General features: G+C 31.7%; 18 protein-coding genes, 1 long non-coding RNA gene and 2 pseudogenes across 21 annotated transcripts; 12 read left to right on the top strand and 9 right to left on the bottom strand.

Annotated features, from left to right (window-relative positions):
• The first annotated feature begins 8,658 nt into the window (after window positions 1-8,658).
• LOC148206300 (ABC transporter C family member 14-like) lies at window positions 8,659-15,128 on the top strand. The gene is made up of 11 exons (XM_088104210.1): window positions 8,659-11,087; window positions 11,188-11,508; window positions 11,745-11,831; window positions 11,929-12,555; window positions 12,691-12,855; window positions 13,015-13,309; window positions 13,520-13,734; window positions 13,914-14,219; window positions 14,302-14,365; window positions 14,452-14,691; window positions 14,814-15,128. The coding sequence occupies exons 1-11, from the start codon at window positions 8,976-8,978 to the stop codon at window positions 14,912-14,914; spliced, it is 4,533 nt and encodes a 1,510-aa protein (XP_087960336.1). The 5' UTR covers window positions 8,659-8,975; the 3' UTR covers window positions 14,915-15,128.
• Window positions 15,129-16,264: 1,136 nt separating this feature from the next.
• LOC124843531 (ABC transporter C family member 4-like) lies at window positions 16,265-22,732 on the top strand. The gene is made up of 11 exons (XM_088113212.1): window positions 16,265-18,539; window positions 18,626-18,946; window positions 19,293-19,379; window positions 19,480-20,109; window positions 20,227-20,391; window positions 20,626-20,920; window positions 21,159-21,373; window positions 21,553-21,858; window positions 21,941-22,004; window positions 22,091-22,330; window positions 22,457-22,732. The coding sequence occupies exons 1-11, from the start codon at window positions 16,440-16,442 to the stop codon at window positions 22,555-22,557; spliced, it is 4,524 nt and encodes a 1,507-aa protein (XP_087969338.1). The 5' UTR covers window positions 16,265-16,439; the 3' UTR covers window positions 22,558-22,732.
• A 1,237-nt stretch (window positions 22,733-23,969) lies between these two features.
• On the bottom strand, window positions 23,970-27,075 carry LOC148206299 (E3 ubiquitin-protein ligase NLA-like). The gene is made up of 6 exons (XM_088104209.1): window positions 26,503-27,075; window positions 26,031-26,275; window positions 25,441-25,695; window positions 24,902-25,039; window positions 24,476-24,534; window positions 23,970-24,327 (listed from the first exon to the last, which is right to left on the bottom strand). The coding sequence occupies exons 1-6, from the start codon at window positions 26,672-26,674 to the stop codon at window positions 24,222-24,224; spliced, it is 975 nt and encodes a 324-aa protein (XP_087960335.1). The 5' UTR covers window positions 26,675-27,075; the 3' UTR covers window positions 23,970-24,221.
• A 5,338-nt stretch (window positions 27,076-32,413) lies between these two features.
• Window positions 32,414-34,428, top strand: LOC148206298 (universal stress protein PHOS34-like). Its single transcript, XM_088104208.1, has 4 exons — window positions 32,414-32,820; window positions 32,914-33,008; window positions 33,605-33,726; window positions 34,037-34,428. The coding sequence occupies exons 1-4, from the start codon at window positions 32,637-32,639 to the stop codon at window positions 34,122-34,124; spliced, it is 489 nt and encodes a 162-aa protein (XP_087960334.1). The 5' UTR covers window positions 32,414-32,636; the 3' UTR covers window positions 34,125-34,428.
• Window positions 34,429-36,491: 2,063 nt separating this feature from the next.
• LOC148206297 (phytochrome A-associated F-box protein-like) lies at window positions 36,492-37,624 on the bottom strand. The gene has a single exon (XM_088104205.1). The coding sequence runs from the start codon at window positions 37,583-37,585 to the stop codon at window positions 36,638-36,640; it is 948 nt and encodes a 315-aa protein (XP_087960331.1). The 5' UTR covers window positions 37,586-37,624; the 3' UTR covers window positions 36,492-36,637.
• A 3,897-nt stretch (window positions 37,625-41,521) lies between these two features.
• Window positions 41,522-46,712, bottom strand: LOC124820551 (serine/arginine-rich splicing factor SR30-like). 3 transcript variants are annotated; one of them, XR_015783538.1, is made up of 16 exons: window positions 46,599-46,712; window positions 46,245-46,336; window positions 45,296-45,361; window positions 45,141-45,215; window positions 44,916-45,024; window positions 44,636-44,682; window positions 44,473-44,530; window positions 44,171-44,220; window positions 44,003-44,059; window positions 43,798-43,913; window positions 43,608-43,715; window positions 42,826-42,897; window positions 42,526-42,735; window positions 42,287-42,320; window positions 41,950-42,026; window positions 41,522-41,839 (listed from the first exon to the last, which is right to left on the bottom strand). XR_015783538.1 is itself a non-coding variant. In XM_088104206.1 (14 exons), the coding sequence occupies exons 2-14, from the start codon at window positions 46,329-46,331 to the stop codon at window positions 41,836-41,838; spliced, it is 888 nt and encodes a 295-aa protein (XP_087960332.1). In that variant the 5' UTR covers window positions 46,332-46,336; window positions 46,599-46,712; the 3' UTR covers window positions 41,522-41,835. The 3 variants fall into 3 exon arrangements, 1 of the variants encoding a protein (XP_087960332.1); XR_015783540.1 differs by having other exon boundaries at window positions 42,826-42,913; window positions 46,599-46,665; XM_088104206.1 differs by lacking the exons at window positions 42,526-42,735; window positions 42,826-42,897.
• A 7,744-nt stretch (window positions 46,713-54,456) lies between these two features.
• LOC148206296 (NADH dehydrogenase [ubiquinone] iron-sulfur protein 5-B-like) lies at window positions 54,457-57,342 on the bottom strand. The gene is made up of 2 exons (XM_088104207.1): window positions 57,122-57,342; window positions 54,457-54,682 (listed from the first exon to the last, which is right to left on the bottom strand). Exons 1-2 carry the CDS (start codon window positions 57,269-57,271, stop codon window positions 54,584-54,586), a joined length of 249 nt encoding a protein of 82 aa, XP_087960333.1. The 5' UTR covers window positions 57,272-57,342; the 3' UTR covers window positions 54,457-54,583.
• Window positions 57,343-58,707: 1,365 nt separating this feature from the next.
• Window positions 58,708-59,613, top strand: LOC148206295 (pectinesterase inhibitor 6-like). The gene has a single exon (XM_088113206.1). The coding sequence runs from the start codon at window positions 58,875-58,877 to the stop codon at window positions 59,466-59,468; it is 594 nt and encodes a 197-aa protein (XP_087969332.1). The 5' UTR covers window positions 58,708-58,874; the 3' UTR covers window positions 59,469-59,613.
• A 4,439-nt stretch (window positions 59,614-64,052) lies between these two features.
• LOC124840263 (UDP-glucuronic acid decarboxylase 2-like) lies at window positions 64,053-69,058 on the top strand. Its single transcript, XM_088104204.1, has 7 exons — window positions 64,053-64,849; window positions 65,066-65,212; window positions 66,825-66,904; window positions 67,060-67,143; window positions 67,262-67,336; window positions 68,077-68,169; window positions 68,485-69,058. The coding sequence occupies exons 1-7, from the start codon at window positions 64,258-64,260 to the stop codon at window positions 68,695-68,697; spliced, it is 1,284 nt and encodes a 427-aa protein (XP_087960330.1). The 5' UTR covers window positions 64,053-64,257; the 3' UTR covers window positions 68,698-69,058.
• Window positions 69,059-69,220: 162 nt separating this feature from the next.
• Window positions 69,221-74,090, bottom strand: LOC124840264 (caffeoylshikimate esterase-like). The gene is made up of 8 exons (XM_047316286.2): window positions 73,866-74,090; window positions 73,662-73,752; window positions 73,522-73,554; window positions 70,988-71,134; window positions 70,789-70,919; window positions 70,505-70,642; window positions 69,896-69,994; window positions 69,221-69,779 (listed from the first exon to the last, which is right to left on the bottom strand). Exons 1-8 carry the CDS (start codon window positions 73,890-73,892, stop codon window positions 69,405-69,407), a joined length of 1,041 nt encoding a protein of 346 aa, XP_047172242.1. The 5' UTR covers window positions 73,893-74,090; the 3' UTR covers window positions 69,221-69,404.
• A 6,929-nt stretch (window positions 74,091-81,019) lies between these two features.
• LOC148206294 (uncharacterized) lies at window positions 81,020-82,903 on the top strand. The gene is made up of 3 exons (XR_015785951.1): window positions 81,020-81,917; window positions 82,048-82,119; window positions 82,201-82,903. It is a non-coding gene; the product is annotated as an uncharacterized LOC148206294 (long non-coding RNA).
• Window positions 82,904-83,869: 966 nt separating this feature from the next.
• Window positions 83,870-92,610, bottom strand: LOC148206293 (uncharacterized protein C57A7.06-like). The gene is made up of 12 exons (XM_088104203.1): window positions 92,452-92,610; window positions 90,091-90,368; window positions 89,071-89,230; window positions 88,368-88,858; window positions 87,076-87,297; window positions 86,603-86,929; window positions 86,005-86,349; window positions 85,841-85,921; window positions 85,585-85,659; window positions 85,121-85,504; window positions 84,573-84,704; window positions 83,870-84,363 (listed from the first exon to the last, which is right to left on the bottom strand). The coding sequence occupies exons 2-12, from the start codon at window positions 90,361-90,363 to the stop codon at window positions 84,211-84,213; spliced, it is 2,643 nt and encodes an 880-aa protein (XP_087960329.1). The 5' UTR covers window positions 90,364-90,368; window positions 92,452-92,610; the 3' UTR covers window positions 83,870-84,210.
• Window positions 92,611-98,514: 5,904 nt separating this feature from the next.
• On the top strand, window positions 98,515-99,137 carry LOC148206292 (indole-3-acetic acid-induced protein ARG2-like). The gene is made up of 2 exons (XM_088113197.1): window positions 98,515-98,670; window positions 98,785-99,137. Exons 1-2 carry the CDS (start codon window positions 98,594-98,596, stop codon window positions 98,996-98,998), a joined length of 291 nt encoding a protein of 96 aa, XP_087969323.1. The 5' UTR covers window positions 98,515-98,593; the 3' UTR covers window positions 98,999-99,137.
• A 3,034-nt stretch (window positions 99,138-102,171) lies between these two features.
• On the top strand, window positions 102,172-102,896 carry LOC148206291 (indole-3-acetic acid-induced protein ARG2-like). Its single transcript, XM_088104202.1, has 2 exons — window positions 102,172-102,324; window positions 102,416-102,896. Exons 1-2 carry the CDS (start codon window positions 102,263-102,265, stop codon window positions 102,651-102,653), a joined length of 300 nt encoding a protein of 99 aa, XP_087960328.1. The 5' UTR covers window positions 102,172-102,262; the 3' UTR covers window positions 102,654-102,896.
• Window positions 102,897-106,787: 3,891 nt separating this feature from the next.
• LOC148206290 (uncharacterized protein At5g01610-like) lies at window positions 106,788-107,522 on the bottom strand. Its single transcript, XM_088113187.1, has one exon. The coding sequence runs from the start codon at window positions 107,430-107,432 to the stop codon at window positions 106,956-106,958; it is 477 nt and encodes a 158-aa protein (XP_087969313.1). The 5' UTR covers window positions 107,433-107,522; the 3' UTR covers window positions 106,788-106,955.
• A 3,823-nt stretch (window positions 107,523-111,345) lies between these two features.
• Window positions 111,346-114,086, bottom strand: LOC124824326 (exocyst complex component SEC15B). Its single transcript, XM_047296748.2, has one exon. The coding sequence runs from the start codon at window positions 113,970-113,972 to the stop codon at window positions 111,576-111,578; it is 2,397 nt and encodes a 798-aa protein (XP_047152704.2). The 5' UTR covers window positions 113,973-114,086; the 3' UTR covers window positions 111,346-111,575.
• Window positions 114,087-116,783: 2,697 nt separating this feature from the next.
• On the top strand, window positions 116,784-118,704 carry LOC124824329 (large ribosomal subunit protein eL18-like). The gene is made up of 5 exons (XM_047296751.2): window positions 116,784-116,939; window positions 117,008-117,097; window positions 117,178-117,306; window positions 117,414-117,596; window positions 118,351-118,704. Exons 1-5 carry the CDS (start codon window positions 116,937-116,939, stop codon window positions 118,507-118,509), a joined length of 564 nt encoding a protein of 187 aa, XP_047152707.1. The 5' UTR covers window positions 116,784-116,936; the 3' UTR covers window positions 118,510-118,704.
• A 726-nt stretch (window positions 118,705-119,430) lies between these two features.
• LOC124824327 (epoxide hydrolase 2) lies at window positions 119,431-121,518 on the bottom strand. The gene is made up of 3 exons (XM_088104201.1): window positions 120,992-121,518; window positions 120,650-120,891; window positions 119,431-119,859 (listed from the first exon to the last, which is right to left on the bottom strand). Exons 1-3 carry the CDS (start codon window positions 121,454-121,456, stop codon window positions 119,613-119,615), a joined length of 954 nt encoding a protein of 317 aa, XP_087960327.1. The 5' UTR covers window positions 121,457-121,518; the 3' UTR covers window positions 119,431-119,612.
• Window positions 121,519-125,497: 3,979 nt separating this feature from the next.
• LOC148206289 (RING-H2 finger protein ATL5-like) lies at window positions 125,498-126,398 on the top strand (annotated as a pseudogene).
• Window positions 126,399-133,210: 6,812 nt separating this feature from the next.
• Window positions 133,211-134,174, top strand: LOC148206288 (RING-H2 finger protein ATL5-like). Its single transcript, XM_088113175.1, has one exon. It carries the CDS (start codon window positions 133,364-133,366, stop codon window positions 133,898-133,900), a length of 537 nt encoding a protein of 178 aa, XP_087969301.1. The 5' UTR covers window positions 133,211-133,363; the 3' UTR covers window positions 133,901-134,174.
• An 821-nt stretch (window positions 134,175-134,995) lies between these two features.
• Window positions 134,996-140,709, top strand: part of LOC148206287 (histone-lysine N-methyltransferase ATX3-like) — a 27,599-nt pseudogene continuing 21,885 nt past the window's right edge.

The following is a 140,709-nucleotide window of genomic DNA, read 5'->3' as shown; positions in this document are numbered from 1 at the left end:
GCTAACTGTGATGGTTGGAAGTCTGTTATCAAGTCCATTAGGACTTGTTCAAGCTATTAATTGCAAAATTTGAGTATTTCAAAGGATAGAATTGAGTTTGGTATGATTTAAGGTAGTAAATTGGATTGGAGTAGTCATTTTGAGTTAGGTATCAGATTTAAGATGTTTTAGGGTGTTTAAAAGGTCTTAGGAATCTTTCAAAGTTGGAGGAGAAGTGTGCAAAGTAATCTAAAAAAAAGAGTATGGTTTTCTTCTAGTGCCTAGGCGCCCCTTTAAGGGCATTGGGTGCCAAGAAACATGAGTTAGGGCGTTGAGCGCTAGTCCTAAGGCACTTGAGCGACAATCAGGGGATCTGTTTGACATGTTGTTTTGGTTGCCTGTGTTCATTATATGGATGATTTATAGTTCGTTGGTGAATGTTAAGTGGATTAATGCATTGTATGTGTAAGACCCTAGAAAATTGTGATAATTAGGAAATAATGTGGTTATGAAACTTGGACATTATTGTTTGATAATTAGTGTTTGATGATTAATTTTTTTCTAAAATTATAATTATTATGTTTATTATTTAATGTTATTATTGATTAAGTGGACATATGATTGGTATATTGTTATTTGAATGATTTGTGTGGTGTGTTGTTACCAAAATGATGTGTATGGCACAAATTCTAGAAAGAAATAGAGTTAAGGTAAACTTTTGGTTTTAATTATATATTGGGCCCAAGTGCAAAAGAGTAGTTTTACTCTCATTAAATGTGTAGAAATTAAGTTATGGAGGTGTAAAGATGAAAGGAAAGGAAGATAAATCTAAAATTAAAAGATTTATTGATTGTTGATATTATTTTAATTAAAAAGATAAAGATAGAATAAGAAGATAAAAAAATAGAAAGGGAAAATTAGGTTGCATATTCTAACATATCTAGAACGAAAAAAGAGAGAGAGAGGGAGAGAGAGAGAGAGAATTTTGGGAGAGAAGGAAGAATTGCAGAAACCTTAGAGATTGATGGTGTTTTAAAGTGTAGACAAAGTCCTATGATTGAACAAGGTATGGGGAAGCTTACCTTTGTTTCTTAATTATTGTATGTTATATGTGTTCTTAGTTATTTTGATTAGTAATCCTTGTTGATATATGTTTATATGATTATGACTATGGTTGTATGTTGTCCTTGTTGGACAAGGATTTATGTATGCATAAGCATAGGGTTTATATAATATTTTGCTTGGGTTTTTCATATGAATGTATGTATGGTTGTTGGGTTATCCCAACGAAGGGTTTGATGCTAAGGGAGAATAAAGTTATGAGGCTTGGGGATTTTCCATGCAAATGTATGTGTAAGGGTGTGGTAATAATCATATGCATTATATTTGTGTTGTTTGAGTTATAATATGTATATTGATTGAATTTGGATGATTCAAGTGTGGTAATGTATGTGTTTGAATATGTTTTCAAGGGTATGTGATGCTTGAATACATGAATGATGTTTTGACAGAGTTTCCTCGTGATTTAGGGTTGTTGCATGTGTGTTTGCATACTTAAATTATGTTCAGGATGTATTTAGTTTTCGCAGATAATCGATCATCACTAATGATAATTGATTATTGCATGTTGATACTGAGTCTGGTTGCAGGAATAATCGATTATCACTTATGATAATCGATTATCCCTTCTTGCGCGATGTTTCTGGGTGATTTTCATTGAGATAATCGATTATCAAAAGTGATAATCGATTATCACAATGTATTTTTGTGAAAAATGGTGAATTTGATGAAGAATGATTCAAGCCTAAAAAGCAATGGAACATGTTGGTACTCAATAATGGACATGTTTATGGTCAATTTTAACTTGTGACTGTGAATTGGAGCATGAATAAGTGTTGGGATGTATTGGAGTATGTGATTGATGAGTATGAGAGTGGAGGATAAGTCTACTAGTTGTACCTTGTAAATCCTAATACTATTTGTAAATATGTGTTTCATTTTGTCTTGTGTGCATTGAAAGAGTTATTGGGGTATTGAGTCTTCTTTGTGGGAGTGAAGACGTCATCCTTATCTTTGTGTGGCACGATTACATGGAATGTTATATATAAAATGTTTTAATTTTTTATTATTATTTAAATGTTAGGGAAGTTTGCCCTGTATTAAATATAAATTTGTCTTGGTATCTAATATTTTTTATAAAAGAAGTAAAATTTAAATAAAATTAAACTTAGTAATATACATAATGGTTAACAAAATCCTTAAATAGAACTCTTTAAATCATAAATTACAAAGACCATACATCAAAAATCATATAAAAAATTAAAATCCATATCCAGCCAAAGTCGGAAAATATTTGTGCAATAAACACTCTAAGAAGTGTGGTTTATTGGTTCATACCAACTGGACTGCATTGGTGGAGTCTAAGAAATAAAATATTAAATTTAACTTTTAAGTGGGTTTCATCACTTTTTGTCTTATTTTTGGTTTTCCTATTCAATATAAGCCAAATGACAAAGCAAATCTCAATATTTATTAATTTTTAGGTAGATTCCCCACTTTGTTTATTTTTTCCTTTTTTATTTTTCTCTGACAAATTTAGAAAACTATTTTTTTTAGTTATCTCTTTTGGTTTTATCTTGAAACAAAGGGTGCGTGAAGGTAAGGAAGACTGAATTTTTTTATATAAAGTGTGAGAAAAAAAATCAAAACTATTTGGAAGCAGATAGAGAAGAGTTATTCATTTCATTTAATAGCTATTTTTTAAAAAATTTGATTATTAAAATTTTGTTAGTGGTTTATAACAATTAAAAATGAGATTAAAATTTATTATTAATTTTGTATATTTTTCTTAAAAAAATTATCAATATTAATGAAAACGCATATACTATACACACGTGTGTGTTTCTTTTATCATAAAAAAGAATGATAAAATTATTATTATTATTGTATACATGCATATAAATAATTTTTATTGTAAATAAATTTTATTTGTAGGTAATTTATAATTATAAATAATTATTTTAATTTTAAAAAACGATAATGAAGCATATAGAATGAAATTACATTGAATTTTTGTTTTAATTTATATTTTATATCATGGTAACTGTAACATTCCATTTTAATAATATGTCACTAGTAAAAGAGACATCACACATAAGTGGTTAAAATGACTGATAACTCAAGAAAAGTATCTACATAAGGTTATTACAATTATCTCATATATAACTATAACGCTTTTATAAATATATGCAAAGATCTTATATTACTAAGAATTGCATTACATTGAAACCAAAAGCGTGATATATTTTTACAAAACATCTAATACACACAAAAAACTAAGCATATTATCTTATGCTTCTACATCTCCCTCACTCTACATCAAATCAATTGGAATATTTTCATCTGTTCACATCGTTAAGGTGATCATCACAAACAAGGAGAACAAACAAAAAAACAAACAAAAAAATGGTAAGCTAATATACCAAAATGCTTGATCTAAACATTTATAACGTACCAATTTATCCATATCACATGTCAAACATCCCACAGATTCACACACTTAAATAACAATTGATACTAAACTCAATTATTTGGATACATGTCTATGACACGGGTTTCACTGTATGTGTGTACTTGCAATAGTATTTATGTTTTGCTAAGTCATAAACAAAGAGATTATCACCTTACTACTCACAAGGTTAATCCCCTTCGCGTCTAGAACTTAACCAGTGCCTATAGACTAAGACTTATACGACTTTCACCACATAACTTATTATACTTTATTTGAGTCTCAATAGTCATTAGAGTTAAGGATACATCCTCGCTGAATCCCCCAATGTCAATGCACACCCTATCTTTACCACATTACATAATTTCTCATTGAAATTCTCTCAACAACATCAATAACATCTCAAATCATATTTTTTTCATCCATAAAAACAAGATCATTCATATAAGCATGCATATGATCACATTATAAAAACCCACAGAGCATTACCAATTCATAATAAACATACATATCATCCATAATAAACCGCTTCAAACAACAAATAATGTAAACAATATCACATAAAACCACATTAACGCTCAACGCAAAACTCCTCGCAATAGGGAGCGCATAATGCCAATTATGGTGCTCAGCGCCAAAGCTTTCACATTTTCTCTCGCTCAACGCAACCAACCTATCGCTTAGTGAAAAACATTAAAATGGTTCAATACCTTCAATGGTAACTGGTGCTCGGTGGAATAAAACCACCATTTAATGCTAAACCTTTCGCAAAAATGGTCACTCAACGATGAAAGGGTAATGCTCAACAGTATTTATGAAAATGTTTCCAGACCTTCACATCCAAGCCTGCGATCAACACCACACTAGTACCGCTTAACGCCATATCATAAACCTGGACATTCAATTCTATGATTTGGGAGACCAAAGACCTATTCAGATGATCAATTTGGTATTCATGACTCAATGCTTGATTAAAAATAGGTTTAAATGTTAGAGTGTATACCAATTTGCTTAAATGGACAAATTCCTCAATTTCTCAACTCAATAACAAACAAACAAATTGAAGCAAAACACAATCATCTCAACACATCAAATATTTTAGCAATTCAACCACAAGTTAAGACTAATTAGACATGCAATTTAATATTCTTAAATAATCTATAAAACTAAAACAAGGTAATTAGTTTCCCTTGCCTAATAGATGACTAACACGTTATAGAAAGCTTTAAACAACTTCAAATACATAGAAGTTTTATTTGTTTCTACGAATAACAAAAACATGATCAAAGTGCATAATTAGAACTATTGATCAACAAAACTCAATTTGATGATTCAAAAGACACATGTAAGCTGAACGAGACCCATAGACAACATATACAAGAAAAGACCAAGGAAAATGGTTGAAACTCAACTTACTCATCAATTCAAATTGAAAAGCTTATTGTAGGGATTAATCTTATGATCTAGATTCTACAATCAAATGAGCAAAGAATGAGAATTTCAAGAAAGAAGTCAGAAAACTCTAAAAAAATAGATTTAGAGAATGTGTATTTTAAAATAATAAAACATGTTCATAACACAATTGTTTATATTAAAACCTTTTAATATTAAAATGATTAAGTCTTGCTATTTTTAAACTACTATCACTTCTAAAAGGTCATTTTCTAAATAATTGTTTGAAATGATTGAAAATTTATAACTATACTTATTTGTATTATGATTATTTTGATTTGGAAAAGTTAATGAAATTAATTAGGATAATGATAGGCTGAAAACATTTTTTTGATAACATTTTAACATTACCTACGTGTCATTATGTAATTAGTTGAAAATTACTTCAGAATCAATAATAATAATTATAAATACAGACCAATCACATATAATGACACATAAATTGTGTTAAAATGTTGTTAAAGAAATGTTGTCAAAGTATCATTATTCAATTAATTATGCGTGATGTTTAATTGTGAACCACGTTTGTTAAAGTGATTTTAGAATGTCTAAAATAAATTTAATTAAAGTATGAGATAGTTTTTCAATGTGGGATATGCAAACGTGATATATGAAGTTATTATTATTTACATATAAATAAAACTATAATTAAAAGTAAATACACTTTTAACAAAAGTAAATTATAATATTACAATACACAACAAATATTTATTTAAAATTAATAAAATGTTGTCTTATTCACACAATTATAACATAGATATTAAAATGAGTTAAAAATTATGATTTAGTTTGACTTACCCGAAGTTGAATTGAGTTAGACGGAAAAAAAAGTTTTATAATTATGCGTTAAATTAAACTCAACACACTCAACTTATGTTTTAAATATTTCAAGTTGGATTAAAATTGGAATGATCTACAACCCATCACCAACAACTCCTTATTATTTTTTTTTATCATTTTCATAAGTATTTTATTATAATTATTTACTACTTCTAATTATATAAATTTTGATTTAAGACGTTGTTAAAAAATATTTGTTAAAAATTATTTAAATATTTAATTTATTTGTTTGTCAAATTATTGTATTAGATTGATACTTTAATTTTAAATAATGTATTCATAAGTTTGGTGAGATAGTAAACTGTTATAAAAAGATGAGTTAAGTTAATTTATTTTTATTGTATAAAGAAACAAAATATTTTTAAGAAAGTCAGTATTTAAAGGTTGAGTGGAATTACAAATTTTTGTTCTTATTAATGAAGGAGATTGAATTGACTCAATTTTAGTTTAATAAAACAATACATATGTTCAATTAACTCACTTTTAACATTTTTAATTATCATATGTGTTAAGAAAAAAATGATCTAAAAAAGTTCTTTGTATGCTTTACCTTTATTTTTTTCAAATATAAAAGATTTTGATAACAAGAATTTAACTATTTTTTAGTATACTTTTTTACTCACAAATCTGTTACATTTTTAATTATTATTGTATTGAAGATAATACTTTAAGCAAAATTTAACTAATTATAAGATACTTATAAATTGAATTACATTTTAAAAATAAAATAATAAACTAAATCTAAACAGAAATATTAAAAACTAAAATAATCTTAGTTATTTGAATACAACCTTTGTAATACATTAAAAAAACTATAAGTTAAATTAAAATGATTGTCTGTAAAATAATTGATATGGTCAGCCATACCTTAATTTTAATTATTCATTAGAGTAAAGTCAAATGAATACAGCAAATATATATATTTTTCAATCTTTTCTTGTCATAATAATGAAAGAAGTTTTGACATGTCAACCCACTGAGAAAATTTGCAGTTAATTGCACACTTGTATTTAAAAGAAAATTATATTTTCACTACAATTTCTTTATAATACAATGTTAGGTTAACTATTTTGTATTTTGTTGTTGGCAGGTTCCAAAATTTCCTTTTTCATGAAACTACTTTAATAAAGTTAAAATTAAATTAAATTTTCACTAAACTTAAATTACAAATTTAAGTTTTACCAGACTTTTCTTTCTTGTTCTCGAATATCTTGTTAAGTTTGATGAGAGAAGAATAAAAAAAAAACGTAACGGCTCATTTTATTCCGTGTGAAGTATAGTTCCAAAAAGCACCGCAGAAGAAAGTGGGCACACTGTTTTGTTTGATTGTGTTGACTAGGGTAAAATAAATAACTTTAATGAAAGAGAAATAAAATAGTAAGATTATATAGAATTGTGATTTAAAATAAATGAAAAATATACAAGATTCACACTTTGTTATTTTCTTGATTTAAGTAATTCATCATCTGAAGCCTCTATAATTATGAATGAGATACAATTAAATTAATCCTAAGGGCATTCACAATATACTATTATTTATTTCAATATTATAAGTGTTACAATATTATATAAAATGAAAGCTTAACTTTATTCTATAAGTCTTAATAAAATTGATCATGTCATTTATTGTGGGCGAGAGATTTTGTTAAAAAAAAAATTATTTTTAAACTATCTTCATGAATAACTCTTTAATATTTCATAATACATGTAACAATTTATAATTAGTTATAAATAGAATAAAAAACAAAATTTAAAATTATTGTAATATCTCTTGTTATTTTGTTTTGGTATTTTTCTTAATCAAATATTCTAATTTTATTTATTATATATTATGTGAATAGAAATGATATTTTAATGTATATAATTTTTTTAATATTTATTTGATAATATGTTTTTTATATCATCTTTTAAAAATTATTTTACTTTTTTTTATAATGTGTGATAAACAATGGAAATGTGTGTGGTTAGAGAAAAAGATGCGACACAGATACGGTTTATCTGTTTGTATACTCATCAAAATTAAAAAAATATATAGTTTATAAATTTTTAAAATAAAATTTAAATAAAATTAGAAAAAATATATATAATATAATATAAATTAAAATTTAATTTTAATTTAATTTAATCAAATAACATATAAATTAATTTTAATTAAATTAAATTTAATAAAATATAAAGTATTTTATTTTTTTAATAACAAAAGTATACACCCACACTCATCACGAATATTAAATACCCCTTAGATGAGAATTATTAATTATCTATATTTTATTTGAGGGATCTATTTTTGTGATACAACCTCAAGGGTCTTTCCGTTTATGTTTACCTTTTTGCTACCTTTTTATGACACAATCTCCTTCACCGCTGCACCTTCTGTATTTTTATTTTGTAGCTTTCCATTATTTTTCCATACGAATTGAAGTTTCGTTTTCACGTGATGTTGGTGCTGAAAAAGGGCGCTCCGTGTAGGTTGCAGCCACTGGTCACCATCCAGCATAAATGGTCCTCAAGCTTCACTTTCGATTATAGAAAAATGATTGAATATAAAAATTACTTAGATTTGTTCATCCATTACTAAAAGTTAAAATTATTCATATCAATGAGTTGGAATTCTGTTCCTTGTTAATTACAAATAAGGTGATAAACAATATATTATCTGTAGATTCCCACTTCACGACCATAACTTTCAATCTTTTTCCTTCATAAGGGTTTTCATAGATATTTATCTTCTTCTCACCGTTGTGAATTCAAGTGAGTCAAAGTTGTATATTGGTTAAAAATATGAAAAGATAAAACACTAAGTGAAAAACTGTTAATACATGATTTTAAGGTTTTAAATAGACAGTAATATCAATTCGTTTTATATAGTTAGTAAGCGTGTCCCAACGATACTAAAGGTACTCAGTTGAAAATGCTTGTAGAAGACCTTAAAGTTTTGAGCAGTGACTGATGGTAATCCATGTTTATGTATCCCTGTTAAGGCATTGTGACTCGTAAGACTGGAACATTATTCATTCTCAATATTCTTGATGATGTAATGTGGTTTCATTTTTTTATTGTTCCAACGGAATGCGTGTTTAATAATTAAATAATATTTTATGACATAGCTTTGGTTCTAGTCTGAGGTCTATTTCACAAAGACACTGCGTGGACACAGTCGACGGTGAAGTTTTTCTTCCCAAGGACAGAAACAACCATGTTCTTTTCATCTCAAACATGGCTAAAATCCTTCTCCTGTGCATTCCCCGTGAAGCAAACCTCTGGTGACATGTTTATCTCAACTATGCTTCAATGGCTGAGATTTTTCTTCCTCTCACCGTGTCCTCAAAGAACTATATTATCTTTCGTCGATGTCGTGTTCCTCTTGTTTCTCTTCGTGTTTACTATCACCAAGCTCTGGAAAAGGCTCACCTCCCATGGCGGTATCGGCACTCACCTCAATGAACCACTCGTCAGAAACAGCAGATCCATTTTCTTAACTATTCGGTTCAAGCTGACCTTAACCGCAGAGGTTGTTTTGACTATACTTTACACGGTTGCTACCGTTCTTGCGTTTAGCAGTTCCTCCAAGGTGCCGTGGAAGCAAGTTGACGACGTGTTTTGGACAGTCCACGCCATAACACATGCGGTGCTTGCATTCGTGATCATCCACGAGAAAATATTTGAAGCTGTTACTCACCCTCTTGCGCTTCGTGTTTATTGGGTTGTGAATTTCTTTATTACTTCGTTGTTCACAGTTTCTGCTGTTATGCGTTTGGTCATAATCGTGGACGTGAATGAAAGCAACGACTTCAAGGTGGATGACGTGGTCTCTTTCGTTTCACTCCCTCTGTCGCTATTTCTTCTTTTTATTGGGGTTAAAGGATCCACCGGTATTGTCTTGTCGACAGAAGAAAGTCGACAACTTGTTGAGGAGGAAACTAGGTTGTACGATCGGAGTGAGGGAAAGTCGGAGGTTACTGGCTTCGCTTCTGCTTCTATGTTATCTAAGGCTTTTTTTATGTGGATAAATCCATTGTTGAGTAAAGGGTACAAGTCCGCAATGAAGACTAATGATGTTCCAACGCTTTCTCCACAGCACAGAGCTGAGAGGATGTCATCTATTTTTGAATCAAAATGGCCTAAATCAAACGAGAAGTCGAAGCACCTGGTTAGAATGACTTTGCTCCGTTGCTTTTGGAAGGAGTTGGCCTTCAATGCCGTGCTTGCAATCTTTAGGCTCTGTGTCATGTTTGTGGGGCCGGTTCTGATTCAAAGTTTTGTGGATTTCACATCAGGGAAGAGAAGTTCTGAATATGAAGGGTACTACCTTGTGTTGATTCTTCTCGTTGCTAAGTTCATCGAAGTTGTGAGTACTCATCATTTCAACTTCCAATGTCAGAAGCTTGGGACGCTTATACGGAGCGCTCTTATCCCCGCTTTGTACGAGAAGGGGTTAAAACTATCATTCTCTGCTCGGCAGGATCATGGGATAGGAACCATTGTGAATTACATGGCTGTGGATACCCAGCAACTCTCTGACATGATGCTTCAGTTAAATGCTGCGTGGATGATGCCACTTCAGGTTGCCATTGGCATGTTTCTACTTTACAACTGTCTTGGTGCCTCAGTGATCACTGCTTTTTTTGGTCTTCTTGGTGTTTTTGTGTTTGCTGTGATTGGTACCCGCAGGAACAACCGCTTCCAGTATAATGTGATGAAGAATCGTGACTCGAGAATGAAAGCTGTGAATGAGACGCTTAATTACATGCGTGTGATCAAGTTTCAGGCCTGGGAGGAACATTTCAACCAGAGAATTATGGGATTCCGTGAGACTGAATATGGATGGCTCTCCAAGTTGATGTTCTCAATATGTGGCAATATTGTTGTGATGTGGAGCACGCCCTTGTTGATATCAACTCTCACGTTTGGAACGGCTCTTTTGCTGGGAGTTCAACTTGATGCTGCTACGGTCTTCACAACAACAACTGTGTTCAAGATATTGCAGGAGCCCATTAGGACATTCCCACAGTCTATGATATCTCTCTCACAAGCATTAATATCATTGGAGAGACTAGATAAGTTCATGTTGAGCAGGGAATTGTTGGATGATTCAACTGAGAGAGAAGAAGGATGTGGCGGACAAACATCAGTGGAAATCATAGATGGGACTTTTAGTTGGGATGATGATAACACGCAGCAGGACTTGAAAAATATCAATTTGGAGATAAAAAAGGGAGAGATTTCAGCAATTGTTGGGACTGTAGGGTCAGGAAAGTCCTCTCTTCTCGCATCAATTCTTGGAGAGTTGCGTAAGATTTCCGGAAAGGTATGATTTTTCTGATTCAGAATTCATAAATTTTTTATTTTATTTTATTTAAGAATATTTGTAGTTAAGTCTGATCGCAGTAATAATATATTTCTGGAAGGTTCGGGTTTGTGGAAGTGTTGCTTATGTTGCACAAACATCTTGGATTCAGAATAGAACTATTGAAGAAAACATTCTCTTTGGTTTACCAATGGACAGGCAGAGGTACAATGAAGCTATCAGGGTTTGTTGTTTGGAGAAAGACTTGGAAATGATGGATTATGGGGATCAGACAGAAATTGGAGAGCGTGGTATCAACCTGAGTGGAGGCCAAAAGCAGCGTATACAACTTGCCAGGGCTGTTTATCAAGACTGTGATGTATATCTTCTCGATGATGTCTTCAGTGCTGTTGATGCTCATACTGGTTCCGAAATATTTAAGGTGGCTATTCTCAAAGTTCAAGCGTTCTACTCCGCATTGTGTTTAAATATAATCTTACTCACTATGCTCTAGTTTGTTGCACGAAGAGTTCAATTAACCTTCATAGAATTTTTGCATTGAGTGGGTTGAACTGACAACCTTGCCATCACACAAATGTTTATGGGATGTCGTAATTCATTCGACTCCATAAACAAACTCGAGATACTTCTAATGTTTATCGTTTGTCTTTTATATAGGAATGTGTCAGGGGAGCTCTAAAAGGCAAGACCACTGTTCTTGTTACTCACCAAGTAGATTTCCTACATAATGTGGATCAGATATTAGTAAGTCTTTTTTTGCTCATGCTGTTATGCTGTGTGTGTTGTAATCTTCAATTTGATTCGAGAGTTATTCAAAAACTTATCTATGTGCTTGTTAAAGGTGATGAGGGACGGCATGATAATCCAATCAGGAAAGTACAATGATCTAGTTGATTCTGGACTGGATTTTAAAGCTCTGGTGGTTGCTCATGAGACCTCCATGGAACTGGTGGAGCAGAGTGTGGTCGTGCCCGCTGAAAATTTGAACAGGCCAACAAACTCTTCAACGGTGAATTCTACTTACAAGGGAACCAGTGGTGAAAACAATTCTCTTGAACAGGCCGTGTCTAGCAAGAAAAGTTCTAAACTCATCAAAGAAGAGGAAAGAGAAACCGGCAAAGTGAGCTTACATATCTATAAACTCTACTGCACTGAGGCTTTTGGCTGGTGGGGAATTACTTTAGTATTTGTTCTTTCTTTGTTATGGCAAGGATCTTTGATGGCAAGTGATTATTGGCTGGCGTATGAAACCTCAATAGAAAGTGGACTGTTTAACCCTTCTCTCTTCATGTCCATTTATACAATTATTACCGCTGTTTCGGTTATCTTGGTGGTGACGAGAACTTACTTCTTTACACTCTTGGGTCTAAAGACTGCACAAATTTTCTTCACACAAATTCTTCGTAGCATCTTGCATGCGCCTATGTCTTTCTTTGACACTACTCCGTCTGGGAGAATTCTAAGCAGGGTAAGAACCTTGGTGCCCAAGTATGTTGTGTTAGACATTCAACATATTCAAGAGTCTTATGCTTATCGATATAAACTTTTACATTTCATATTTTAATCTCACACATATGATGACTTTTTTTCTTAATTTCCACAGGCTTCCTCTGATCAGAGCAATGTTGATGTCCTACTCCCCTTGTTCACGGGAGTTGTCATTGCCATGTATATTACAGTGCTCAGCATCTTCATCGTCACCTGTCAAAATTCATGGCCAACAGTGTTTTTGATATTCCCTCTTATTTTGTTGAATATATGGTATCGGGTATGAAGTTTATTACCTGATTTTCAAAAGCTTTCATAGTATAGACAAAGTAATATCCATATTAATCAGTAATCATAGCGTAATTTGTTCACACTTAAATGTATCTTGTATACTTTATGTTAACAAATTGTGTTTTCTATCTCATTTATGGTCTTCCAGGGTTACTATCTAGCAACATCTCGTGAATTAACTCGTCTGGATTCAATTACCAAAGCACCAGTTATTCATCACTTCTCTGAAAGCATTGCTGGGGTCATGACAATCCGTGCATTCAGACAACAGAAGAATTTTTGTGAAGAAAATCTCAAACGGGTGAATGCTAATTTATGTATGGATTTCCACAACTATAGCTGCAATGTGTGGTTGGGAGTGCGCTTAGAGTTGCTTGGAAGCTTTGTCTTTTGCATTTCTGCATTGTTCATGATCATTTTACCCAGTAGTATCATAAAGCCAGGTAAACCGACTCCGAAGGAAATCTAATCTAAATTTCAATTGACATTAGTTATGCAATGTCACTACAATATTGCTTCTTTAAATTAATCATCAGTTCATATGATTGTGTCGGTTGTCCAAGAGTAACTCTCGTTTTTTCTAAGAGTGGTATTTCTGCGGTTGTCAATTTTATTAAAATAATGAAACTGACTGGGTGGTTTGGTTGATGTAGAAAATGTTGGATTATCTCTTTCTTATGGGTTGTCCTTAAACGGTGTCTTGTTCTGGGCTGTATTCATGAGTTGTTTCATCGAAAACAAGATGGTGTCTGTCGAGAGGATAAAGCAGTTTACAAATATTCCACCGGAACCGGCATGGAATATCAAGGATCACCTACCTCCTTCAAATTGGCCCGGTCAAGGCAATGTAGATATCAAAGACTTGCAGGTAACTTGAGTATAAAGAAATTGATTGTTTTACGTACGAAAGCACATCTTTTGAAAAATAATTCATTGATTTCTATTGCTTTAAGCTACTAACATGAGCATTGTTTCTAATTTTGAGCTTTCCATTACTAATTTGCACTGTGCAACATTATCATTATGACTTGAGCTTCTGGTGAACAGGTCAGATATCGTCCAAATACTCCTCTGGTGCTCAAAGGCATTACTTTAAGCATTACCGGAGGTGAAAAAGTTGGTGTTGTGGGTCGAACTGGGAGTGGAAAGTCAACTTTAATTCAAGTATTATTTAGGCTGGTGGAACCTTCGGGAGGGAAAATAGTGGTTGACGGTATTGACATATCCATCTTGGGACTTCACGATCTTAGATCACGGTTTGGCATCATTCCTCAGGAGCCTGTGCTTTTTGAAGGAACTGTCAGAAGCAACATCGATCCAATTGGACAACATACAGATGAAGAAATATGGAAGGTAAGTACCGAACCATTTGAAATCTGTCAACTTTTCTGCTGAAGATTTTGAATCCATCAGTCTAATAACTCTGTTGTGGTAGAGCTTGGAGCGTTGTCAGCTAAAGGATGTTGTTGCTGCTAAGCCTGAAAAACTTGACTCTTCAGGTAGAGAGACATTTTCCTGATTGATTTGGGTTGCTTAGTTTCCTTGACCTTTGTACTAATGAGAAAGTGCTGTTTGAACAATGAAGTGGTGGAAAACGGAGAGAACTGGAGTGTGGGGCAAAGACAGCTGCTTTGTCTAGGGCGTGTTATACTTAAGAAAAGCCGACTTTTGTTTATGGATGAGGCAACAGCTTCTGTTGATTCTCAAACTGATGGTGTTATTCAGAAGATCATAAGAGAGGAGTTTGCAGCATGCACCATCATCAGCATTGCTCACAGAATACCCACAGTCATGGACTGTAACAGAGTTTTAGTTGTAGACGCAGGTATACCTATATCTATATCTATATAATCTAATTCTCTCTTTGCATTGCATTGGATTGCTCACTGTATGATCCTTGTGCTTTTTCCATCTAGTAGCTTGAATTTGTTGTTTTTTCTGTGTCAGGGATAGCGAAAGAATATGACAAGCCTTCCAATTTGCTTCAGAGAGAATCTCTGTTTGGGGCATTAGTTCAAGAATATGCCAACCGATCCACTGAACTATAAGAAATTAAGAATTTCTTTATGCTCCTCTACGTTTGTGTTGGTTTTTTTGGCCTAGCATCGTTGTTAGTTGAAAACACAATAATAAAAGTGAAATAAATTTTAGGACTATTGCCAAATTGTATTATACATCATACATTACTCTTCACTTGAGCCTTTGTTTGTCTTAAGAATGAAGATTGTGTTCCCGAGTTCAAAATATGAAGTAAAAAATCGTTTATAGAAATTAATCATGATATTTTTAAAAATAAATAAAATAAATAAATAACAAAATCATAAACCATTTTAAATAAATTAAAACAAAATTATAATATCAATTTTTATGACACTTTTGATCATTTTTTCTCTTTTCTAAATTACTTGACTTTTATCCAATTATTATTATTTGATACTCTTATTTGATATTTATACAATCATAAAAAAATTTCTTATTTTATAACATTGAAAAAAAAATGTGCATCCTTTTAATATTTTTGGTTGTGATATTTATTTTTTGTATAAAAAAATTGTTAATTATAAGTCATTCCAAATTGAAGTGAGATAAAAATTTCATAATGTTGAACACGAGATAAATCTTTACTTGAATTAAATAATCATATGCGCACTTATCATTCTTACTTGACTCGTTCAATTTGAGGTGATTCAACAAAACTTAGAATAAGATGGATAGACTCAAGTCAATCTAAAATTGATTCAACTAAACTAAACTTGTGTGACTCTACTCATAGTATACACAACTCTATTAAATCCAAATTAAAAAGTCTGTCACCAAATTTAACACTTTGAATTCAAACACGAAGATAAATTAAAAGATTAAGAAATTTTTTTTTAAAAAGTTGTCTGGTGGCTAAACAAGATAAAAATATTTAAAATATACTGAAATGTATTATATTATTTTTATTTTATTGTATAGTTTTGATCTCTTTTCTCATTTTCTAAATCAAAGTTACTTTAAAAAACTTTAGTTTTTATTTATTTATACTATACGTTACCTTTATCTGTCATAGCTACTACTAATTGGAAAATATATAACTGAAAAAGGAAAGACAAAAAGATAGCCCCGCATCTGTTACCTTAGCCAGCACAACGAAGAAGTACAGGAACTAGGAATTAATTAATTGATTACTATATTCGCCTAAGCGTGATGCACAAAAAGGGAAGGGAAGTAAGGTTCTGCTCTATATCTTCAAGACAAATACTGCAAATTTCACATACTTTTAATTTTTTAGCTGTAATAAGTCTCAATGGTTAGTAGCAATTAATAATTCATAATGCAAAATGCTAATAGAAATGGAAAACATTACTTGGTCTGATTCATTTTCCATATAAGTTATTTAATGTGCTATTATTTTACCAAGAAAAACTCCATCATTTTATAGTGCAATTTCGTGTGCATGGTTTTGCCATTGCAACACCTTACTATAACAATTCATTGATACCTCTGGTTCTGAGAAGTGCATGGAGTAACAGAGAGACTCAGAGAGCGAAAAGTTGAAGTTGAAGTTTCACCAGGTATACACACACAAGCATGTCCCTTGCATCTTCAACCCTCTTTTGTGCATTCCCTGTGAAACAAACCTCCGAGGACACGTTTGTCTCAACTATGCTTCAATGGCTGAGATATATTTTCCTCACACCTTGTACTCAAAGAGCTATATTGTCTTTCGTTGATGTCGTGCTCCTCGTGTTTCTCTTCGTGTTTGCTGCCACCAGGCTCTGGAAAAGGTCCACCTTCAATGGTGGCTCCAATACCGACCTCAGCAGACCATTCATCAGAAAGAACAGACCCGTTTTCTCAATAACTGTGCGGTTTAAGTTAACCATAACTGTAGTGGTTGTTTTGACTATACTCTACACGGTTGCTTCTGTTCTTACGTTTAGCAGTTCCGCCATGGCGCCGTGGAAGCAGGTTGACGAGGTGTTTTGGTTAGTCCAAGCCATAACACATGCTGTGCTTGCATTCTTCATCATCCACGAGAAAAGGTTTCAGGTCGTTGCACACCCTCTATCCGTTCGAGTTTATTGGATTGTATCTTTCTTTGTCATTTCTTTGTTCACTGTTTCTGCGGTTATACGTTTGGTCTCGGGGGACGTGGATGAAGCCTTCGGCTTCGGGGTGGACGAGGTGGTCTCTTTCATTTCGTTCCCGCTGTCGTTATTTCTTCTTTTTGTGGCGGTTAAAGGATCCACCGGCATTGTTTTGGCTACAGAAGAAACACGATCACTTGTGGATGGAAAAGCTAAGTTGCATGATGGTACTGAGAGAAAATCCGAGGTTACTGGTTTTGCTTCAGCTTCTCTATTATCCAAGGCTTTTTGGATTTGGATAAACCCCTTACTGAGTAAAGGGTACAAGTCCGTGCTGAAGATTGATGAGATTCCAACGCTTTCTCCGGAGCATAGAGCTGAGAGAATGTCATCCATTTTTGAATCTAAATGGCCTATTTCAAACGAGACATCAAAGCATCCTGTTAGAATGACTTTGCTTCGGTGCTTTTGGAAGGAGTTAGCCCTCAATGCCGTGCTTGCAATCATTAGGCTCTGTGTCATGTTTGTGGGGCCGATTCTGATACAAAGTTTTGTGGATTTCACATCAGGCAAGAGAAGCTCTGAATATGAAGGATACTATCTCGTGTTGATTCTTTTCGTTGCTAAGTTCATTGAAGTCATGGCTACTCATCATTTCAACTTCCAAGCTCAGAAGCTTGGGATGCTTATACGCTCCACTCTTATCTCCTCTTTGTATAGAAAGGGGTTAAAGCTATCATTCTCTTCTCGGAAGGAACATGGAGTTGGGACAATTGTGAATTACATGGCTGTGGATACCCAGCAACTCTCTGACATGATGCTCCAGTTACATGCTGTGTGGATGATGCCACTCCAAGTTGGTATTGGCTTGGTTCTGCTTTACAATTGTTTAGGTGCCTCAGTTATAGGCGCGTTTCTTGCTCTGCTCTGTGTTTTCATCTATTCTGTGATGGGCAACCAAAGAAACAACAAGTTCCAACAAAATCTGATGGTGAGCCGGGACTCCAAAATGAAAGCTGTGAATGAGATGCTTAGCTGCATGCGTGTGATCAAGTATCAGGCCTGGGAGGAACATTTCAATCAGAGAATTTTGGGTTTCCGTGAAACGGAGTATGGGTGGCTCTCCAAGCTGCTGTTCTCAATTTGTGGCACCACTGTTGTGTTGTGGAGCACACCGTTTTTGGCGTCAACTCTTACATTTGGAACGGCTATTTTGTTGGGAGTTCAACTTGATGCAGGCACAGTGTTCACTACAACAGCTGTGTTCAGGTTATTGCAGGAGCCTATTAGGACATTCCCACAGTCTATGATATCTCTTTCACAAGCAAGGATATCACTGGAGAGGTTAGACAGGTTCATGTTGAGCGGAGAATTGTCAAATGATTCAGTTGAGAGAGAGGACGGATCTGGTGGACAGACAGCCGTGGAAATCATACATGGAACTTTTAGTTGGGATGATGATAATACTCAGCAGGACTTGAAAAATATCAATTTGAAAATTAAAAAGGGTGAGCTTACAGCAATTGTTGGGACCGTAGGGTCAGGAAAGTCGTCCCTTCTTGCATCAATTCTTGGAGAGATGCACAAGATTTCTGGAAAGGTATGATTTCTAGTTCAAAATTTAGAACTTTTTTAAGGATGTTTACAGTTGAGTCTGACTATGTAATAATTTATTTTTGCACAAAGGTTCGGGTTTTTGGGAGTGTTGCTTATGTTGCACAGACATGTTGGATTCAAAATGGGACCATTGAAGAAAACATTCTCTTCGGTTTACCTATGGACAGAGAGAGGTATGTTGAAGTTATCAGGGTTTGCTGTTTGGAGAAAGATTTGGAAATGATGGATTATGGGGATCAGACAGAAATTGGAGAACGTGGTATCAACCTAAGCGGAGGCCAGAAGCAGCGTATACAACTTGCCAGGGCAGTGTATCAAGACTATGATGTATATCTTCTTGATGATGTTTTCAGTGCTGTTGATGCTCATACTGGTTCTGAAATATTTAAGGTGATTATTCCGAACATTAGAGTCCTACTCTGGATTACGTTTAGTGTAATTTTACTTATTTACTCATAACTAAATTGTATCAGGCTCAAGCATGTGCTAGTTTGTTGCTTAAACAATTTAACTAGTATTCAATGAATTGTTACATTAAGAAATTCTACACAGACCAGTTTGATATTGGTCTAACATTGGAGAGGGTTAAACTCAAAACTTTGTCTAGATTCTAACCCCTAAGCTTTTGGTGATATCCTACGATTTATCAAACAACTTTTCATTTCTACTTGAATGTTATTCCTTAGTTTAGGTGCAAAATCTGATTTTTAATGTTTGTGGAATGGCTTCAATACAGGAATGCGTGAGGGGAGCTCTAAGAGGCAAGACCACTATTCTTGTAACACATCAAGTAGATTTCTTACGTAATGTGGATCGTATATTAGTAAGTTTCTTTTCCTCACGCTATTATGCTTCTTCATTTGTTCTATTCTTCGTATTGATTTGGGGAGTAATTCAAATACCTTTGTATCTGTTTGGTAAAGGTGACGAGGGACGGTAAGATAGTTGAATCAGGGAAATATGATGATCTATTAGAGTCTGGAATGGATTTTAAAGCTCTCGTCGTTGCGCATGAGAGCTCCATGCAATTAGTGGAGCACAGTATGGTCATGCCAGGTGAAAATCTGAACAGACCAACGATGGCTCTAGAGACAGCTTCAATTAACAGGGGAACCAATGGTGAAAACAATTCTATTGATAAGCCTAAGTGTGGCAAGAAAAGCTCTAAACTCGTCCAAGAAGAGGAGAGAGCAACTGGAAAAGTGAGCTTACGTATGTATAAACTCTATTGCACTGAGGCGTTTGGGTGGTGGGGCATTACAATTGTATTGGTCCTGTCTTTGTTATGGCAAGTGTCTTTGATGGCAAGTGATTATTGGTTGGCATATGAAACCTCAGAAGAACGTGCTAAATTGTTTAACCCTTCTCTGTTCATCTACGTCTATGCAATTATTGCTGTTGTTTCCAGTGTTTTGTTAGTGGCAAGATCCTACTTCTTTACTCTCATGGGGCTAAGGACAGCACAATTATTCTTCACACAAATTCTTCATAGCATCTTGCATGCGCCCATGTCTTTCTTTGACACCACACCATCTGGAAGAATTCTAAGTAGGGTAAGAACTTAGTGCCAAGTATGCCGTGAGGAACATCTTCATCAATATAAACTTTTACATTTCATATGTTAATCACACTCTTATGATGACTTATTTTTCTTTTTTTAACTTCTGCAGGCATCCACTGATCAAGCCAATCTTGATGTCCTTCTACCCTTATATATGGGAGCTATTATAATCATGCACTTATCGATGCTCGGCATCTTCATCATAACCTGTCAAAATTCTTGGCCAACGCTGATTTTGATAATTCCTCTTGTCTGGTTAAATATGTGGTACCGGGTATGATTTTTATTACCCTAATGCTCTAATGCTTTGCCTTTATTAGGTTGCAAATGTGTAAAACTGAAAATGCATTCCATCTTGTAATATGAATTTGTGGATTTTTACTATAGCTTCCACCGTTTTAAAGTTATTTACAGAGTTTTCGGTTCAATGTACAGACAATAAACGATTCCTGTGTTTGCAATTGAATTCATCTTGTGTACTTTATGTAAACGATTCATGTGTTTTCAGGGTTACTATCTTGCATCATCTCGGGAATTTACTCGCATGGATTCAATCACCAAAGCCCCAGTTATTCATCACTTCTCTGAAAGCATTGCAGGGGTCATGACAATCCGTTCATTCAGAAAGCAAAAGATATTCTGTGATGAAAATCTGAAACGGGTGAATGGTAATTTGAGAATAGATTTCCACAACTATAGTTGTAATGAGTGGTTGGGATTTCGCTTAGAATTGATTGGAAGCTTTGTCTTTTGCATTTCTGCCATGTTCATGATCATCTTACCCAGCAGTATCATAAAGCCAGGTAAATTGACACCAAAGAAACTCTAAAACTATTGTCTATTTATGTTAATTTCACTCTCTGATCACAACGATACTTCTTTAAATTGCGTACTTCTTACGATTGTGTCTATTTTCTGCATACACATCAGCTTAAATAATAGTACCTCGTACTCTTGCATTGCATGCGCCCATGCCGCGTATACTATATATGTCAACCAAAATTTTATTATAAACTGATTGGGTTGTTCTTCTTGATGTAGAAAATGTCGGTTTATCTCTCTCTTATGGGTTGTCCTTAAACACTGTCTTGTTCTGGGCTGTATACATGAGTTGTTTCATCGAAAACAAGATGGTGTCTGTTGAGAGGATAAAGCAGTTTACAAATATTCCATCGGAACCAGCATGGAATATCAAGGATCACCTACCTCCTTCAAATTGGCCCGGTCAAGGCAATGTAGATATCAGAGACTTGCAGGTAACTTGAGTATGAAGAAATTGATTGTTTTACATATGAAAGCACATCTTTTGAAAAATAATTCATTGATTTTTATTGCTTTAAGCTACTAACCCGAGCATTGTTTCTAATTTTGAGCTTTCCATTACTAATTTGCATTGTGCAACACTATCATGATGACTCGAGCTTCTGGTGAACAGGTCAGATATCGTCCAAATACTCCTCTGGTGCTCAAAGGCATTACTTTAAGCATTACCGGAGGTGAAAAAGTTGGTGTTGTGGGTCGAACTGGGAGTGGAAAGTCAACTTTAATTCAAGTATTATTTAGGCTGGTGGAACCTTCGGGAGGGAAAATAGTGGTTGATGGTATTGACATATCCATCTTGGGACTTCACGATCTTAGATCACGGTTTGGCATCATTCCTCAGGAGCCTGTGCTTTTTGAAGGAACTGTCAGAAGCAACATTGATCCAATTGGACAACATACAGATGAAGAAATATGGAAGGTAAGTACCGAACCAATTGAAATCTGTCAACTTTTCTGCTGAAGATTTTGAATCCATCAGTCTAATAACTCTGTTGTGGTAGAGCTTGGAGCGTTGTCAGCTAAAAGATGTTGTTGCCGCTAAGCCGGAAAAGCTTGACTCTTCAGGTAGAGAGAGATTTTCCTGATTGATTTGGGTTGTTTAGTTTTCTTAGTTTTTGTACTAATGAGAAAGTTGTGTTTGAACAATGAAGTGGTGGAAAACGGAGAGAACTGGAGTGTGGGGCAAAGACAGTTGCTTTGTCTAGGGCGTGTTATACTTAAGAAAAGCCGACTTTTGTTTATGGATGAGGCAACAGCTTCTGTTGATTCTCAAACTGATGGTGTTATTCAGAAGATCATAAGAGAGGAGTTTGCAGTATGCACCATCATCAGCATTGCTCACAGAATACCCACAGTCATGGACTGTAACAGAGTTTTAGTTGTAGACGCAGGTATATCTATATCTATATCTATATATTCTATTACTCTGTTTGCATTGCATTGGATTGCTCACCGAATGATCCTTGTGCTTTTCCATATAGTAGCCTGAATTTGTCGTTGTTGTTGTGTTTGTTTAGGGCGAGCGAAAGAATTTGATAAACCGTCCAATTTGCTTCAGAGAGAATCTCTGTTTGGGGCATTAGTTCAAGAATATGCCAACCGATCCAGTGGACTATAAGAAATTAAGAATCTCTGGTGCTTCTCCTTTGCATGGCTGCCTCCAGCAGCCATATATCAGTGACAAATAAAACATGGTCTTCCTCTTATTTTGTTCGATGTAGGATTATCCATGCATAGGAAATGATCATGACAATGAATGTCAGAAAATTGATGTGTTGAGTGGGTTCAATATTCCAATAATGTTATATATTTTTAATGAAGCATTTATGAATCACCTTTACTTCTGAGCACACAAAAACACTTATCATTTCTTACTGACATTTTTTTGTTTCATCTCATCAAATCACCTATAATTAGGGTTGTTCATAGTTTATAGGTTAGAAGAAAAAATCAATCTGAACTAAACCAAACTATATAACGTAAGACAGATGAAATAAACCAGTCATTGCTAAACTGTTTTTAAGTTTGGTTAATCATTTTTCTATTAAAAAAAATAATGAATTATTTTAGTTGTAAAACTATGTTTTCTTTAAACTAATACAAAACTGGATATTAATATATTTTAATAACAAAATGATTTATTCTCTTAACAAAACTATTATAGTTATTGAACTATACTTTTTTTGTCGAAGCAAATATTATTAAGCACGAAATTAATATCTCAATAAATATTTTTTTCCTAACATAGTAGATGCTGAAAAATAAAATAAAATAAAAAGTAAAAGATAACAAAGATAAAGTGTTTGGATCAATAGTGTATTGAAAGCTAATGAAAACTTAACTGAAAAATAAAAAAGTAAATGGGTTTATATATATATATATATATATATATATACTCACATATATTATTTTTTAGATTTAGATTAAGACGCCATTAATTTTACATTATAAGAATGATTGATTTATATTTGATATCAATTGAGATTTTTTTATTGTTATTTATAAGAGTTTTTTAAATAATTATTTTTTTATTACCCTAAATTAGTAATATTTTCTCAATTAATCTCGAAAAGATTATTTTTTAATTGTATAAACTTTTAATCCACATTAACTAGTATTGTTTTTGTGCCAACCTCAACTAGAAAAAGTTGTCTTCCAACATCAATTAAAAAGTAAAAAAAATAAAAATAATAGTCAACAAATAAAATCCATGTCGGCCAAAATAGTTAGTCAAATCATAACTTCCACTAAAATTAACTAAAAAAATTCATTAATACGAATTTTAAAAATTATTAACAATTTTTTTATATTTAAATATATTTTAGTGAAAATTGAAATATTCTATCCTAATAAAAAAGGTAAAATTCAATAGATTTGATTTGTCTCGTTGAAACAAAATATATAAAAGAAAAAAAATTAATGAGATGAATTCAAAATTTAATATTCTTAATATCTAGAAGATGATGAAATTCCAATGTAGAGGTGTATATCTTTAAGGAGATCCACAATATTTTTCGATCAAGAGCAACATGGTAAAAATATAAATATTCTATATCCATTTTCAAAGTCAGATAAATACATACAATGAACACCACTATATATACGTCAGGCAAGAAGTAAAAACATTGCCACCACCAACAAATTTATGCACAGTTTAAAGGCGGCTTCACCTTATTCACAATGTTACATGCATAACAACAATCAAACATGCATACTTTAATTTCAGACTAAAACAACAAACCTTATACTCTACAAAGAAGTTATGAAAATTCTGTGTTCAACTTAGACACCTACGAATGCCCTACACTGTGAATCCCAGTGTTCCTTTATTTGCTTAATCCTCTCCACCCTCTCAGTCTCAAGCCTCTGCTCCCAGTATTCCTGACAGCTGCAAAAGGATTCAAATCAGTGATGTTTGTTTAAGGATTTAGCAGAAACAAGATGATATAAAAACATGTTCTAATAACATCCATCTTTCTTTACCAGTTACTTCCCCTGGTTTTATGCCCCCAAATAATGGGATATGTAGGATTTACCTTCTGCCTAACAGAATATTCAGTTCTTCCAAGTGAACAGCACCTTCATATACAGAGTCCTGCGATAAACAATAGTAGAACTGAGTGTAAGTAGTCAAGAATAGACATAAAATGACTTAGGTAGCCAATTCCTAAGAGCCATATAGTTGTTCAGAACTACGGTAACTTGAGTTTAGTTTAGCCTATTGGAAGATCTGAATATTAGACTGTAAAACTGGTTTTAGTGCTTGAACTCTAGCAAGTTTCACATAAAATATGCTGTTCAAAGTTAACATCAAATAAAGCTTTAGAGCTTGATCCTGATTTCATCGTAAGTTATTCACATGATTTATAGACATCTTTTTAGTGAAGTTATGGAATCAATTAAAATGAAAAATTTCCCTTGTTTTACACTCCCGTTACAGTAATGAAGTTGTAGGAGCTTACCTCGCGGCATAGAGGACATTTCTTTCTAGAATCTGCAGACTTAAGTCCGTCAACAATAGATACTGATGCAGCCGAGCAAGCACAGATATAGCAGAATATGTGGCCACAAGTCAGAGAAACTGGATCAAACACTGTGTCCTGTAACAAGAGCCAGGATGAACATCGTCAGTGGATAAGTGAAGAATAATCTAGGAAAATGCTTGTCCAAATCCAATGGGAAACATAATGTTTCACTTGGAGAATCTAAACCGAATTGTCAATTTACTCCATGTCTTTCTGATGTTGCGTTTTGTATTAGGGAAAGTGAAAATCACTGATTTATGAGATAGATGAAACCATAAACAAATAAAATAGTTGAAGGATAAGCATTCAGTGTTTTGGAAGCAACAGAATTTGACTACAATTTAAAATTCCAATTTATGATATTTAACTTTACTAGACCTTTCTTGCATGCGTACAACAGTAATATTCAAATACAAAACAAATGATACATTAAATTTGAAGCAAACTCATCCAATGACTGATAATAAGAAACTTACCAAGCATATAGAACAAGTCAAGTCAACATCCAATTTGATAGAATCAAAGAGCTCACAAGTAAGGGAGGGCTTCCCATCCTTAATTGTGAGAGAACATCCATCGAACAGAGCATGTGCCTTCCTTGACTTGACCTTAGTTTCCCTTAAATTGATGTGGAAGGCCATAAGCTCACAAAGCCAGGGACTCTGAAGAATCTCCTTGTGCATACTCTGGACCTGCGACTTGAATAATTGCCCTTGCTTCGAATAATGAATCTGCAGTGACAGTAGTAGAAGAAATAACACACAACAAACACTCATAAATTTTCACCAAGATGACATAAACTAACCTTTACCAATCTACCATACAAAACGGATATTTACAAACTCAAATTAGATTACTTAATTTTGAAATTTCTATTCAATCAGAATCAGAGATTTTTTTTCCATAATAATCAGACCTTTAGACCCCTTTATTTACTAACTCCCCAATTCTGATAGGAACAGAACTACTCCAACTCCAAAACCCCAAAAGCACCTAATAAACCATATCTACGTTTGGTCCTTGTTAAAACTTACTTGTTCGGGGGAAACAGAAAATATAAGCATACCTTATCATATTTCTTGAGTATTTTTCTAATTGCAATGGCATTTATGAGTGCATAAGTGACAAGATCTTTGCCTTCTTGAACCAGAGCAGTATGGTTTCCTTGCAATCTGCCTTTGATCCAGAAAAAGTACTTTCTGAAGCCAGAAGCGAGATGCAGCTCCAACAATTTCTGCGCACGCTGATTAAAACACCCCACTACATCTGACATTTCATTCAGAAGGGAAGGGAAGAAGGTTCCATCGCACACTGAATACTTATATCAAGTTAGCCACATGACAGATACAAGAAAATGAATACATCATGCAATCAAAGTTAAAATATAAGGAAATTGGTTAATAGGGTAGAAAAACAGATAAAAGAGCCGTTTTTGTTCTCCCTCAATCATTCCCCTCTATATCCGGTTGATTGCATTCTGTAAGAGGTAAAAATCGAAACTTCGAAACATAAGGAAATAGGAAAAAGAAATCGATAACCTGGGCATTGGTCAGGGCAGGTTTTGGCGGCAAGGGGTGCATTAAGGGGTTTCTGAGATGGAGAGTTTTTCCTGCACCTCTTCAAGATTTTCTTGAGCTTCTTGAATCCTACGCCTGGAAGCTTCTTCTCCTGGCCTTGCATGTATTCCTGGTATTTTTTGCAGAACTTCATGTTTTTCAGTAAAGAACAAACGACAACACAAAGTGAAGGGGGTTTGAGAAAGAATGTGACTAGGTTTAAGGTTTAGGAAGAGTTATGATCGAAATTTGGTTTTTGTTTGCGGCATCTCTCTCCTCACTATATATATCTGAACACTTCCTCTCGCAGTTTGACGTGTGAAAATTAATCTGAGAAAACACACCGGTGAAAAAGTCAAATATCAGATTATGCTCTCCCCATTAATGCGTAATTATCATAAACCAAGCCTAAACGAGAGATTTAAGGACTCTAAAATATAAATATATTTTAAAGCAGTTAGTTATTCTGCGAAAGTCAAAACATGATAATGATGATGTTCAAACAACGCATGAACAGGAAGTGATCGATACGAATCTTTATAAGAAATCTTGCTACAAAAATGTAACCTTTCTACAAACAAAGACTACATACACCTTCACACCACAAAATCAAACGCAGTGGTGTGGGTTTGAAAGACTCTCCAACACCACTTTTACGTGATCAGAAAAAGAAAAAGGAAAAAGGGTGACCTACGTTACACTTTTTGTGTGTAACAGCGAACACCGTTTACGTTGCGTCTACGACACAATGTGGTCCCCGGCAAAACCCTTCTGATCTTCTTCTGCAATAGTTGTCAACTTTGCCTTCAACAGAAGATGTATGACCTCGTATCTTTTAACACGTAGGATACTAGATTTTATGCACACTTAATATTTCAATTATATATTTTCAATTTGTATTTTTAAAATACATTTAGAAAATTATTTAATTTTTATAATGTATTAACATAATAACATTAAAAATAATTGATTAAAAATATATCTGTAACAATTATCTATAACAATTATTTGCCCATAACTACATCAATGTTGTCTCGATTTAATTTTAATTAATGTAGTCAATGTAATTATTTATTTCTCATAAAGTTTGTTTATTTTTTGTAAGGAATAATAATATGTTGTTTATCTTTTTACTTAATTATAAAAATTGAAATTAAAGTTTTTCTCTTGGAGACTATCCTTATACGACTAGATATATTAGTTAAAACATTTTTATTTTAAAGAAATAATTCTTAAATGAATTTCAAAAATATTATTTAATGTTAGACAATGATAAAAATTTGATTGACATGTTAGTCCGCTTTATTCCATCTGACTAGTTTGCCAAAGATGGATCCGAGCAGGTTGGCTTGCTTGCTGATTTAAAATATTAACTTTACTATTATGTTATGTTATTTTAAGAATGATAAAGTATTATAATTAAAATTATTAACACTTATAAATTATATTTTAATTATTGATTATAATAGAATAATTTAAAATTTAAATGTAATTGTTATAATTTGTTCAATTAGAATAATTAATTAATTAAAAATTAAAAAGTATTTCTATAATTAAATATATTTAAAAACTATTTATGAAATTAATTATGTTTCTATGTAAATAGAAAATTTTCAAACAAAATTTCTAATCCATTACCAACTCGACCCCTTTTATCTTAGTCACAGTTTTGGTGTTTATATATATTTTTGCTTATGTGCTGGAGATTATTGGTTGACATATTTTCATTTTAAAAAGTCTGTAATATATAATTGTAAAATTTAAAACGGTTTTTTTTCTTTCTAAAATGATACATACCCTGTTCAGATTTATTTTGTTGACAAGACTAGGTATATATAGTTGTTAATATTATTTTTTAAAATAAATAAAGTTTAAAAATCTTTATTGCTGTACAAATTTCAAATTTTTATATTTTACTTAAGGTTGAGAAATTTATTTTGTTATCTTATTAAATTTTGGGGATTTAAAATTGTTAGTTTCAATCTTCTAACTATTTTTCATTTTTAAAAACAGCTATTCGTTAGTTATTTAAATGAAAATGAAAAATACAGATTAAAACTAAGTCTTCTGCATTTGATTTTGTATATTTAACGAAAGAACTTTCCCATTCATTCTTCTTGAACTAAATTTGCCTCCATCTATTTACGATAACTTCTATATAGTCCACATTTTGTCTATGGTATTAAAAGGATCTTTCATTTTACCTAATTTAAAAAACAAAAATGAAAACGATACTCCTAAACACATACTAATAAAAAGTAGAGAGAATTTTTCTAAAGTAATTTAAATATAGAAGAAAATACAGAGTGTACATAGAAGTCAAATTTAAATAGACAATTTGAAATTTATATACATACAAATTCACTTATGTTTTTCCATGCACAGCACACAGAAAAAAAAAATGGACAATGGTTTTCGATTGAACACATAGATCTCTATAATCTATTGATTATGATGATGATATCATACTAGGTATCAAATCATTCTTATTATGATCTTTTGTGTGCATATTTTTATGTATTTTAAATGGATGGCTGTGGTTTTCTGAAGCCAAAATGGACAATAAATCATTGTCTTTTGACGATTTGAGGACAGTAAGTGGAAGATCACTAATAAATGTTCACCACTATCCCATAGAAAATAAAACGTTCAAAACCTTTTAAAAATTAATTAAGTACATAATTATTCACTAAGATATAGTAATTGATGTTTGAATAACCAGTGATTTAGATTTAGGATCTGAGTTTCGAAATTAATTTTTCTCCTTTATAACTTGAAATTTTCGGTTATATGATTTGCTATTGGGTGATTCTATACAAACATTTTCTCCTTTACACAAACACTTTGAGTTTTATAATAATTAGATAAAATTTTGACAGATAAAGAATTAATAAATATTGCATGAATTTATATGAAGAATTAAAAACCTTGTATTTGTCAGTTATTCATGGAATAATTCAACAACAGAGATAATATAGTTTAGTTCAATGAGGACATAAATTATTTTTGATTGGGTTATATAAAGTATCTTTGACATTGTTATCAGTAATTCCAACTGCAACAACCCACTTTTGGAAAGTGACAATCTTTTTTTGAGTCAAATAGAAGCCATAGATTTCGTAGATTGTGTGTTAAAGCCGTCCTTAAAATTAATTAATTGCCTCTCTCATTTGGTTGTGCCTGCTTCAATAATTTATATAGAAAAATAGTTGGTTCTAATGCGAGACAATTTACTGGATTAAGTACATTTTTAGTTATACGTGAAATTATAATTTTTATAAAATTCACCCATATACTTTAGTAATATATAATTTTTATTTTTTTTAAGTTTGTACATGTAACCGATACATGACTAATACATGTAATTTAAAAAATATAACATTTTTGCCTGTGAGTATATTCTTAAATATGAATATCAGATACATAAAAAAAATTAATGTTAGTTACGTTTGTTGTAATAAATTAGAAAAGCAGTAATATTTTTGCGTGTAAAATTTGGAATTTTGTAAGAAAAAGTTATTTAAATTTAGATGAATTTACACTTAAATTTTGTGAATATTTTTTATTAAAATGCGTATTTTGTTGAGTTAAATAGATTTTGTTATAGGGTGTTACTTCTTCCACCACCACATTTTCTCCTTCCACCTCCCCAATTTTATTACATATTTTTTGAATTACAAAACTAACCTTTTATAATTACACAAATAACTTTTTTATTTTTTAATCCTAATTATTTACTTTAACCCTAAAATCTATCTTTCTACCCCTTCTCACCCACCTCTCAACCCTCTCAGATTCTCACCCAAACTCCATCACATTCGTTTCTCATCTTCCATTTTTCCTCACAAGGTTACTGATGATATTTTTAATTTCTCATCTTCCATTTTTCCTCACAAGGTTAGTGATGATATTTTTAATTTTTTTAAATGCAATGCATATATCTCTGTGCTGTGTTTTGTGTTGTCCTCTGCGTTTTTTTCTGTGTGCGTGTGTTAAGAGAAAGGAAGAAGATAACCAGGCCAAAAACGGATGTCGGGTATCCGTTTGGATCTGAAACGGATGTCGATATCCGTCGACGGATGTTGACATCCGTTTTCCCTTAAACGGATGTTAACATCTGTTGACGGATGCTCACATCCGTTTAAAGATTATACAGTTTATATTTTAGGGTTTTATTACGCACCTTCGCGCCTCTGAACCTCTCACGGCTTTTGAACCAGCACCTTGAAGCACCACCACACTCACGGCTTAAGATGAATTGTTTTCCCCACTTTCAATCTTACTAAACACAAAGTCCACCACACTCTCACGTCAGAATTCTATAAAAGAGAAGAAGAAATGGAACATGAGAGACAACCCGAGGGTAGTGGAATGTAAGAGACAACCTGGGAAAAATAATAAAGAGAAAGAGAAAAGAATGATAAAGAGAATGAATGTGCACGTGAGATTTTAAATAATATTAACCCTAAAATTTTAATAAAGGTAAACTAGGAATGAAAAAATAAATAAAAAAAGGTAAAAAGAGAATGGAGTGGTGGAGGAAGCAAGTTGTGGTGGTGGAGGGAGTAACACCCAACAACATACTCTTGCAGCTAAATTAGAAGGTCATGAAAGATGGGCCTCTAGTTCAATTCAGTCCAACTGATGGTCTTGTGTGGCCCACTAGATGATAACGATCTTAAATCAATCCAAACTATTTTAAGAAAGTATTTTTTTAACGCCAGTCTTTTTATTAGTGAGTGAATTTTGAGAATAAAGAGATAATAATAATCACCTCTATTTTAATTATTCTCTTTTAATTTTATAGTTTTCAATCAATTTCAAGCGGTAAAAAGGTCAAGAAGTCCTCCCCTAAAAAAATATTAAAATGTATTAATATGTAATTATTCATTGATAAAAAAAATCATAATAAACCAAAGAAGAATCAATTACCAATCAAAACTTTTAAAATCTTTTTCTTCAAACATGTTTCAAAATATAAATAATCTACATAAATTCATTATAAATAAAAGTTCGCATTCTTAAAAAAATTTAAAGACTACTTACATATTTTATTTAAACTTTTTCTAAAATATCAAAAGTCAAAACCAAGACAATCTCTATTATGTAGTATCAACCTTTCTCTTTAACTAATTAGCATTATGAAAATTATCATAACATTCATAAATGAAACTAACATATCTTTCAATATTGAAAATTTTCAACACTAAATAATTAAAAACATTATTACTCATATATTTTTATATTTATTCTCAATAATACATACTAATTCTTTAATTAAAAATAACATAAGTATTTTCTTTTTACAAATACAAAAGTTGATTCTTTTTACCATCAAAATACTCCAAAAAAAATGTGAGTTATGAAGTGGTGTACGTAGTGTTAAAAAAATATTTAAACAAAAAACCATAGCCTTAGATGCTCTAGTCGAACCTTTCTTTTGTAAAGTGAACAAGAAACATTGATATTTACCTAACAAGAATATATATTTTTCTCTTGTATTATAACAAAATGAATTTACATTGTTGAGAAAAGAAAATATAGTTCACATACAAAGAAAGGCATATCTTTATCTAACGAATATTTTAATCGATGTGTTCATCGATTGATCTCTCCCGAAATTCCAGAATCCTTTCTTTTTTTCATTTATAATGAAAAGATTTGACATATACCTAATCCGTTAAGAAAGACATGTACCAAACGTAGGTCCATATGAAAAAAGAGCATTTTTTTTTGAAAGAAAAAAAGGTTGATAACAAAGAATATTTAGCAGAAACGTAGTAAAATTTAGATTTGTTAGTGTCCTCGGAAAATGGATGCTTGTTTCTTGGCAGGAATGATGGAGTTATGACCCATTCGGAGGAAAAGTTACGTGGTTGGTTTAGGTTAAAAACGGTGGAGTGCGCAGTTTGATTTACCTAGGAGTGAATTCTAGAATGATGTAGAGCACAACAGCATCCCGAATAGTACGATGCTGTTATCTTTTCGCCCACGAACTCGATTCAAATCTTCCTCTACTTCTGCGCTTCTTTCCAATGTGAATAAATTCATACACATACCAGCCCAGCGCCACATGCTTTATTGCAAACTGCAACTGTTGCTGTAACTGCATTTCCATGGCGACCACTGAGTCCGAGAAGCAGGTGATTGTGGTTGGAATCGACGACAGTGATTTCAGCACCAACGCTCTCCTGTGGACTCTCGATCACTTGCTATCGCCAACCCTTAATCATAACTTCAAGCTCCTTCTTGTTTATGCCAGGCCTTCTGTCTCCGCTTCGGTTGGTTTTGTTGGCCCTGGTACCAGATTAATTCCAATGATGCTCCTGTTCCTGTTCCTTTCAGATATAGTATCCATTATACGACTTTTAACTACATCCTAATGTTTTGCAGGAGCCTCTGAGGTTTTGCCTATTGTCGAAGCGGATTTGAGAAGAATAGCTGCCAAAGTCACTGAAAATGCCAAAGATCTATGTCACAAGAAATCCGTATGATAAACAATTCTGTGCTATCACTTTCTATTTCCAAACTTTGCTTATTTTTAAGCCTTCGCACGTATTTGTATATATGCATGCATATTGTTTGAAATATTGTAGCAAAGTTTAACCCATATATGATTGCTGGTTTATGTATTCTTGGACTGCATCTCATGGTTGATTAGTTTTACTTAATGGCTTCAATTATTTAACGAGTCATCAGTTTTAGTACTATGATATTCCATCTCTGAAAGACACTCGATATATATTTTTTATTTTTGTTCTTTTATCACATCAGATATATTATAATTTTCTTTTCTATCTTTTCTCACTAAGTGCAGATGAACATGAAACATTTTCTTTAGTTTTATCAAATAGATTCCATGCGAGTTTAGTCTTGTCGGATATAAAGAGGTAATGAAATAAAAAGAAAAGCAAGTTAAAATTGCCTAATAGTGCAGTGAAGATTTGCCTTTATAATTACAGATAAGACAGGATGATGCTGTATAATTTCACTTCATTTTTTTGGTTGAAGAACATGAAAATGGTATATATCATGTGTGGGTGGGTATACCTTTGCAATTGTTATCTGATGGCTAAGTCAACAGGTAAATGACGTATCAGTGGACGTGATGGAAGGTGATCCTAGGATTGTTCTTTGCGATGCTGTGGAAAAGCACCATGCTTCAATGTTGGTTGTGGGTAGTCATGGTTATGGTGCTCTAAAAAGGTACATTTTGATCCCAGATACTAGTATGACAATTTTTCCTTTTCTCTGAAATGTGTGAATGAGGGTAAGATATAATACAATATGCTAAATGGTGTTCGTTCTCAAATGCACCAATTTGCTAACAAAATGAGTGATGTATTTGTTACCAAATAGCAGACCTTAAATCCATGAGTGATGTATTTGTTTTTTTCCAGCAGAAGCCAGCTTGAAAATTTTGTCTTTTGTATTTGCTTTTTCACACATTAGTAGTGTAGAAGGTCACGTGTGTTTACGGTTCAAAATATCTTTCTGATTGGTTTTAACTTTGCAGGGCTGTTTTGGGCAGTGTAAGTGACTATTGTGCTCATCATGCACACTGCACTGTCATGATCGTGAAGAAGCCAAAGCACAAACACTGATATCTTTGTCTGCACGACAATCAAATACCACTACATCAATTATCAAAAGGCAAAATAAATGTTTGCAATATATCATAATATTTTTTCTTCATGAATAGCAGACTTTAAATTTGAGCTTTTAGGTTCATTTTACTTTAGTTAGAAGCGACAAATAATGTATGTAACACAATGTTTTTTCCTCTTCCCAGTGGTGCTTGATTTATCTTGTTCAAGAGCAGTTTGTTCATATTACTGTTGTGTGTATCGATATATAAATCGTGAAAAGTTGTGATTCATCACATCAAATAGACTTGTTTTTCTGGTATATGGTTTATGAACAGTGTCAATTGACAATAATTAATGGTCATGGTTTTGTGGATAAACATAGAAGATTTGTTTTTCTTCTTATTATTAGCAATATAGAAGAAACAATGAAAGAATAACATGGGCACTTGATATTGTTAGAAAGTTTTGAAGGATAAGGTTCTGAATTGCTGAGTTTCATTGTTATTAATTGTGATTTTTGTGTTAGAATATACACTTTTGGAGATTTATAGATAATATTTGAAGGGTGAGTCCAAAACATTTGCTATCTTCAATCTCCAAATAATTTGAACTCCTGATCATTCGGTCAGTATCGAACATAAGGTGACAAAATATGAATATATCTTCTCCATCTTATGGTTAGGTTTTATACAAAGTGTAGTGCAATAATACAGTCAACTGTTCAGAGATTTATGAAAATAAATATCGAGAAACAATTGTTATTCTCTGACGAAAATCTTTTTATGTTTAAAATATAAACACATTATTCAATCTCTCTTTTCGGGTCCTTTTCTTTAATATTAAAGGACCCATTTCAAAGTCAAATAGTAGAATAAGCTCACATGTAATTGTGGAGTATATTTGTATAAATTTACAGGGGAGCTAACTTGTGAATATAATTATTAAAAAAATATCACTTCTGTTTCTGAAAATTAATTTTGTCTTAATTGTACTTTTAATTCACATATTTTAGTCGTTCTATTTACTTTTTAGTTCATGTGATAAAATTCCAATCAACAATTTAACATAAATATACAAAGGTATGAGTGTCACATAATAGACATCAGATTTATTGTCAGAAAAAGGTTTTGAAAAAGTAAGGTGATCTAAATTTAGTTGCATGATAACATTTAAACCGACAGTAATTTCCAAAATCATTTAAAAATAGATATTTATTCTATGAAATAAAGAGAAAAGTTAATTGCACACACCCTTACACATTTGTCTTAAAGTCTCATTTTAAAAGCCTAAACAGCAAAGAAATTTAACTAATAACTTAAAAAGGAAAAGAAAAAGATGATAACTTTCCCTCCACAAATTTGCTGATTTTTTTTCCTAGCGAGTGACGTGGCTTAATGAAATCCTTGTAAAAATCATAGATTAAGAAATAAAATAACTTCCAAGAACAATAGCACCGCCAGGGGATTTGCGATTGTCCTTTGCACACATGTTCAAGTAAAAATATGTGAGAGAATTCAATGCATGTATCATACTTTTAATGGATCTCTGTCAATCACAACAATAAAACTTTATTTATAGTTTTTTCCTTTCTGTATTTGTGAACATTTAATCTTTGTTAAATTTTTAATACAGATTAAAAATATCTAATTTGAGTAATTTCGAGCAAATGTGCGTACATTTTCACAATGATTACACTGACAGAATATTGAAAACAACCATTTTAATTTCTAAGATGTGTTTAGTGTAAATATTTTCTCCATTGTCGAGTACTTTACAAACCTTAGTTTTTATTAATTAAAATTCACTACAAGTAAATCATAATTAAAAATTTATTAATTAGTTTTAATATGTTCATTAATTTTAAAAATAAAGTAGTCTAGAATAACTTTAATTGGGTTAGTGTACCAGTAGATAGGACCCGATCACTTATAGCAATATTACGGAGAAGTGAAGATAGGATGGGTGTAGAGAGCAAGTTATTTGCCATGAAAATTCTAAAGGAAATCAAATCCCAACTTTCCGTGATACTCTCCTCAAAACCATAAAAACCTAATCAAGCAAGAACTGATATAATAAGCTTTGAATCACAGAATGAAATTGTAAGCTAAAGATGTAATAATCATTCACAAATTCTAAATGAAGTATATGAAATATAAGTTAATTAAACTCTAATTATGATTTCGGACCAAAACACAAACAAGAATATCGAAGTGAATAATTTTCCTCTGCAATCGACGTAGCACAGAAAGAAGAAGCTTGAGCGATGATAAAAAGAAAAAGAAAACCGTGAAGGGGAAAGAACCTTGGTGATGGAAACTTCGCAAGCAAAGATTTGCAATCTGACATGTAAGCGCTTAAAATAATGGAATGTCGTGATCTGAATGAAGCTGAATCACTCGTGTGTTTATAGCAGCAAGAAACTCCGAAATGAAAATGACAGATAGAAAGATACATTGTTGAAAATAAAAATGCAGTACAGAAAGTCTAAACGAGATTTGAAACAGATAATTGTTGTGAGAATGAATGAATCAAGTGTACATGGGAACATCGGTCCAAGCACCGGAGACATGTCCGTTCTCGCAAACATAGGCTCTTACCACAGGCTCTCCGTCGTCGTGAAAGCCGAACACACGGCGGAGGCAGAAGGCAGAGTGGAGATCCCAGGTGAATTTGCAGGCGCAGAAGGCGCAGGGCAGATCCAGCTTCCTCTTGTTGCCGTCGTGAATGGTTCTCCAAACCCTAGTGCGTTTGAAGTTCTTGAAAACGCCTCTAAAGAGGCGGTACTTCCTCTTCTCCTCCTTGTGCACGCAACCCGGCCAGTCGCAAACGTACAGGATATCGTCGCGGAACTGCCTCCCGAGCAGCTTGCTCCCCTGCTCCCGGCTCAGGCTCCAGCTCCCCGACGCCAGGTGCGACCGCCACGACCGCGATACCTTCCGCTTCTTGCACGCGCCATTCGAAACGACGCCCGCGCTCACCGGCTCCGCCAGCCGCGGCGCCTCCGACTCCGTCGCCACGTAGAGCGTGTCGTAGTATAGGTCATCAAAAAGCGACCAACACGAGGAAGAGCAAGAAGAGGTATCAGAATCAGAGACTGTTTGTAGAGATTGAGGTTGCGGTGGCGGCGGAGGAGGATTGGAGGGAGAAGAGTGGTTGATGAGGTCAGGGCCGAGGTCCCGTTCGAGTCCGAAATCGGAAGTATCGAAGAGGAGACCGGCGTGACGGAGGCCGGGGCAGCAGAAGGCGAGCTTGTGGAGGGAGAGCGGGGGGTGGTCGGAGGCGGAGAGGAGGTCGGAGGGGATGGTGCGGGAGCATTTGGACTTCCAACAGAAATCGGTTATGAGGGAAGAGAATTTGGTGCAAACACAGGCCAAGCGAGCCCAGTGGCGAGGATCGTCTTCGAGATTGTAGAAGATGTTCAAAACGATGTCGTCGGTTAGTTCGGAGAACACGTTTTTCTCTTCCTTACTAACCATCTTCTTCTATCTCAAACTTCTCTTTCTTTTCATTTTTCTATTGTAACCGTTCCTTTATTCCATTATTAAATTCTGCGGACACAAAGCGACTCACACCTCACGAATGAGGACCACACAAAAAAGCCCTTTCAAAATATTATTTTTTTTCTTCTTAACTATAAAACTATCGCTTCACATAAATTAACTAAGTCAAATATTACTGAAAGAATTCTTACAAATCTGTCCTATTTTTTTTATATCATACACTGTCATTTACTTCTATACTGTTAAGTAATTCAGTTTTTTTTATTTATTATGAAAATAGATAAACCTCAACTCGAATTTTAATTAAAAAAACAATATTGAAAATATTTAAGTTACTCTCCTTCTTTTCATGCCCGTTAAAATATTTTAATTATATTTTTAATTATTTTTTTAATTTTCCTTTCTTTTTTACATAAACCTTTTATTTATATGTTCTACTACCCTTTGTTATATACTCAGTTTTAATAAAATCTAAAAACGATAATAGGATTACCGGTTCTCTTTTTCATTTTAAAAGATGTTATTTAAAATTTAAATTATTTTTTACATCATGCATATGATAAATGCTAACTAAGACAAAAAAAGTTATTAATTACGTAATTATCCGAGAACACAAAAAGTATTTCATAATTAATTAAAATTTAAAACATTTAATAAAATATATTAAATACTAATTTAATATATTTAATGCATTGTTTAGTTTTTAATACATTGATATAAAGTAAATGACATATTATAGAAAATAGTTAATGGTGGTGATTACATGCTATTAAATTATTTAAAAAAAGCAAACTTTCTTATCTTTTATGCTATTAAATTATTAAAAAAAAGCAAACTTTCTTATCTTTTCTATTCTGTATATCACTTGTTTAAATAAACTTCTTAATCCAATTTCGTGATATTACATGTCAGATAAATTTAAATATTCCACACAAAATTTTGACATTAATATTAAAATTTCTATTTATTTTTATAAATTTTACAATTAACTTAAATGTTAATGTTTAAAATATTTTCCTTTTGTAAGATAAAATGTTAAAAAGAAGTTGTTTAAAGATGTAAGTTGCACAAGCAGATTCACCTTAGATATTCTAATGGAAGAAGAATTTATAGTAGAACATGTTTAATTTTTTTAAAATTAACATTTACAAGCCACTATATTAAAAACGACTTAGCAAATATTAAATAAAAAATAAATTAAAAAATTTAAATTACTTTTCTTTATCCTTTGTCACTTTCACAATGGAATGATAAAAATATTAATGTAACAAGTAATGTAGATAAGATATGTAGTGAATATTTAGTATTTAAAAATAATAAATATTTTAATATTTATTTATAAACAAGTTTGATATGAGTATTATATTATTTGTTTGTATATCTTAATGAAAAAAAATTAAAATGTAATTTAAATTTTTAAGATTAAATTTAATGCACTTTTAATTTAAATTATATCAAATTTTATATATTTTGGCAACTTTTTTAAATTGTATTTTAAAAATATATAACAAAATTTAAATATCCATGAATATGAATATTGTATGTTTTTTAAAATTTATAGATAATTTTAATTCAGTATCCAACTATTAACAAAATAAATAATAAGTTAGATTTTTTTTCAAATCAAATACTCGACCCAAAAACTAAAATAAAATATACTAAGATGTAACATTAATAAAAAATGTTTTTAAGAAAGAAAAAAATTAAGTTTAACTCTTTATAAAATTAAAATTAGCTTTCATATAAGTTAAAAATAAAAATTATATAGATATAAAATTTTCTACAAATTAATTCGTACATAAAATAGTTTTAACTTTTAAACGAGTTTACTTTCATTTATTTATTATTTTCTCTAAAAATAGAAAACTCGTATAAGACAAATGATTAATTACTATATCATACCTTTAAAAGAAAAACTTTGCGCATAGATAAGTAATTCATTACGCAATGGTAAGTATTAGTTGCACTAATACAGGAGAATTTGGAAGAAAAAATAAAAATGGTTCAACTGCAATTACACAAAGTTTAAGTAAGGAGAAGAATTTATTAACGATTTGTTAGGAAAGTAAGAAACGGAAAAAAAAAAAGAAATAAAAAATAAAATTGCTCGAATTAAAAAGTTAACAAAAATTACGACAATTTTTTATTAATATTATTTATTATAATAATGGAATAAATAAACAACTGTTCATAATTAGTTAAGAAATTAATTTTACCTAAATTAAAATTTTTAAAATAAAAAAACAAAAGAAAAACAGAACATAAAATCCTCTGTAGGGTTACACTGACACTATGAATGAAATATGAGAACTTATCACATAGAAAGGTATTATTAGTGTCTATGAATTGGAAAATATCCTGAATAGTTATCAATGAAAAAACCATAAGAACAATTATCACCTATCTTTCTTCCATTTCATATTTTAACCAGTTTACTCAACTTTTTCTACCTGCAGAAACTTGAGAATAAAAAGACTAAATAATACGGCTTAAAGGAAATAATTAATTAGTTTAAATAGGTGTCAATAAGGAGCTGCTAACGCGAACTTTTTTTTTTATCTTAATATATTTAATAAGATTTTCCGCCGAAAAAATAATTATTCATTTTGTAACTTATTTTAAAAAAAATGCATAAAGTTATTGGACTCGAAAGATAGAACAATTCATTGGTAATAATTTTACTGTATTAGCTTCTAATTATTATAACATTTTTTTTCTTAAATACTATCCTGACAGAAAAATATCAATGTGCAATTGTATGAAAAATGAATAGGTGAATTATGAGTTTATAATAAATCATATAACATTTAAAATAAAAAAGGATTATATTAATTGTAATATATAGATTATTTAAATTTTATTTTAAAAATCTATAACAAAATTTAAATATATTTCACTACATATTAATTTGAAAAATAAAAAAATTAAACATTTAAAATACTTAAGCATTATTAAATAATATTATAGTATTTTAAAATATCAAGTTATCAATATGCATAATTAAAAGTAATAAACAATTATAGTAAAATAATTATGAAAAAAAAACTTAAAATTTGCTGGAAGCCGTAATCAGTCTAAGGGGGGGCTGATACTGAAGGCCATTTTAGCAAAGAGTGAATTGAGGAAGAATGAATGATTGAGTGAGTGAAGAGAAGACATGATATGATATAAAGATAAAGGAGAGCCACAGAAGAAGGACGACAGACCAACCACCACTACTCATCTCACTCACTCACTCACAATCAACTTGTCCCTATATGCATGCCTATGCCCCCCAACCTATTACTACCACTAACCTACATTTACCTTCATCTAACTCAACCACCCAAATACAACATACATTTTATTTTACTCAGAATCCTATTCTTTCTAGAATATTTTACTTTCGAATATTATGCTTTAGAATATCATACCAATTATATATATTCCATTACATCGTTTTACGAATAAATTTAAATCCACTTAATTAACACATTTTAAAAAATACAAGAATCCACAAGCTGTTTTAGACAATATCTGCTTTTACTGTGCCTAAACAAAAACAATTCTACACGTAAAAAGCACACTTCTCCTGGGGATAAAATTACTCCAAATTATATTTTCATACCCATTTTATTCTCATCTTGGCATTGCCGGAAATGTAAATAAAATTTTATGTATAATGAGACATTCTCACAAAAATTACAGGTAATTCAAGCAAAACTTTTAAGCCAAGTTTATTTAAAATAGCGCAAAATAACTGTTTTATTACAATAAACTTCTGATAAACTTAACTAAAGTAACTTTATTTTGTATAAATCATCGTTATATTCGACAGTTTGACAAATAAGTACTCCCCCAGTCTCTAACCGAAGACAACCTTAAGATTCAAACCCTGATTAGAAAAGTTTTCGGGCCCTTTCTCCAAGTGTATACAAGAAAGCAATCAAACTTATAAACTATTCAGAGTTCTTGCAATATATGTTATCGTCAGAGTTACTCAAACCAAATAATAACGATGTAACAGGGAAATAGTGCCTGTTTTTGACATTAAACAGTCTATTACCTTAATCTAAGGTCTGATAAATCCTCAGTATTTAAAACTAGGTCGCCAATAGGCACAACTCTCAAATCCAATATCAAACATAAAACCAAATAAGTGTTTTTCATGGCTAATGTCAATTTTACTAGAAAACTTGGCGGTAGCACTCACCACGTCCGCAACTTCGTCAATTGGAACAATCAGCTCACCTGCAAGACCAAGCTCGATTAGATCCGGAGAAATAAAATTTAAATTGACCAAGTTAAAGAGCCCATAGACAAAATCATCCAAAGAACTATCAGAGTTCCAAGATACAGACCGAGACAAACTTTTACTCCTGCTTCTGCTCCTACTCGGACTCCTGCTAGCACTGCGCCTTTTGGGACTTTTATTACGCTGCCACAGAATACAAATAATTGGGGGGTAAAAAGATTGCCCAGTGTCCTAAATTTGTACTTCAAAACAAAACGCACTCAAACGTTAAAACATGCTTTCTAAGGCTCTGTACAAACACACCCCCGCAGTAATAAAAAAATTCTTCGAAGCCATACAAGTTCACCATAATACATGGCTAAAAGTAAAAAACCACACAAACCGCTCTATTATGCAAATCACAACAGAATAATAATCTTGAGACGAAGTTAAGTTACACTCACAGAGGGCAATGGAGATCTGGACCTCGACCGTGATCTGCAAAAGTTCCACAAAAACCAGAATTTAAAATCCGCAAGTTCCCTTATCAAATTGATCCAACGGCCTTGATGCCTCTTCCATGTCAGTTAACATATTCCAAGGAGGTAAAACCACGCATCACAAAATATAAAAAGACCAACACAGAAGACTGAAAAAAGGTAAAGTATATGCATAGAATGATGAAAAATGAATAAAAATAGACCATTTCAGGGCGACATATTAAGGCACCAATTATCGTGAGAAAAGAAATCTTCCCTACTGCACCACAAAATCCAGAGAATCCAGATGGTGCATCCTATTGGCTTGGCAAATCTTGAAGCCCACAATTGTAATGAAATTGTCCCTATTGCTCATTGGAGGTTATAAACAATCCAGCTCTATATGGCAATCCATGATCTCCTTGGTCCCCAATCTAGCACCCATGGACATTTACATGCTAAAAGTATTAGAACAGATGAACTGTGAAGGTATCCAAAGTCGCCCATTCTAAAAAATATCATACCTCCACAACAAAATGAGTTGCAGACAATTGAACCAAATCCCACCAAGATCCTAATTTCCAATTTCCAGTATGCTGCATGTTTCCATATCTAAGAGTTAAGAAACAAAGGAATCTTTACAAAAGCAAAAAGGAAACTGAGAACACTCTGACATTGAGGCAAGTTTCACCAAGTTCCGGACAAAGCAAGATAGGGGAAAATTGACTGAGGGAGGGAATGTGAAGGGGACAACAGTTTTGTGTCAGAAAAATAAAAATATTAAATCTGAATTTCTTAGAGAAGAAATAATAAATAATTTATTTACAAGAAGATTCTCTATGACTTTCAATTTTAATGAAAGGTGTTAAAAGAAACAAGTCCCAGTTTTTTATTCCGAAGAAAACAAACAACAGACTGAAACAACTGACTTCACAAGGACAAATCAAAATGAAATTAATTTTATTCATGCAAGAAATTTGCCATATCGTGCACGTGAATTTAATTTAATAAATTCCAAATGATCTCTATTTATTCCTATTCTAATCATTATCAAAAATTCCAAAAAAAAAATCCCTAAGTTAGCAGTGTGCAGTCATTAAAATGCCTCTTCTGGTCTTTTCATCTCTTCACATTGGTGGAGAGGCTATGAAACTCTAAACACATCAGTAAAGTCATCAAGTCGGCCAACCATACTGTCCTTCCATCGAGATACCAAATAATTTATGAATAAAATAATACTTGGAAATAAAAGTAGCCAGACAATTAGTATTCGTCAAAAAATCTGCACTTTCAAAACATTTCATACCCTGACAACGAACGAGACTTTGATCTTGAACGAGACCGGGCAGCAGGAGATCTTGATGGAGATTTAGCAGGTGGTGAACGCTGTGATGATTTACCCTTTGGAGATTTGCTGCATACAGAACAAGTATCAACAGGTTAACAATGAATTAAAATATAGAATATTTTTTATTTAAAATAAATATTGTATAGACCTTTGGCTCCGGTCCCGACTGTAACTACGGCTTCGGCTATAGCTTCTTCCTCTAGAATGAGATGGGCCCCGGCTAGGACTTCTAGATGAATCCCGTCTTGAATCATATTCCCTCACCTATATGGAGGTAAAAGAAAAAGGAAAATCAGCAGAAGTAGCATGCACTAAAAAAATAAAACTTACAAAACGTCAAATCCATGTCATACTCGAACATAACCCTTGGAAAATGCATTCCGAAACTCAGAGTCATCAAGCTTCTTGATCTGTAGTGAAAGAAAATACCATCAATTAGAGATGACGATTTTGAAAGCTCATGTCTGGCTATCCATGATGTAATTATAAATAAATGAAACCATGGTAAATAAGTAACTCACAGCATATTTCATATCATCATAATTTGTGTAATCCACAATACCAGTAGTACCTGAAAAATAACATAATAATTAACACATCAAAGCCTACAGCAGACAATATAAACCACAAAGTAACAAAGAACATAATCTCTCAGACTCCTGCAGGCTCAAATGCAAACTCTCGTAAATAGAACCAAGACAAAAGGAAGATATTCGGATGCATAAAAAAAATAAAATATAGTATAAAAACTGTTTAAATACCAATACATCCAAACCATCTTAGCACAATTATGAACCAGAAACTTCATCCAAGTGTCACATACCCCTTCCATCATGAAAGACCTGGGAAAAGCAAACATCTCCTGCCTTGCGCATGTGATCCTGCATTTATAAAAAAGCATTGTTTTGAGACAATATTCACAAACACCCTGAAAAATAATCCAATAGAACATGATTGAACAACAATAACTCTTTTCAACAGCTCACCTTAAGATCCTGCCAGGATGCTGAAGAGGGCAATCCAGTGACTAGAACTGCACAAGGTTCAGTGGAAAATTTAGAAACGTAACAAGAGTCTTAATATATCTGATACAATGTTATCAATGGTGGATGGCGGCAGATGGCCAAGAATCCAACCATATACCCATTGCACCCCATGGAGTGCCAAAGGCAGGGCTTCCCTTCCCAAATTGCCCGTGATGGAGGGATTGAAAAAGCCACATTTGAGAATTATGAAAAGCAATAAATATTTCAAATATATACACACCCCGATATTCAGAGCGTCTGGATACCCCACGTCCAGCCCGTCCATTGCTGTGACTGCTGTGTCGATCTCTTGAGGATGAATGACCACGTCCACCATGGGCAGGCTCCACCTATAAGGATACAAGTTACAGTGTTGGTGAGGTATGCAAAGCCATCTTGTTTCTCACCACTTCTAATTTGTTATAGTTATCATAATATTGAAGCATATGATTGAGAAATAACCAACCCGTAACCGGTGCCCATCAAAATCATAGCCATCACGTCCACGTATTGCATCCTCAGCGTCTTGAGCATCTTCAAACTGCAATAATCAGCATAAGTCAAGATATTGCGTAAAGGGAGAAAAGAAATTTATGAGACTCTAAGTGTCTCCAAACTCACCTCTACAAATGCGTAACCAGGGGGTCTTGGGGGAACCTTTAGATCTATGTGAGTTATGTGTCCATACTACAAAGTGAAAAGGTTAATTAGGCATAAACAACAAGAAAGCCCGCAATTATGAAAGAGACTAATAAACATTCCGACGGAACATTAATTATAGAGAGCAAACAACAAAAAATCATCAACAGTCACATCAGGAGCACATCCGATATACAATGTCCCAAAGGGGACCATGAAAAATTGCATTGTAGTATTTTTTGCAATTAGAATTCATTATTATAACATAGTTTTGACCCATTTTAATTCTAAACATTGATCACTGCAGTCCCTGATCACCATAGTCCCTTAACTTCACAATAACCTCACTGTAAGCCATTCTGACTTGGCAAAAATCATTCACCTTAGTTGTTATCCACTACATTTGTTATTAAAATCAAAGACAAAAGTGAATCTCACTTTATAAACAGCCTGTTATCTCGCCAACTAAAAAAGATGGACATGGATCTGTCTGGAGTGAATTGTATTAGCTTTTACGGGGAATTGAACATAGAAACCTGGCAACACAAGAGTAGCTAATGGCACCAGACACACAACATCAAGGACCAAAATGACGGCTCTCAAAATCAAAGCATACAACCTCAGTGACTAAAATGAGATTCACTCCTTCGAAATCAAAGCATACAATCTCAGGGACTAAAATGAGATTCACTCCCAGCCTTAATAAACCAAACAAAATCCTCAAATAGCGGAAGAAACAAAAATAAGGAATAGATCCTAGCAAGCTAATAACTTTCAAGCCCAAATACATAAAAACGTTAATCTTAGAAAATTCCCCCAACACTTCCATACCCAACCCTTATTTATTGATGTCTAAGCCACCTCCCATCAGCCAACAGCCAACAAAACATTTCAGATCAAACTGCAGACCTAGCAAAAACTATCAACGCACCTTCAGAAATAAATCTTCAACTTCTCTTTCACGGATGTCACCAGGAAGGTTCCCAACGTAGACAGTTCTGCTCGAGCGTCTACTCATTTTTTCTGCCGTACAAAATCGAAAAATGACCAAAAACAAGTTAAAATTAAATAAACATTTATGTTATTCAGTATGCCCTGGTGTCCAATACAAAACCCAGTGAAGCAAAAAACCAGAGTTAAGGTAATTGAACGAGAAATTTAAAATTCTGAAAAGAACATCACAAAAAAACGGCAAGGGGATCACCGAAATCGAAATTCGAGTTCGCATAGAAAGAAGTGAGAGTAAAGAAGCAGTGAGGAGTGCAATTGGCGGAGAAGGACTCACCTTCGATAAGTGGGGATTGGAATCGGTGGCGTTGCCGTGAAAGGTTGAGAGAGGTTAGGGTTTTTGATTTTAGTGTCCGACACACGAGAGGGAAATGGGAGGGGAAAAGTTGTGTCTTCTTATACTACAAGGCCGGCACGCTTGTGGTCGCACGTGTATAATTCTCACACTTTGTTTTGGATATTTATTTACCACTTTTTATGTATATATTTTGTGTTTAAAACCTCTACAAGTGTTTTTCTTAATTTAAATTATCCACTGAATTTAGATCATTTTTTTAAAACTTGTAGAATATTTTATTTAAAATTAATTTACTTAATTGTAGTGGTGTTCGTAATAAAACATTTAAACCAACTTTGTAAATTGCAAAATACTGAATTAGTTTGTAAACAAATCTGTTTTAAAAAAATTGAACTATTTTCTAAAACAGGTTGAATTTGAACCACGTGTTCTTTTAAAAAGAGGTTTTAGACATCTTTTTATTTAAAATCTAATTAATCAAATTGAAGCTCTTTCCTTCCTCTTCTAATTATATTAGATTAATCAATAAATATTAAATTTCACAAAAAGAATATAATTAATTTAACAAAATTATTTATATTAAAGAAATAAATAATATTTAATATCTAAAATTATTAATTATAAAAATATAATAAGAAAAATTTACTAAAAAACTATTATTAATTAAAAAAGTATTTTAATTTTTAAAGAAATATGTTATATAAATATATACTATTTTATTAATATGTTAATTAGTATCATTAAAGCATTAGTTGGTATTTTTCATACATTTAATGCTAAATTTTAATTCAAATAATTATATATATATATATATATATATATATATATATTATATATATATATAAGATCTTTACCAAATATTACATATTCATTAAAAAAAATAAGGGTTAAATATGTTTTTAGTTCATCAACTATCAAGCGGATTTGTTTTTAGTCCCTCTTTTAAAGTAAAGTACATTTTAGTCATCCTCCTTAAGGAAACCTTAATTTTTGGTCCTCCAAAACTAACACCGTTAAAAATCAGCTGATGTGGCTAACGTTTGTCCACGTGTGTTCACAGCTTTGCTTCCTATCTCTTCCCACATGTGATTAATTGTTTGATGACATGTGTTAATTGAATTTTTGACGCGAATGAAATTAGGGTTGTTGTGGTTAGAAAATTAAGGATTTTTATACGCAAATGAATTGGGGTTCTTACACTTAAAATTAGTAACAACTGTCTTGAAAATAGTTAGTGTTTGTATTCCTTATCTGAATTTGCTTTCCCTATTGATGTGGTTCCAGTCCGTGTGCATTGTGTGTTAAAGAAAGGTGATATCTTACGCCTCTATATGGAGTCAAGACTGTGTTTTTCAACATAAATCCAGCATCACCGATATAATATTTTCCTACAATTTTTCACATATACAGGTAATTAGTCACTACTAAAGAAAATGTTGAACATCGCAATGTACACACTCACCTTGGGGGATAACCATCGGATCATCTCGATCAAGAGCATTTTTTAAAATTCTTGAAATCAGATGCAGTGCCTTCCCACCCAGCAAGAACGTATGTGAATTTCATGTCAAAATCACAAGCCGCAAACACATTTTGAGTTGGCCAATCTTTTCTTCCTCGAAATCTCGGAGCATCACATCTTGGCACCTTCACACGAACATGAGTACCGTCTATGGCCCCTAAACAATCCTAAACATACAAATAACAAGTGCTTATAAAACTCACAATTTGTCATCATCCTTCCATCATACAACATCTACAAATATGTTGAAATGAGTACCTTAAAGTACGGGTAAAATCGATTGGTTTTCAAGACGTATGGATGGACCTCATTTCCTGAGGATTGAATTAGAAACACGTATTCCAAAGTTAAGATAGCATCCAACACATTGTGAAAGTGTTTGCTAACCGTCGAGCCAGATCGATGAAAGAAAAATGCGACACTTCGATTCTTAACATTATGGCCAATTATATGAAGAAATTAAGCAACTTGTTGCTCCAATGTCGACCGAATGATGTCCTTAACTAACCCAGTTGATCTTAGTCTCTCACAAAGATTAATAAATGGCTCTGGACCCATCCTAATAATGTCGCGGCACCGATTTGTATGCACAAGATATGACATTAATTGCTCCCTACGACGGTCTCTGTCTGCTATGTAATTGCTTACACTACTTGAATCACTGAAGTACTTATTCGAGATACTCAACGCTTGTGCAACAATGCATAACACAACAATGCATAACATTGTTAGAGCAGCCAATGAAGTGGTTATTTGTAATTGTTGACGTATCAATGCGATAATATTGAAGTTTACACCAACCACATCATCATCTATATCTTCACGGTCCAAATATGATAAATCTAATTCTTCTTCCATCTATATTTACTTAACAAAATACATACAATTTATGAACTTTATACATACAACTAAAATGAACAATATCATTAAATTCATATATTCATATCCTAATTAACAATATTCATGCATTCATATCATAATTAAACAAAATTCATTATATTTATTCATTACATAAACCACAATCATGCATAATAATTAAATATAGTAATATGAAACATACCTATTGAAAAAACTTAGGAAGCTTTAATTTGAGATTTGATCCAATATTTGAAGGAAGATTGAAAACGCAATCACGGTAAGATCCCAATAAGATACTAATTTCAATTGTCAATATTCAAATAAATGAGTGACAATTCTAAACCAAACCAAACCTGTTGAAAAAAGAGATTCATATTTATATCATATATTGGGTGAAAAAAATAAATTAGTTTGTCAAATATCTACCTTCAATTCACCCTACATGCGACTTCAAGGAACTCCACACAATGACTGAACACAACAACTTAGCAAGCTCAACTACTTAATGCGTCAAAATTATTAACATACAGCCACCAAGATTTTTGAACCTCTAATCATTAGTATAAGACGAAGTTCATTACTAAGCTACACATTCAAAAGAACAAGATTGTCTTTAACATAAAAAAATGGAAATGCACACAATATATCTCCCTAACCTGGACAAATTAGTTATTCCTCAATTCACCTCCATCAAATACTGCGTTGCTTCCCAATTCTAATATATTGTTACAAAAACCTGCAAACACATACAAATGGTTAAGCCTGCTGCCATAAAAATCCATTTCGAAAAACAACTTGTGTCCCTATGTGATTCCTCGTCCATGTACAGTTTAATGGAAGCCATATCCGGCCAACCCGTACGCCACAACACATTGCTCTACGTTGCCCTTCACCCTCCACACAACCGTCGTACTCCACCTTATCCCACCTCCATCCCCATCAACCTCACTATATTATTGCTTCCTCCATACTCTTACCCTGCATTCCAGGACCACCACATTCCGTCGACCACACGACCCTTCATCCTCTTCTCCATGCCACACATCTCCCTGGTCTCCGTCGTCGTCGATTTTTCCACATGTCTCTATCGAATGGTGGTTGTAACAACACACCTCCATCCTCTGCGGCGTTGTCGTCAACCTTCGCGCACCGTTGCTTCCATGGCGGATGAAGACGTTCGACAGCCACGCCACCGAGATCATAACAACATCACCCCACGGACGGCCGGTTACACGCTTCTGCACTTTCACCTTTGCCGACGGAGCCACTATTCCAGCTATGGGGAACCGCTTGCTGGAATCACAACACAGAGCTTCCATCCGCACAACTAGATACCAAGTCGTACACCACCCTCATACATATATGGGTCCGAATACGTGAAACAATGTAACCGAATACACCTACAAACCAAAACCTTTTAACCTTGGATCCGGATACACTTCACCCTGGATCCGAATACATCAACATCTCTTCTGCTTCAAGCTTTCATCTTCTTCATCCGCTCGCGTCGTCATCATCAATCACCTTCTTCCTCCTCCTTCGTCTTCTTCATCCGCTGTCGTGGTCATCATGAACCGCCTTCTTCCTCCTCCAAACACCCTTGTCTTCAATGTTCACCACTTCTAGAGGTCTTCAACCTGCAACAACCACGTAAATGTGTGCCAGAAACATGACCTCACCTCAAGTTCTCCACCACTGCTCACTCTCAGATCTCTTCAGCACACACACAACTCTCACTCGCGCAAAGCTTTGCTAAGTAAACGCACCCAACTTATCTACCAACATCGTTTTATTAACGGTGTTAATGGTCAGAGTTTCTTTTTGAAATTCAAAAACGAAACTCTTCTTTGCAGTGAATGGTTGTCTCAACTAGGGAATCTCGCTAGGACACACTATGCCATGCTGAACCACGCTGCAAAAGCATGCCTCATTCAGTCCAAACTCGTCACATGGGAAGCCACACTAATATCACTCGTGATAGCACAATGCAATTGTTGGAATCGAGTACGAAAAAAATGGAACCGAATACGTTAATACGTGTATGTATATTATGCATGTTTTTTTCAATGCTCGTGGAATTATACAAATAACACAGGGACATATGTGACTTTTCATTACAAATCATCGCAAATCTTTGCAAAGTTGGAAGATGCTGAAAAAGTAATAATTCGAGCAAATCACTCCATTTAACTGTTTTTCCGTCGTTGCAAATCACATCAACCGAACACCATTTACCACGCAAATCCATCCTTGCAAATTCTCTTCTATAGTAAATCACTCCAACCTTTTTTTTTCTCAAATCTGACATACATATTTTCTAACTATTTCTTATTTTACCAAATTGATTATTGTAAATTGAGGGGTTAATTTTCATTATTAATTATTTACCCGTTTAGTAGACTACTATAATGTAAAATTACAATATTTACGCGATAATAACGTGACACTTATATTGATAGTTAATGTGATATGCAATGTAAAATATATAAAATTTAGAAAATAAAGTTATAGCGTATGAGAAAAATTGTAAGTAAAATGATAAAATGCATAAATGATAATATATAAAAATAAAAGTACACGATGAATGAGTTGTGTTATTTATTTAATTTTTGAAAGAAAACGCATGTAGGTAATATTATTATGTTTGTTTTAACTTTTTTATTTTCTTTTAACGTTTAGTGATTTTTTTTAAATTCTAGTTTAATTTAGCCTTTCAATTTTATGAAAATGCGAATTTAATTATTTTAATTAAATTTATTTAATATCTAATATTGAAATCAAAACATATCAGTATAAACAATTTTAAAAGTAAAAATATATGAAAAAATACCATGAAGAAAAACATATTTAAACTTTTTTTATAACCAATCTCTCATCGGCATTAGTTTTAAAATATGCGAATGTGCTCAATCCACGTGTCCTACTGAGAACAAACTAAAAACATAAAAACACACATCCACACAAAATAAATGGGATAATAGAAGTTTTCTCGTCTATAATATTAAAGTATACATAAATATAGTTATTTGTATAAAATGATGAAAGTGTATATTTTCTATCTGGGTTTCTTTTGAGCAATTAACCTCGTTTATTTTAAATTATTATACAATGTCATTTTTTAACTTAAATAATTCAATAGAGTCTATTCTGACAAATATACGAGATGTTTTTAGTTTGTCCTTGTTTACATGTTTTTTTTAAGAAAGTGAAATTTTATTGCCATATGTTTATTTTTGTAGAAATATTCAATTTTGGACAAATTCATAGCTAAATTGTTGTTAAGAAATAGTTTAATTGGATTTTTATATTTCAATTTCAAATTTTCATCTATCTCTTTAACTATAAGTTTATACATACAACTTTTGAAGATGTTAAATACTGTATCTCACATGAAAAGAAAGTGCTACAATAATTCACTTTTTTTAAACATCATTCAAGTATTTGTACAAATAATCACTTGTTTTTTTATTTTTTCATCATCTTGTCGTCACACTAATCAAAAGTAGAAAATGATGATATATTTGTTTAAATCTCGTTAGCACCTCTTTGCAAGCAACAAACCATGATCACCTGTACCCTTTAGATATCTCAAAATGTGTTTAGTTATTGCCATATAGTAAAATCTAGCATCACACGTAAATTTATTATCTAGTCTAGCGTGTTGCATTATTGTTTTCCATGTTGAATATTTTCAGTACTTAATAAAAAAGAAAATATGTAATTATTATCTTTGTAATATGAATATTAGATAAATAGCTATTACTTTGTATCTTTATATGTTATTATTATATTTGTAATATTTATCTTTTGTTTTTATCTTTGTAATTATAATATTATCCTTTTATGAGGAATAAAAATAATTTATAACCTATTTGTTTATAAGTAAAACGATAACTTCCACGCTCAAAAAGACAAAATTATTTTGGTCTGGATGCTTTCTATTTCACTTTAGGTTAAGAGAGTTTTTCACATTTTTGTATTTGGTAAAAGATAGGTTTAATACCTATTTTGGTATCTCTTTTTATAGGGTATGTTCAAAGTTGTCCTCTTTTTTTTCAAAAGTTCACTAACATCATACTTTTCACAAAAACGATGCACATTAGTCTTTTTTGGTTACGGCGTTAAAAAGACTAACGGCACAGCTGCCCAGCTAGCAAAAAACTGATGAGTTGTACAGTTTTGGTTGACGTGTTAAATTGAATTGCCGATTCATCCTGAAAGCAAAGGGATTCATAGTTGTTTTTCCCAAATTTAAAAGCAAAGTTAGGGTTGTTGGTGATTCGTGCTACATTTGTTCTCAAATCTAAAAGCAAAGGTTAGGATTCTTGGAGATTCGTGCTACTGTTGTTCCGAAATTTAAAAGCAAAGGGTTAGGGATGACTTCCCCTCGAAACAACACCGTGTGAGGATTGCGAAAATCCTTTGGACGTTGCCTTTGGCCTTTTGAACAATATACCTCCCATTATTCATCAAGAAAACATAACACAAAGCAGGGTCCTTGTAAATCTTCGACTTCGCTTCCAGATTGCTCTTTAACAGCTCCATTATCTAATCCATTTGCTCTTTAACAGCTCCATTATCCAATCCATTTGCACTGACAGAGAAGATGAAGAGTGGACTCTATCATCAAGCTTCGGGTACTCTTTCAGAAACCTGCTCCAAGCTCTGCCACGACCGGCACGTCGCACGGAGGTAGTTCATCACGTTGCGAGTTATCGGGTGCAGACCGCCACCGAGAACCGCCGTCTTCGCCGGATCCATAAAAATTCTCCAGCTCCATAAAAATGCCCCTAATTGATTCCCCTAGCCTTTTCCAAATCGTAATTACTTCGTTCCTGAGCGAGACGCTGAACTGATCAGAAAAAAGGGCTTCAAATTTGGGAATTAGGTCACAAAGCGTCTCGAACATGTCAAGGATTCTGAACAGCCGTTCTGGAGACAAACCTCCATGAATGAAATTCAACAACTGAATCGCAGATCCGCGACAAACCTCCATGAATGAAATCCATAAATCCCTTTGCTTTCAGGATGAATCAACAATTCAATTTAACACGTCAACCAAAACTGTACAACTCATCAGTTTTTTGCCAGCTAGGCTGTGCCGTTAGGCTTTTTAACGCCGTAACCAAGAAAGACTAACTTGCATCGTTTTCGCTAGAAATAGGATGTTAGTGAACTTTTGAAAAAAAGATGACAACTTTGAACAGACCTTACAAGGGAACAAAATAGGTATTAAACCTAAAAGATACAATTTTTTTTTCAGAAAAATATATTAACAAAAAGGCAAAATATTATTACGCAAACCCAAATAAAATTTTATGCTGTAGATATTTTCTTTTCGTGGATTTCAATTATCAGCCATCACGTTTGCATTTCAAAAGACATTTACCAAACTCAGCAAACTTATGGTCTAATTTGCAGTTCCAAGATGATCTCTGGATTATTGCACAGGGAAAATGAAGTCTGCAAACTCAAGTTAAAATATGGGCCGACAGAATATGCAGGAATACCGATCCAAGCAAATTACAAACGTTTTAACAAAATAATCGTTCAGAGCTTAAATTGAAAATGTTGACAACGGGTGCTAATGATGTTCCTTAACAACCCCATCATCCTTGGCTTTCTTGGCAGCAGCCCTTATTTTGCGCTGTTCCTCCTTGTAAATCCGGTTACGTCGTTGAAACTGCATGAAATAACAAAATCAACGTCAGTAATTTATCCGTCTATCAAATCCAACCGTATTAAAAGGTTTACACGGAGTGTAAAACAACACTGTATTCGGAGAAGAAAGTCAATTCCCATCACTGCTTGGGCAAAGTAAAAATTGTCAATTTTTTTTAATAATATGACATTCTCAGTTGCTTTCAAGTTTTGAACTAAAATACCAGGGCATATAACTGTAGAAAAGAATGTTTCATTGAGAAAACATTATAGGTACGAGAGCTATGAAATCGGGAATTCTTTATGCCTAAAGTTTACTCTAGTAATTTTCAACATCCATATTACCCTTAGTTTCCCAAACAGGTTCTACAACTTTCACACCATATTCTGATTCTTATGGGAAGCATGGTCTTCACTGCCTCCCAAAGTAATCATTCCCCGAGTTATCCTTTCGTATAAAAAGATAAAATATCTATGGGCGTGCTTTTGATGCACTGAGGGGCAATATAGAGAGAAAAAAATACCGAAACTTAAGTTACAAACATCACTTTTTGTTCTATTTCCCATTTGGTGGTCGATGCAGAGCATAAGCAATTTTTAGGTAGATAATGGGATGAAAGGGTGTGAAGGAAATAATATTGTGACACAAGGTTATCCCATGGTTTACAGAATAAGAAAAAAAACACAGCTTTATCCACTCTGATTGATTTCTTTAGCCAACATTTTCATTAAAGACACGCCACTATGAATTGTGAATATAATGACATAAGGGTGATTAATATGTGTAATTCTTCACAAAAGTCTGAAATTCATAGAAGTTTATTTGGATTTACGAGTCCCTCGACCACGTGAAAGTCTGTAATTCTTCTAGACACTATATTAGGATTTTTGAGTTCCTCAACCACATGAAAGTTTCTGAACTTACGAAGTTATAATTAAACAGCCTTATACTATAATAACATTAGAAATCTGAAATTAAACAGCATACTATTGTCAGTCAACCACAGGATTGTACATTCTGAGTTGTATATACAAGGGTCTACGAATAATTTTAAGCACTGAGTTCAGCCAAATTGCAAACAACTGATATCCCATTATCCATTGTTAATTAGGTAAAACCACCATATGAGCTACAAAAGATAAATATAAAAAATGTGTTGAGAAAGCAAGAGAAGAAACAAATTTAAGAACTTAACAGGCTTACTGTCAAATCAAATATTTAAAGTCCAGTCGTATTTGAAGTTCATAATCTATGAGCAAATTCAGTTATGCAACAAATACTTTTGGTACACACACTAAAGAAGAACACAGTTGCCGACAAAGAGAAACAAAACGAAACCAGAGAATCTAAAGTAATCAGCACAAACCCAGTGTTGTTTTCAATTCATTGGGAACTCCAAGACTAAGATAGAATTTAACATTTGATTGCTGCAGGGAAAAACAAATAACTTTACAAGATTTAAACAAAACCATGTGTTGAAACTTTCAAGGCCAACCAAAAATTTTCATATTAACATCAAATAAAAATACAACATGAATATGTTAATAGCACAGCATACGAAATTTGAATTGGAGCCAGAGGCATAGAATAAAGAAATATCTCTCCCAGTACCCATACTTGATTACCAAAGGCCTAATTTCGAAGAGACAAAAACTGGACACATGGAGAGAATGGATGGGATGAAACTAACTGTGCATGAAGAAATTCAATGCTTTACCATAGATTGCGAGTCCTTTCACAATATCAATCTCATCCTGACACTGCTCAATTAGTTGATCAATTAAACTGCTACTAGATAACATGTATAAAAATAAAAGAAAACAACAAAAGATCTGAGTAGTTTTAGATCAATTACGAGCGAAGAGCTACAAGATTTCTTTTTACTCTATTTACAAGATTTCTTTTTACTCTATTTTTTGTATTAACGTCGCTGAGGAGAATTATATTCCACAACTAAACCAGCTATTAAAAGGTTTTCACAGTAACAGTGCCCAATTTAATCAAATACATTTTACCTTACAAGTAAAGAGAACGAACTTATTCAATCATTAAAATAAATTATATGAAAACTCAGTTCCTTTTTCATCATAATAGTGACAATCCTTAAACGCCACACCCATCTCAACTTTCCGGTGTGATACAAGCAGAAATGCAAGCGGGGAACTAGCAAATTAAATTCTAGGTTAAACACTTCTTCAGCCGTCTCTTCCGTTCGAGATAGTTTAATCGAATCAACAACAATACAAGATCCCAAAGACAAGAGGAAACCACAAAAGGCGATCTAAGTAAAGGGAAAGAGAGATGAGAAGAGAAGAGAAGCGAAGCCGTGCAACGGACATCAACAGGATTGGCAAACGAGATGAAAGAATATAAGTAAGAATTACAGATTGGATAAAAGGAAGTTCGTGGATGCGATAAACGAAAGGGGAATTAAAAAGAGGGGAGGATTAGGGAAAATACCTCTTTGGAATGGTGGAGGCACTCGAGGTAATCTTCACGGAGAAGACCACAATCCGTGGGTTCTCGGCAGCGAGACATGCATTCGCTGAAATCCATCCAGAAATCGTAGCACCGACCTTTGTTGCCTGTAATTCCCCAGCCTGACGCCATTGTCTCTCTTTCTCTCTCGCTCTCTGATCTCACTGCTTCTTACAACTTCAAACCCTCTTTCCCTTCTACCAACCCTAAATTACCAAACTACCACCTTCTCTATCTTTGCCCTCTCTCTTTTTTATTTTTTAAATTAAATTAATACGTTTAAATTTAATTAAAGTTTACTTAATTAATAATTTTGTCATATACTTAGATTTATTTTTATACTTTTTTATTAAATGAATTTTTATTTTTTTAACAAAGCTAACGTCGTTCTTCTAGTTAATTAAGATTAATCTAGATTAGCTATAAAATCTTTCCAATATTATTTTTTCCTTGATGTTCTTCCACCTCCTTTACCTTTCACTTGTCGGCTTACAAACAACATTAATTATGTTTATTGATTTTTTGCTTATATATATGAATCATCTTATTTATTTTTAATCAATATAAAATATTTAAATTACCTTAAATATGAATAATTTAATTACCTTTTTTTTTCTTTGTCATACTCTTCCTTCTTTTACTTCCATCAAACTTGTTCATTTTGCGTGATTTACATTGACAATTCATCAAGATTAACGTTCTATCTACAGTAGCAGATGAAACTTTCAAAGATTTTTTTCAACTTACTAACGAATGACCAGATCGAAATCCTTCATCTACCTTCTGCTGTTCTCTACCGATGCACTTGTTAGGCTTGACAACATATATACAAGTTTATACACAATGTTTTGCTTGAATTTTTTGGTTCTTCCACATGATAGAGCCTGTTTCCCCACGTTTTAATATTACTTTGGTTGGCTGCACTAACGGAATGAACAGTGTTGAAAATTTATCAGAAAAAGTTGTTCTTCCATACATGTTAAATGATTGAACTGTTGTAGCTGACATATTCATTAAAACTGGTTTCTATGTGGGAGTTAGATATGGAGTTTGGCACCCTAACCATGTAATGTAGTCATCATATATACATCACACCACGTGTAATGGAGTTAGATATGTAGTCATCATACTGTTGGTAGCCTTGACCTTCTGCATTGCATCTGAGTTTCCCATGATTTTTGTCCAACGAACATGCATAAATTAATGTTTGACAACTTTGTTTTTTCCACACAACTATTCATTATACAAAATATATTTGCCAATGAATTACACCAATATAAAAATGAGTGCTACTTTATTAATATTATAAGGAAGTTAAATATTATTTATTTAAAACATAAACCTCTCAAGAAGTTCATTTAACCTATATAATAACCTGTTTACCATCAATGGGAGATTGATCAACACAGAAACAAACAGTAACAAAACCGGGTTATGCTTATCATGACAAGTGCGAAACTCACTTTCTGTTCACATGTTCCTAACTTTTCCCATATATTTCGTTTCATCACCCATATCCCTTTTCTTAATTGCACTCACTAGCCTCATGCCTACGCAACAGTTCCCTCTAGAAAAAGTCCATAAAGTGAAACATAACATGCTGCTTTTAAATACTCCACCTTCAAAGCTAAATCTCACACTTTTCTGAATCCTTTACAACCTTCTGTTCTTGGAACAAAACTATCATCACCACCACATTTACCTTCTATCGTGTCCTTCAACTTCTTCCTCCAAAATGATTACTTTACCTCATCCTATGTTTCTGTTTCTATTGTTTCTTTCACTTCTAACAAGCACTGGCCAAATGGTATTTGCAAAAGGGAAGGAGAATGTCACAGAGGCTTGCAGTGTGACAAGGTATCAAAGCCTTTGTATTCACTCTCTGTCACAATTCTCCAACACTGCTGGAAGAAGCCCTAGCAAGTGGGCACGTGCGGGAGTGTCAGTGTCCATTGGCGAGGTTAAGAATGTTAAAGCGTATCTTGCAGAATTGAAGAAGCATGGACACATGAAGGGAAGAAACAAAGTTGCCCTTTCAGATTGTGTTGAATGTTTTTCCTATGCCCTTGACGAGCTTCACAGATCACTTGGTGTGCTTAGGAGGCTAAGCAAAAACACGTTTAGCACCCAAATGGGGGACCTGAACACGTGGATCAGTGCAGCACTCACCGATGAAGAAACTTGCCTGGAAGGGTTTGAAGGAGAAAATGAGAAGCACGTTAAAGTGCTGCAAAACCGTGTTCAGAATGTGTCTTACATCACCAGCAACGCTCTTGCTCTAGTCAACAAACTTGCCACCACAGGTCTGGGAAGAATCAACGACCCCTAGAATTCAAGTTCTGAAATGGTTAACAGTATATATGTATTATATTAAGGTAATATAAATAAACTGTGAACTATATATATAGATACTATCAATTACATATGAATATATAAAAATGTTTCTATATATATATATGCTTTTTTGTTTTTAACTGTCCAGAAAAAGTGACCATATATATATATATATATATATATATATATATATATATATATATATATGAAAGACTTGTTAACGTTTGGATATGTTGTTTTACCCATGATATATACTGCTTGGTCTTTGTATTAAAGCTCTATCTCGTTGAAGTTACAGATTCTGAGTGCTGTCTTTTTTATGCTGTTGATTCAGTTAATCATGCATCGTCAAGGAAATCATATTTGGAAACTTTCATAACAAGTAACAGTGTAAAGAGATAAAGAAAAATAGGGATGGAACGTGATATGAAGATAAATATGAAGAGAAATAACAAGTGTTAATGTCTGGTATTTGAAAATCATGCCTCTATCCTTAAAACACACTACTTCGGGAAGCCTGGATTAATGTCATTGACGAATTCGGCTTTTAAAAGGCTGATAGAATGTGAAATCTGATGGTCATTGAGATTTATGATTTTGAAACAGTTTATACAATGTGGTTGGAATTGATTGATTATAGTACAAATTACGATAATCATATTTTAACAATTTTTTTAACAATTTTTTTATAACAGGTGTGTAGTTTGTATATTTAAAATAGATCCATCATAAATATTTATTGTAAAAAGGTTATAAAAAAAATTGTTAAGAAAAACTTTTTCCTGCAAACTATTTGTAAAATTATATTGTGATGATCTCTAATTGATTGAGAATGTATTTTTCTTTTCACAATTTATTTTGTAAAAACACATTAGTTTTACCATTCCGTGTAGCATCATTTAAACAAGCGTGTTATTTGATTTAATTATTAAATTATAATATATTAAAATCATTATTAAATTAAATAAATCTGTCAAGAGCTATTTACAAATTTACTAAATATACGGCCCATGTTGTTGGGCCCATTCTATTATCACCTTCCCCTTCTTCGTGTTTCCACATTAGCTATCTTTTTATAACTAAATTACTATTAAGACCTCCCCGTATCAATGGACTATTCAATAAAAAGGGAAATTTAATTACATGACCGAAACAAGCTGTTTAGGTTTAAAAAAGATAATTTGCATCATAATTATTTCGATATTAAATATGTTATTTAAAAAAAATTAACTGATATTTAGAGAGTTAAAAGAAACAAGTTATTTTCGTTGTGTAGTTCATTAACATAAGGGCTTTGATGTAATACACTATAAAAGAAATTGCATTGTGTTAATTTTTATGAAAAAAATAACAAAATAGAATAAAAATTTGTTGCATGAGCTGTCTCTGAAAGAGTGGATATTTAAGTGTTTGACGATAAATAGCATGAAGCTTGTGTGTGTTCTTCGACTGAAATGAAAGTGCTAACTACTTTTGTGTGCACTAAAATTTCTATTGAAGAGAGAGACATCATAAAATGTAATCCATGTCGGTCTATTTCCAGAAATCAAAAAGGGATTTCATCTATAAATGTATAATTTATTTATTATAATATTTTACACAATGTATTTTGCTCGTAAGTTTATTAGAACATCCCAAATACTCTCAAGTTTATAAATTTGTTTATTGAAAAAAAATATACGAGCTTTCTCTTCGCTTTTATTACATGCACCTTTGATTTGAGTTGAGTTTAAAACAAACTCAATCAAAACTATAAAAAATAGGTTTAATTAATTATTTAATTTTTTTAAAATATTAACCTACAGAAATTAGTGTTGGGTTTGGGAATTTTAAAGCGACTTAATCACTTTACGCATAAATAATAACATAATTAATGTTTACTGATTTCTGAAGTATTGTTTATTTTATTTTTTACCTATTATTTTTATATCTAACATTGAAAATACGTTTTTTCTTACATTTCATTTGCTTTTATATGATCTGGTCCAGTCGAATTTAAAATTCTTTCAAACTCCCCTAACCTATTCTTCCCTATAGTTAAAGCAGTCTTTAAAAAGTATTAAACAGAAATTGCATAATTGTCAATAGAAACTAAAAATACATGTATGTTCATAATTTTAAAGTATTTATATATTATATAAATAATTTTGTAACGTTTTAATTTAATTTCTATAAGCTTTGTTATATCACATTATTTTATTTAAAATTACAAAAATCATATCTTAATTTTTATGTGATATTACACTAGAGAAATCTTATAAGACAATATAATAACTAATATATTACCTACAAAATTATGTTTTTATTGTCCAAGTCTGGCCATAACATTTAATGAGTTCGGCAGTGGATTCATATTCATCTTAATTACACATGCATAGCTTATGTCTCCCATTCCATCCTTTGTTTCACACTGGTAAAACAAAATTAATTAAATTTTGTAATGATATTTAAAGATAATTTTTTTTGACAAAAAATGAGTACAATAATATTCTTTATAAATCGTATAAAAAAATCATATTCCTAAAAGGATATTTAATTAAAAGTGAAAAATTATAAATTATTCTTTATACTAATTGTTCTTGTTAATAGGTTTTGAGACTATTTTGTCAATAAAATATAATTTTAAGAATGAACTTGATAATAGATTATAAATTATTTTGCTATTAAGATATAAGATTTGAATGTAAACAAAATTACAAATAAGTGATGAAAATAAAGAGCGATTGGAATATAAATAAAAATTGTGTACCTTATATAAGAGTGATTTAATATAAGATAGAAAAGGTAGAATACAATGAAAAATAAAGTTAATGAATACATGTAAGTTCGGTCAATACAATACGATATGTAATACTATACTTATAAATCTGATAAAAAAAATATGTAAAAAATGGTACATAATTCTTTGGTCGGCCTACATTGACATTCTAGAAAAAAATTAATAAACATTTTGCAGGCATTTAGGTTTTGTTTCCTTGAATGGATTTTGGGGAGGGTGATTGAGGGGATTTGAAGATAAATTTTGTTATTGTTTATTTGAGTGGATCCGGAAGTAAGTGAAGTAAGTGAAGAGTTGATTTGTAAGTAAATTTTTCTAATCTGTCACATCAATCAAATCCTATATTAATTATCATAAACTTTATTTTCAAATTCATTCTCATTTACTTCCAAACCTAGTCAAATATACAACAAAAAAGTTTACCTTTAAATCCTCTAAAATCTCCTCGATCACTCTCTTTTAAATATATCCATGTAAACAAAACCTTAAAGATGATCAATTATGTTGAAATGCATCAACACCATGAGATCAATAAAATTTGGATTTTATGTTTTTCAATCCATAACAAAATAATTGACGAAAAAGGGTAAATTTATGAATAACAGAGTAACTTTATTTCTTTTTTTTTCTTGTCTGTCAACTAAATTTATATAATTTAAACTCTTATTTCAATTTAACCAAAAAAAAAATAACATTATCTCATTTGTTGTATTTATCTTTTTCTTTCTCTTTCACTCCCTCAATTTTATTCGCACCATTTCATCATCATTCAAATAAATAATAAGAGTCCGTCGTTGGAATAGAAAGAAAGATGAGTGGTTGATAGTAAAAATGAAAGGATGAAAAATAGAGGGGAGTATTGTCAGTTATAATTATTTTACCTAAACAAATTTCTATATAGTTTTTATAATAGGAAACCAAATTTCAAAATGTCAAATATTTTACTGTAAAACATCAGAGGTCACCAATAATAAGATCATGGAAGAGTATAAAAGCATGGAGGCATACATGAAGGTGGTTGAGAGCCCTAATTTCTCAATCCCCTTTTAAGCCTACCTAGGAGAATCCCTTACCTTCTTCAAGCTTTAAGAATTTTGAAAGTTGATGCTGAGAAAAGGAAGCTATGATCATATCTATATGGTGGTTACTTCTCTAATCTTCAATCTTCTTTTAATTAATCGCTACTCACATGCCACATTAAATTATTTTAGACACTCACTTCTACTAGTTCTTATAAATCAACTTTTAATAATATCATATATAAGAAAAAAACATGTATACAAATTGAAAGAGGTGATTTTAACAAATCATTAATAAATAATACGTAATGTATACAGTGATTATGTTATATATATGTATGCGTGTGTGTTTATAATTTTTTTAAGTGCAGGATTAAGTATGTTTCAATCCTTGTAAACATGAAACTGATATTCGTTTTTATTTATATATATTTTATTCTTAAATTTAAAATATAAGTAAAATATAACTTTTTAATTCAATAAAATTAATTATTTTAGATGTTAACAGTATTTTAAATTGACATTAAAATTAAAATGTATTAAATAATATAAATATTTTAAATATCAATTTGGAATATTATTTAATATTTAAAAAAATTATATTTATTTATTAAGTGAAATTTATTAACTGAGAAGAAAAATTAATTAATATTATAATAATTTTAAGAAAGGGATAATTTTTTATTATGAAGTTGAGATTTTAAGGATTTGTTTGTTAAAATAAAAAATTGAAAATGTGTGTGTAGTGGAATTTTACAGAATAGAAGGAGTTGAAGCACGTTAGAGCATAGAAACTTGGTAGAGCTTTATAAGCAGTGACCTTTGGATCTGAAAAGGTGAGCCAGCCAGCACCAGCACTTTCATTCCCCGCCTTCTCCGCATTCATTCTCGTCTCTTCACATCAAATTCACAGCCACACATTCAACCACGACCAATACTACAACAACAACAGACAGACAAGTATTACTGTGAATTGAGCAGCGAAAATGGCTTCGGGATTGGTTTTCCGAGGGCACGAGGCCCAACCTGTCAACGACGCCTATTCCGCCAAGCCGCAAAAGCCATGGTTCTCCCTCCGCTACTTCTTCCGCGAGCAGCGACTCCATTTCCTCTTCTTCGGCATTCTCCTCGCCTCCGTCTTCTTCCTCCTCTTCCCCTCCCTCTCTTCTCCTCCCGTCCGGGCCCACGACCCACTCCCCGCTTCTCTCTCCGCCCGCCACGACTTAACGCACTGGATCACTACCAACACCCGAGCCTATGACGTGGCGGTGCATTCCTCGGGGAGGATCCCTCTAGGGATTAAACGCAGGGTGCGCCGGGTGGTGGTGACTGGCGGGGCCGGGTTCGTCGGGTCCCACTTAGTGGATCGGTTGATTAGCCGAGGAGACAGCGTGATCGTGGTTGACAATTTCTTCACGGGAAGGAAAGAAAACGTGATGCACCATTTTGGGAATCCGAGTTTCGAACTTATCCGACACGACGTCGTTGAGCCTCTCCTCTTGGAAGTAGACCAGATCTACCATCTCGCTTGTCCTGCCTCCCCTGTCCATTACAAGTTCAATCCCGTCAAGACTATTATATCCTTTCGTTTCCTTCTATTTAATTCTCTTAATTGCATTCTATTCGTCTTGATTACTACCATTATTACATTTAACAACTGCTTAATTTCTTCTCCCATGAAAATGTCCAAAGTTCTATGTACCGAAAGAACAGATTTAAATAATAACATCACTTTGGTCCATGTTGAATTGGATTTGGAAAATGGAATCCTTAATTGGGGTAGTGTTGCTCACAAGACCAACGTGGTGGGCACGTTGAACATGCTGGGGCTGGCTAAAAGGGTTGGCGCGAGGTTCCTGTTAACCAGTACCAGCGAGGTTTACGGAGATCCTCTGCAGCACCCTCAGAAGGAGACTTATTGGGGCAACGTCAATCCCATTGGTCAGTTCTCTCTCTTTTCTTTTTGTTTATTTGGGATGTACGCTAGCGTGTTAGACTCTCACACATGCTCTGCACCAGCGATGGTTGGTTTGTTTAAATTAGAGTGATTGAGTGTCACGTGGCAACCGTGGCGTTGCGACAGCACAGCGTTGTCTGTGTGTTTTCCTTTTCAAACTTGGTACTTTTTCTAGGTGGGGTGGAGAAATGGTGAGTCAAAACCAAACCGAGACACATGGGACTTCTTAAGGGGACCACGTTTTCCACACCCTGGGAAAATTCTCGTGGGATATCCATGATTCCAGGGTTCAGATCTTCGTTGGTCTCTGGTTCTCTATTCACAACTTCAATTGCAACGATCGAAACAACTGAAATCCTTATCGTGGATGGTGGAAGGCCGGTAAGGAATGGTTGGTTGGTACTTGGCGTTATCGGTGAGGAGGGTGCTTTAACGGCTAACCTACAAAGCTACAACGTAGAAGGGTCAGCACCAAACATTCTGTTTGGTGTGGTAAAACAAAAAGGAAAGAAATAATAGAAATCACAGAACCAACCTAAAGAAGAAACCAGAGATAATTTTAGTTAACTTTTCAGAGTTCGGTAGTCTTTTTTGACTGGAACTGAAATTTTTAGTTTTTGTACTAGTCGACATCATGGATAAAATTATTAGAACCACAGTCTACCTTTACCTAGGGTGGGTATGCCATAAATACATAATTTTTTTAGTTGACTAGTTTGATATATAAATTTTACAATTTCTGTATGTAGTTTCATGAACTATTTCATTAACTGTTATTTAAATTTAAATTTTAATATTAACACAAAAATACTAGTTGTATAAATTAATTTAACTGTTATTTTTAGTATTAATTATTGAAATAAACAATTTAAATGTCATGATACTTTTTATATTTAAATAATTTTTTGGTGAATTGTAGTTTAATAATATAAAATATTATACACACACACACACACACACACACATATATATATATATATATATATATATATATATATATATATATATATATATATATATATATATATATTTTAAAAACAGTTTAATAGATTAGTAGACTTGTCGTTTATTCGTGTGTTTTCCATACCTGAAAGAACAAATCTATTTATTTTTTTAGTTGAATTTGTCCGACTCGTTTGAAAGCCACATACCCACCCTACTTTTAATAGGATTAATTGTTACTTTTTTATTTGTTAATATTTAATAGAAATGTTTTTGTTTTTATTAGAATAGGATTACAGATAAATAAATAAAATACATGTAAATATATCATAAAATTACTTTCTGTTCCATCTTTAGTTTCCAGAGGAGATTTAGATATTGAAGGCTTGCCAAAACTTTCATCTCGCAGGTTCTTTTTTTTCTATTAAGATGAACAAAAATAAAAATAAAATGAACAAATATAATCTATAAATAGAATAAGAAATAGTAATTAGCTTCATGATATTTTACTTTATCTTTTTAGTTAATCCAATAACCAAATTTATTTCAATTAATTTTGTCTGTAATCTCACCCTCTTTTTTTACCGGAAGGCCATTAAAGAGAGTGGTGGTTTCTTGGTGGTTGTCTGACACGGTTGTACATGTTTGTGATAGGTGTTCGAAGCTGCTACGACGAGGGAAAGCGTACGGCTGAAACGTTAACCATGGATTACCACAGAGGAGCTGGAGTCGAGGTCATTTTCCTTCAACTTATCACACCTACCTCTTAATTGTTTCTATTCTTCAATTTAATTAATTATTATCTATGTGTTTGCTTTTCTTTGCTAATGAATTTATTGTTTCAGCAATTTAAAATTATTATAAAACTTTATTTTGTTTTTTTTTTCAGGTAAGAATAGCTAGGATTTTCAACACCTACGGGCCCAGAATGTGCTTAGACGATGGTCGCGTTGTTAGTAACTTCGTCGCTCAGGTAAGCCAGTTGGTTTGTTTTGAAGTATTTATGTGTTACATAAAGTACTTGGTGTTACAAAAAGAAATGCATGGACTTCTTAATAAAATAATATCGGTAATTGCTGGCGTTAATGCAGGCACTAAGAAAGGAGGCTTTGACCGTTTATGGGGATGGGAAGCAAACTAGAAGTTTCCAATACGTTTCTGATCTGGTAACTCATATATATACTTCTTTTTCTCTCTCATCCTAATCATGTTAATAAGTTATTATATCTAATTATGCACAACAAAAAATTCTTGGCATCATGCAATGAATCTTTTCTTCCGGGATCTACTCACGCATTAACTAGAATTGTGGTTGCGAGTCGTAATTTCAAAACAATTTAAGAGAGTCAATGGTGAGAAGGCAGGGGTGGTGACAATTATAATAACGATATTATAATTCTGATAACAACTGTTCACGGTAATTCTGACTGTGACATCAGTAGTGGGGATAGATGTAATAGTGATGAGAAGTCTATCCGTGGAGGTGGTAGTAATGGCGATCAAGAGTACTAAATGCAAAGAATAGTCGCGTAATGCGTGGTAAGTTAAAATGTGTAATTTGAATGGAAGGCCTCAGACTTCAGAATTGTTAATGTCGGTTGTACTACAATTCCACTGTGTGAACCCATTTACCTAAAGATGTATTGTCATGTGATGGAGGTAAGTATGCAGTCCATTACATAATTGTTCGTGGGACGACAAAGTCTCCACTCTAAGTGGCAGCCTCGTTGTATGATAATTGATTAGTGATTCTTGCATTTTAAATGGTAAAATATCACTATAAATTAAGTTCTAGATCAGTATCCGTGAGAGATTACTGGTGCCTGGTTAGTTCAATTGGATCATTAACTCTAGAGCCCATGTGCCTTAATTTTGTTCGATTAATGAGGTGTTTATGATGTCGCAGGTGGAGGGGCTGATGCGCCTTATGGAAGGAGAACATGTAGGACCTTTCAATCTTGGAAATCCTGGTGAATTTACCATGCTTGAACTTGCCAAGGTAAAGTAGAGATTCTTGCTCTTAATAACGCACTCTAAGCTGACAAAACATATGATAAAACAGAGCTTACTTATACGAAAACATTTATTTAGGCATCATTGTTAGCAAGGGACACCAGTATTTTCTGGTATCATGTCTCTTTTCTTATTATCTTAACAAGTAAAACCGGGAATAAATGTCTCAACTAACCCACCCACGTAAGATTAGGGAAGTGACTTGGGGTAATTGCCAACAGAGAGGAAAGGGTTGTTTTTGTGATAAAATGCTTTACGGCTCACGAGCAATAAGATTGTATATTTGATGATGGTGATGCAGGTGGTTCAAGAAACAATAGATCCAGAGGCTAAGATAGACTACAGGCCAAACACAGAGGATGACCCACACATGAGAAAGCCTGATATCAGTAGGGCCAAGGAGCTACTGGGCTGGGAACCCAAGGTGGATCTACGCAAGGGACTCCCTCTAATGGTTTCTGACTTCCGACAACGCATTTTTGGGGACCAAAAGGAAGGAGCAACCTCTACCTAATTCTTGATTGGAAAATGAATATTGGAATTTGTTCTGCCAGTTACCTCAGACCAAGTGTGAAAGGAGATTGTAGTTTACATTTTTCATAGCATTAGCCAGATCGTAGTCCATTAGTCACAGTAGCTTGTCAGCCAAACATAAATTTCCGCTTGGTCCTTTATCCTCTACCATTTTTCTTAGAATGTACCATTGATGTCCTTATTATATTTCTCTAATAGCAACCCTTCCTCCCCCCTTGTTAGATGGATACACGCTCACAATGTAATACGAAATCGGACATCTTCGATGCTGAAAAAACAGAAGTTTATGAACGAGTAAAATTAATTACGAAATGGAAATTATGTCCCACATATTAAACAGACACCGTATTGTCTTATTGGACGCTTTTTCGTTTTAATCTCTGTTATTACATTATAGGGACTCGTACGTTTGTTTTGTTGGTATTATACTACTATTAGCCTGGTGCTAACATCATAAAATCTTATTGGCATGTCCTGTGAATTTTTTCTTGAAACGAGGCGAATTGGAGCTTTGGCACAGATCGCTTTACTTTTCAAAACAAACCGTGGGGAAAATAGCCATAACAGTGTACAGTCTCAAATCGCTTTACTTTTGGAAACAAGTTAGACTCCTATTAATTAGGCAAACATGGGGAAAATATGCCACATGGTCACAGGTCCTAACTCCTACCATATTAGGACTGCAATCTAAATTGCTGAGTGGTATAACAAGCGGTTTCCTTTCAAGCCACAGAGATAGCTTCTTCGCCCGTTTTCTTGCTTTACAAACTTTGCTGACGATGTAACTGTAGTCAATCTCTCAATGTCATACTTATAAGTCTCAATTTGTTGTGTAGAAGCATGAGTTGGATTGCCCGTGTGCTTATCTAGCCACATTATAATGTCTTCAAAAACTTTTTCGATGTTCTCATCCGTCTCCCCTGATGTTAAGCCATGCCACATTCCTGGGTACAATTTTATGGTCTTATCTTTGCTACTTGCCCTCTCATATAATTCCCTGCTTATTTCTGGGTCGGTCACTGTATCTGCTTCTCCATGCAGTACAAAAAAAGGCAGGGTCACCTGCTCAAAAACAAAGCCAATGAATCAAACAAAATCACGTATAATAAGTATATTTAAGAAGTCATAATTTGATTATGAACTAGATTCAATAAAAACAAATGAGATTAAAACATAACCTTATATAAGCTGTCTTCTAGGCTCATGCTGGTTCTTAACATTTCCAGTGCTGTTTTTAGCCTGGGCTTGTCCTGGTATATCAACTTGTTTTTCCTTATCTGTAGTGACCCTCAGAGGAAAAGAAGAGACACATTAGTTAACTCCAGAACTAAATAAGCAAGATCTTAAGTCTTAAGCAAGCTTCTTGTTGAGTTCGAGTGTGAAACAGAAAAACAGAAAAATTCAGAGAAGAAAGAAGAGAAAACATATAGAGAAAAAAAGATCTGAATATTTCAAGATTGAATTGATTCTTAAAACGCAAAAACAGGCTACCATATATAATCAATCCAAGCGACTGAAAACAAACAACAGGAAGACCGAACAGTCGTTTAAGAAAAAACCGACCGAAGGTCGAGTACAGCAAAAACGGAAAAAACGAACGTATGAACCAAAACCGAATCTACAAGACTGAACAATCACAAAACATTAAAAGACCAAAACAAATCGGTTATCAACATGAAACCTGAAACCGAACAGCAAAGAATAATAGAAGAGTCTAATCAACCCCTCTCGGTAACAATAGAAACTTGAAAATTTCACAAATATTGATGAAAGAGGTTGAACCCTACCCTCTTTCTTTTAGCAGGGTCTTTGAAGGCTGCATTGATGACATCCTTAGTGGGAACTATCTTCCACTTTGGGATTATATCTTCCACTTTAGTCAATAAGTTGATCACCACCGGGTGTGGCTTCACTTTCTCTGATATCTGGTTTATAGTTTCAACATTTGGATAAACACTGTTCAATTTCTTTTTTATAGCATTAGTAAGATTTATCTTCCCATGCTAAAATGAAGTTTTAGAAACTATTTAGGTCAATAAATGTTTCGTTTCATAGTGTCATAGTTTCATACCTTACACATGGGCGCAACAAGAACTGCACCGTCCCAGAATGAAGGGTCCTTTCTGTGCAAAAGTAGGCTCACTGCCCCTCCCATGGACTCTCCATACAAGAACCTAGCCTTCCCCTTATACTCTTGGAGCTCTGAAATACACACAATAAATCATAAAGCTGAACCAAAACTCTCATGTTTCATTGAGATGGAAGCTTACCGCCGACAGACTTGAAAAAGTCATAACAATCATTAACGATGTTATCGAACTTCTTTATATAACAACGAGCACCTTCAGAACGTCCATGCCCTTCATAATCGATACCGTACACGGCATATTTAGCACACGCTAGTCTTACACCACATTCTACAACCATCATGCAACCAAACCAACAATGTAAGTAACTCTACTCATCATTTTTATTTTTGTTGTTGTTGATTGTCCAACATTGTTAATTATTTACATATCAGTGTAAATATAAATGTTTTTATCAGTTTTTGAATATTGTTTAGATCGTGATGAAAAATATTAATAAATTCGATGATCTGATAAAATAATCAAATTAAGTTTAAATTGTGATATCATATATGTTTCAATATGTCGATTTTTTTCAAATGTATAAATTTAGATAGTTGTTCACTATTATTAAGATAACTATAATTGGTAGCAACAAAATGATGTGACCATATTCTGCTTTGTCTGGCTGCCTCCCCACACCATGTCTAATTAATACTACCAACCTGCCATGGGATTTGATCACCCTCTCACTCTTTGCTCCTTTATTTTAATTAATTAATTAATTAATTAATAATAATAATAATAATAATAATAATAATAATAATAATAATAAAATATAATAATAATAATAATAATGTAATAGTAAAAACCAGAAGAAAAAAAAGTTCGAGAAAAAATCTTATGAATAAAGCTGCGGAATACTAGCATCTGCATGATACCTATGTTTGTGGAGTATCGATTCCATTAAGATTAAATGATACCGACTAAGATGAAAATGCTTTCATCACATTTTCAGAGCTTACAAGACAATTTATATCTCGTGAAAAAAAAAATACCACTATTAAATATTTTCAACATTATCTTTAACTAAATTCTTTTATTGGCTAATTTACATATATAACGAACAATCTCACTAATCATTTTAAGTATGTAATTAGTTTCAAACCAGTTGATCTAAAAATAAAATTTAATTTTTTTAATTTGGACTAAATTAAAAATTAATTTAAAAAGCATTAAAAATAATAATTAAAACAAATGTTCAATCTTAAATATTGCAAGCGCTTTCTAACATCATATTAGAAACACCTAAGATAATTTATTGAAATATATTAAAGATAGTAAAGAATTGTATTGAAAGTATAAGTGACATTAGTAAAAGAAAATTAAATAATCTGAAAAACTAGTTTTAAGTGCCTTATAAAACATCGTTGTGTTTATTAAGTTAATTTATAAACTAAGTTAATTAGTTGTTAGCACATTGACATTATTACATATATTTTTAATATAGTGTTTTTTTTTACATATTAAGATTTACATTTTAATACATTTCATTATTTTTTTATGTATTGTTATTTATTTCAATTCTGTAAAATATTATAACATCAACTTATTTAAATAATAATATGAATTTTTGAAATAAAAACGTGTATACAACAATTAAAATAAATAAAACTACTAAAAAGTTCATTCGAAATGTAATTATTTGAAAAAAAAGCTAAAACTATATTTACATAATAATATAAAACACCTATGTGTTCATATTTTTTTATAATAATAACATTATTGTTGTCGTTGTTATTATAGTCATAAAATTAAAATAATTTTTGTAACTTTATTGTAAATAACAAAATGATTAATTTTTAAAAAAAATCAAGTAAAAAAATGATTAAATTTAAAGAAATCATCACTTAAAAAATAAAATTAATAAAATAATTATTTTATGTCATTTTAAACTTAGTAACTAGATTATCAGTTAGTTTACTAAACATTTTTAAGTTAATAAACTGGTTTATGAGCTGAAAAATTATATGTTGGAAATTTATTAACTAAGTAGCTTATCACTTACCAACTTTATTATGGACTAGTTTTGCAATAGAAACCCAACAAATTATATTTTTAAAAGAATGTTACTTATTTAATAATTTATGACTAAAGATGAAATCGAATAGAATTTGGAAATCATATAAGAAATTAAAAATTTATTAAATACAAGAATATTACAACTGTGATGAGTATGAGATTGGTGAATTAAATTTGAGTGAAAATAAAAAAAGAATGTAGAAAAGCTTTATCTTTTTTAGTAGGGTGTGAATTATAGTTGGATCACGGTAGTGCTTTATCTAAGGGGCATCTACACCATAAACTATCGCTTTCACTCCAACGCTACCCTTACGTAACAACACGCAATCCCATTCTTATTTTACACTTCATCAAATATTCAAATATTGCTACCCACACCTACCAATTCCTCAAACATCACACCTCTTCTTTTCTAACATATTATTTTCCTTTTTTTTCATGGAAACACTTTCAACCACTCACCACAACACCACAAATAGCTTCGCAATAAGGATTTAGGTCGGCGATGATAATAAAATCTTTTACAATAAAACATAAAACTTATTTATGTGTTTTTAAATTATAATTTTAAGTGGATAAAAGCAAAAATAATGTCAGAAAAAGGAAAAATATTCTGAAGGGAACAGAAAAAGAGATGGAAGAAGATCATTAATTACCTCTCATGAAGCCACTGCACTCCATGCCATAACCTGCAAGAAATAATTAATGAAACCTATGTAAATTAAGTTAAGCCACACCTACTACTAAGAGAGAGAGAGAGAAGAAAGAGAGAGAAAAAAAGTAGTGAATTACTGACCATGGCAAAGGAAAACCAGACCCATGGGAGAAGATGAAGGTAACCATTTACAGGTGAAAAGTTGCACTCCCCTTGAGTTTCTTCTGTATTCCTGAACTTACAAATTGTACAATCTCCATGTTAGATAATTAAGAAAGGAAGACGAAGAAGAAGAAAACATAAGAGTGTGCAGAAATAATGAAGAGAAAGAAAGGGAAGAGTTACTTCGTGATATTCAAAATCTAAATCCATGGAAGAGATTGCACCGAGTGTTGATGGATCTGTAAACTGCACTTCTGCTTCAGTGTGTAACTCGGTGTGATGAAAGTCGTGAATTAATGCAGAGAAATAGCAGAGAAAAGTCGGATAGCAGAGAAAGAGAAGAAGAGAAGAGAGAAAGAAGAAGAATAAAGCTTAGAGTCTCGTCCCTTTGGAAAGAGACTGTAGCGAAGTTTCTTGTATATAAAAACATTCATTATTATTTTTTTTCCATTAATATATAACTTTGATCAGTACCTTTTAATATTGTACTTTTTTTTAGTTTTTTTTAATAATGAACTGTTGACCTAATCTATCGATAATTTTTACATGTGTAACATAATCCTATATTAAAATAAGTTTTTAACAACTAATTAATTGTAACCTTGATATCTTTAATTCTCTTTAAAATTAAATTAATTATTTCTTAACTTGGCTTTATTGTTGATACTGATATTTGAAGCTTGTTTAAAACATACCCCTAATATACATTGTGTTTTATTGATGTTTTAATATTTTGATCATTAATTTTGTAAAGAAATTATAATTTTGTACTCAAAAGTCATTCACTGATTAATATAATTTAATTTTTTTTAAGAATAGTATGATAAGAAAAAGGAAAAATGGTTAAAATTTGTTTATACATATAAGAAAAAAAAGGTTTTCTTCCTTATACATTAAAACTAAATGTTTAATGTTTTTAAATTTCATTCATTAAAACAATTTAAGTAACTGATTCATAAATTTCATGCAAATTTTTAATATTTTTATTATTTGAAAAAAAATAAAACTCTCAATACATAAATTTGGTACAAAAAAAAATCATATTAACGTCTTCAAAATTAAAATTTTAACCTATATTTAAAATTTATTTATTTTATATTTTAAAAATAGTTATAGAAGTTTACCAAAACAAATTCAGGGACCTGTTTTAATAAGAGATAATAATCTTAAAATAACATACCACAAAAAGTTCATGTTAAAATTCTATAAGAATGTTTTTAACACATTTTTTTATCTGTTAACGTTTATTAAACTTACATAAAATAAATTATATATATACATATATAAGACATAGTAAGATTCATGATACTTTATTATTTTTAATGAAATTTAATAAATGAAAAATGTTCAGAAAATGTTTTTGTAACATTCTTAACAAATACCAGTATTACCAAACACTTACTTGTCTGAACATATTAACGTCTACATGCATTAATAGTATGCTTTATTTGGTAAAACATTTAACCTGTACAAAATTTTTATTGTTATGATATTTATTTTATTAAATGACGTGGATTTATGAAAGAATTTAATGGTATAGTTAAAAAGGTAAAGAATTATATGTTGAAGAGAAGTCAATAGTGTTGTTTTTCTTTCACTAGAAGCAATAATGCGGTAGGCTGAGCTTAATAAACTCAATAAACTTTTCAAATTTTAATTTCTTCTAATAGTACAGGCTGCTTCTCGATCAATCTTTCTTCATACATAAATGCTGCTCTTTTTTAAAACAAATATAAATAAATTTAATTTATTTTAATTATATTTGATGATATCGTTTTAAATTATTTTGATTTTAATTAGTATCGTGTTTTAAAGTTTTTTTTTATAGCATTTCTCTGTGATAGATGTTACAAAATTATTGAGCTGAGATTAATAAAATTAAATGATATCGATTTCTTTTTAATTAGTGTAAAATTCAACATTTTTATCAAGTTAAAAAAATGTACAATACAACTATGTTTTTCGTACTAGAAATTAAATCAATTTTATAATTTATGAGAAAGATATGTCATTAGTCGCAAAAAAACAAAATTTATTACAGAGTAATTATGTCTTTTTAATTTAATTAAGTTGACGTGATTTTGGATAGTTATGCACCCTATGTCGTGCTATCAACATGCAGATACTTTCGAAGTTCATCAAACGCTGGGATATTCAAACGAGTCAATTTGTTTTACATGGCTTAAGTTTTGTTAAAGAGAATTAGTTTAATTTAATTCATTTTTTTAAGTTAAAATTTTGTAATCTAATTTGATCCATCATTAAATGGTTTGACTGATTTAAATATATTTTTTATTTATAACCAGTTTGATTCATCACAAAGTCCAAATTCGAATCCAGGACTCTCACAATTTTCTTTAATGAAACAACATAACAACAATAATCCAGTTTTTTTTTTTTTTTCAAAATAAAACAATGGTATTTTGGTCTTTTCCTATAAATAAATAGTTAACAAATCTTTCCAAGTTAGGTGAATCGCTAGTTCGTCTCTCACCCAAATCAACACCGTCAAATCTCCTCACATACATAAAAACAAATAAGAGCGGATGAAAAATTCATCTTCACACCTGTTTAAATAGTCTGCGCATGAAAACAAGCATAGTATAAGTTGATAAACTAGTGTACGGAATCTTATTTTAATTAAATATTAAAATAATTATAAATTTTAAAAAATATTTTTTTATTAAGTTATTTACAAAAATTAAATATGTAATATTGTAATTTAAATTATTAAATTAATTTTTAATTATAATTGAATAATTTGATATTTAAAAAATTAATTTATTCCATTGAAGACTCATAATATATTTTAGAATGTTTATTTAATTAAATATATGTTTTTAATATATATATATATATATATATATATATATATAAACAAAATTATAAATAAAAAATTTGAAAAATTTGATAGAAATTGCAAGACTCTTTATCTCATTTCATTTTGGGATCAGAGTAGAGCAGGTTGAATGTGAAATATAAAATTTGTTAGATGGATAAAATGATAGAATTGAAATTGATTTATGTTTAGTAAATTTATTGAGATTTGTCGCTTCTGTATATACAACTAGAGTCTTTCAAACATCAAAATTGTTTGCGAAAGACTGCTTGAAATTTGAGCACATATTTTGAATAATGTTTATTATATGCATTATCAATTCAGTAAAAAAATAGTTTAAATCGTTTTAATTTTAAAAGTAATATTGGAAAAGTTATGTCATGATATATATTATGGGAGTATCAAACTTCATCGTTATCTGTGTAAAATGAATGAGGATTCCCAGTAATGATTGGTAATGATGATATTTCTGAAATCGTTTAATTTGAAATATGATAGTTGCGTAATATTATTGGATTCCATAATTTTGATTAAAATTAGGTAATTTAGGACATATAGCATCAATTGTGGGTGTTAATTGAGGTTTAGGTATTAAGCTTATTAATCGAGAACGGAATCTTGTTCCATTGGTTAATTAATGGAAGATGTAGTGATGAATGTGATGATGGTAAAGTGGTAGCACATCACATTTCAACATCTTCTTTCCTATCAAAGTCTCATTTTATATCAGTCTACACTCTATATATGATTATATCATCAAAGCCATTTTTTCGAACAAAGTCCTAATTATATTTACATTTTTAATTGGATTTTTTTTATCAGTATCATTTTAACAATAAATGAAATCCAAAGTAAAATAAATAAATAAACAAATAAGGAAAATAACACACTTTCTGGGTGCCATTAATCTCGTCCGGAATTGTAGATCACCAAACACTCACCTACTAACCTTACATGCTAATTTTCTTAATAGTTGTTAGCTAGTTGATTTCTTTGACTATCAATAACCAGAGACACAATTTTTGTTTTTTGTTATCAACGTTTATATATATAATCAAGATTTTTACTTTATATTTTTACTTTATTTATAAAGAGTATTGTTTAAGCAAAAGTATTATTAGAAATTTCATTTTGACTACAAAGTAATTCATATAAGTTGTTGGAAACTTTTAGTTAGTTTTATAAAGTTAAATTTGACTTAAAATCTTTATTAATATTATTTTAAAATTATCTTAAATCTATCTTAATGAGATTTGTAGTTTGTTAAACCAATTATGTTATTATTATTAAGTTTTTAATTGATTATTATATAGTTTTATATTTTAAACGTGTATGTTTCACGTGAAAAAGAATTTACATCAATTAGAGATAAGATGATAATATATAGGTGTATGATAATATATAAGCGAATGCAAGTTTTACATTTTTATAGTGTTTGAAAAAAATAAATTTATATGTAATAGCTCCAAAATATTTTCAACCTTCATCATCAACATGTTTTTTCTAAAATGACCAAGATATATTCTAGAAAGGTCACACAATAAACATTTTTTAATGTTTTTCCTTCAATTTGATATGTTTTCCTCCACACACCTAAGCCATCAAAGATGTATTGCGTAAAAATATCTCCAAAATCTAAATAGAGGTGATGCCTATAAATACACTATGAAACTCAAGTATGTGAATAAAAAGTGTTAAAGTAAATAGATAATATACCTCATCAATAATATTATTTTTAATGGTCTCATGAAATTTATGTAGTTGATCCTAGATCATCTAAACAAATTACTTTTAAAATGATTTAGAATTTTGCCAATCCATCTATATCTTAATCTCTCTATCAATTATATTTGTTTTCATTTATGTTTTTAACTAGATTATAATGCTATTATTATTTTTGTCGAGATGTTCCTACAAATACAACTTCGCCTTATATCACAAAGTTATTTAAATCAAAATAATTTTAGTGACATGTTATATTTCATATTGACCAAGATGATTTTAATCATGATATTCTATTTATAATTATTTTACTATGAAGTTTAAAACATTCAAATTTATCTATTTCTAGTAGTGGTGGATATTATAAAAATAGATGAATACAAATGGGAAATGTTAAAGATAAAATATATCAATTATATATTCGTTTTTATATATGTGAAAACAAAACTGCGTGGTCCAGTGCCACCTCAGACCTAAAAAAGCTCCGGTGACTATTTCTTACACAACTTTCATATAAACCATCATAATCCAATAAAAAGTTAAAAATTTTATTCAAAAAAGTTTGAACACCATTTAATTTAATAAACTAAAATCTCAGTGATCTACAAAGTTTCTCAAAACTATTTAAGACGAGCTTCAAATCCAATATACAAAAATTCTTAGTCAACATATAAATATAGGTAATTAATTTTTCTCAAATATCTCACAGTTAATACATATACAATTCACTTCAGCCAAACATCATTTCTCTTACCTGTATACTTTAAGAAATCACTATAAATGGTTGAAGGAACACGACCCATTTAAAATTAAAAATAATCAAGCCTTAGTCACGAACCAAATTAGTCCAGAAAAATATTTTTATCAAACGTTCAATTCAATATTGTGCTTAAACATTAACAAAAAGGTAAATAAAAGATTTTTATAGCAAAAAGACATTTATTAAGATGCAAACTTCAATAATTTATATAAGATGATTTTTACAAAATCATTTAAATATAAATTAATTTTAATTTTTCAAAGCAAACCGTTATATTTTCTTATAAAAATATTTTTCAATTTTTTTTAATGTTTCTAAAAGTATAATTTTTTTTATTAAACAAGTACTTGGTTATATTCTTAACATTTTAAAACTATTTTTAACAAAAAAAAAAGGCTTTCACCTTTCAATATTTAATATAAAGTATTTTTAAAAAATTATTAAAATATTTAGCCAACTACAATGCAAACTACAAAGATTACATCTTTTTTGCAAAACGTTAAATACCTAAAAAAATAATTATGATTATTAAATATTGCAGGCCCTATATGTATAGCACACATTCACTGAAATTTTCCATACAAGAAACCAAAACGTATATAGGGTGGTTGCCTTTAATTGGCATATAAAGATAGTTACTAACATCAATAAAAGAATTTCTAGAAGAAAAAAAATCTCTTAAAATTAGTTGGAATCTCTTGTCGTTTTCATTTCATTCAATACTTTTCACAAAAGTCAAACTAACAGTACTAGGAGAATCCTAGTCCACTTTGTACATTTGAATTTTTATATTATGATTTTTTAATAAATTAAAACTTAATATCATTATTCATTTTAATTGTATGTATTTATTTAACTAATATATACGTATTACTATTTTTTATTTGATGTATGTAAGTTATAATTTCAATAAAATAATATTTGACAAATAATATGCACTACAGATTTATGTAAAAAATAAAAAAAACGCACAGCTATTGTGATGAAATACAAAATAAATTAGTTGTATGCATAATCGTTAGTGAATGAATAGTATATCTTTATTATTATTTAGTATATAATTTTATAACTAAAAGAATAGTTAAATTTAAAAAAAGATCAAATGAAAATATAATTAAATTAAAAAATATATTTTAAAAAACTAATAAAATATTTATTTTAATTAAAAAAACCTTTTATTTAAAGCATAAAATTGAAAAGAAAAAAAATATAGACACAAGAAAGAAAATTTCCCTTAATATATAAATATAGATACACACTATCATAAAAAGTTTTAAGAAAAATAAATTAGTTAATATACAGATTAAGAAAATAAAAAGTTACACAAATAAACTTGTATAAATTGATTTGTATATAAGTTAATTTTAATTAATGAATAACTTTCCATGTTCTCTTATGAAAATTTATTCATATATGATGTTCTTGGTTCTGTGGTATTAGTTATTAGCATAATAACAATGCGAGATGATATAATGGTTCGATAGAGAGTGAAAGATTTTCATATAATTTTATATTTGACTTTCTTGTTATCTCATTGAATATTAAAAGTATATGTATTTTTTATTAATAAACAGGGAGATTTTTTTAAAACTGAATAATAATATAGATTATTCAAAACAATTAAATTAAGTATTTATATTACTCTGTAAAATCATCTTATATTAAGAAAACAATTATTAATTCAATATTGCATTTGTATCCTGTAAAAATAAAAACTACAAAATCTTTTTGTTTGGTAAAAAAAGTGCAAATAAATGTCTATCCTCCTGTCCCTTATACATTTATTAGACAGTTGATGTGAAATGAGAGACGAGAATAAGATACTCTGGAATATTAGTTAAGGTTTAATTAGTAATACAGTTTTGTTTTTTTTTTATAGATTAATTATAAAAATGAAATTACTAACTAAACCTTAATACATGTAGATATTTCAAATATACGTAGATATTTTTTTATCAAAGAGACAAACTTATTTTTAAGAGAGTAAAACCACAACTACAAATTATGTCTATGTAATGTGACGAGTGCTTGAAGCTCGATTTGATTTTTAATATAAAGTTTTACATTAACTCATTAACTTAATTCAATCTAAATCATAATTATTTACATGTTTTTGTTTGTTTTTTATTTAAAAAATAAATTCAATATGAAACTAAGTAAGTTAATTGCATAAACTCAATAATATAAATAAAACATATTTTTACTACTGCTTCTTCTTCTGCTTCTCTTCGTTAACACAAATCTCTTGGACCAGGAAAATTAACCCATCTCTCCCTTTCATTCCATCACATTGTCTTGGAAATTCTATCTCATTTAGACATTTCATCGAGCATTTCAAGGGTCTTAATGAATGATAATAATGCATGAGTATGGTTGAGTCTTCTTGCTTCAAAGTACAAAAGCATTTATCTTTATATAGAATGGTCCAATAAATGGTAGCTGTAGGTTCATCGTGCTAAGCTAGCATTTCATTGCCGCCATTCATATAGTAGGCTGGTGGGAAAAGATTGGTGGACATCAAATGCCTTTTAACATCCAGAGAGGAAAAAGGAAAAGAGAAATATAGTTATGATAGGTGATATGATCTATCGAGAAAAAGGAGACAATAATATTAGGCATTGATTGAGTGTTTGATTTAGGAAGGTGTGTACGTATCATTACTTTTCTCTGTCTATATATGCGAGTTTGAGTATATCACATTTTTGGTATTTAGATGCTTCATTTTGTCGTCTCGCGTGACATATGTTTCATAGTATCCCTTCTTCCCAAGTGCAGAGCGTCTTTTTCTAGACCCATATGGTGGTTGTTTTGTTCCTGATAATACTCCCGAGGATGTCATCCGTACCGTCTTGCAGCCAAGTTCATTGATGATAAACGGCTCCATACAGTTAGTCTTAATGATGGAATAAAACAGGTACTTGCTTAGTGTGTGTATGTTTCTGAGAATAATCCTATATCCTCTTAAATTACGATTTTTCATTAAGTACTTAGGTAGTTATTTTGATGATATTGCATAATTTGATATGGATTTTCCTTAAATGCAGCTAGTTTTTGCATCAAGGCACTATAACAGTATATTGTTTTCTGCAGAACAGTTGTTACATTCCGATGATTAGGTGAGGCACTTTGTATTCAAATTTACATGGTATTGCACAGTAGTGTGAATAAGGCATAACAAGGCACTGATATTATGGCAGATGGAATCATGGAGAAGAGAATTTCAAAGGGAAGAGAATGAAGGTGACGAAGACGGTTTTGAAGAGTTATAGACAAGCATATTAGCTTCATCTCACCCTAATTAGCCTCAAAGGATACTTCTATTGCTACAAGAATATGAGCTTCGTGGCATTATCCTCTACACAATTGATGGTATGCTTGTATATCTTTGAAGGAGTGTGCAGTTATGAACTAAGTGTAATATAGTTTCCTTGAGTTGGTTCTCATTATTAATAATAAAACATATTAGGTGTCTGGACATCAGTAAGCTTCATCATGGATGGTGAATCTCAAATGGTACTAAATTTAGAAGTCCATAAATGAGTTATAGTGTCAGGTCAAAATTGTTTACACAAGTGTGAATTAGACACCTTGTCCTATAAATGTGTGCTCCCCAAACTTGAAATGGGCAATAGAGTATGACATATATCTCAGTGTGACATATATCTACAAATAAAATAAAAGTGGAAAGACAATAAAAGCGATCCACCACCAACCACCTAAGCAACATAAGTATGATCTAGCAGTCCATTTAGGGTTTCCAACGATGGTTGTTGAAAAATGGTGAAACAAAGCAATAGTCAACAGATAATAACTTGGTGTGAACAACGAAAACCCGTCCTACCAATGGGGAGCTGGAATTTACTCAACTAAAGCTCACATGCCACCACATGACTCTCTGAATACGACTCACTAATTCAAATTCATGGTTTAGGAACATCATTCTGTGTGATTAATGAACTATATGAGTTGTTTAAAATTTCATGGAATAGATTTACCAAAACTGTGACACCTCTACTCATCTGATTTACCTCCACTGGAACTGATACTAACAATAGCAATTGTTTCAAATTAGTATGATTCATTGACTTTAAACATTTTTTGTTAAAATAGTTGGAGTCCATGAAAGTAAATAGCGTGACTAAAAGAATGTCTTAAGAATTTTTTTTTTATTTTTTTAATTTCAAGGACGAATAAAATGTGATGTTTAACACTTTTATTAGTAAAATCGGTTATCTTTCTAGACGATACAGCTGGTATATTTTAGGCAAATAAGATTTTTTTATCAACAGCTGGTATATAAATATTGTTGGCATGAAAGCTTTTTACTTTCGGGTAACATTAGTACAATGTGTGGTAAGTTTTATAGGCATTACAATTGTACAACTTCTGTATACAAATATCTATTTACTGTCACATTTAATGAACACAATGAAATTTTTATAGAGTATTTTCTGTTTAACATTTCTTGAAAAGAGTTATACATTATTAATAATATATAATTAAATTTTAAAGAAGCTTTAAAACATATATTATTATCGTCTTTATTATCATTCATACTTGCAAAACTGATAATACTTTCCTTTATTTCATGCCTTGCAAAAAACTAATTAAATGATCGTTGTTGGAGTACTTAAAATATAGTCACTTTAAGTAGAATACGTTCAAATAATAAAAAATGGTGTGCCTTTCATTGAAAATTAATAATGCATTTTCCAATACACTTTTATTAGATATCTTCTATATTATATAAAAATTTTATATTATACGGTAGACATAACAATGAATTATATATAAATGATATAAAAGTTAAATGCCGTACTAGAGTGGATCTTTAGAAAAAAGCGAGATAACTTAGAAGCGAAGGTGTAACAGAAAAGGTAAGATTACAATGATGAAATTTGACGGTTTCCTGAGAAACAAACGTGACAAAGATAAATAACATATTCTTTTCCACCTGTATATTGGACTGATAATATTTAAGGGGAAACAACCCCCACAAAAATACAACACCAACTCTTCTAATTCTTCTATTTTTTACTCTTTGCATGCCATAAGCTTCCGGAGCTCTACTAAATTCTCCAGCTTTTCAATTTCTTTTTATCTTAACCGTTTTCTTCTATCCTGCAAAAATGTTTATCCTCTTTCTCCAAAAGAAACACAAAACTGGGAATATTAAATAAATGGATCAGAACCAAAACTAATGTCCATTACTTTTTTCCTCCAACTTTCGCCTTTTTCACGGGTTTGCCACTAGTTTTCTTAAACTTTCGCTTATCACCACTTCGTTGTTCTGATTTTTCATGAGGATTCACGTCTTCAAACTCCACTGGCTTTATTATAACACCTGGTTTCTTCACCACCTGCATATGTGACACTATACTTACAAAACGGCTACAATAGATACACTCATCTTACAGTATTTTTCCTAAATAGTACCACCCAATAAACAAAGTTCTTTCCTTCACCAAGGGTAAGCAAGACCATCGACTACTATTTTCAATTACTTTAAACAAAAGCTGTGATTCTTTTCGACACGGGAAAAAGTCAAGAATATTAATGAAGTACTTACTTCGGGTCGGGTAAGAGGACCAACTGCAGTTGCTGGATTAAATTCAGGTCCGATGGGCACACGCATGCTCTGTTCAAACACCTCTTTGGAAGTAAACGGGAAAGGCAGTGATTTAGTATGCAGTTTTTCAGCCTGCCATATCCAAAAGGAAGTACAGAATTAAAGCCAAGACAAATTAATTGACCCACATAATAATAGGTACAGAACTGGTCAGCATATACTGGAGCACGAGGCAGTTGGCAACATTGTTCGAACAACAAAGTTACAAAACTAGAGCTCGACCATGAATACATACTAAATGAAAATTTTAAGCAATATAATACCAAATAATGAAGACAGGAGTCTTGAATAATGAGGTAGGAGTGAAAATTTTAATACAAATAATAATAATGATAATACGTATTAATAACATTACTGTTCATACAAGTAAAAATGAGGAATATTATGACAATCCAAATAACTCCCCAAATTTCTAATATGAATATGAATTGTTGCATGCATTGAAAAAAATACGGAAGGTTCAAAACCTTGTATATGATGACACTAACCTTCTTATCTATCTTTTCAGATATAATCACGTTTTTAAGCTGAGCATCCTTCCTCTTTTTGAGTGCCTCTGCCCTTTTTTTCTGGGCATCTTCATGTTTTTTCAGCATCCAAGATGGTAAACCTTTCTTTTCCTGTATATGTGTCCACTGGCCCCAGCCAGGAAGTAACAGAGGCTTTTCTGGCTCAGGATTTTCTTCCTCGAGGATCTCCTGCTTGTCCTTTTCAAAATCCCCTTCTACATCATCCCCTGCAAACGCTTGCCGAATGAGCTCCTCTTGAGAAGGAAGTTCATAAGGCACTTTAGAAACAGAAGACAGAATTCCATCCACCATCTGCCCTACACTATCGGTATCACTATCCTCTCCAATTTCCTTTTCGGCATCCTAATATATTAAAAGGATCAAATATAAGGCTAAACCAATGAGATGCTTTATACTTGTAACAAAATAGAAAGAGCTTATACTTTTTTATTTTGCCTAACTGGCCCTGTAAGGTTTGGAGACTTCTTGATAGTTGTGTTTTCATTTTTGTTCTTTGCCTGCTTATCACAGATACGTAAGTACAACAGAACAACCACTTCATAAATGGAAAATATATTTCTTTAACAAAAGAAACCAATTAAAAAAAGAAGAAAAAAATTAAATATATATATATATATATATATATATATATATATATATATATATATATATATATATATATATTAAAAGCACTCGAACCTTTTTCCACTGATCTGACACAAATATGGAAACTTCACATGTAGTTTTTGGCCCAGGATTTTCAATAATATCATCAATGGTCTGTGAACAAAAAATGCATTAAATGTATCATCCATTAAGAAAAACATCAAAATAAGAAAAAATACAAAAAAAAATTCCATCACCTTCAACAAAGATTCCTTGTGAGTATCAGTGTCTTCTTGAATTACAACAGAATCCTTGTTATGCAAAAGGTGACTTCCCATATTCTCCATGTTGTCACTTTTGCCGATTCCCAAGTCATCCTCACTATCACTGCCACCATAGCTATTATATGATTTTACCTTAACACTGGTATCAGATATTTGAGCTTTGGCTGGTCCAAATACTTTTCGACCACTGGTAGAAGCAGCTTTTGGATCTTCTAAGCTACCAGAATTTTCCAGTTTCTTCAAGGAATCTTCATATTCTTGGAAAGCAAGGTTAGCTTCTTCAACAGCTTCCTCTCTTCTTTTCTCCAATCCGCGCCTCTACATCAGACCAGATCAAAGGAAGACCACAAATCAATAAGAAAAACTACGATTTTCAATCTCTATATTGAATACTATAGACAATATATAAAAATAAAATTAACATAAAGCAAAGATAACACAATTCATGCAACAAGATAATTCACGTTAAAATAATTGAGTATTTATTCACAGTATTAAGAACAAGAATAACATTTACACAGAAATTTCTTTAAAAGAGAAGGAAAGGGAAGAGGGCAGGAATGGGTGTTACCATAAAAGGCAAAGAAAGCAATCCTGATTTGGGAACTTCATTCTCTTCCTCCAACACTTTCATGGTTTTATCTCTAGCTTTTCCCAAAATCTTGTAAGCCCTCTCCTGATCAGAACCAGCAGAGTTTTCAAAGTCATCCTCATCACTGGTATCTTCACTGCTACTGCTGCTATCCTTCATAGAGTGCATTTTTCTAGTCAATTCAGCATGTCTTTGATGTTGTTCAGCTATAGCCGCGCGTGTTCCTTCATCTTGGCTATTTAAGCCACGTTGTATAATACGCTTAGCCCACCGATTCTGGTTTTTGTGTTTTAGAGTCATACGTTCCTGTACCAAGTTGAAATTTTAAGTTAGAAAGGGATTGATAGAAACAATTTTCCTGTTTTAATTATGAAGATACATTATATCTTGGTAGACTACATTTGTTAAGAAATATATCTTGAGCTATTATTTCTTCAGAAATGATGATATACCTCGGCCCTTTCACGCTCTCGTTTCATGGCATGTTCTTTAGCAGCTTCGGGGTCCATTTGTATCTGAGAAGCTTCTGCTTTAAACCTATCTTTCTTCAACAAACGATGAAATGTTCTGGACTTGATCTTTTTAATATGCTTTGCCTTCATTTCATGACGAAAAAGAAGGCTCCGCATTTTAGCAATCCGATTTTGTCTATCCTTCTCATCTTCAATAGACACCTATCAGACATAATAAACCACATAAAACAATTGATAAGGCGCAGCACATCAGTAATTTCTTTAATTATACATTAAAAACATGGGTTAAGAAGACTATTCAATAAACAGACTTCCAAAGCTGTAATCGAATGTTCATTTTATTCTTTTACTCCAACAGCACACATGGAAACATTGTATGGGACTTAGAAGTTAAAATTAAAATTGGGATAACATCACTCAAGCTGAGACTTAGGATTTTGTCTACCTCCATGTAGCTGCCAGAATCATAAGTGTTATTTCAGCTTATGTAGTGTGCTTGGAAGGAACCCATTATTATTTTTTGGTAGAAGTGATACATGTTTGGAATCTTACAAAATGAGTTGTTAATCGATTCATCCAAGTTATTAGATTTTTCAACATGGTACAGTAAGAAAGTGAAGTAATAGGAATATTGAATGTGGTGAGATTGATTAAAAAATGAGAATTCATTGTTGACTTTTATGAACAAGCCTGATCCAAGTCTACAGTGTACGGAGAGTCATAATAGTTGTGGGACTGAACAAGAAGTTGCTGCTTTTTCCAAAATCTATCGTGCACCTCCAAAGTATATATAAATCCAACCTTATTTAAGCACATCACTGAAACAAATACCCTTGTCACCTCCACCCACACAAATAAATCAGTACAGTCACGAAAAAAATGCCACTGAAGTTCCCCCTCGATCATGCCAGCTAGTTTGAGCTGACCTTTTAATCTTAGTAGGCATAAGGAAAATATTTTGGGATGAAAAAAATCTAATTTGAAGAATAAAAAATGTATATACAAGCACTTTAGTCTAATAAACAAATTTGAGTTTGACTGTTTGAAAATAAAATGCTTTGATGTATGCGAACCACAACTGAGTCACCTTCACCAATGTCTAGTCAAGACATTTCCACGTTAATATCATACTCAGAAAAGGATTATACAACAGAAAATGAAAATAAAAAGGGAATCAGAAAAGGAAAAGTTCAATCAGATTCCGAATTCCATGATGAGCTCCTATCAGTAATGTCAAATTCAATTATTAACTATGTTAATAGAATTCATACCTTGTTCATTTCAAGAAGCTTAGAACCATCATTTTTATGGGCATCCGTTACTTCATTGTCATAAACTAGTGCAGCTATTTTCTTCTCAAATTCAGTTCTGGGTTCAAATTCAGAAGCTATTGCTCCTACAGTTGAAAATCCTAGATTCACATCTTCATCAAAGAAAATAGTTGGAGCCTCTCTATTTCTCTGAATAATATGCTGCCACTTGCTGACATCTTTCTTTGATACTTCATAGGCTGCTGTCCTCTCTACCTTTGCTTGAACTGCCTTTGAAAGTGGCGCATGAACAATTCTACCATGCTTCATAATTTGAAGCTGTCTCTTCCGAAGTTTTCCATAAGTCGGCTTTTCACTAAGAGGATTCAGTAGGTCCTCTATGCTAATACGTGCATTACCTTCCCCAACATCACGACTAGGATTATATTCAGGTCCTGGATATAGCTCTGGGATAACAAAGTCATTCATCGTCTTCTTTTTCTTCTTATTCTCTGCATTTTGATTATTAAGGTGTAAAACATATCGTTACAACATTCTCTCTATGTAACATTAATGAAAAAAAACTGGTCCAGTATTCCTCCTACATACTGCCAAAAATTAGAGTATATGTAGCACAGACACTACATGGACACGACAACACTTATAATCTCCAAAATGCTGGACACAGAAATACAGATATACATACATACATACATAATCTCACCTTCAAAAGCCTCACTAGGCATACCAGTAATTGCTTGTAGCATCCTTGCATGCCTCCCATCATCTTCTTCTCCAGAATCATCACTTTGAACATTTTCATCCTTCTTTGTCCCAATGTAATCACTGTCCCCACTTTCATCATCAGACTGCACATTCTCATCCTAAAAATACCAGTGAAGACATGAATGAAAATTATATGGTACAAACAGGATAAGTTAAATTTAAATTTAAAAATTAATTAACCAATCCAACCCAAATGTAATATTCCAAATGTATTTGAATATAAATCAGAGATATGAGATTTCGTAAGGCATTATAAAGATCATCACAGGTTACACAAGAAATTTTGTGTTTTTTTCATCTTTACAATACTAGTAAGTTGAATATCTGCCAGACTGTATACAGACTCGTTTGGTGTAATACAAGGTGTTGCAAGTCTCGAATGCTTTCTCCATTAGACCTTGGATGTCACATGTATTTGGTTTGTTGGATGTATTAAAAAGTTTCTAACATCTGCGTTGGCCAATACTAAACAAGGATTGCAGACATTGCGAGGAAGAATGCAAACACAAAACTAGGAAGGGACGATAAGCCACAAAGGGGAGCATAACCCTTCTAGTTACCACATTGAGAGGACTGTTTCACATTCCATCGCATGCACGCCATTGGAGGGAAGAAAAAAGCTAAAAATTGAAAAAAGAAGGAATGGGTTCCAACACTTTCCATCCTCCTCCAATTTTTATTTTTCAATAAGTCAAACAATGGGTCTTAAACACATTCCATTCCATTCCCCTCTCTTTCATCTCCTTTCATCAATTCAAAGGTGTCCTTAATTAAATCAAGCTTTAATAATAATAAAAAAAACAACAGATAATAGAAAACAGTTTTCAATATCAACAACTGAAAACGAAACTAAACCAAACATGCCCTACTATGACAAACATTTAAGCAAGTTAACCACACGAACAATATGAAAAGTTTATATGACATTATTGTTGAAAAAGATCAAGAAAAGAGAAACCTCAATTTCTTCAGAGAGGTCATCATTAACCGAAACAGGGTCGTAACGCTTATTTTTCCTAGACTCTTCCTCTGCCCTCTCTTCCTCGTATTCGTAAAGGTCGTTGTCGTCATCAGAATTGGCACTCTCTAAGGGAGTTGTAGGGTTTAAACGGTCAATCTGCTTTTGCAAAGAAGAAGGCAAACGAGGGCCTCTCTTCTGCCGTTGTAAGTTTTGCTTCTTCTTCGACTTCTGATTTTTCCGGTTACCTCCCCCCATCTCTTTAAGCTTCATGGTTGCTATTACAAGAAGACTTATTACAAATTTAAATCAAGCGTATAAAGTACTAAAGGATTATCGAGATAAAGTTTGAGAATTTCAAAAAAACTTAATTTACTATAACTTCAGACATAATTGTCCATATCTCAATTTAAAACATCATTCCCAGAAATTTCTAAAACATCATTATAAATTTTTTTAATTTTACTTCTCTTTTTTCTATCAATTCATTAATATCTCATAAACATTCATTTTCACGTTTCATACAAGCATAGTAATCAGATTTGGTTCCAAACAGAAAATTTAAGCACATGCTATGCGTTAGAAACTCTTTAGAGAATGAAGGGAAACATGGCTTTCATGGTACTACAATTCTTGAAGTAGAATTCAAGCAAGATCAAGTAAGGAGTCAAGTCATCAAAGATTAACATCCAAGACACATCTGAACAGTTCTCTCACACCAAAATCAGATTCAAAGCCAGATTTAATAATCAGATTTTGCAAAAACCGTTTTACTACAAGTTCATAGGATTTTGATTCACTCTTTCCCGTGGTTCAATCCTAGTGTCTTATGATACTTCAGGAGCTGATTTCTTGTTCAGAATCATTTCATTCTAATCATTATCATGAAAGACACTTAAGCTCAAGTCTTCTCCCCCGTTTTACTCAAAAAATCACTATTAATAAAAACAGATTTTAACACAATTAATAAGTAACTATTCCATCAACTCTGCAATTTATAAAACCCAAAACAACTTCCACAAATATCAACATAACCACATGTTCAAGACCATCAACATTTCCAGTACAACTAAATAAGCCAACCTTTGAACCCCTTAATAACCCAACAGAGCATACACAATTGAAACTTATCACCCCATCCATAAAAATACCCAAAATTTTATTCACAGCTCTATAATTCTGGATTAATTCCAGTTTAACACGCCCATCCCTAGAACTCCTTTAATTCATCCAATCATATTCGTTAAACCCCTGCACTATTTAACCTTATATGCATATCAATCAGAAACTTAATTATACAACACGGATTACCAACTTCTTAATTTAATAACCACAAAATCAAAACCCAATACATATAACCCTTGTGTAATTTTTTCATTTAACAGAACAAAAACCCAATTGTTATATCCATAAGACACAAAGCACAAAGAAATTTCGAAGCAATAACAACAGATCGTATCATATCCCAACAATAAATTCAAGCCAAGATAGCTCTTCATACCCCCATTATCCTTCAATAAACTTTCATTTAACTACTTCTTATTACCATCATTTGTCACATATACTGGTAGACATTGTTCACAGATATAATTAACCCCATCAATTCCTTACTTATGTTAATTCTAACGCATACACCTTTATTTGTAAAATAATTCTTAGCATACAAACTTCAGATAATTAACTCTTTCACTTCTTTCCAAGAGTAATAAGACAGTGAATTTTACTTCCAGCGTTCATAATCTGACCTTCAAACTAAAAGAACCAAAAAAAATAAACATCCCTTTCGTTTCAACCAATATTCCCCTTTATTTCCATCAATCATACTCTTAGTATTTAGGACCAAGCAAGCATAACATTTGACAAACTTCATCAATCTTCATGCATTAGCAGCTTTTAAATTGTTCCTTTCAAACCCAATCATCGTACTAACAAGCTTTTCTACTTTAGCCTCATTTTAACCCACCTAAAGTCTATATTATACTTGACTGAAGCAGAACAGGTAAAACCCAAACAACCAAACACCATATACTCGTTTATTCTTTTAATATATCATCTCCCAACTTCATACATTATTATCCACGCACCTAGTCCATACAAAAAAACACGCGACAACATTCATACAATTTTCCAGAACTCATTTCATCATAATACACTCAATTATCCAAATACCTTAACTCAATGACAGTTCTCGGAGCATACAATATAAAAACCCCTTTTTAACAACACATGACCCCACTAATTCAAGTCATAAAATTTCCAGAACATACAATCCAAAGATAACGAAATACAAACCCAAACAAGCACTCCACTTTCTCAAACAATTTCAATGAACCCAAACATGAACATAATAGCTCCCCATACCTGGTTCGAAACTTCTCTTAGTAAAACCCTGAATCGAAAAAACACTTGAATCGAATCCCTTCGCACCTCCCGTGTTCACGATTCTGCCTCTAATTTCACACTCGCAGAAATCACCCAAAAAACCCGAGAACAAAGGACGAGACTGTGCCTAGGGTTAATACTAAGATAGTTATGAATTTAAAATATTATAATTTTAAACATCATAATTAAAATATGTTTATAGGCATTTATAAAAAATTTAATTAATTGTTTATTTTAAAAATAAATAAATTTTAAAATAATATGTATGAGTGCATATCATATATTAAATTGATCAACAATATAATTTAAATTTTATATATAATTGATATTTTGGAGATTGATATAAAATTTAAAATTTAAAATTTAAAAAAATATTAATTTTATTAAAATACAAAAATAATAATGTATTAGATATTAAACTATAAATTTAAAATATATTGTTATTTTTACATTATATCGATTTAAAAACAAATCAAAAAGATAAAATTATAAAATAACTTTTAAGAGAAATAATTTGTTATATGACAATGTAACCCATTATTAATAATATATATATATATATATATATATATATATATATATATAATTTTTTAAAATAATATTATTATAAGAAATAAAAATAATATATATGTTTTTAAATTTAATTTTATTAACGACCAAATAATTATAAATCATAAAAAGATAAAATTAAAAAGGAAACAAATAGTATAAAAAAATTATATTATAAATATAAATTATTCTTTAATAATTATTAAATGATCAAACAATTGAAAGTTATAAAAGGATAAAATTAACAATAAAAAATAGTACAACCAAAAAATAAAATAAATAGATAAAAAGGTGAATAAATGTTATGTTCATGTGACAAAAAAGTAAATATAAATAAAAAATAAGTTAAAATATAAAATAAACAGATAAAAAAGTAAAATAATTTACACACAAATAACAACAAAATAAACATAAATAATAAAAAAATCAAAAATGATAAATGATTAAAAAATTAACTTTTTGATACATTTGTCAATAAAATAAAATAAATAATAAAAGAAATTTACTAGTATTTTATTTTTCATATTATAATAGATAATAGATTATAAATATATAAGGGTGAAATAGGAAAATTTAAATTTGAGGGGTGCACTTTTCTTCTGCATTTTTTAATTTTTTTAAATTTTAAATTATCATTTAATTTAAAAAAATCATATATCTAATCTTTTGTGCTTTAACATATTTTAAAATCCGTTAAAGGATTTTTCAAAAACTTCAACATATTTTAATATACGTTTTATGAACTTATTTTTTTAAATTGAGGTGCATAATACAATATTTGGAGATACATAACTATAACTGTCTTTCCTTTTTTTCACCCTACCCTTTTATATTTTCATATTGCATATATATACAAACATTCGCTTACATTATAAATATTAATATGGATTCACGTTTTTATTACAAATATATTTATGTAATTTTATTTTTTATAGATAATTAATTTAAAATAAAAAATATTATTTCAATTATTTGTTTTATTAGTGTAAAAGAATTTAATTAAAATATGTTAGAATATATTATTAAAATATAATGGTAAGTAATCTCAGGTAGATCTTGAACATATATTTATAGATGATGACAAGAATATAACGGTAACTCGATCTTTTTTATGATCACTAATCGAATATTTATTGTTAAAGGGGAAATCTACTTTAAAAAAAAATCTTTAATACTCAAGTCAGAAATAAAATCTTTACAAATACTGTGAATATGAGTAATATGAAGTTAGTATTTCTTAATAAATAATAAATAAGATTAACATGAGCCTTGAACTTATATTTACATCAAAATAATACTTAGTTGAAGATTACAACAGTTATAAATAAAAACAAAATAATAAATAATAATTAGTACATATTGAAATTTAATTATATTATATGTTACTCAATTTGTTATTTTCAATATGTATATTGAGTTAAATAGGAAAAAAGTATGGATTTTAAAATTTTAAAATTGAAAAGATGAATGAGTAGATAAATTGAGTATCCAATGAAAAACTAATGTAAATAAATTGAGTTTGAATTAGCCTTTCCCATTTGATGAGACTTATGAGAGAAGGAACATAAAGCACATTGAAATGTTGAACTGTGATCGGTTGACCTAAAAAGCACAGCACATCAAATTGAAGGTAGAAGTGAGGAAGGTTCCCTAAAATTTGGACTGAGATGCTATTGACTACTAATTCTGCACAAGTTATTCGTTCCTTGCTTTTGCTTTCAACACTGAACAAGTTTCCAGCTAGCTTCAACTCATCCATATGACGACATCATAACTACGTCCTAATTTTCCTATTCATGCAGACATCACAATATTCTAATTTATTTTCCATTCACTTCCAGGATTCTGATTCCATCCAAACTTTTATATTTTTCTTTAAGTTTTTTCTATTGAAGTACCTTTTCTTCTAAATATATTACCCATTATACTTTCCTTTGATTGTCCTTGTCGGCTTATACTTTGAAGAATTCAAAACAACATATCATTGTTCTTAATATCCGCCAATTTTCAAATGTGCAAGTATGCACTTTAATAATATTATTAGTTTATTAATATTATACCAATTAACTCTCACTGTGAAAATCTCTAAGTCTTTTTTATCTCTTTCTTATTTTAATGAGTATGAGACTCATTTAAAAGAAATTAACATTGGCTCTTATTTTTGAAAAAAATAAAATAAAATTATCCTTGACTCAAGGAACACCACACGCATATTTTTACTATTTGAAAAACAATAATCCTACAATTACATGCTTTCCACCTATCTGAAAATGGATCATAACTCGCATGTCAACCCGGTCAATTACAGGTTTAAGTCAGATTGAATTTGAAAAAATTATATTTTTTTTATACGGGTCCGATTTCAACCTGATTCATTTAAATCCGGCTCATGCGGATTGAACACGTAGTGGACCGAATTGGCCCACCAACCCACCTACCTAATTTTATTTTATTAAAATTTAATTTTAATTTTATAAAAATATATTTATTATTTTGTTTTTGCTTGAAAAAATTATTTAAGTTCTTTATTTTAAAAATTAATTAAACACCCATATTGATAGTGAAGTTTCGGAGTGAAATTTATTTAGATTTAAATTGTAGAAAGTTTGTAATTTTTTTATTTAAAAAAATGTAATTAAGTGAGTCAGTGAGTCAACCCGTTTATCCACCAACCCGTGGTGAGTCGGGCCGGGTTCGAATTTTTTTGGCTCGCTAATAAATGAGCCGGGTTGGATTGGCTCACTAAGTGACCAACCCGTGGTGGGTCGAGCCGGGTGACTCGTTTTGACAGCTCTAATTCCACCATTAAGAGGATTGTTGCTTTTAAATGTTTTGTAAACACCTAAAAAACACTTTAAGAGAGATAGAATTTTTAAATCAATAGTACAGAATTAGCCTTTAACGTCACCCGGTAGACGTCGGACCACAAAATAACCAACGTAAATTATTGACCGATGACATTTTCGTAAATAAGTTGGACACATAGACGTCTGTTAGGAGGGGCACTGACGTCTATAATATTATAGACGTCGGTGCCCCCTCCTAACGAACGTGTATTATGTTTGACAGGTAGATCAAAAGTTCTTTTTTCCGCCATATAGACGTCAGATCCCGCCATCCGACGTCTCAATGGCCTGACAGGGTAGGTGAAAAGTTGCTTTGGACGTCATATTAGTGAGGGCCCCGACGTCTAGGCGAGAATAGACGTCGGTTCCCTAGGTGTCCGACGTCTTGTTTGCTGTTAAATCATAAATCAAACCCGCGGTTACACGCACTTCATCGTCTTCCTTCTCGCCTTTTCTCTCCGCGACATTGCATTTCCAGGTGCGTTTTTGTCTCTTTTAAACCGTTTAAACATACTTTTACTCCGATTAAATTAGTCTTTGATTGATTATCTTCCATTTGAACCGATTAAAATGAGTTTTTGTTGTGTTTTGGTGCTGTTTTTCTCGTGTCTTTGGGTAGCGTAATAGCACATTCTCCCTTTGCTAGTTTTCTCTTAAGAAAAACTTGCGTCTTTTGGATATCTTATAGCGTTTCAACCCAAAACCAAACCTGGGTCCTTGCCTAGTTCTCAAGTCCCCGTATTCGTTTTCATTGCCAGTTGGAATGGAACTAGGCAAGGACCCAGATTCGATTTTCGGTTGAAATGCCATAAGAGGTCCAAAAGACGCAACATTTTCGATGACGAAACTAGCAAAGGAAGAAGGTGCTACTATGCTACCCAAAGACACGAGCTGCATTAGACGTTAATGCTATGTCCAACGTCTATAGAGCCCTTAGACGTCGGTTAATGCATGTCCGACGTCTATAAAGACGTCAGACCTGTGGAATCCGACGTTTGATTAACGTCACCCACAAAGACGTCGGGTCTGGATATGACGTTAAAAAGCCAAAATAACAGACGTTAAATGCCCTTTATGCACTAGTGAATATGACATTCAGTTATTTTATTAATAAAAAATTAATAAACAAAATTTATAATAATAAAATTTCATTTTATAAACATTTCTTTTTTTCTATAATTTTTTCTAAATTTTTTCTTGATTCCATTAGTCATCTATTTAATAATCACAAATCATATTAATGATAATTGCATATAGCTTTATGTATATAAAAATATAATAAGTCATTTTTTTTACCTACTTTTAAGATATGTTAGCATTTTTAGTTATTTGTAACTTATGATTCAATGAGTTGACTTAAAATAGTTTAAAGTGAATTTTGTAAGTTAATGAGTATAAAAATGTGAAAGGTCTCTATATGTTTTTTTAGATAGATCTGTCTCTAAGAGTTAGAGTTTTAGGAACACCTTTTTCTGATAAGGGTTTCTACTTTATGTAAGGAAAAATAGTGTTATTATCCACATAATTGTGTTTTATTGGTATGATTTGAGGTTTGAACATTGTAATATATGTTTGATTGATCGGTTGTCGATTTTTTATTGCGAAATTTTGTACTCCGTGAATGAAATATAATGGTTGTCTATGTTAGTTTAATGATGGTGATGAACATGCAAATTTGTAGTTGAATTGTTAAGATGTATTATTTAATGAATTTAGTTATTATAATTTTTTTTAACTACAAATATATTTTGTTTGTGTTGGAAGTTTCACATGAATTAAAAATAAAGCTGATTCAATATATATATATATATATATATATATATATATATATATATATTATATAAATTTATATATGTATTTAAATTTTTTTATATATATCGTTAAAAAAATATTATTATCTCTTTTAGATAAGTGTGTTAATTATACAATGCAGATTCAGTTTGAGAAAGTATAGTTGCTAAGATTGAGTTTAAAACATTGCTATTATATAAAAGGAAACATATCCCAAATTTTATAATATATATATATATATATATATATATATATATATATATATATATATATATATATATATTGTTATCATAACAGAAAATATGTCATGTTTATAAATAAGTATTATATCACATTATATATATATATATAACAAGTTTTAATATTAAAATTTAAAATCAAATTTATAAAATTAGAATTAGAACTGATTCTCCCATTCAAATATCTCTTTGAAACATTTCCTAGATCTATGTATACATTCACAAATAACAAATAAAATATTTTTTCATTTTATGGATCCTTTATTTTTCGAAATCTATGCCATTAATATTTAATAGACTATGATACTAATTTTTTTATAGTTAAGACTTTCTTTAAATTTATTTTTAATTAAAATACAGTTTTTAATTTAAAATATTACTTTTAATAAAATTTGTGAACAGATATAAACTTGATTGGGTTTCCCCCAAAAAATAAATAAAGATAGATGAAAATATATATTTAGATATAATATTTTTACAAATCAACAGAATCCATTCATAAAAAGATTATGAGTTAATATATTGAATTTTTGTTATGAAAGATAGATGCTCCAATTTTGTGCCCTATATAATAATGACTCCTCTCTTCACTTCGCCAAAGAAATTAGAGAGAGCTTAAAGAATTTTGTTCCTTGTTGCGATAATATAGACTGTGGGAGATTTACGTTCACATTGAAGAATTTTTCAACACCATCAATGGCTCCATCTTTCACCACTGTTAAACTTTTCTCTTCTTTTGCTATGGCAGAAATTTCAAACTGCTTCACCATCAGGTACTCTATTTGTGTTTCATATCATCTTGATTTGTTCTTTTACCAGGTTTCGGAAAACTTACAATTTTTGTGGGAACAACATATAATATTTTGATTTTTGGTGGTACGAAACAGACGTGGTTACGCGGCTGTATCAAAAGTTGCAGATTCCATGAGTAACAGCAACATGCGACCAAAGTCAGAGGAAGAGAAAGTGTCCAATGAGATCAATTGGTGGATTCCAGATCCTCTCACTGGCTTCTACAAACCCCTTAACTTCAATGATATTGACGCTGCTGAATTGCGTGCTAAGCTTTTGCCAAAAAAGTCCAACAAACCATCTTCGTAATCTCTAAATTTTTTAGGTTTTCTTTTTCTTCTATGTAGATTTTCAGTTCGATCAAGTGTTTTTTTAGTTTTAGTTTTAGAAATAATCCTCATAATCACCACTATTAGCAGTTTATTAGACTTGAAATATTTTGTAATCTTATCTCGTTTTATATTTTTCAAATTGCTTTCTTTTTCAATCAAGGATAAAAGATTTTAGTTACATTTTCTCCTTAATTAAGGATAGATTGCTATTCTTTTTTATTAGATTTTATTTCTTTTATGTGATGTGAAAAAGATAACTTACTTCAAGAGTAAATTACGTTACCGTTTTATCTGATTAATTTGTTACTATAAACATAATTATATGGCTATAAATAAGGAAACTTTTATTTAGTTAAATCCTTTCTCATTTCTGAAAAATGACAGTTGAACTTTTTTTTCCTTATATGAACGTTATCTAAAACAACTTTCTTACTTAAATATTTACATTACTTTGTTGCGTGATGTTTTAGACTTTAATGTGTTTTTAATTTATGTGTAAAATAACAGGTTTTGATTTTACTCTTTATATTTTTTATATAAAATTTTAAATAATTATTTTTAGTCTATATTAAATAGTTGGGTTTCTGTTTTCTTTATCGAAAAAATATATTTAATTTCTAATATTCATGTCAATACAATATAGATAGATAACATTTCTTTTTGTAAATTTTAATAAATTTATATAATCATACGTTATCACAATACTAATATTTATTATTTAAATAATGTTACATAATACGCAATATCATAAATAAGAATCTTCGAATTCAAAAGCATTACAAAATATGAAATAATTTAAAATTAAAACTCACCATGTCCTGTGGTGTAAAAAAATAGAAGTGATGATGCGTGGTTTGAATTTAAGAGAAAAACTAAATATCACTTATTGTCTTCAATTACAATTTTTGTATATAAAAAAATTACAGAAATGTTTATTCTTTCCCAATGCTGAGGTACAAAAATGATATTTTAAGACGTATTTAAATGCATAAACAAAATAATATAATTGTGTTAAAAAGGCAATGAAATACTAACACATACTATAAATGTAAGGTATTAAATTAAACATTGAACAGACCATTATTTAATTACTCAGTTTTCAATTTAACATGTATTGTACATGTATAACCAAAAATTGTAGTGCCAACATTTGTACTGTGTTGATGAAAGCTTCTTTGGAACGTAATTTATTTTTACATAAATTTACAATATTTTAATATGAAATATGATATTTAGAAAATACAATTAAAAAAATGTGAATTAATTTGATTACTTATAATTATAAAACTTTAAATTTCATTTAAAAGGTAAAATTGAAAATTTTTCTTATTCTGTTTTTTTACTTAACTTGAATTGAAATATTACACAACTCATTTAAGTTTGAACATATAATTGATTTAACTAAAATTAGGTTATCATTTAAAATAAGTTGATTTTTTATATTATTATTATTATCAACTTTGAGTATCTTAAACTTAAAAAATTATTAATTATTTGTTATCACATAAAAATTTATTAAAAAAAAAATAAACATAAAAATTTAACTATATCAAATTTATGATAACAATTATATTTAATAAAAATATAAGTAAATTATAACTATTATGAAAAAATAAAAAATAAAGATTACATATTCTTTTACACGTGTTTGCCTTTTCTTATTGATGTTTGTATAATTTTATTTTTCTTATCTTCAAGTCATGTACTTATTTATTATTATCAATGTTTTTTTGTCAATAAAGTCATTTTTATTTATTAATTAATATAAGTTTTAGTTATATTTATTAATATACATAATGCTTTTCGTATAATGTCAACATAATTTTTTTAGTTGATTTTAATTGAAATTATTTTAAATTAATGTTAATTGAAATTAGTTTTCAATCCTATACTGCTGTCAATAGGTACTTATTGAACAATATTGATTGAAACTATTTCTTTTGGATTTTATCAACCAAATTTTCTCATCAATGTCAGCTATTTTTCTTTACTAATGCTACATTAACGCAATTTATTTTTTAGTTGATATTTTGAAATAGAAAAATATTCTTTGACACCTAATTTTTTATATTTATTTAATATTAATTAATTAATTTATTTTTTCTCGAAAAAATATAAAATTATACACTTTTATAATTATTTTATCATGTATCTGTCAAATGTAAAAATGTGTCCTATATAATTGCTCTTTTAAATAATTTATCATTTATCCTTTTATACATGAGAGAAATTTATCAGTTGACTATTGTTAAAGTAAGAAAAATAACTCAGGAAAGGATTTGATTTTCTGCAACTTATTATTTATAGGGTTAAATATGTTTTTAGTCCCTAAACTATTGACCATTTCTGGTTTTCGTCCCTCTTCCAAAGTAAGGTACACTTTAGTCCTCATTCTTTAGAAAAACGTTCGTTTTAGTCCTCAAAATTTTGTTTTTAGTCCTCGTTTTAGTCCTCAAAACGTTCGTTTTTTCGACTAAAACGAACGTTTTTTAAAGATTGAGGACTAAAGTGTACCTTACTTTGGAAGAGGGACGAAAACCAGAAATGGCCAATAGTTTAGGGACTAAAAACATATTTAACCCTTATTTATATATAAAACGATATATCAATATATAAAAGGGGATTTTCCTTTTTATTGTTTACTTCTTTTTTTTCATTTTCGTTTTATTTAATTTATAGACAAAGAAGATTTTTCCTTTTGATGTCTATTTTTTTCACTTTTACTTTTAAGTTATCATTTTATTTAAATTTAATTATTTTTCTAAATTAAAAAATAAAAAACATGTACTAAATAAATAAAAATCATCTATAAATAAAAACTATTTATATTTATTTTTATAATAATAATTTTATTACTTTTTGTTTTTTAAAAAAAGTGAACATGTAGGTAGGTAATTATTTGTGTAGTGTTACAGATAAGATTGTTATTTATATATTTTATAGAGCTTAAAAAAATAAAGTTAAAAATATTAGCACCGATTCCTCTTTGTCATATCTTTGGAAAGCCTTTCTCTAACAACCAGCTTAATTATAAATGTGTATTCGATGTGGGCCCTTTCCCTAAAATTGATTATGCGAATATGAATTATTATTTTCATATTTGACGCGTCCAAATTTCTGAACTGCCCTACCCTCTCTGCCTTATATAAAGACCCATCACCCCTTCTTCTTCTCAACTCAAAGAACAAAGTCAGAGAGGGAGTCATAGCTGATAACAGAGTCCATTCTATTTCAATCACCAATGGCTCCTTCTTTCACCAGCGCCAAAATCTTCTCTTCGTTCTTCCCCCATGTTCTCACTAGGTATAACCTGATTTTTCTCACTCTTTAAGTTGATTTTTGCTTTTTATTATTGAATTGTTGGGTAGTAAATTGATGTATGGTTTTGAAACAGACGTGGGTACGCGGTGGCATCGCAGAACGCAACAAAAGGAGGGGTGGCTTCCATGACCTCCAAAATTGCAACAACGTCAGGAGAAGACAAAGGAGTGTCTCCCTACAAGGTTTCCTGGGTTCCAGATCCTGTCTCTGGCTATTACAAACCCGAGAACATTAACGAGGTTGATGTCGCTGAATTGCGCGCTGCGCTTTTGGCCAAAAAATTCAACAACTCATCTCAATCAATTAATTAAAAAATTGAGATTAATGATTTAACCTGTCCAGTTTAATCAGGCTTACCGGCACCTTGCTTGGTTAATTAATCTCAGACTGGAATATTAATGATGCTGATATGCTCTGTTCTCTCTTCATGAAGAGAACACCTTGTTTATCTTCCCTTGCATCTGATGAGTTTTCTTCACTTTTAGAAGTCAATAAATGGCGATTAGTAATGCATTCTGATCTATTGGTTATATAAAGTTTTACAATTTAATTTCTTTTTCGGTGTGAGGAATTTCCACCTTGCAATCTTGCACAGCAGAATCCGACTAACTAAGGATATATTTATTTACTCCATTACATTACCTTTTTCCATGCTACCTTATTCAACGTTTCAGTAAAAGTATTACCTTCGTGTTCAATTAAAGTTATAACAAATCAAACATGGTGTTCCTGATCGATGAAATTGATCAATAGTTTTTCTGTAAAGTGGTAAACCTTCTTCGTTTCTCCCCTTCACTATAAAACAAAATAATTGAGCAATTTTTGTAAAGAATTGTTTTGATGAGAGTTATCAAGCAATAATAGTCAGTCCCAAAATCACTCACTTGAGCTAAAAAACAGAAATTCGAGAGTTGAGATTCTAAAAAAATGCGGTAAATGTCTAAGTTTTTTATACTTCAGGGAACAGTATTCCGTTTTGTGAAACATATATCACAATACAATGGTATTCCGTTTCCGACATCATGTCGATTTGTTTTGTTTCATTTATTTATAATATAAAACAGGTTTTTTTCTGGTATGATTGAAGCAGCCGAGGTGACAGAAATATGGTATAACATGTGATGGTTTACATTAAGATGTGAAGTGAAGAGGAATTCAAAGGGAAATTGGAAACAATGGTGGTTTTATATGGTAGAGGAAGCGTGTATGGGAGGTAAGTGTGAGATGAAGAGAGAGTTGACGGATTGGGTCGTTTTCAATTTGCTGTAGATTGTGGTTTGGCAATGACAGCATATGCATAGGGCAGTGTGAGTGACAGAAAAATTGCAAAGACAGGGTGATGTAGTTTTCTTTACCTGAAGCAGCAAAGCAAGAAACAAACATATGCATAATAGTTTAATGGCATTCTGTTTTGTTTCTCATGCATGCATTCGTTGCATGTGGATAAAGCTGCTGCACTTGTTTCCCAAACTACTACTACTCTGCTTTTAACTCCAATTGGACAATGAAACAGGCAACAACGTCAACACACATCAAACCAAAAATATTTTATGCAATCTAATTTTTGTTAGGTTTCTATTGTTTAATTAAAATTGTAGAGAATTTTCCATTGGTAGAGTAGAAATCCATCTAACTTGGAGAAATGGAAATGGGTGACGAACAAGTTGACAAGCATCGAATAGAAGTAGGTTTCAATTTTTGAATCAGCTACAAGTTGGGAATCTGTCCCAAATGATTTTTAATTTGAACACCTTATGGACCATGTCAATGAGTTTAGAATGAGATTCACTCCGATTTTAATAGCGTCATCATACATGTCAAACAAATTCTATCAAGAAATAAATCGCAAACAAAATAAGTTATATGGATTAATTTCATATTTTTTAATTCTTAATAATATTAATATCTAACTCTATTTTCATATTTTCAAAAAATGGTAAAATTAAATATGAAGAATATTGAAATCAAACCACTTTTGAAGAATATTGTAAGACAATATAGAATTTTGGTGAAAATTCCACCACAGTAGAAGAATTGGATATGAAAGAAGATAAAAATAAATAAATTATTAGACATAATTAAAATAAAAATCATCTATTCTTTTAACGTTTAAATCATTTTTTGTTGTTTTATGTTTTTTAGATTTTTTTTTTACTCGTAACTTAAGATAACTTTATGTATTCATCTGGTTTTAGTTTTTTGTTCTTTTAACTTTGAAACCATTTCGTTAAAAAAAAAAGAAGGAAAAACTATAAATATGTGTTTTTCAAATCAAATGACTTTCGTTAATAATTTTTGTTTCGGATGTTATAATGTTTCATAGGAAAATAAATAAAGTTGTTTACACAGTAAAATTGTAAATTGATATTTAGGGTTAAATATGTTTTTAGTCCCTAAACTATTGGCCGTTTCTGGTTTTCGTCCCTCTTCCAAAGTAAGGTACAATTTGGTCCTCATTCTTTAGAAAAACGTTCGTTTTAGTCCTCAAAATTTTGTTTTTAGTCCTCGTTTTAGTCCTCAAAACGTTCGTTTTTTCGACTAAAACGAACGTTTTTTAAAGATTGAGGAGTAAATTGTACCTTACTTTGGAAGAGGGACGAAAACCAGAAACGGTCAATAGTTTAGGGACTAAAAACATATTTAACCCTGATATTTAATTTATATCATACTTTTATATTTTTTTTCATTCTTTTATGCTGTAGTGAGTTGTTCTACATTTTTTATAAATTAAATTATTTAAAGCAAGGCAAATAAGAAATTTGATAATTATAATTAAAAATAAATTAAATTGACTATATTAAAAAGATTTTATCCTAACTTGTTTATATATATATATATATATATATATATATATATATATATATATATATATATATATATATATATATATATATATATATATATATATATATATATAACTAAATTGGTTCTTAAGATTCATGTAAAGTCATACCAAGTGGGTTCAAGATGAAAAGGTGACGAAAATAGATAGAGACGAAGAGATGGAAGCAAGAGATGTCGTGTGTAGTGACCAATTAAAGTTTACAAACATTTTCTTTTATTTAAGACCAGTTAAATATCTATAAAAGTGCAACTTATTACACATATTTAACGCTCTTACCTATTTATTTTATTCATTAACTTGGTTCAAAACTCTATTTTATTTATTTAATTTTATTCATCAAGCCGACTCTAAATTTATTTTTCTTTTTGAATTTCTCAGATTTGGTGAGTTCAATTTTTTTTACTCACCCCTATCGGAAATTATACATTGTCATACCAACTAATTAGATCCCATCACACATGAGACCTTTAATCTCGAAAAGACATCATGCATTTTGAAACTCTTCTCATCATGTACAGAAGCAACAACGTTAAAAAAAGTCGAAAAAAAACCCAAAGAAAACGTGATAAAGGACATTATGATGGATTCCAAGAGACAGGTAAAGAAACCATCAAAACGACAACCAAATATTTGAAGTTTAACGGATTTAGACAAATCTAAAAAAACATTTAATTGAATATAATGTGGATTAAAAAACTTCATTAAATCAACTAGATCTTGTAATAACTATTTAACCAAAGAGTATATTGAGCTCAAATGTAAAAAGTAGATACAATTAAAATTGTTAGTCTAAAAAAATTATATTTATTTATTTTTTTTGTGTTAAATATGTTCTGATTTTTTACCTTTGAAAATTATAATTAATTTCGTTTGGATATTTTGACTCAATTTAATCATTTGTAATTAAAAATACATGAATTTAGTTATTTTAATTAAATTTTATTATTTTTTTCTAATTTCATGATAATATTTAAATTGTTTATATCATTTAAAATATTTTTATTTTAATATAAATTTAAAATACCTCTAATAAAATTTGATTAAAACAACAAAATTTACACATTTTTAAAATGGAAACTAAATTGAATCAAAATATATTTAATCTTTTATTTTTTAAATTTGAAAATAAAAATAAGCCAGAGACATAAATAAATTTGAATTCTTTCGTAAACATATTTAATTTTTTAATTAATTATCTGCACTATTAAAAAATATTTATTTTCAATTTATAGATTAAGAAAAAGAAATCTAAAGCTCTACATTTTTTTATTATCTATTTTGCCTTCACTGTTTTACTTTCCAAAGTGTAAAGTTGTTCTTTCGGCCTTTTCTCATATATCTCTATCTACAACTGGAAATAGTCAATAAATAAAGAGAGCTGACAAAAATAATATGTAAAATGTAATCAGAAATGCATATTATTCTATTTTTATCATCTTTCTATAAATTTGTTTCTACTTTATTAAAAAATTAATCACCATAAAAACCAAACAAATTTAATATTAAAAAAATACAAACACATTCAATAAAACAAGATATTTGTAGGAGCAAAGAGATTCACTGGAAAATTTAGAATGATTCTAGAATATCCATTTATCTAGGTTGCTTTCTAAAACTCAGGTCAACTTCTCTTGCACAAACTTTTCTAGCGTGTCCCGCAAAACATCATAGATAATCATTATTTATGCAGAAGGAAAAACAAGATCATCATCATCGATAATAATTAAGAACAGAAGAGCACAACAACAGATCCAATTCTGCCTATCAATTAAATCTGTAGAGAAGAAGAAACGTCACCGTTCTGGTTGAAATTCTCACAATCGAATCCACATCCACACTGAGGGCTCTCCGAAAAGCTGTCGGCGCTAAAACCGGCAGATGCAACGCCGGCAGAGAATTTGAGGTCATCACCGTCGCGAGTGACCTCAGAGATTGGGATCCACAGCACCTCAATTTTCACGCTAACACCTTTCAGCTTCGACAGCTTCCCCTTCGAGATCACGCCCTTGATGGTGGACTTGTACTTTAGGTCATACGATTGTACGCTGAAATAGCATGTTTGCTCCAGATACGCAGTGAAGTGGCCGTTTTTTTCGTTTAGCTCGTACTCTGTCACACCTTTGGGAAGAAGACCCACTGGAAGGCCATATTTCTCAAGAACGTCGTACGCTGATAATTTCTCTGAAACGGAAACATAGGCATAAGCCAGTATGCAAAGAAGTATCATCGAACACCCAGTGTTCATTTTTGTAGGGAGCACGAGTTTAGCGTGTGGAGAATGGGGGATTGAAGTGTCGTGCCAAGACTGGGAGGAACAAATACTAAATGAAATTAATAAACCAATCGCCAACTTAATAATGTAGTTATTTTATATCAAGTTTTTGTCCTACTCGGTATATAATAAGGTTAATACTATATTAACGCCTGCAACTCGCGAAGCACGTGATTTCACCAAATGAAAAAACAAAACCTCGGGTACCACGTGCATTGTGCTAAAACGGAATAGAATATGCTGCACCAAGGGGGCTAATGATGAACTCATCTGCAGCTTAAAGAGATGTTTTGATCTCATATTTATAACTTATTTTTTGTTAATTAAAATGTAATTATTAAAACACCAGTCAGATAAATACAATAAATGCATTAGAAGTTGTGATGTGGAATGCTGTGTTAAAATTAATATGGAGATCTAAAACTAGTTTTGAAAATTCGTTTTCGTAAATTCAATCCATCATAGCGAAATGTTCTGGTGAAACATTGTAAGATTTAACATATGACTTGATTAACTTGTTCTTTCCAGTGTTTGGATGACATTGAGTTTTGGACATTTCTTCTTCAAATTTAAAAGAAACTCATTAATTAGTATTTACAGATATATATTTTGTAAGTTAGCTCTAACTAATAATAGATATTTTCTATGACATTTTTTTAATCCTTTCAATGTTAACAAAACATGGTTTTGATTTAACTATTCCAAAAGACACAAATGCCCTACACTTATCTAATTTATTCTTTCAAAAAGCTTATATGATATATCTCTAGAATTTGTAGTAAACTCTTTCTCTTATGTATATATTAAGTAGTTAATTATAATTATTAATACACATCCGCTATGATAAAAATAAGGCTTCTATTTTTTTAGAAAAACAATGTTTGAACACGTCATTAGTCATGCAAGGTTGTTCTTTCCACCATCATGTTTATCTCCTTTGCTCGTATTATGTTTCAGACTCTCAACGAATATGAATATGTATAAATCTCACTTAGACCATATAAATCTCTCTCTCTATATATATATATAATGTTTGAATTTGATGTAAAATATCATTAATATAGGAGACATGATATTTATTTAGTAAGAAAGTGTGTTAAACTTTTCTCACGTGCGCTTTAAACACGTATCGAAAACAAAGTCCGAATTATTGTTTAAACTTACTTTGACACAAACGTTATTTTAGTCTATATTGACTAAATATTTTTTCGTCCAATTCTAGCTTCTGTATTTTTATTATAAAAACTCTGAATCTTAGATGCCATTCTAGAGTGGTTTGGAACTTAATGACCAAGTTTAACAATAAAACCAATACAAACTTCTAATAATAATTATATATAAGAGTTAGAGAAGTAGAAACAAGTGTTGCTGGGAGATAAAGAAAAGATGATTAAATGTAAAAACGTGGAGTCACTTGTACGGATAACTTTTGTAAAAAAAATTCATTTAGTGGAGAGAATTTGCTTAAATTATTAATGTATAAATAAATTTTGGAGACTAATTGAATAAGCCCTAGCTAATTATTTCTTTCAATTTTAAAAGCCGCCTCCTTTAAAATTATCATAACACGCATATCAACAGTCATAATGTTTCACAAGCAATGTTTTACATCTGATACTCACAACTTGAAAGAATATTTGATATTTTATAATCTATATTCCCAAAAAATTCAGTAAAATAAAATTACGGATAACCCAGTTAGTTTTGATTCAATTTCACTACTATATCTAACTAGTAAGGTGTGAATACAAGTTTCGAGTGCTTGATTTCCTAATGTGCACAGAGTATTCAATCGCAGATTTGAAGCAGACTGGAATGTCTAACCCAAGGTTTGTTTGAAATTAGAAAAGCTACTTCGGTGGTACAAGAGGTTTTGACTAATGGTGTCGTAATTTGTCAAGTTTTTCAAGATAGGGAACATTCTTTTGTTTTTCTTCCTTGTATACATGTTTCTGAGATGAGGAGCCCAAAGGCGAAAGAAGATCAGTAACAAAATGCAACCCAAGAAGAAATGACCATCAATCATACAAATGGCCCATATTCTCAAACAGGTAATAGCTTCCTTTTGCTTCTTTTGAACATCAATTATGTTTGAAGACAACAAACAAAATATGAAAATGAAATTGAAATTAAGAACCTCTCGTCAAGAAAAAAAACATAAATACATAAAAAATACGAACAATATCTCCAACTTTAATAGCCAAACAAACATTATAGATAAAACTTCTTTCTAGAGTGGCTCTAGACAAAGAATTGCAACCAAAAAGAAACTTTCCAATTCAACCAAATCAAATGGAGAAACTATGATCCTTTTTTGAAGAAATAATCAACATGGTCTCTCAAATAAGACCTTTTTTCCTAAATAATCTTAAGGAAGTACATTATATAATTAATTCCTTACGTATTAAATATAAAATAATTTAATTATTATCCAAATATATTTTACTAGGGTGATGAACTAATTTGAAGATTTCTCATTGTAATTTCCAATACTTAAATAATTATTTATATAATTATTTTACTTTAACGACTATTCAGGAGACAGATCAATCCTTTAAGGACTATTCTATAATTTTGAAATGTCAACCATAGAAAAGTATGCACAACCAGTCTTTGACTATTTCAAGTCATGTTTTAATATTTATTCAACAGGGTCTACCTTTGGCACAATTTATAATTTTACCCAATTTAATCTAACAGTCATTGGATTTTATATATCTAATTTAATCTTAACTATGGACATTTATATCAAATCTGTCCTTTTTAATGTTATAAAGAGCTCAGCATTACAATAAGATGGCGGTTGAACAGATAATGAAAATACAGATGATAAATTAAAATCAAAGTGGCACTCTTCAAATATAACCTTGAACACAACACAGAGATACAAAGACAAGATAGCAGAGAAAACGTAGAAACAGCTGCCCACTAGTGTGCATTTGGTGTATGTTTCAAATTTGTCTAGAACGGTGTCAAGTCAAGGTGCTGCCATCTTTACGAAAAGTGTCATGGTTCATTCATTGTGTGTTTAGGGCACAATGCAACTCGGTGAACAGCATACTTCAATATGGCTCAGCCAGCAATTTGGTGTCCAGTATATTCAGTTGTGTTGTGCAGCTAATATTCAATACTATATTACTATATGCAATAGATTAATTAAAGACAATACGCAAACAAATTCTGTTTGCATCACTTCACAACCTCAATTAAATTGTTTTAATTAGACTGGGATTTACTTTTTCAACAGGTCAAGAGCTTCTTTAATTCAATTGGTTAAGGATTTAGATATAATATCTAAATTATGCGTTGGGTTTAAAGGTTTCTTTCCAAAATTGGTGTCTTTTATAGACCCACATACGATCATTAGTAAAACCTACAATCATGACAATAGGATTGGAAAAATAACCTCGTATCAATTTCAAAACCTAAGGGCCAAGGCTATCAATCGTGCTTTAGAAAGCAATGTGTGGATCAATGCCACTTCAATAATCTCAAAACTTATCTACCATTGGCCAAAGTTGAAGAAGCAATAGAGGCTAAGCAAGCCATTGTGGTCTATGGTGCCACCATAACAAGAATCCCTTCACAAATTGCCACTGGCGGAGGGGTAGACAAATGCCACGTTAATGTTATGGTGGCCGTACTATGGTTATTTAACAACACTGTGTGATACAATACAAGGCTAAGGCCGATGAACAGAGAGACAAATGCCAAGGCAATGATTATGACATTTCAATAATCTGAGCTAATTTAACAGGAGTTCCATTCATCTAGACCTAAATCAATGAAAGTTGAAAGAACACAAGGAGCTACTCAGGAAAATAAAGCATCATGTTACAACATTAAAGACAGTTTAGCAGACAAGCGGGATACAGTTCATAACAGATACAACAAAATGACATGGAAGTATTTTAATGAAATCCAAAAAAATAAAGAACATAACAATTATACATTTCAAACAGATATTTGGGAAAATCTTAAAATGGATTTCGAAAAGTGATAGCCTGACCTTAAACCAAATAAATTTATCAACAACTCACTATTAAATAATTCTTAGTCAAGATGGACTAGAGACAACAACAAGAAAAAGTACCTTACATACAGCTATAGACTTAATCAGCTAACATCCTTAAGTCTTTTTATCAACGTATCCAACGATTTCCTTTTCGGATTCTGCCTGGCCCCACGACTACCAAAGGTTCCAAAGAGCCGATCTGAAGGATCCCTCAACTTTTCTGAAACAATCACCACTTTCTTGTGGTCCAAAGTGTTGTAACTCCTCTCCCTTATCACTGGGTTCAAGAAGTTCTCTGGATGATTACTCAATAGCAAATTAATCAGTTGCTTTGAACTGGTAAGTGATGCTTTCAAAACATCAACATCCCCATCAGAGAAAAGAGAGGCCTGATTATCAGCAAATGATTCTAAGAGCCGAATATCTACTTCAATTCCATTAATAGCATTGACATTAAACCTTTTAACAGAATCACTGACTAAAGTCCCAACTATCTTGTCGGATATGTGAGCAAAAACTTCTTGCAATACTCTCTTAAGGACTTGAGATGGCAATATCTGTTGAGCAGTTGAAACCAAAATTTCTAAATAAATTATAACCTCATTTACATATTCATTTCCACTCTGAGGTGCCTCATCACACATCCAATTTACATTCTCGATCAAGGTCATAAATCCATCAACCTTGGCTTTGAGTAGCCCAGAGAGCATCTCTTCTGCAGCATCACGAGCTTTTCTTAGGGGAAACTGCCTTCTGCTTCTCTCCACCATTCTCAAGGGAACACCCGAAAGCTGTGCAGCATGGCGAAAGAAAAAATCACAAGCACGCTCCAAGACAGCCATATTCGCTGCCATTTGCATTGCCTGGGAGACACCACTAATCGAGGTATTGATAAGCTTCACTAAAGCTTCATCCAAAACCTCAATCAAAAGCCTGTCTAAATATTTCTTAACAACTTCATAGAACTCAAGCTGCCCGCCATAAGACATGAAACTCACAGAATCCTCAATGAATGACCGTACAATCCGACAACAATCTGGCACAGTGGTCGAAAAGGGGGCAACATAGGGAAAAGCTGGTATGATATCAGTAGTCTGTATCTGGAAAGAAAGCACATTCATGGAATACTCATACTCTTTTTTCATCAGCATTTGCTCAAATTTATCAGCCGCAACCGCCTCCGCAATCTGCTTCCTACAATCAGACAAAAGAAGTTCGTGGTACTTATCCCTGTGTTTGCTCAAAACATCAAGCAACGCATCAATGGGGTACCCGTATCGTCGCAGGGTTACCCCTAACAGACTCACATAATCCTTAATAAGCAAAAGATGATTAGCAGTTTGCATTCTGGAGAACTGATCCTCCAACACTGAACACATCTTACTAACAGCAATCTCCCACAGATTCTCAACCTCCAATTTTGAAATCAACCCACCTCCGGTTCTGAACACGCGATCCTCCACCACAAAGAACCCTGCAATCTGCGCAAAGAACGTTTGATGCGACTCCAGAAAAGGAGTCATCGACGAGACCTGAAAGTCCGAAGTCAACTGAAGCTTCCGGTTCTCGAAATAATACCGCTTAAACCGATCCTCTAACCCTAAAGTCTGATGAATATGGTATGCCCTGTACAACGAAGTCAAGTCAAACCCGGCGACTCCACCGCCGTCTTCGCCGATCCCGCCAGCGATAATTTCGTCTTCTTCCTCTTCCTCTAAAGCGTATATACAGTCCCTCACGCTGAGTCTACTCTGTTCCTCCGCTTGGCGCTGCTTAATTCTTAGATCCTCTTCTCTCTGCCTCGCTGACGAGGCTTGACCTATCGCCAATTGACCTAAATTGCGACTCACGACTCGGATCTCCACCAACCAGTCCCCAAACTCCTTGTTCACCTTCCTTTCGATGTACGATCGAATCTCTGGAATCTTCTTCTCCAGCATCCGCTTCAGCGTGGATGACTCCGTTTTATCCAAATACTCCCGCTCGATCGCGTCCACGCACTTCAGTGCCATGTAGAAGTTGTCGTCCGCGAGGTGGCGGTTGGCGCGCGTGCAAACCTCCATCAGCTTAACGCAAGTGCGGATGGAGTCGATGGCGAGGTTCACGTTCTTCGAGACGTTCCGCGTCTCGACGAAGGCGTCGAGAGACGACAGGAGCGGGCGCGCAACGGACTGGAGCCGCGAGTTGGAATCGAAGAGGGAGGACTTCAGCGAATCGACGTCTGATAGGAGGGATCGTAGATCGTCAACGGCGAGGATAAAGTCCTGGTAGTGAGCCTTGCACACTTCCTCAATCTCGGACTCCTTCACACGCGCAAAGTGACGGAGGTGGTGGTGGAGCGTCTCTGGCTTTCCGGAGGCGAAGGCCTTGCGGATGAACGGGCCTATGTCCTCATTGTTGCAGATGGCGGAGGACAAGAGAAGCTGGTCCAGTTTGTCAGCGGACTCATCTCCGTTCGCCGGAACAATTTTCCGACGCGGTGGTTTGGAGGAAAGCATCGTCGTCGTTGTGCCCGTGGCAGGAGGAGAAAATTTAGGGATTCAGAAATTTTTCGGACACTTCATTAGAGTCGTCGGAAGTCTTGAGTTTTGGGTATTCCGTAATCTTTTGGGGTATTTCGGTAATTGAACTGAAAAATAAAAAGTCTTTATCTCATTCATACTTGTCATATGAAATTGTAAATGATTATTAAATAATTAAATATTAAAAAATTAGCTTTATGCATGTGTGGTGGGTGCAACCACTGTTAACCTAATTATATGATTCGACTTCTATTGTATGTTTTTTAAATGACAGTTATCTATGTCAGGACACCTTTTTAACTGTTTTTAGTATATGAATTTATTGTGTAATTTTATCTTTACTTATAGCATTTTTATTTTTAATACTATTTTTATTTTGGTAGCTCTCTTTTTCAATTTTGAAGAACAATGCAAAATGTCTTCTGTCTACGAATGCAAAATACCAATTTTGCATGTTCTCGTAAATAAATTCTTATTTCTAGGAGTTGTGTGTTTTTCAAATTAATTAAAATTTATTTCAGGCTGTCTGTGTATATAAACCTCAAATTAATCAATTAATCATCAAAATAGCATTGTTTTCAAATTATACGATTTATCACATCACTTTTTTTTTTCGTCTTACTTTTCATCTCTCTGTTTGATATAGTTTGGATATATATCCACACCATCATTGAGTTGATACACATCTGACATTCCTCAACGCAATGAATGTATGAACGAGGGATGATTGAATACAGCTTGTCAAATGGTTGACAGCTTATTTGATCTCATGTATTCTTTTGTGTAAAAAAATAAACATATACATTATATTTAATAGTATAAGTTTTGTTTTTTTTAAATTGTAATGAATGGTAATTTCCAAATACAGCCTCTATTTTTTTGAAATGCCGTCTACACTAAGAAAATACGGTTAAAAACAAGTTGCAAGACGGAATGTCTCTACTCTTACAAGAAATGGGTGAAAGCAGAAGTCCATATACGATTCTGTTTACAAAATAGTAATTCGTGGATATAGAAAATTGTATTTGCTAAATTTCATTTTATGTTAAAATTGAAGATTTTTTTTTTAAATTATAATACTGATTGCATATTCAAATAGACAAAGAATGAATAATTTGCAAAAGAAAATTATAGATATATAAGAATGTTTACACTACGTTTATGTAGATATGCAGATGTGTTAAATTACTTCATTTATTTTTTATATATTGTCTTCGATGATAAAAAATGTTATATAAATATTTATAAGACATGATAAAATATTTAATGACATTTGAAGTAATTATACACACACACACACACACATATATATATATATATATATATAAATGATACACATTTGATTTGATGTACACTTTTATTTTTCTCCTTTTACACTTAATAATACGATTCTTAACTTTTGTTAAGGACAATTATATAAAAATATTATTTTTTAAGTTATATTCCACTTTTTCATTATTTTTTTAAATTTCATTCTTCGTTATTGTTTTGGTAAGTTGAAAATATGGAAAAATATATTTACAAATAAAGAGAGACACAAAGTGAAAATTAAAATTGAAAATAAAACTAAACTTCAATGTAATTTAGAAAGATTTAAAAAATATTACGTTATCAAATTAAATGACAATAAAATACACGTTAAACGATGTTCAGATATGAAAATTACAAACACAAGAACATGAAGAACAGATTAAAAGTTCACTGTAAATAAACTATTATAAATCTACACAGAAACCGATTAAGAAAAAAGAATCAACTACGAGTTGTATTTTGAATTAAAAAAAATTACTAAAAATTATTTATGTTTTATTTGATAATACTTTCATAATTCGTTTTTTTTTCATTTTTATAATTTAGTTACTTTTACTAATTTAAAACTCTTATTACTAACACAAAATAATTAAAAAAGCCTTTCTTTTTAAGAAAACATTTTAATAAAATTGGATTGAGACGTAGGACAAAAATAGAAAACAACGGATCACAAGTTAAATATATTTTGAATATTTATATATTTAAATTATCTAACATTTTAAAATTAAACTATTACGTTCCTTAAACTATTGATACAGCTATAAATTGATATAATCAAAATTTGTTTTGATTAGTTTAAAACATATAATAATTGATTAGTTTCATCTTGTTAGTTAACTTTAAATAATTAAACCAATATTAATTAACTATTTGAAATTTATGTAATCAATAGTAATTATTTAATTTAATTGTCATTTAATTTGTAATGATTATAAAACTACATTGTCTAAAATTAATTTAAATAGTTAATCATTTAATTAGGAAATTCATATTTATATTATGAATTATTTTTTACAAAATTTTATTTATACGAATATGCTATAAATTTTAAACAAAACAAATTAATGTTATTAATTAATTTAAATTAAAACAAACTAACGTGGATACATATGACAGTAGACTGTGTTCTTTAACCAAGAATTCAAACTTTAATATAATCATGTTGGCATGAAATAATTCTCTTATAAAAAGTAAACAATATTTAATTGTTAAAATAAATGAGATTTTTTCTTAAAATGAGTAAAAACCACTTATTTTTAAAATAACCAGGTTAGACAAATACATAAAAATATTTATTTATTGTACAAGTGCCTAAAAAAACACAATGAAAGTGATATCTATAACAATATACAAAGCAAAAGAGTGTAATATAATTGAGAATTAAATAAGAAATATGATAATAAAATATAGAAAATACAAAATTTCATTTTAGAAATAAGTTCATAAAAAAAATAATAAGGTTTGGGATTCGCTAAACGGGTCGTGCGCGTAACCCGAATTGAGTCTGGGCTTTTAACTTTGCGAAAAAGTGATAAATAAATTCATCAGACCCTCTCCAAAACCCTAGCACAAATTTTTCCTTGGTGACGGCATCAGCAGCAGCGTCGGCGGCGAGAAGCTACATTCGCAATGGTACATTTCTCAAAGCTGTTACAATCCATTAGAAAGTTTCTCTGACTTTGTGTTGAACTGAATTACAGGGGATCGATTTGAAGGCAGGAGGTAAGTCCAAAAAGACCAAGCGAACCGCCCCAAAATCCGATGATATTTACCTCAAGCTCCTCGTCAAGGTACCTTTTTATTTTTTTCCTGCATGACTGTGAACGAACGAACAAGGGTTTTGGATTTGAAATGTTCGCCATGTTTTTAGTTGTACCGTTTTCTTGTTCGGAGGACTGGGAGTAATTTCAATGCCGTCATTCTCAAGCGTCTTTTCATGAGCAAGGTCAACAAGCCTCCGCTATCCCTCTCCAGATTGATCCGTTACACCAAGGGAAAGGTTGAAACCTATCTCTTCTCTTCATTCGTTCCATTTAATCGTTATTTTTTTTCTCATTTGAGGTCACAAGCAAATTGGCGTTGATGTCTTGGTATTTATTTCATTAGGAGGATAAGATAGCTGTGGTCGTTGGGGCCGTGACCGATGATATTCGTGTGTACGAGGTGCCTGCTCTGAAGGTAGCAGCACTGAGGTTCACTGAAACTGCCAGAGCTAGAATTGAGAAAGTTGGCGGGGAATGTCTCACCTTTGATCAACTGGCTCTTAGAGCTCCTCTCGGCCAAAACACGGTATGATTATACTATTTCTCTTTCCGTGTATTTTTCTATGAAATGTAAGATTTAATTATCGGTCTAGTTCTCACGAGTTCAGACAGTAGGGACTGAAAGAGATTAAAATGGTATGTATAGAAACTAGAAAGGATTAAAATGAAAATTGTGTTTAGGGATTAAAATTAATGATTTTTATACATAGGGATCAAATTGTGTAGTATGTATAACTATAAGAAGCAAATGAGTAATTAAACCCACATAAAGTTGTTAGCACAAGTAGTTTGGCATTTTGGTTCTTTAACCAAGGTATGGGATTCAATCTGTGTCTTGGGTATGGAGTCGCAACTAGATTGGTATGAAGTTCATCTAAATAGGTTTTAAGGCTCTACTTAACCTTTGTTAGGTTTTATGTCATAATTGCTATGCTCTTAGTAGTTTAGAAGCTTTGCTTACGGGACCAAAGAATAGCAATGACTCTAATTAGTAAACTTCACATCACTATATTTTATCGTAGTAAAACTTCTGTTGCCCTTTAGTTTTGGCTGCTAAACAAATTAGCAATTTTTGAATAGTGACATAAAGTTTACTAATCAGTATCGTTTTTGTTTGGGGATCCAGTATTCTTGCTCTTTCATCTTTATTATTGGAGGAAGAAAAAAATAATAATGCAAAGTCTGCCTTTTCCTTGCCAGGGGGGGGGGGGGGGGGGGGGGGGAAGGGTTATGGAGGGTGTATCTCAGAAGCTTACCTTTGTTTTTGAATGGTGTTTCAGGTTCTTCTTAGAGGTCCTAAGAATGCTCGCGAGGCCGTCAAGCACTTTGGACCGGCTCCTGGTGTGCCCCATAGCCACACCAAGCCCTATGTCCGTTCAAAGGGACGGAAATTTGAGCGGGCCAGAGGGAGAAGGAATAGCAGAGGCTTTAGAGTTTGAGTTTTGTAGCTCAAACATGAAGGAATTTTCCTCTTACCTTGTGATCATTATGTATTGTTTTCTCGTGTTTTTTGAACAATCGTTAATTTTAGTTTTTACTTCTCCTTCCAAGGGAAAAATATTGAAGCTCCTTCCCCGAACAATTTTGTTCTAGCAAACTACTTTTGAGAGGATTAATGAGTAATTATTTGCCTACTTAAGATGTGTTTACGGCAGGATCTCGACTGATCTTTGTTTTATGACGCCCGTATTTTACTCCTGCTAAGGAGGAGTTTAGTTTTGAATATATTCATAGGTGTTGCAATTTGGTCTCAAATTCTCTAGCACGATTTAAGCACGATTTTTTAAGAATGTTAAAAACCATTTCAGTAATATAATCCCAGTTGACTGAATGTTTTGCTGGTGAAAGAGTTCAAATCTCAGTTGATACCAGAGGAACATTTTTCTTTCCATGACATGACATTGAAAAAGTAGGGAAACTTTCAAATCAAATTCAACTTAAGTATCGGGGTTTCGTTTGATACGTTATATTGTATCACATTGTTGCTTGAGAACAAATAATGACTATATATATCAAATTAAAAGAGGAATTAAGTTTACTCTTGTTATTGGAACTTTATTATTAGAACGTACTTTAGTCTGTTTAGTATATTACTAAATAAGATTTTTTTGTGGATTACGAATTGTAAGAGGTTTTAATTTTTCGTTACAGCGCATTTAAATACACAGAAGGGAGGGGTTATTATTTACTGTTATACCTCGTCTTGTTAGAAGTTCAAACTTGGTGAACTAACAATCTAGCTTTCGGGAAACGTTTAAACATCATTGAGGCACATTTTTGTTCTGTGTTGTATGCTTTTGGATACTAGAACATCCCTTTGCAATATTTCAAACAGATTCCTTAACAAAAGCTGTGCGAACTGAAAGATAACTTAGCTTTTGATAGTATTAGTTCATCGATCTGAAACATTTTTCTTGAACTATACTGCCATTTCAACCCCATTTTATTTTGACACTGTTACTGCAATTGTCAGTCGCTAGGGGGTGGGGGTTGGGTTTTAATTTGCGTTTGAGTTCTTTCACATAATATACTTGTGCAAGGATTAAAATTTCTTGATGAAGTCGTATATATGGGCGCTGATCTCTTCTGGCCTTTCCTCATTTATAAAGTGAGCTACTCCTTCCATCACGACCAATTCTTGCAAAAACGGTACGTCTCTCTTAAAGCCACCATTATGTATATACTCCTTCACACCTGGAGTGTTATATGTAATGTCAAGGTCTCCCACAATAAACTTGACCGGTACCTTAATCTGTACTCTAGTCCATGCTGCCGTGAGCTCCCAGGTTCTGCACACAAAACGAAATTTACCTTACCAGACTACAAACACATCCTTCAACGAACTAATTATTTTCTGAACTCTTTAATTGTACATGCATACATACAGTTCTACAAACCAGGTTCAGTCACTGCATCTGAAGTAACTTATTAAAGCAATTCCTAAAAATTAAGCTAAATTGCTATTGAAGATTGAAAATAAACATAAAAATACACTCACCTACTCTTCCATGTCATTTTCTTCTTATGTCTCTTTGTTTTCCACAGTAACACTTTCGAAATCTGACATTTTCTCTTAAAATTTAAAACTTAGGATAGGACCTAACTGAGCCCAACAAAAGCGGCTGTAAGGTGTCTAACCAAACCTTGTATTACCCATATCTTTAATAGACGTGGGATCTCACACCCTAGGCCTACGATTAGATGTCGAAGCGTGAAACATGTAGGTGACCACCACCCACAGCTAGGAATAAACATCTAGATTCTAGAGCACATACATAGTCAAATAAGAAGAACATACCCAATAATCGAATTTAAACAATAGACATTGGTCATGTTTATTGTTGGGGGAGAGCTCAACATGCTCTCTCTCATTCATCAATTTTTTTGTTCCTTTTTTTTCTTTCATTCTATACACCCCGTGTGGATACGTATATCAGTGTTCTAAATATTAATAATTGGGAACAATATATTCATAATCAGTTCAAGATCATTTGAAGTCACGTATACTAAAATAATTATTTCAGTCACATGTACAAAATAGGAGCTTGAACTATATACGAGGAACCAGAAGAAACTCACAGGTCCATGGCGCGATAGTAGTTGAGCCCACCAGTGAAACCTTTCTGTTCAAATTTGCTAGCATAATAATTGACGTCTTCTTCAGACAGCCACGATGGTAGAGCAACATGAAGGTCAGGTGAACCACCAAATCCTATCTCTTTAGGCACACTGGGTGGACGTGGATCACGAGAAACAAGAAAATTCTTTATTATCCTCGCAGCACCAGCACGAGCAAATTCCTCTTCAACCTCCCCAGGTTTCTGCAGCACGACAAAATATCAAAGCTCTACACATTAACTTCACTCGTATCTTTGAAATTTGTGAAGATAAGGAGGAGTTGACTGAGTGGATTCATTTTACCTGAAACCTGCAGATATAGTAATCATCGCCCATCATGGCCCTTAAGCTCTGAATGGGCTTTCGTTTAGGGTTCCTGGGGCGGAACACGACACTCATGTTGACTAGGGCTTTCACACGATCGGGCCTCAACAAGCAGAAATACCAGGCTACGGAAGCCCCCCAGTCATGACCCACCAAAAACACTTGGTCGATGCCCAGAGCATCGAGAAGCCCAACGAGGTCGGCCACGATGTGGAGGGCGGAGTAAGAAGAAGCGGAGGGCGGGGCGTCGGTGTCACCGTAGCCGCGGAGGTCGGGGGCGATTGCTCGGTAGCCCACGGCCGAGAGCGACAGAAGCTGGTGACGCCACGTGTACCATAGTTCCGGGAAGCCGTGGAGGAACAGAACCACTGGGCCTGACCCAATTGATGCCACGTGCATATTTATTCCATTGGTACTCACCATTCTGTGCTCTATTTTCTCCATTTCTTTCTCTTCACTCTATCTTTCTCAATTTTTCTACTTCAAATGGTGTTGCAGGGAATTTAGGTAAGTGGAGAATGAGAAGATAATTTTTCTTTTCCTTTTCGAAATGATTTTGCGTGTAATGATGTAATCCAAGACGATCCAATTCTACCTTTCAAATCTGATTCCAAAATTCTCCGCGGCTCTCAAAGTCAAGAAATCATGCCTCTGCTCACTGATCCAGATAAGTGTAATTTTAATATTATTTTTTATATTAATTTGTGAGTGTAATTCTTGTAAATTAATCTATGAAAATACTTTTTAAAATTAATTTATCATTTACTAAATAAGTGATAATTCGTTGATTACTTTCTTTACAGAATATGTGATTAGAGTGTTGATACATCACAAACAATATTCATATTCCATGAATTTTTCCCAAATTTCATATTTTTTTGTTAGGGTTTCTTTGAAGAAAATGAGAAAGTTAATATTTAAACACAGCAACTTGGAAAATATTTAGTGACCTATTTTCTTGCTTAAAAATAAATTTAATTTACTACTTTTCAGAATTGAATATCACTAAGTAATGTTTAAGAAACATATTAGCAGAACTAGAAGATGTAAATGACAATTGCTTTCTTAGATGGGCTAGCTCATTTATTCGTTTGGATTGGGAGGCCCAAAACTTGACACAATGACAACCTTGTAAAAGAGGCGAATTTCACAGTACGTAGTGGTATCATTAGTTTTATAGCAGTATCTAAAAATGATATTTTTAACTACTGTTTTGTTTTATTGCTAAGATTTTCGACAGTATAGGAGACAAAGGTGCATAAATCACCAACGTAACAAGACTGATTGACATATAATCCTATATTCCTTAGAGATTCCATTTTAGATTTATCGATATCTGGAAAAGATATTTGTTGACAGCTATGATCTATTTTAAGAAACTAGTTTCAAAGATGCATTGTAGTTTCCACAAATATCAAAGACAGCATCTGCTAATTTGGAGCATTATAATAGTTTATAGCAAAACAATAGTGGGAATGGAATAATTGAAATGCCTTTTTTCAGTTAGTAGATGTTTCGGTTCCGAATTGGCCACTGGCACAATCATGGTGTGGGGTGGGGGATCTCACTGCATGAACAAAATGAGTCGTGTTACAAACACATTAGTGCACCATCTTTCATTATCTTGGAGAATCAGAATCCAAAAAGACTCTCACACTCTCACTTCACATTTGCTCCCTTGCTTTTTACTTTACATTCTGCCTTTTCTGCACTTTCTCATCCAAATTCTAACGAATACACATTTTGGTTTCTCTGTGGAATCTCAATCATAATCAGTAAATTATAAAAAATGCTTCAAAGTTTTCTTTTTTCTTTTTTCCTGAAAATTGTGACTTTCCAGCCAAACGGTGCACTGAATCATAAGGAACTTTTGTAGCAAGCTTGATCAGTGGCAGTGATTTTTTTTATGATTTGTATATAGTGACATTCCCACAGATTCTGATCCAACCCCAGTGGATTGGATCATCCTGTTGTCTATATTATGTTGTTTTTAAGTAGAGGAGTATCTACAACTGGCAGATAAATTTGCAGAATTTGGCTTTATACTTTGGAACCACGTTTCTGTGTGAAATTCTCAAGTATTGAGTCTTCATTTACAAGCATTCACTGATTGCATTGAATTTTACCTGTACCAAATTCGATTCTTGTACTCTAGAAGGCGGAAAGCAGAAAACGAGCTATGCTATTAGTTCTAAGATTAGAAAAAGGAATTGGTGTTTCAGAATATGGCAAGACCTGAAATTTTATTCTGCATATTTAGTATCTGATTGTGCGTCTGACATATTATTGCTTGTAAAATAATCTAGCTGCAAAAAAGAAAATGACAGGAGTTTTATTTAAAGCTAAATCCACTAGTTAATATTGGACAGTGTGTTACATTTTGTCAGTATGCAGCAAGAGGCACACAGAGTATTTGACGAGGATTAGAACAAATTGATGTTTTGAAAATATTATTTTGGTGCTGCATTATTATTGGGTTTGAAAAGAATAGTTGGATTAACACTACTTGTATTTGGTTATCTTTTGTTAACTACATGTGGTTTGAAAGCAATCAAATCGACTGAAAAGATTTGGAATGCTCACTGAAGTGCCCATTCATTTGTGGTTTTCTAGCAAATGCGCCAAGCAACAACTTGTGCTTTCTTTAATCCCTTTTTCTTCTTGTCCCACACCTTGGATTTGTTTTTCATTTTTCTTCTCTTTTAACACAACTTGCGCATGAACAAAGGTTCAAAATTCTATCCGAATGACCATATACAAATATTATATAAACGCTTTCTATGTTTTCACATTTGCTCACAGTCCTGTGGCATGTAATTTTTTTGCCGGAAAAAAACCAATCAAACGTGATGAAGAGAGAAAGAGAGAGAATTGTCAATGCGTTACTTTTTGGATTAAAGCTCCAAGTGGTAGTAGTAATACTCTGTTTGGAGTGGATTGTTAGTAGTGGCACATCAGCCAAATAAGCACACTCCACATAATTTTGCAGATCCCTTTTGCCTAATAAGACATTCAGGAACGTCAAATTCTACTTTTATTTCCCAACTCTGGCATGGCTGTAGATGCATAGATTGTGATGTACCTGAGAAGTGACGTGCCACTTGATCGATCTTGACATGCTTAGTGACACAAATCGGTTCTTTATCTTTGCAGCATATAATAACTCTTCAAATCAAAAGTAAAAGGTTAAAGCAACTCATAAAGAGACAGCGAATGCCTTACATCCAGGAGGCCACGGAAACATCTTGAATGGATAAATAGTAATACTAATGCTAACTTTCATATAAACTTACTCCTTTAATGTTCACAGAATAAAATATTCGACCATAATGTTCAACGAAGCCGACCTAAGACTCAAGTTACAATTTTTATTCTACTAAATAGTTGGTATGTTGCAGAAAGAGGAAAATCTCCACGAATATCAGGAGGAGGAATGAGCCTCAGGGAAGGGAGCACGTAGGCTAAACTCGACCATTGATATGCGTACCAATTAGTTGAGAGTATGCGTGTGAGATAAGTGATGATTGTATTTATGACCTAGTGCCTTGCATTTCATATTGTTAGGTGAATTGTTTCACTTTTTCAGAACAACTGCTACTGCCCGACATAACCTTAGCCAGAAAAACCAGAGAATAAAACTAACAATAATAATTTCAAGTATCCCAAAATCTTCATAATTTGATAAGAGCCCACAAAATTTAAAATAAAGAAACAATCCAAAATTTGAAGGGATAGGATTATCACGGGTGATACCTTGATGCAGAAAGATTTATACTTATTAATGGGTAATTAGTTATGTTCGGGAAGAGGATTGTTGAAGAGTTGGGTTGGGACATGCACCATCTTGAAAATCCTAACTGTGACCATGTCTCTTTCCTGAGATGCTGAAAGAAACAGTCAACGAAGATCACATGGAAAAATTGAAAAGAGATGAAAATCTTTTTAACTTCTTTTCTTTTTGTATTTAGTGAATAAACTTAAATTAAGGATATGTTTTAAATCTTATTTTATCCTTGCCGCATATTTCGCTATAGTTTTTATTCTCAAAATCCAGTAATATTAATTTAATTTTGATAAAGACAGGATAAAGATTGATAATTTTTATTTTCCAAAATTGAAATACAGTACTATTTTATTATTAATATAAATAAAAATAGATTAAGTAATATTATTTAAATTAAAAGATATTATGGTTTAACGAAAAATCACGATAATATGTTTCAGCACATCTATTTACTTTTTTTTGTATGTGTGACGGTTATTTTTTATCTACAATATTTACATATACTTATCTTTTTATCGCGTTATTGTTCATCATGTCTACTATTTTCTCTTTTATCTTTCAGTCTTTTGAAGAGTTTAGATACTTTTCAAAGTTCGTCTGAGAAGATAGAATAAAAAAAGAAGAGTTTTGAAGAATCTTTAGTCCTATATAAGTCAAAAATGATAGATAAACATTGTAACAGAAATTGTGATAAAAATTGGATGAAGATGTTGGTAAGAATATAAAGTTTAAAAGTAATAATAAATAAATATATGACCAGTGGTTGCACATATTATATATACGCAGTGGCAGATATCGATCTGATCCAATAAAATAAAAATCCCTCCTTTTACAGACGCAGTTTCAGACATATCAGAGAGCTTTCACTCTTCTTCTCAATCATGACTATGGAGCCCGACATTGAATCCAAGTACACACACAACGGAAAGGTTATGGTGGGCACTGCCATTCTCCTCTTCCTTCTCATAATCTTCATCATTCTCTTCAACGCCTACGTCCGCTTCTGCCGCCGTCGGCGCCGCGCTCTCTTGTCCCATTCCCTTCTGACCACCTCCTTCCCCGAGCCCTGTCTCGATCCTTCCGTCATCAAGTCCCTTCCCACTTTTTCCTTCTCCGCAGCCGTCCACCGCTCTCTCCAGGAATGCGCCGTGTGCCTGTCGGAGTTCGCCGATGGTGATAAAGTCCGCGTGCTCCCCAACTGTAAGCATGGTTTCCACACCCACTGCATCGACGCCTGGTTCGCCTCTCACTCCACGTGTCCTCTGTGCCGAACTCCGGCCCAACCGGCCAAGGGTTGCTCTGACGATGAAGCCGGTTCGGTTCCCGTTTCGGAAGCGGACGAGGGTTGTTCTTCGTCTTTGGGTCCCCCAATTGCGTGTCCGAGAAAGGCGTTGGATGTGGTGATAGAGGTGGGAGATCTGGAAAGAGATTTGAATCCTGCAACGGAAGATGACGGATTCAGATCCTCATTGAAGAGGTTTTGTAACGCTTAAGCGAGTCAATGCTAGGCTTTATCATAATCTAATCCCTGAATTTGGTTTTAATCTGTGAATCTAAAATCACTGAAATCTCAAATCTCAGTTGAATTTGGTTACTAATGCACATTTGGACCATTCTAATTTTCGATTATTTTACCTTTTTGTGTGTATTTTATTAAAAGCAAAAAGAAAAAGGATATTGATTTTTGTGAGTCAAGTAAGTAATTTATATTAAGTTTTGATAGAAAGTATTTTGTAAACATAAATTGTTTCACTTTAACTAAAAAAATAATATAAAAAGTATGGGAGGACGCATATGCTTAAATTTAAAAGTAGGTAGGTAGGTTGTCTCTATTTTTTAACATGTTTTTTTTTAATTTGTTTACAATTTATTATTAAATATGGAGAATTATTAGATAAGTTATGAAACCTTCACAATAATACTTTTTTTAATAATTTTAAACTATACAAATAACATTAAAAATATATTCGAAAATAATGTGTTCTTAATGTTTCTCTGTTGAAAAGTCAATGAGAATCCAATAAAGAGTCTTTCAAGGCAATTCTTCTGTACATGCATGATAAATCTGTATTTTTCAGTTAATAAGTTTTAATAATAATAATAATAATAATAATTCTTTCAAAATAACAGTAATAATAGTGAGAAGAAAAATATAATTCAAACATTTTAAGTAGAGGAGAAGAAGGGAATGGAATGGGACGTTATGGTAATTATAAGTGAATACTTGAACGCTGAATATTTTATTAACATATAATATTTTTTTTATTACGTTATACAATACACACACACACACATATATATATATATATATATATATATATATATATATATATATATATATATATATCATTCTGGTTCTTTCTTCAGTATTATATTTAGAATACATATGGTTAAATTTATGTACATTTATTTCATTTTTTCATTTTCCTTTTCCTGTAAAAAAAATTGTCAATAGATATGATTTGTCAAATTAGGCTCATAAAATGCTCGCCCAGACAAGACTATTAGGGTGCAGTAAAAAAATTACAATTCAATATCAACTAGAAAAATGCCAATAGCATATACTTTTCAATCATTTTTTATTTTTTATTTATATTTTTAAAATCTATGAAATTATGAGAAAGTTTTATTACAAACTCAAATTTATTAATTATATATTTTAAATCAAATTTAATTGATAATAAAACTATTCAACGATTTTGAAGATGTGTTGATAGTAATCATGGACTAAGTTAACAATATTCTAAAACTGAAATGGGCTGATCCGAATGAATATTGGGCTTTGATTGCCAACACTAAAGGTGTCCGGCGTTTCACCATGCATCTCCAAGGTTTCATCCTACATCTTCAAATCCCATAAATACCCTTATAATTAATTAGAGTTCAGATTCTTCAAAGAAATTGAGGAAGATTTTTATTGAACTTATTCGTTGGAGGCGGTGGCAGGCAGTTGAAGGTAAATGTATTGACATTAGAAGTAGGAAAGTGTTTTTTTTCTAAGATTATGACATCAAACAGGTGCTATAAAAGAAAAATCGGATTTTGAAATCCGATGTTGTACCTCTAGTATTTCCATTTCCGAAGCATACCCTGTTTTCTTTAGCATTTTGATAGCCGAGAATCGTTCGTCGACGCACAGGCTTTAACAAGCTGTGTGTAAAGGTGTCTCTGCTGTTCATTTGTTGGGTGTTAGCTCCCTCTACCACCATATTTTTTTCCTTTTACTTTCTTTTTACTACTTTCTCCTTCAATAAAATTTTATTTTTAGATTATTATTTTTTAGTTTTATCCATTCAGAACATATTTCACTAATAACCTATTGTAGTCGTACATGAGTAAAATACTTTTCTTTCATTTTAATATTATATTTCTTCATCTCTTTCTTTCTCGTTGTGAGATACTACAAGTTGCAAAGGTTGGTGGAAAGAATTATCAAACAGTCTCCCTCTCGTGCGTGGAGTCGTGCAATGCGTGTCGTGCAATGCGTGTCGTGCTTCCTCGTATTCGAATAAACCTTAAAATAAAACCCTAAATAAAAAACGTAAACGGAGGTGACATCCTTCAACGGATGTCAATATCCGTTTCGTTTTACCTTAAACGGATTCCGTTGAAGGATGTCACCTCCGTTTAAATGTTACGTTTTTTATTTTAAAGTTTGTTGTATTAGGGGACATCCGTTGAAGGATGTCACCTCCGTTGATGTATATTTCTTCACGCTGGTTGATGCTCTGGATGCTCCTCGATGTTCCTTCATACCACGGTGGCGACACTCCTTCACACTACGGCGGCAATGGAAACTTTCAAACCAAAAAAAAAATCTGGGAAGAAAAAGGAATGGAAGTGCGGGAGGTGAAGAGGTGAAACGAAAATGGAGAAAGGGAAAGAGAGTTCCTCCGTGGATGAGGGCTGAGAAAGTAAAATTAGAGTTTTAAATTATTTAAAATAAGGTAAAAGTAAAAATCTTTTTAACTTAAAAATATAATTGTATTTAAAATAATGTGAGGAGGTGAAGGAAATATAGGGTGGTGGTGGGGAGCAACACTTTCATTTGTTAAACTTGCTGACGTTTACCCATCATGATCAACCATCTCAAGGTTCTTTTTATTTTCTCTGTCTTGGTTCCTTGTTGTGGCTGAAGTCAGAAACAAAAGAAAGCACAAACACAATATTGGTGTTCATCATCTTAGCCATGAGCCCCTCCTTCCCGAGTACCAAGACCAAAAATCATAATTTTCTCAAGACCAGAACACATTAATTTTTAAGTTTATTAGATTATTTTTTATTTTATATTTTAATTATAAATTTTTAATTTATTCTGTTAGTTTTTCATTTTGTTAAAATTTTCAAATTGTATGACTTTTTTAAATTATTTTAAAAAAATGGTATATAAAATTGATATCAAAATTTCGAATGATTTTTTAGGTACTTATGTATTATTATTTTGGTATTTATTTTTAAATTTATTAGATAATTTATAATTGTTTAATTTATTGTATTAGTTTATAATTTTATAATTTAATTATAGATTTTGAATTTATTAATTTTTTTTATGATTAAAATTTTAATTATATATTAACTAATTATAAATTAAAAGAGAGTAAAGAAGAAGAATGAAATCCAACGCAGGGAGATGCCAAAATGTGAGAGAGAAACATAAAAGTGAAACTAAAACTGGTCAAGAATATTTGACTATATTCTTTTCAGTTTTTTATAAATTAAAACCAATTAAAAATGTTTTTAATTAGGGGTGAAATAGGCATTTTGTTAAATTTTTGGAGGTGTATGATGAAACTCTTGGAGGTGTAGGGGGTGAAGCCCTCGAGGTGTCCTTCTTCCCAGCCCATATTTCTAAGTTCACTCTGATAGTTTCATGAATTTTTCTTCTTCTCAAAAATACCTTCGATACTCTTATTTAAAAAATACTTGTACCTTCTTAGGTAGTAACTTGATATCTATTTTTGTATTCATTATGTACCTAAGAGTACACAATAGGGAAACATATTCATCTTTTCTATAATTCTTTAGTGCATTCTTACGAATATTTGAAAGCTTGTCATGTTAATGTAAAACGAATTTTTAAATTTAAGCATCTAATCTTAAATACTTAGAGTTGTACCATTGTTGAATAATTTTTCTTATTGATTTAAGTTGTTTAGAGAGTTAAATATTTTTTCTAACCGAAAACAAAATATTAAAAATTAAAGAGACGAAGATAATAAATAAATATATAAAAATAAACGAGCTTCGACTATAAAGATATAATAGTAACTACTTGTACAAGAATAATCTTTATTCATTATAAACCGAGCATGTAAATAAATCACATCTTCTAGTAATATTTAAGGAACAGAATATATTCTTTTTACTTCACGAATAAGTAAAAAAAAAATATGAATCATTAAAAGGAATGTAATTTAATGTTTAAAAGAATGAAAATTAAAGAAAAAAGAAATAAAAAATTAAGTTGAAGTGGTTGTTTAAATAAATTGAAAGACAAATTGAGTGGAGTGGATATGAAGTGATAAACTTTGATATGGTGATGTTGGTTAAGTTTTATAATATCACTACTTTTGTGGATTACTTGAAAATAAACTTATATTGATAAATTTAATTTATATCATTTACTTGTTAAATTATTCAAATCTTACGTAAAATAATTTATTATGTTTAATGTTTTGCGGGTTATAATAATCCGATCAACACTGTATAACAGTGTTCTTAAAAATGTCTAACTAAAATGATTTTATTTACAGTATTAATTTTAATAAGGTATCTTTTTGCATGTTTTGGACTTAAAATCATTTTTAATACTAATTAAATTTTAATTAAACAAGTATAAGTCAATCAAACTAATATAAACATTAAAAGCCAAATGTCTTCAGATTAAGTATATTCAAATAGAAAAAAAAATAGATACGTTACAAATTAATTTTTCATAGATAAAAGCTGTAATGAGAAATTTTAACATATTTTATTTGTCAAAAGTTTGATAGAACTTACTTATATGTTTCTAAAAAAAAGTTTTTTACCGATTTGTAAACAAATGTAATTCTTCATGTTTTCTCATTACATTCTTCTCGTTTAAATGAAAAAAAAAATCACATTTTAATTTAATACTTTTTAATGTTGTTTTTCTTTGATCAAATTTTAATATTTTATCTCACACTTTCAACAAATCATAAAAAAATTCCATTTATTAACATGGGTTAAAAAAAGTATAAAATAAAATTATTTAATGAAAGTAGAAAACTAAGAATACAATATTTATCAAAAACACCATTATCATGCATTGATAATTTGTTGCATTTAGTCCATTTTAAAATTTTATGTGCTAAAACATATTTACTATATAAAAAGTATGAGTGGAACAATTTATAACTTTTATCTATTCTACCATCTTATAGTCTAACTCATTCACCTTCTAGCATCATGTAAACAGTTACCAACTTTTAATAGGTGATAGATAAATTATATACAAAATAATAATACAAACGTGTTAAATGATGATAAAATGACATCTTCAAACGTGTTTCTCAGTTAACATACATACCTTTCTCTGTATCATTTTGTACAGTTAATGAATCAATACATTCATCTCTGTCTTCACCCTTCTGACTTCTCCTTCTTTTTTCTTCCTCATAACCTTTTTTTTATTACTGCTTAATAAATCTATGATAAATGATACTTGAATCTTAATATTAAGAGATTAGGAGCTTTAACAAAATATAATTTTATGTACTTTTGTAATAGTGGGTGATAATATATGATATGTTGTAATCAAATGAATATAGTAAAACTGTTAAAGAGGTACTTGACTTTGAGGAAAAGTTTAAAGTAGTCATTTTAAGTAAATTAGTACAAATGAGTTTTTGTATACATTATTATTATACGAAGATGTCATTTTATCATCATTTAACATCTTTGTGGAAGTTACTTGACTATATGATTAACTTTTGTATTAGTCTGGATTTTTTTTAACGCATTTGCGAGCATGTTTTTTAGCTTGATCCAACATGCATTTTTAAAAAATTATTAATTATTTTAAAAATTAAATATGTTTTTATTTTCTTAATTTTAATAAAAATTAAAATTAGTCTTTTTAAATCGTTGAGACCAATATAATTTTTTATCTTTAAAATATATAAATTTAATAAGTTTAACCAAATTTTATTAAATTTATCTATTGCTTCATAATATCATTTGAGTTGTTTATATTCTTTGACACATTTTTTTATTCAATGTTAACTGAAAAACGCGTTTGAAATGTCAAATATATTTAACAAAATTTAGTTAAAATAATTAAATCTACACATTTATAACATTGAGATTAAATTTGATTAAAGTTTCAAAAATAAACTAATTCTAATTTGTAGTTAAAGTTAATAGACCAAAGACATATTTTTCCTTATTTTAAATTCATAATTTATATTATTTACTGATAATTTTAATGGACAAGATCAGCAAACATTTATTATTTATTTATTTTTAAAAGTTCGTATTTATTATTTGATAATGTTTTTTTGAGGTTTATTTAAATGTTTTTCAACATGACCTCTCGCTGTATGTTCTCAACCTATTTTGAATTTTTTTTTTGTGATTATAGCATGTATGAGATTATTTCTCTTGTGGTAAATTGAGTTCTAATATTCAATATCGGATTATGGTTCATAATTTATGCTTATCGTCAATGATGATTTTGAGAACCTAAGATAACATTCATAATTCTAACCACTTTTACGTTTGTTAAAACTTTAATATTTTTTTTCTCAAACTCATCTATTTGATGCTATGTGATGTTCCTAATGAACGATTAGTAATTAGATGGAAGATTTTTTAATATATATATATATATATATTTTTATTTTTGGGTCTAAGATTTACATTAAAGAAACATTTTGCTCTTGTATGTAACTTAAGATTTTGAATGTAGCTCTAAAAAATAACAATGAATAATTGGGTTGATAATTGTAAAGATATTTTAATTTTAGGGTCCAATTTTAAAAAAATTAAATAGTAAGTTCTCAATTTTTTTCACACTTGTGATACAAAGCACCATAAAAATGATGAGAGAAAAGGAGATAATTTCTAACAAATTGTTTTGAATGTTGTAAATTGTTGATAAAATCATGAAACATTTTTTTTTAGGTTTTGAATTTTAATTATTAATTTTAATCCAGTAATATTAATTTGATTTTGATAAAAATAAAATAGGAATTAATACTTTTAATTTTTCATTATTAAATTATAATGTAGTATTATTTTATTATTGATATAAATAAAGATATATTAAGTAATATTCTTTAGATTAATCAGTTAATATATTATCTTTTATTTTCATTTTTTAATCAACGTCCTGTATATACATGTTTAAGTCATGGAAAATCATCATCCTGAACCATCTGTTTAGTTTGTGTGTGTCACTGATTTTTTTTCTTCTACAATATTGACCAATGAAGAGTGGTTGCAGGCAGTCGAAGATATCGATCTGATCCAAATATAAAATAAAAATCCTTCCTTTTACAGACACAGTTTCAGACATATCAGAGACTTCACTCTTCTTCTCAATCATGACTATGGAACCAGACATTGAATCCGAATACGCATATAACTGCAAGGTTATGGTGGGCACTGCCATTCTCGTATTCCTTCTCATAATCCTCATCATTCTCTTCAACGCCTACCTCCGCTTCTGCCGTCGTCGCCGCCGTGTTCTCTTGTTCCGTTCCCTTCCCACTTTTTCCTTCTCCGCCTCCGTGCACCGCTCTCTCCAGGAATGTGCCGTGTGCCTGTCGGAGTTCGCCGACGGTGATAAAGTTCGCACACTTCCCAACTGTAAGCATGGTTTCCACACCCACTGCATCGACGCGTGGTTTGCCTCTCACTCCACGTGTCCTCTGTGCCGAACACCGGCCCAACCGGCCAAGGGTTGCTCCGATAATGAACCCGGTTTGGTTCCAGTTTCCGGAGCAGAAGAGGGTTGTTCTTCGTCTTTGGGTCCCCCAATTGCGTGTCCGAGAAAGACGTTGGATGTAGTGATAGAGGTGGGAGATGTGGAAAGAGGTTTGAATCCTGCAAGGAAGATGATGGATTCAGATGTTCATTGAAGTGGTTTTTGTAACGCATTAAGCTAGTCAATGCTATGGTTTATCATAATCTAATCCCTCAAATTGGTTTTAACATGTGAATCTAAAATCACTGAAATTCCAAATCTCAGTTGAATTTGGTTAGTAATGCACATTTAGACCATAGTAATTTTCTATTATTTTACCTTTGGGTGTAGTTTATTAAAAGCAAAAAGAAAAAATGTATTAATTTTTGTGAGTCAAGTAAGTAATCTATAATAGATTTTGATAGAAAGTATTTTGTAAACTAAAAGTTGTTCGTTTTTTTTTTTTTAACATGTTATATAAGTTATGAAACCTTTAAAATAATATGTATTTTTTAATAACATTCAAAATATATTCGAAAATGTGTTCTTGATGTTTCTCTGTTGAAAAGCCATTGAAAATAATTCAATAAAGAAACTTTCAAAGCAATTCTTCTGTACATGCATTATAAATCTGTAATTTTTAGATAATATGTTTTAATAATAATTATAATAAGGTTTAATAATATTTTCTTTCTTTATTTTCATTCATTTTTGTTCAATATACAATTTATTTTCTTAAATATTTAATATGATCTTAATTTTTATAATTTATATTTAATTTATTCCTTTTATCAAATAGTAATCATATAATTAATAATTAGATATAATTAGTAATTAGATGAGAAATTTTTAGTTTTTTTAATTCTTTTTAATTCTCATAAACTACACAGTGGATATGATTAAGTAAAACTAGTAATACTTTGAAACTACGTACCAATTATCTTAACAAATAATTTTGCAGTTTTCATTTGTATAAGGTATGCTATACTTATTTTGAATTCAAAGTTGTAACATTATTTATCAATTAGTTTTAACCTGATTGTAAATTTTAAGTCCTTTATAATACTAACTATATTTTAATAAAACTCATTTTCCCGTAGTTAATATTTTAAAAAATAGTTAATTTCTGATTATTCACTGCCGAGGAATCTTTTGTATACAACTGAAAAAACTATAGCATCTGTAACCCTCAAATGTTGGCGCCATCACGCAATCAAGAAATTTAAGAATTCGCGCCTTTTCTCAATTTTGCAAATTTCTGTGTTCAAATGTCACAAAACCACCGCCAGCCATGATCTCTGCATCTAAATTTCTTCATAGAATCAAATCAAATAAATATGAATATATTTTAACAGAAACCTTTTTGTAGCAATACATGAATAATCTTTGCTGCTTTATTAGGTTTCTTTCTACACAGATCTATATTTTGGGTGTGTTATAGACAATCACAGCCAGAGCTTCCCCTTTCTTATTCAAAGGCGTGCATTTTAGGATTCTTAAGATGATCATTAAGCGGAGCATGAAAACTGAAATTCCAAAACGATTCAAGTCAGAAAAACGAGGGTTCCGAGATTCATAAGGAGAGGAGAACAAATGGGTTTTTTTCTGCTGAAGGAGTCTCTGGATCCAGTGAGGCGCCGTCCAATTCAAATTCCGTGGACTCCAATGGCACAATTGGAGACCTGCCCCCGCAACCAGAAGAAGAGGTTCGTGCCATTCAAGCCCAGTCTTCCAGAGGTCGCACCAAGAAGCTTCCTTGCAGGTTCAGTGATTCTGTTCTTTACGAACGATTAGGGTCTGAAAACGGGAATGGGAATGTTTTACAAGACGTTGCTGCCATGAGTAGTGAGCGGGATTCTCCTTGTTTTCCATGTTCTGCTGTGCTAAGAGATTCCGAGTACTCCGTCAAGACTGTTAGAAAGACGGTTATTGGAGGTCGTTCTGTGTTTGTTAAAGAGAAGATTGATGCTGTGCCTGGACTAAGTACCCACGTTGAACGTGTGAATGGAAGTGTCAAAAGGAAGAGGGATGCTTGCAGATTGGATGATTTTTGTTTGGGTGATATAGTTTGGGCAAAGTGTGGGAAGACCCATCCTGCTTGGCCTGCTGTAGTCATTGATCCTTTCTTTCGAGCTCCCAAATCCGTCATAAACTGCTGTGTCCCTTCTGCACTTTGTGTTATGTTTTTTGGTTACTCCAAAAACGGGAATCGAAGGGTAAGGGTTTGATTTCTATTTAGAAAAAAAAAACTTTTTTTGTTTTGAAAGGAAACTGAACAGGTTGCTTAGACAATTCAAGGAAATATTGAATAAGATGAAAAAAATATTATCTTGGAGTTTTTCTTATTTTTGGATTTTAAAACGTATATTCTGGAATTTGTTTTAAGAACATGTTTTGGTTGAGAAATTGAATGTTGAGTTATGTAGAATTGTTTTAGGTTTTTATTACAACTTAAAAATGAGAAAGGAATCAAATATGCACTAATTTAGTAGTTGCGTATGTTCATAGACTTGAGTTTTTGGTTGTGTTTTTAGTGTTTAAATATTTCTAAGAGAATTATGATGGGCAGGACTATGCCTGGGTGAAGCAGGGGATGATATTCCCCTTCTGGGAATTCATGGACAGGTGCGTATCTGCTGCAGTTGTTTCCGCAATAATGTTTTGTATTTACTTACTAAAATTGCCTTTGTTCAGGTTCCAGGGGCAGATCAAACTGTACAAAAATAAAGCAAGTGATTTTCACAAGGCAATGGAAGAGGCAATGTTGGCCGAAGATGGCATTTTGGACTTACACTTGGAAGCTGATCAAAATTTGGTGGCTGCGGATTCCCCGGTTGACCACCGTCATTCCTATAAAGATCAGGTAGTTTTATCTCACTTTGTTTTTGCGTATGATCATGCTTAGACTAATGACGAGAGCATCTGTAAGCTTCATTTAGCTTAAGAACGAGGTCTAGTGATGTCGTGAACTTGCAATATAGATTACAAAAGCTGCACTGTATAGCTGATTTTCGTCTTACTTGGAAGGACTAAGGAGTGCGTAATGATATTCACGCTATAGCCTCTAATGTAGTCACTCCCTACTTCAAGAGTTCAAATTAACATCCTAGAATTTGAATGAGTATTGTTTCAGTGGCCCAAAATGTAAAAGCAAATGGGACTGATAGTATTATGAATTTTCAATGGTATCGGTTACACCAAAGTTAAAAGATTTTTAGCCCAGCATGTGAAGTGAAAGCAATCGTGCAGTTTTCTTGAAATGTTTTCTTGTTGTCTTTTCATAGGATATAGCATAGGCATAGCCGTATAGGCGTGGCTGACTGAGTTTTAGTTTGTTCAAATCTCTCACGTAGACTTCAGAAACATGCCTTTGATATAATGACATATGCATAATGTTGTAGAATTATGTCACAAACGATATTTCGTATACATTCCTGGTTACAAAATCAAAAAATGGAAAGTTTAACATTTAAGGTTATCTCATTATAGTTTTCAATAAAACCTTTTTCTATTTTTTGATTCATTTACCTATCGCCCTATAGCTAAATCGTATACATTATCATGGTTTTGGAAACTGATCCATATAATTAAATATATTTGTGTAAACTCGGGATCAGTTGGCCGGTTTAGGTAAATTTGTTTCCTTCCTTATTTGCCGAAAACCTTTTTTAAGCCTTTGATCTCTTTTCATATATCCGTACGTGAGTGAGTGTGGATAATTTAGTCAATTAATCTTTTAAATCTTAGAGTCTGGTTAATTCTAGATTTTTTTCCGGTGAATAAATTATGTAGGGTACACTATCTTGTGCTGGCTGTGGTTTGGTGTTGCCATGCAAAAACATAAAGAAGATTAAGGATTCAAGTTGTGCTCCTCAGCACTATTGCAAGCCCTGTGTAAAGGTTCTGCGATGACTCTGCGTATATGTCTTTCATTTCTTGACAGGATAAATTTGTTGCTGACATTTGATTACTCCATTGGATTCTGTTATCGCAGTTAATAAAATCGAAACAATATTGTGGGATTTGCAAAAAGATTTGGCATCATTCAGACGGTGGAAATTGGGTAAGATTGTCTACTTACTTAATGTATCTATTATTAGATTTTATTTATTTATTTCAACAAAAAAAATTAATATTTTGAGATGTGGTGGTCTGGGGGGCTAATTTCTGACAGGTATGTTGTGATGGTTGTAATGTTTGGGTGCATGCTGAGTGTGACAAAATTTCCAGTAAACTTTTCAAGGTATCGTGTGGTGACAGTTTTCATTTTTGTCCTGCTTGTTTTATTTCATTTGATAAAAAAAGTATAAGAGACTGATTAGTTTCTTAATGCAGGATCTGGAAAATATGGATTATTATTGCCCCGATTGCAAGGGAAAATTTAATTGTAAATTATCAACATCTCATGCACAGAAGTCAAAAAAGATGTACGTAGAAATTATTTATTCCTTCCTCTACTCATTCTTTTAAGGACATCGGACATATTGATTTTGATTTTATCTGTGAATCTTATGTGATATTTTTCGACGTAGATCAATGGAGGATAGCCAAAAACTTGTATTACCTGAAAATATTGCTGTGGTATGCAATGGCCTGGAAGGAATCTATATTCCAAAGCTTCATTTGTAAGTCTCCAACACTTTATCTTTAATTTTTGTATTAGGAAGATGAAACTGTGTTCTAGATTTATTAGCCTACCTGAATAGGTTCACAAGCAAACCTATGTCCGATCTGGGAACAAGTGAACACTTGTGGTGATTAAACCTATTATGTCATTCAAGTAGAAATTGATATAGTTTCTTTTTATTACATTTTCTTGCAGGGTTATGTGCAATTGCGGCTTGTGTAGTTCTAGGAAGTATACACTTACTGAATGGGAAAGACATGCAGGTTGCAAAGCCAAAAAATGGAAACATAGCGTGAAAGTAGAAAGCACAATGCAACCGCTAATAAAATGGGTTTGTGCCAGTTCTTGTCATACTAGATTCATGGCAATACTCTCTGGTGAATTATGTGTTGTTGTTATTTATTTATTAATTTTTTTGTATTCACGTTTATGAAAAATATTACTCAGATTACTTCACTGCTGTCTAGTGTCTACATCTTTCTATTTCAAACATCTCCCAATTTTCACTTACGCAGCTATTGTTATGTATGTGTATATCATGCCTTCATTTTTCCATATAATGTGTTTATACCAATAATATTTACTTCAGATCAGTAACCACAAGGCCCCAACGGGAATTCCCCCGCAGTTAGATCAGCAGCAAATTCTGTCCTTTTTACAAGGTGAATTTCTATTTCATATAAACCTTTACATATTGAAGCCTCAATTTCTCTTATGCGATCATGTGCTATGACACGTGGAAGTCATATATCTTGTTGAATATATCTTGGAAAGGGAGAGATTAATTTTCCTTTTACCTTATTTTTTTCAGAGAAGTACGAGCCAGTTTATGCAAAATGGACAACAGAAAGATGTGCCATTTGCAGATGGGTCGAAGATTGGGAATATAACAAAATTATCATCTGTAACAGGTGTTGTCATCATTGTTCATGTTATGATGGATCTGAAAAAGTTTCATTTCTAACTTACTGGATGAACCGTCAATTATGTTATGTGCATGTTTATTGTGCAGGTGCCAAATGGCTGTCCACCAAGAATGCTACGGGGCAAATAATGTTCAAGACTTTACTTCCTGGGTTTGTAGAGTTTGTGAAACTCCTGATGTTGAGAGAGAGTGTTGCCTCTGCCCAGTAAAAGGTACGTTATTCACACCGAGTATTTTTTGTTGTCTGACATTGTTGCATATGCTGATGATCCTATTACTTCACTCTACGACAGTAGCAACTGATGGATCGAATGCACTATTTTCACCAAGAAATGGACTAGTTTTCACGTATACCAAGAATGGCTTGATTTTGTTTGATATTTAATCTCTACACCAATTTATGAATGCTATTAATTATTCCCTTTTTTACAAATTTTAGGAGAATTCTCTTTGGGAAAATCTGATAAAATTTGAACGATAAGGAGAATCCTCCTATAAGCTTCATGCAGTAGATATGATTACATCTAAAGTCTTAGAACTGTCCACTTTCCATTTGAATGATTGTTTTTCCCTCATTATTTTTGGCCACGATCAATTGCTAATCTGCTTTTACTATACGGGGAAAATGATTTGCAGGTGGGGCTCTGAAACCAACTGATGTTGAGATGTTGTGGGTTCATGTCACATGCGCTTGGTTTCAGCCTGAAGTTCTTTTCCAAAATCATGAGGCAATGGAACCGGCCACTGGAATCCTCAAGATTCCTCGTAATTCCTTTTCGAAGGTATGGCATTGGACTGAAATGTCTATGTTCATTCTAAAGTGGTTTCAGCTAGAAGCCTACAATATTCTTTCTAGCAGCACCTTCAAAACTTTGTGATTCTTTTGATATCCATGCAGATAATACAAAAAAAATTACAATCGTACACATTTTTTATTTTGATGATGTCTTACTGAACATAAATGTTCTTTAAAATTGTTCTTTACAATCGTACAATCTCACCAAAGAAATCGTTCTTTAAAATATTACTTTTACAAACACTTCCTACTCAACATAAATATACACTAATAATACATAAATAGCCTGATCATACATCGTCTAATCTTCTACCTTCAATTCAATGCAAATACAAGCACTCCTCCCCATGATTTTATTCATATTGATTGGTAACATAGTGGTTGGGTTGTTATTTAACATTTTGTTTCTCCCTTTTCTTGTTGGGTTTGGGCGTCCTATACTTACAGATTAGTTTCATTGTTTCACGTTTCCTGTCTATTTTGATGGCAGACTTGCGTGATCTGTAAACAAAGCCACGGTTCCTGTATAAGTTGTTGCAAATGTGCTACACATTTTCATGTGACGTGCGCGTCAAGAATGGGATATATCATGGAAGTAAGTTTAATGGTCCCTCTGAATATGAACAAACCAAAGTT

The sequence above is a fragment of the Vigna umbellata genome, chromosome 1 (assembly GCF_029865625.1).
Source record: "Vigna umbellata cultivar VRB3 chromosome 1, Vumbellata_1.0, whole genome shotgun sequence".
NCBI lineage: Eukaryota > Viridiplantae > Streptophyta > Magnoliopsida > Fabales > Fabaceae > Vigna > Vigna umbellata.
Note: the sequence above shows the minus strand (reverse complement) of the source record. Positions and strands in the feature narration are given on the sequence as shown.

Bases quoted from the DNA above. Each gene is read 5' to 3' on its own strand.
- LOC148206300 (XM_088104210.1), top strand. From the start codon at position 8,976: ATGTTCTTTTCATCTCAAACATGGCTAAAATCCTTCTCCTGTGCATTC. The intron at 14,220-14,301 runs GTAAGTACCGAA...CTGTTGTGGTAG, and splicing joins CAGATGAAGAAATATGGAAG to AGCTTGGAGCGTTGTCAGCT. The intron at 14,692-14,813 runs GTATACCTATAT...TTTCTGTGTCAG, and splicing joins AGTTTTAGTTGTAGACGCAG to GGATAGCGAAAGAATATGAC.
- LOC124843531 (XM_088113212.1), top strand. From the start codon at position 16,440: ATGTCCCTTGCATCTTCAACCCTCTTTTGTGCATTCCCTGTGAAACAA. The intron at 18,540-18,625 runs GTATGATTTCTA...TTTTGCACAAAG, and splicing joins TGCACAAGATTTCTGGAAAG to GTTCGGGTTTTTGGGAGTGT. The intron at 22,005-22,090 runs GTAGAGAGAGAT...TGAACAATGAAG, and splicing joins GGAAAAGCTTGACTCTTCAG to TGGTGGAAAACGGAGAGAAC.
- LOC148206299 (XM_088104209.1), bottom strand. From the start codon at position 26,674: ATGAAGTTCTGCAAAAAATACCAGGAATACATGCAAGGCCAGGAGAAG. The intron at 26,276-26,502 runs GTTATCGATTTC...ATAAGTATTCAG, and splicing joins CTGCCCTGACCAATGCCCAG to TGTGCGATGGAACCTTCTTC. The intron at 25,696-26,030 runs GTATGCTTATAT...CTGTCACTGCAG, and splicing joins TACTCAAGAAATATGATAAG to ATTCATTATTCGAAGCAAGG.
- LOC148206298 (XM_088104208.1), top strand. From the start codon at position 32,637: ATGGCGACCACTGAGTCCGAGAAGCAGGTGATTGTGGTTGGAATCGAC. The intron at 32,821-32,913 runs GTACCAGATTAA...AATGTTTTGCAG, and splicing joins GGTTGGTTTTGTTGGCCCTG to GAGCCTCTGAGGTTTTGCCT. The intron at 33,727-34,036 runs GTACATTTTGAT...TTAACTTTGCAG, and splicing joins GGTTATGGTGCTCTAAAAAG to GGCTGTTTTGGGCAGTGTAA.
- LOC148206297 (XM_088104205.1), bottom strand. From the start codon at position 37,585: ATGGTTAGTAAGGAAGAGAAAAACGTGTTCTCCGAACTAACCGACGAC.
- LOC124820551 (XM_088104206.1), bottom strand. From the start codon at position 46,331: ATGAGTAGACGCTCGAGCAGAACTGTCTACGTTGGGAACCTTCCTGGT. The intron at 44,060-44,170 runs GTGAGTTACTTA...CTTTCACTACAG, and splicing joins ATGATGATATGAAATATGCT to ATCAAGAAGCTTGATGACTC. The intron at 43,716-43,797 runs GTCTATACAATA...TTCTGTATGCAG, and splicing joins AGTCGGGACCGGAGCCAAAG to CAAATCTCCAAAGGGTAAAT.
- LOC148206296 (XM_088104207.1), bottom strand. From the start codon at position 57,271: ATGGCGTCAGGCTGGGGAATTACAGGCAACAAAGGTCGGTGCTACGAT. The intron at 54,683-57,121 runs GTATTTTCCCTA...TATTTCATGCAG, and splicing joins GCCTCCACCATTCCAAAGAG to TTTCAACGACGTAACCGGAT.
- LOC148206295 (XM_088113206.1), top strand. From the start codon at position 58,875: ATGATTACTTTACCTCATCCTATGTTTCTGTTTCTATTGTTTCTTTCA.
- LOC124840263 (XM_088104204.1), top strand. From the start codon at position 64,258: ATGGCTTCGGGATTGGTTTTCCGAGGGCACGAGGCCCAACCTGTCAAC. The intron at 64,850-65,065 runs TATCCTTTCGTT...GTGTTGCTCACA, and splicing joins CAATCCCGTCAAGACTATTA to AGACCAACGTGGTGGGCACG. The intron at 68,170-68,484 runs GTAAAGTAGAGA...ATGGTGATGCAG, and splicing joins CCATGCTTGAACTTGCCAAG to GTGGTTCAAGAAACAATAGA.
- LOC124840264 (XM_047316286.2), bottom strand. From the start codon at position 73,892: ATGGATTTAGATTTTGAATATCACGAA. The intron at 70,920-70,987 runs GTAAGCTTCCAT...TGTGTATTTCAG, and splicing joins CTTTTTCAAGTCTGTCGGCG to AGCTCCAAGAGTATAAGGGG. The intron at 69,780-69,895 runs GTTATGTTTTAA...GTTTTTGAGCAG, and splicing joins TAGAAGACAGCTTATATAAG to GTGACCCTGCCTTTTTTTGT.
- LOC148206293 (XM_088104203.1), bottom strand. From the start codon at position 90,363: ATGAAGCTTAAAGAGATGGGGGGAGGTAACCGGAAAAATCAGAAGTCG. The intron at 88,859-89,070 runs GTGAGATTATGT...ATCAAAATGCAG, and splicing joins GCCTAGTGAGGCTTTTGAAG to AGAATAAGAAGAAAAAGAAG. The intron at 85,505-85,584 runs GTATAAGCTCTT...TTAATATATTAG, and splicing joins CAGTTAGGCAAAATAAAAAA to GATGCCGAAAAGGAAATTGG.
- LOC148206292 (XM_088113197.1), top strand. From the start codon at position 98,594: ATGGCTCCATCTTTCACCACTGTTAAACTTTTCTCTTCTTTTGCTATG. The intron at 98,671-98,784 runs GTACTCTATTTG...GGTACGAAACAG, and splicing joins TCAAACTGCTTCACCATCAG to ACGTGGTTACGCGGCTGTAT.
- LOC148206291 (XM_088104202.1), top strand. From the start codon at position 102,263: ATGGCTCCTTCTTTCACCAGCGCCAAAATCTTCTCTTCGTTCTTCCCC. The intron at 102,325-102,415 runs GTATAACCTGAT...GTTTTGAAACAG, and splicing joins TTCCCCCATGTTCTCACTAG to ACGTGGGTACGCGGTGGCAT.
- LOC148206290 (XM_088113187.1), bottom strand. From the start codon at position 107,432: ATGAACACTGGGTGTTCGATGATACTTCTTTGCATACTGGCTTATGCC.
- LOC124824326 (XM_047296748.2), bottom strand. From the start codon at position 113,972: ATGCTTTCCTCCAAACCACCGCGTCGGAAAATTGTTCCGGCGAACGGA.
- LOC124824329 (XM_047296751.2), top strand. The intron at 117,098-117,177 runs GTACCTTTTTAT...CCATGTTTTTAG, and splicing joins ACCTCAAGCTCCTCGTCAAG to TTGTACCGTTTTCTTGTTCG. The intron at 117,597-118,350 runs GTATGATTATAC...ATGGTGTTTCAG, and splicing joins CTCCTCTCGGCCAAAACACG to GTTCTTCTTAGAGGTCCTAA.
- LOC124824327 (XM_088104201.1), bottom strand. From the start codon at position 121,456: ATGGAGAAAATAGAGCACAGAATGGTGAGTACCAATGGAATAAATATG. The intron at 120,892-120,991 runs GTAAAATGAATC...GTCGTGCTGCAG, and splicing joins ACTATATCTGCAGGTTTCAG to AAACCTGGGGAGGTTGAAGA. The intron at 119,860-120,649 runs GTGAGTTTCTTC...TTTTGTGTGCAG, and splicing joins TACTATCGCGCCATGGACCT to AACCTGGGAGCTCACGGCAG.
- LOC148206288 (XM_088113175.1), top strand. From the start codon at position 133,364: ATGACTATGGAACCAGACATTGAATCCGAATACGCATATAACTGCAAG.